We start from the raw sequence: 144,179 nt of genomic DNA, 5'->3' as shown, positions 1-144,179 counted from the left end.
CACGTACCCACACTCTCTCCTTTTTTGTTTTGTTTTGTGTTCTTTCCCATTTTAGACACCCTGGTGGTTGACAAAATCTACCCGAATATATCTTACTTGTTTTCAGGAGCTGTCAGAAAATCGTTATGTTGTCTTGGATCTTGAGCCTGCTTTTTAGCCCACACCCTTGTTTGGCATGAGGTGAGCCTAGAATAAGAGAATAAGCAGTTGCTTGTATAATATTTCCAGAGAGGAAGTTATTGTCTGACAGCCAGACGGGGAAACTCTCCTTCTGAAGGCAAGATGACCGCAGACACCGAAGCTGTCTTCTCTGCCAGGGAGCTGCGAGCCTGCATTCTCCAACTGCCTACAGCACCCGGGTTGCCCGCACCTCATGAGTTTGTCTAATGTTTTCCTCTCCTATTATGTGGCAAGCTTCACGATAGTGGCGACCATGTTTCCTGACTGATTTAATCCTATTTATATCAGTAATTGGTTTTCAGCCAAGGGTAGTAGGAAAAATATTAAGAAGAGAAATAGATTAGATATGAGTTCAAGTACCTGACAAGGAATTTGGACTTTATCTTATAGCCCAGGGGTTCTCAACTTGTTTTTCCTACACTAGCACATAAAGGATGTGACACACTCCTACCAATAATTATTATCCTCTTCTTGAGTGCATGGTGGTGGGGGGGGCAGTTAGGAGGCAGGCAGGCAGAGAGCAGCCATGCAGACAGAGTCCTAAGGGAGGCATCTTTTTGAAAAAATCCCTCAGTTGATTGGGAAAATCCTCCTCCCAGCCCCACTAGGGGCAGTGAAGAGAGTGAAGAGTCCTTCAAAGTTTTGAAGGCAGCATGGAAAGAGGAAGAAACATTTTTGGAATGCTCACGTGCACTGGTTTGGGGGTGGGCATGAAATCAGAGACAGCGGGAGATTGTAGTCAGTTTGGTTTAAAGAAATAAAAACCTGGACTAGTTTGTGGGTACAGGGCTGAAGAGGGAGGGAGAATGTGGAAAAGACTTTGAAGGAAGAATGGATAGGAGGAAGAAAGAAAGAGTTACCGTCACATTTAGAGAATCTGAGGTTCACTGACGGGGAAGAGTGATTCCACCAGCACAAACAGGCTAGTAAAATGAAGAAGCTCGTCTAGGGCGGGAGAATGGAGTTTTCACTGACTTTCCTAAGTTGGCATCAATTAGAATTAACTGTTAATTTTCATTTTTGCAAGTAGTTTTGGAGTCAAGCATTCCTCCTTACAAATATTTAGCCTTTGGGATTCTTTAATTTACTAGGTACAGATAATTTGATGGCACCATAACCTGTCTTTACACATGTCCTTCCTCTCTGAAAATAAAACACCCTTTCCTTTATCTTCCATGTAAGCTTTCATTGTTGATGCTAACATGTGAGAGCTTTTACCTTATAGAAATAAGGGTGAGTGATGACAGTTTGAACAGTGGCATTAGTCAAATTCTCTTAAGTTCAGATTCATGTCTATAGATCAGTTCTTATAACCCGGATCATTGTCCTTTCTTTTGTGGGAAAAATATTCCATGGCTTAATACGGTTGATGCTCTTCAAAGATTCAGACAGCTATCAACAAATCCTCCCCTTTATCTCTGCACATACCACTTTTTCCATCAAGAGGTGGATTCTATTTCACTTTCCAAGTCTTGACTGACTTTGAGACAGGCTTCAAGCCATAGGTTTAGTGGCAGAAGTGATGCTCTGCCAATTCTGGGCCTAGCCCTTCATAGCCAGGCAGCTTCCCATTTTGCCATGTTGGAACCCAGCTGCCAGGCTGTAAGGAACTCGAGGCTATCCTGCTGAATAGGAAGGTCACGAGGAAGGGCTGTTGATGATCAGAAACCATGTAGAAAGAAAAGGCAGGTGAAGCAGAACCAAATGCCTCAGTCAAGAGCCAGCACTACAAGCTCTAGACACAAGAGTGAGGCCTTCTTGGACCTTCCAGCCCAGCCCTCCACCTGCTGCATGCAGCTTCACGAGAGACTTCAGCCAACACCACACGAGCGGAGGATCTGCCCAGCCAACTGACAAGACCGGGAGCAAGAATCAACCACCATAGAAGCCACTAAGTATTAGACATTGTTGTTATAATTGTTGTTACACAGTGATTGATAACATACACTCACACACCTAAAATTTGTTTTTATCATGCAATAATTAATAGGTAAAAATAAATATAGGTCACAAGGTACAGGGGAGGTAAAATTCCTCCTCTACACTCTTAGGGTTTTTGGCTAGGACCGACATACAACAGATTAACAGGAGAAAAGCATAGAAATTTTGTTTAATGAAATTTTACATGTGCATGAAGTACATTTGTTTTGTACCAATTTTTCTTGGCCTCGACTCCTCATCTCTGGCGATAAGAATGTTTCTTTCCTCCTGGGACAGGAAGGGCATCTTTCACGTGGGAGTTTCATCTCACACTTTCAGGAAGAAAAGGGAAGTTCAGAATACCCTTCTTGCATCTGCTGTTTTTCAAGTGCCTTTAACTCAAAATAATCAATACCCCAAAGCAGCATATTTTGGGATTGTGCGTTCTGACCCCTCAAATGTATGATAATGAAACGAGCACTTGTGTGAACCCCACACAAGAACGAGAACATTTTCAAAACCATTGACGCTAAATCTGCAGTCCAGTCAGAGGTAATCATTATCCTCAATTCTGCATTTATTATCCCCTTGCTTTAAAAACATATCATCATTTATCTGTTACCAAACAACATAACAATTTAGCGAGACAGGCATCTTTGGGGAAAGCTGTGTTCTGAGCCCTATCTCTTTGGCTAACCTCTAAAGGGAGGTAACAGGTCCTTAACCTCAAGAGCAGAGAGGGAAACTTTAAGTGGAAGACTCAGAAAGCTCAGTGTGTGACTCCTGTGGCTGCGGGTTTAGTGGACAGAAGTCTGTGTCCCACCATGGAAGTCTAGAGGGTGACGGAGGAGCCAACTCAAGGCTTTGTGGCACAGCCAGGGGAGTTTCTGCTGCTTTGGGATCAGCCTGCACTCCCCAGATTCATCAAGGCGAAGGTTGTGCAGGGGTTTCCCATGGACACCGAGAGACAGAGCGTGAGAACGAGAGACACAGAAACATAAGGGGGTTGGGTGGGGAAGGGAGAAAGATCTTTTTAGTCTTGGCCTGTGGGGGCATCTAGAGGGTCAAGAGACCCTAGCAGCAAGGAGATAGACATAGATCTGAGATTCCCAAGGATTGTGAAGGAAAAGAAATGAGAACCCAGAAGGGAGATGTATAAGCTGGGTCAGGGTAAACGCAAGTCAGAGAACCACAGTGATACCCGTCTCTGAAGAGCCTGTGAGAGCCCCCAGAAGGCAGTTTGTTTTAAATACCTGCCAGGCCCAGAAGGCCCAAAGCCTACTCATGACGGTGCTAGTCCAAGTAACACATTTCTTATCATCTTTCATCCTCAACTGTCTGTCCTCTAACTCCTTGCTGCTCAGAGTGTGGTCCTTGGACCAGCAGCATCAGCATCACTTGGGAGCCTGTTAGAAATGCTACAACTCAGGCCCCCCTGATCTATTGAATCATCTGCATTTTCACAAGACCTCCAGGTGATTTGCAGGCAGGTCAGAGTTAGAGGAGCAGGGTAAGCCCATGCTGGAGTTCACAGACTGGCACGGGTGTAGGGGGGAGCTTTCTGGGAATGACAAAAATCAACCATACTCCCCCACCTGAACTGGAGGAAAGCCTTCCTCACTGAACACATCTTAAAGGGGAAGTGGGAGACGAAAGGAGAACTGCATTTTATTTACATCCCTCATGTTGTGCTTGTTCAAAATACTGGAGACAGGCATTCAATAAAGGCTAGTTTATTTCTTTCCTTTTCTACATTTATTTATTTTTTTGCCAGGAGATTCACCCTGAGCTAACACCTGTTGCCAATCTTCCTCTTTTTTTTCCCTCCCCAAAGCCCCAGTGCACAGTTATATATTCTAGTTGTAAGTCCTTCTAGTTCTTCCATGTGAGCCACTGCCACAGCATGGCTACTGACAGATGGTGGTGTGATTTTGCAAGCAGGAATCAAACCTGGGCCACCAAAGCAGAGCACGCCAAACTTTAACAACTAAGCCATCAGGGCTGGTTCCCTTTTCTACTTTTAGAATAGCTGTTTCTCAAAGCATGGTCTGTTTCAAAGTCACCTGGGATGCTTGTGCTCCAAAGCTGATGAATTGGACCCTTCTGGGTGGTGCATTTTTAATAAGTGCCTGAAGTGGCCCTTATGGACATAAACACTTAAGATGACTAAGCTCGAGATCCTTGGGACCCCAGACTTCTCCCTGCTGCTGTTTGTCCTTCTTAGCCCACAGCATCCTTATCATTATCCTAAAGCTAGTCATGTCAGAAACCAGGAGACAGGGCAAGATTGACGTGAGAGGAGGAGGAGGGTGAATCCCATACTGTTGCCACAGAAGACGGTGACCCTCAGTCTTGCCCCCTCTTCTGTTCTCTTGCTTTGTGTATGTTACCCCATCTTTCTAGCCCTGCCCACTTGAGTTCCCTCCCTCCTGACCCTCTGTGTTCTGAACGCAGACTAGGGTGGCACAACTGGAAAATGGAGTGTGCCCATCCCCCTGCCTCCGAGTTTTGCGGGTGGTGAGAGCGAGGTTGAGGCCAGCTCTCCCCCAGGGCTGGGGCCGTGGGGTGGAGACGTGGTTTCAAGTCCTCACTGAGACTCTGAATAACTGTTGTTTAAGAAAATAATTGAATGGTCTTACTGGCACTTTACATCAAGTCTGTGGGCTGCTCTGAGAAAAAGACTGATGTTGATAATGGATTTTAGTGGAAAATCTCTCAGAATCTGACATTAATTTGGAGTCCAACCCATTTGCAAGCTGAGGACGGCTTATGTCACTGTGTGCCAAAGCTTGTAGACAATAAGGTGAATTCCTTCACTCACTGGCTCCTTGGGATGTGATAGCTGTCTTTCTGAACAAAAGAAGCTTACAGACCTCTCATAACACCTGTAGATGCCTTGGTCACTGGCATATGGCTACCCCGAATATTATATAGCATTAGGTTCACCAGAAAGACCAGCTTGTTGTAAAAAGTATGTTTTAGTTTTCAAGTGCAATTCTGATTTTTAAATAGGAGTCCAAAATCAAATGCCTTTTTAATAACTTGTTTTTGTTTATGATAGGCTTTGTGATATTTCTTAGGCTGTGGAGGAGCTAAAGAGCGGAAGGTAATGAGCATGCAGAGAGCTGGGTTGGGTGGCACCTGGGTGCCTCCTGGGAATGGGTTAACTGGCGAATCAGACTCCACGGGCTGTGTGTTTCTGAGGGAGAACTGAAAACCTGGCTGCTGTCAGGGACGAGGCAAAAGGCAGAGTAATGGCAGAGCCCTATTGCTCAGAATGTCTTGCTGCAGACATGAAACAGAGATTACAAAGGAGAAAAATGTCATTTTCACAGACTTACAACAGGCCTTCAAAGGGCTCCTCAGTGTCTTTTTTCAACTTTTCTACAAGCAGCTCACATCCACGGGAAAGGAAGTCTATTTTCTCTAAGGACGTTAGAAAATGGTTTACCTATGAAGGTTTATTCTCATATCCTACATACAGCCTTATATAGAATTTGGGAGGAATGAATTTGGAAATCTTAGTTTTGGAAACTGTGATGGGCCTTACAAATAATGGAATTATGGATACTGAACCTTAATAAAACAGTGTATTATGTAGATAAATGTAACACAATGTGCTTAAATGTTTATAAAATATTTTTTCACTAAAGCAATGTGGCTTAGTGGGAGAAATACATGTTTTAGAATCAGATAGCAACAGGTACAAATTCTGATGTGCCCACTTGTTAAGTAAGTCTTTTTGGGCAAATCACTGAATATCTATCAGGCTATTTTGTCTAAAACATGGGAATAGAAATAGCTATCTCATAGGGCTATTGGGAGAATAAAATGATGTGACAACATGTATCACATGCCTACACGTGGTGGAGGCGCAATAATGTTTAATATGTTGGCTATTTAACTTTTCAGTCTGATACCATTTTCACACATAAGTTAAGCCTGTAAGTTAAAAGCATGTTATTTTTAAGTCAAAATCAATTAATCGTGGTCGAAATATTGTGAATGTTTAAAGTAAGTACCGAATTTTACGATAGTTCTCTACTTTGATGAACTAAGGCACTATGTTTATTTTGTATTTCATACTAACTGCATTTCTTGATTGATATACATCATGGAATGAAAAGTCATATTAAGACATAAAGGAATAAGGGAATTTCCACAAATTGTATGTAAATCTAAAAATAAAGATGTGATGATAGGGAATAATAAGAAATACTAGATTGAATGAAAGGTTGATTAATTGGTTGATTGCTCCCAACCCTCTTTTTCTTCTTGCGCCTCAAATTCCATTGTTTTTCAGTTTTGAGGAATCTGCTGCTAATCACTACAGAAAAATAGGAAGAAACAAAAAATAACAACAGAAGGGAGAGTATAAGGCTTGGGACATGGTGGAGGGTCTTACACGCAGTTCTGTCTGCCCTGACTCCCTGTGGAAATGGTAAGTGGAAATCCGGAAAGTTCTTTGCTGTCTATTTCTAGTTTTCAGGGTATTTTGAAACATTCCAAATCTTCCATTGTCTCCATTCTGTCATCTGACCGCCTTGCTACCAGCTACACAGGCTAATTCCTCCTCGATGGCTCTCCTCTCCAGTCCAGAAGATGCCAACAAGGCAGAGCAAGAGGAGACAGGCTCATGGTCTTGGGTAGAGAAGCTCCAGTCTGAGTAACAACTGTACCATTGTGTCAAGCTTCTGCCCCAAATATCCATATGAATCTCAGGCATATTCATTTTTACTTTAAAATATCTATGCTTGTAAGTTGAAATATATTCATTTGTTTAAGAACTTATTAAGTGACCATGTGGTGGCTTTGTACTGCGTCACTTTCTCTGAATTGGAATTATGTTTTCCAGACTTCACTTCCATGGATGTTTCTGGTTAGGGCTGCCCACAGAGCAATTTGCGTGAGATTTGGAAGACATATGAGAAGCACAGCCACCTTTTTCATGCTCCAAAATTTGGTGCAGGGTGCCAGTCACTGCGGCAGCCCACGGATGTTGTCACCGATCTACTGGCTCACCTTGGTGGCCAGGTGGGCAACGCCCGGGCCTGCAGTTTCTCCAGCTCTTGCTGCCTTGTCTGCCTCAGCTCCTCCTCCTTCCTGGGTGGAAGCATGTGCTGCTCTATGTCCATTAGCGTGGCCTGCAGGTCACCTGTGTCGTTGAGGCTGGAGGTGGTGAGAGACAGATGCTGGCTCAGTTTATCTCTGCTCTCCCCTCTTTTACTCCCAGCTGTCCTAATCAACTACTGTCACAGTTTACCTAGCACAACTTCAGGCCCCATATCAGCTGCAGACAATGAGCTCCTTGGTTTTGTATTCCTCAGAGTGGTTCTGCCTCTCTGGTCGACACACGACCAACGTAGCCTGCAGACACCAGACACTGTGCTGGGCTTTGGGGATCTCAGTGGTGAGCCAGGTAAGTACTGACCTTCTCCTTTATAGAGCTTAAAGCCTGCCTTAGGATATTATGATTATATTATTATGATTATATTATTATGATTATAATAATACAAAAGGAATAACACCTGGCATTTTCATTTTCAATCAACCTGAGGGTTCTTAATATATTTTTATAGCACTTTTCGATTTTTCAAAAACTTTCTTGTTATTTAATCACTGTCACACATGTTTACAGCTGCAAAGACCACTAAGTGGGGATTTAAGCCTTCCGATTAAGGCTAAGCAGAGGTTTAGGTGATTCCTACCCAAAGGTCACGGAGTTTGTGAGTAGCAGGAATTTAATCTTCCCGTCCATATTTCAGCACTTGTTTAAATGCAAAACTTATAAAAGCAAATCAAATTTCTTAGTTTCATGGAACAAATATTACTATCAGTTGTGTCTACACATTACCAAAATATTTATCAATGCGGGAAAAAAAACCCATAAATCTAATAGGATATTTGGCACCTTGCAGAAAACTGTATGGGATTTTTCAGTTTTCAAATCATTATCTTGATGTCAAGGAGCTGTGACCACAGAACTATGAACAAATAAGATGTCAGTTGTCTTGGCGACCTCACCTTTGACGCTAAGCTTCACATAACAGGCCCTACAGATTCCACTTTCAGATCCTTTCTTCCCACAGAGTTGTGGGAGAAATGCTGAGATCTGCGCCGAAATTATCTCCACTCTGTCTACGCAGGGGTGCATAGCTGGAGTGGCAGACACTTCTGTCAAATATGCCACTGAGATGGAATTTGACCAAAAGTGATCATCACAATAGTGTTTCCTCCAGAGCCTAAGAACTGCTGGGTGGGTCAGACCAGTACTGCAGCCAGCTCCCTATTCTGTCCTGACTTTGCAACCAAAAGCAGGACCATTGCCCTCTGTAACGTCATTCCCTAAGAGTTGGGGCTTCTAGCATCCTGAACCTGTCCTTTAAAAATTTCCTATAATAAAATTAGTATATGCTGGTTTGTAAAATTAAAGTCCATAGACGTGTGTGAAGAAGTCTCCTGTTCCACCCCTCATCCTACGCCCCAGAGTCAGCTGTTCTCAAAAAGTAACATAGATGCGTTCAACAAGCATTTATTATCCACTAATTACCAGGCATATTCCTGGTATCAGAATTATGGCAGCGAACAAGACAGGCAAATCATTAAATTCGCCTTAGTCTGCCCAGGCTGCCAGAACAAATGACGACAGACTGAGGGGCTTACACAACAACCATTTCTTCCTCCCAGTTCTGGAGGCTGAGAAGGCCCAGATGAAGACCTCAGCAGATGCAGGGTCTGGCAAGGCCGCTTCCCAGTGTGCAGAGGGTCTTCTCAGGGCAGCCTCACGCGGCAGCCAACAGACAGAGGGAGCCAGCTCAGGGGTCTCTTCCTGCGAGGACGCTAATCTCATTCAAGAGGCCTCAATCTCATTCACGACCTCATCCCCTCGCAGAGGCCCCGCCTCTTTCTACCATCCTGTGGAGGTTAGGATTTTTACAGAGGAATTTTGAGGGGAACACAGACATTCGCTCCCTAACGGTTTACATTTAGCCTATGGTGATACACATGCATGAGTTAGTTAAGGTAGGCCAAACCCTGTAAGACACAGACCCAAATATGTAAGAGCTCCTAATTATAAGCATTTATTTTTTGCATTCATAACACGACAGGGCTGCACACAGGCCCTCAGCATGCCGGTGCTCTGCACGCTTTCGGGGCGGCAGTGTGCTGAGCAGCGCCCCCCATTCTGGGGAGCCGGCAGGGGTCACGTTCACATTTCATTGGCTGGAACTCTCTGACTCCTCACACCATTTATTACCTGTGTGACCTCAGGCAAATTAACATCTGTCTCAGATGCCTCATCTATAAAATGCAGACAATAAGAATATCTACTCCTAGGGCTATTGTGTTAACTAAATTATATAACACATATAAAGCCTTTTGAACACCCTTGCCACATACCAAGAGCTTAATAATATTGGCTGGGGCATGTGGTCTGCTTGTGTGGCAGGAGGAAGAAGGGAAAATGGGTTTCAGTGAGAAGGTAGCTTTTTCTGCTCAGCAGGTCTAAACTTTTCCTTTACACAAACAGGACTGAATTTTAACTACTTTTCTGAAACATTTTTTTAACTTAAAGTGTCCCAAATATTTTTCCATGTTAGAACTATAAATCTACCCGTTATTTAAAGAGCTATTCAGTGTTGATCTCCACTCTCTGTGGATATATCATACTATGTTCAGTTCTATTGACTGACAATTAGGTGGTTTCTGATTTTTAAATTACAAACAAGACTTTGGTGAGTATTCTTGCTCACAGGTTGTGGTGCATGCCCATGCCGTATGTGTACATTCTTTGAAGTGAAAGTCCTAACTTGTATTATCATGACAGTAGGTGGAAACATTTGGTTCCCAAACAAAGAGAAATTAGTCTTTTGTGGGGTCTTCCCCTGGTTGAATTACAAGTCTGTATCATTAGTACATTGTCTATTATAAGCAAAAATGGGAGAAATATTAAAATTGTTTTAAAAAGTTTTCTTAGGAAAAAGTAGTTCAATATATAGGAGATAATATTGATAAGAGCTAGCATTTATTGTGTCCATTTTGTTTCTAATTCTTATAACAATCTTCTAAAAACATCACAATGTCCATTTAACAGATGAAGAAACTAAGAATCAGAGAATTTACGTAAATCATCTCAAGTCACCTAGGAAGCTGAGGGTAGAGGGGTTGCTTGGACCTAGTTGTGCCTAATTCTACAATCCCTTTTCTATGTGAGTCAGTATCCAGTAGAAGAAAACCAATGTTCCCTAGGACTCATTCTGCTATTAGATGGGATTAAAGCTTGAACTGCCAGGCCGGGCTTTAGCGGCACCATCGTTCCGTCCTTCCCCTTGGCGTGGACAGCTCCTCCTTGTCCCTCACCTTCCTTCTCCAAAGCGGGGCCAGGAGCACCCAGCACCTCGGTACATGCTCCCATTGCGGCATCTGTCCCACTCTACTCAGCTGGCCTCTTTGTCTCAGCCAGCAGAACTGGGCCTCTCTAGGTGTGGTCGGTCTGTAGAGAAGCTGTATAGAAGTCACCTGGGTTACTGGTTTAAAATATGCTTTCTTGGCTTTAGGGGTTGGACCCGGTACTCTGCATTTTAAACAAGCTCCCTAGGTATTTTTATGCCCAGTAAGATTTAAGAACCACTTTACTTAGTTTCCTGGTGGGAGGGACTGTCTTACTTATTGCTGTTTCTAGGGCTCCAATATTCATTTAGTACTCATTAACTATTTCTTCAGAAAATGAATGAGCCAGGTAGTAGTTCCTAAGCAAAACCAGGTCCATAGTGTTCACCTCTGTATCCCAAGCTCCTAGCACATGTTTGGAACATTATAGGAGCTCGGGAGGTGCTTGATGAAGTTTTAAATGAATGAATGAATGGCAAGGAGTTAAAAGAGATAGGTTCTTGTTATAATTTATTATGTACTGATTCTGTGACTTCGGGCAATTCACAAAACCTCTCTGAACCTGAACTTCCATATTAAATAGATGGGATCCTAATGTTTATCCACATATCTCACAGCTCGTTGTGGATACCAAATCCTTGGGTGAAACTGTATGCATAGATCACTTCACAGGATGCCTGGCATAGAGCAACTGCTGAGTCAAATGTGTGCACTGTAATGGTAATAATAACAATGCCTGTGAAAATGCCCTACCATGCACCGTGCAGGCATCAAGCACTGAGATTATCCTCATATGTGTTTAATCAAGCAGGCTGCGGAGACAAGCGAACTTTGCTTTGCCCCTCAAATAGGTGGTTTCTAGGAACAGCATCAAGAGGTGTTTGATGTGCAAAAGGGCCAGAGAAAGACAGGAGGTGAGGGGAGCCTCCAGCTACTAGCTTCCTGTGTGGTCCTGCAGGAAGGCTCTGCACTAGGACAGCGAGTGGACCTACTGGCTGATCCTCAGAAGTGCTGGCAGCCTTTCCTCCAGGGAGCCGCTGCTTTCTCAGGGGCTGCTGCTCACGTAGAAGGGAAGGAGCCGATGAGGGCACTTGCGACCTGACAGGAATCTCCATCAGCTTCTTGCCCTAAGGTGAAAGAGAGGGAGACAGAAATTTCACATGTGAGGCAGTCACTTCAGGCCTTGGTGTTTGATATTTTTCCAGTTTGGGTGTTTTATCCTCCTCCTGCTGACAAATCACATTTGATCCACTTCAAAGGGCTTTCCCATCAAAGTAACAAATAACCAGGCTTAAGGGAACCCTCGTGTGTGCCCCACACCTGTAAGGCTGCAGTGTGGGTCTCCGTGGAAGACCACAGGCCTTGTGGATTTCGTTTAAGTCAGCTGCATGTTTTGAGGCCAGTAGTTAAGAGGTTTTGGAGGTAATGAAATTGTCTGAAGGAAGGAAATGTCAATGGACATATTTCAACTATAAGTGGAATCCTATAGTTGAGCAGATACATCCCAATCAAAATTAGTGGGAAAAAATGACTCTATAAAGGAAAAAAATCAATTAAAAAAGTTAAGCAAATTCCTATAATCATGCAACATCACTATCAAAGGAGCAAATGTTAATTAGTTGAAATATTATAACTATTGCAGGGTGCCTGGTCACCCACACGGTCTCCTGGGGAAATTTACTGTATAAACTCTGCAGTTTATGGTCATGTTCTATAGCATATGACACTGTCCCGAAGGTCAAGTCTAATTAGAGGAGGAATGGGCACCTTGTTCTGATGCGGGGTCGGTGAGCCGAGGAGTCGAAAGAAAGATTTCTTAGACTCTCAAGATCTGGCAGTAGTGCTCTTTTATTTAGAGAATAGTGTGGAATAGCATGGGGACAGGACCCATGGGCAGTCAGAGCTTCTGCTGCCGCCGCTTCTGCTGCCCCCGCTGGCATGGGGACAGGGCCCATGGACAGGCAGAGCAGCTGCTGCTGCCCCTGCTGGCATGGGGACAGGACCCATGGGCAGGCAGAGCTGGTGCGTGGGGACAGGACCCACGGGCGGTCAGAGCTCCTGCTGCTGCCCCTGCTGGCATGGGGACAGGACCCATGGGCAGGCAGAGCTGGTGTGTGGGGACAAGACCCATGGGCAGTTAGAGCTCCTGCTGCTGCCCTGAGTTGATGGTTAGGGCTAATTTTATAAGGTATGGGTACGTGACTTATTTTTACTGGAGAAAAGAAAAGATGATGTAAAAAGTCATTAAATGATTTCAGTGCAGATGGGGTCTGGTTATTGTGCGGTCATATAACTTTAGATACGAATCTGGCCATATAGATCGGTATCTAGGTGAGGATGCCCTGGGCTTCTCTCCCTGGGGCGGTCCTAATTCATACCATAAAAAAAGTCCACTGGGTCGTATAGTTTGGCATGTAGGCCAGGTCACCTTGGGCTTCTCTAGCTGGGGCAGCCTTAATCCACGTCAGTTCCAGAAAGATCTTTATGTAGGCTGGCCAGTGACTTATAACAGGTGTGGCCTGGCTCAGGGAGCTGAGCTAGCCAGCTGAATTCTCACTCTTGGGAACATGAGTGAGCAGAAGGAGGTTGGCGTTCAGCACGTCAGGTGCATCTGAGCATGGTGTGGCCGTGACGGTCATACGCAAACTGCATGTGAAGCCTGGCTGCCAGAAGAAGAACTTGAAGCAGGTACACGGGGAGGTCCCCAGGAGCCCACAGAGAGTCACCTCTGTTCCTTATTGTTTCCCGCTTCCAGATCCCAGGAAGCTTGCCTGTTCTTTGTTCTTGTTCTTAATTTGCTCCAAGATTCCACTCTGTATGAAATCTCCTCCGCTCAATGGAGCTAGCTGGGATAAGTTTTTTTTCCTTTCAACCAGCAGAAGTCTAACTGGAGCAGTTGAAAACAGGAGTCCCGGTTGCATTGTGTTGTAATGATTAAGAACATGGGCTCTGACACTAGATTACCTGGGTGTGTGATCCCAGCACTGTCACAAGTTGGCTGGGTGAATTTGAGCTGGTTACTTAAAATTTCTGAGCCTCATCTTCTCACCTGTGAAATGAAGCTACGTTGTACGATGATCTTGAAGACTGAGCGAGTTTATGTACAGGAACACTTAGAACAATGCCCAGAGCACAGAGGAAACACTATTTAATTGTAAGAATTATACAGATATGGGGCAGGCCTCACGGCCGAGTGGTTAAGTTTGCACGCTCGCTTGGGTGGCCTGGGGTTTTGCTGGTTCGGATGCTCAGTGTGGACATGGCACTGCTCATCAGGCCATGATGAGTAGGTGTCCCACATAGCACAGCCAGAAGGACCGACAACTAGGATATACGACTATGTACTGGGGGGATTTGGGGAGAAGAAGAAAAAGAAGATTGGCAACAGTTGTTAACTCAGGTGCCAATCTTAAACAACAAAAAAAAGAATTACACAGATACACAAAGAAAAAATCAGAAAGCAGAGACCCTGTGGGGAAGGGGGAGAGAACAGACTGCTTGCGGTAAGGCTGCAGACACTTGTATTTAGCTGCATCCAAGGCAGCATCTCTATCATCTCTCCCTTCATCTTCCACAGCTGTCCTTGTCCCCTCCACCTCTTCCTACAGCTTCCCTGACTATTCCTTCTCCCTCTCCTCTGCTGGCCCCTCCTCCTCTCACTGGCTGATGTTGGACTTCCTCACTGCTCAGTTCTGGGGCCTCTTCTCTTTCCTCCCTAGACTGTTTCTCTGGGTGGTCTTACCCATTTCTTTAAGTACCGTCTATATTCTAAAGATTCCCAAATTTCTTTTACAGACCAACCCTCTCCCATGATCCAGACTTCTTATCTCATGTGTTCACCTGGTTGTCATTGACCCAAATCAGTGTTCTTAGTCCTTCTTCCCCCAACTGCTCCTCTCCCTGTCTTCCCATCTCACAAGATGGCACCACTCCTCACCTGTCTGTTTCAGCCCCAAACCTTAGAGTCATCCTCAGGTCTCCCTTTTTCCTAACCACTCCTATTCAATCCATTACCACCTCCTACTGGTTCTTCTCCCAAAATATAACACAAATCTGATCACCTTCTTTATTCTCCACTAAGATATTACCATGGTCTCTTGCCTACCTCCCTAACCTCATCTCGTACTTTCTCCCTCTTGCCCTCTGGCCTTTCTGGGTTTGGAATAAGCCGAGCTCTTGCCTTCTTCCAGACATTTGCATTTTTATTCTCTACCAGGAATGTCTTCCTAAGCTCTTTGCACATCTGACTGATCCTTCATATCTCAGCTCTAATGTCTCCTCTTCAGAGATGCCTTCTCTGATCATTCAGTCTACAATGTCATTTCCCAGTTATTTCCATCTCATCACTGTTTATTTCTTCATAGCCTGAATCATAGTGGCTGAAACTTTGTTCCTTCACATTGTCTGTCTTTCTCAAAAGGATGTAAGCTCCGTGAGGACAGGGACCTTGTCTGGCTGGTTCACTGCAATTTCTCAGTGCCTGTCACAGGGTTCAGTAAATATTGTTGAATGAGTGAATGAGTACATGAACGAGTGAGCGAGGCCCTGAGGAGTCCCCTAGTTGCAGTCCCTGCTGAGGCCAGGCCTGGTTCCCGGGCTGGGTGCCGCGGGACGCCTGTGCCATTGCATCGAAACTCTCCTTTTTGCCGAAGCAAGTTTGAGTGGGATCCTGTAAAAAACAAATGTATTTTGACAAATAGGTTTTTTCCCACTAATTTATATACAACCATGAGTGAAACACATGATAAATACAGAAATATTGGCCCAAATAAATTCCTGCACTTACAAAGATGCAGCGCCATGAGCGGAAGCACGGGAGGCAGGCCGCTTGCCTAAGCGGAAGCTCAAAACTGCTCATCGGCTGATCGACAAGAGTCTGAATTTGGCATAGGGAACGTGGTTTGGGTGCTGTTGTTTCAAAGTTCAGTCTGTCTGAAAGTTCAATATACAAAGTCATGCATCCCCAAGCCTTCGTGTGACAAGCTAAGCTGACACAGAGCTGCTCCATTTGTGCCAACTTCACCCTTAGTTTTCCCCTAAACAGCAATGATTGTCTAGAAAACATCTCACATCCGTATATGCGCAAAAAAGCTGCACTCACTCAGAGGTCCAGGTTTATTGTTGATGTATTATTTTTTCTTTGCTTATGAATTCACCTTGTCTTATATGAGGCATATGAAGTAATTTTGCACTTCATTTTTTAACAAGTTTTTTTCATTTATTTACTATCTTGATGTTGAGCTAGAAAAATGTTATTTTCCCCATTTTATAAATAGGGCTTACGAAAGTTAAATGCTTTTACAGAGTTTACAATGAGTGAGGGGCATACGCTTGTCTGAGTGGCTCCAACCATTTAATCAAAAGGATAATTAAAAATTATCCATGCAGAATTTGCAAAGAAAATGGAAAAACTGGGTTCTGTACCCTTAACCTAACACCCTTCTAAAGGTTACAAAAGAATGGAGTTTGGGGCTGGCCCGGTGGCACAGTGGTTAAGTTCATGTGCTCCGCTTCAGCAGCCCAGGGTTCGCAGGTTCGGATCCCAGGTGCAGACCTATACACTGCTTATCAAGCCATGCTGTGGAGGCATCCCACATACAAAATAGAGAAAGATGGGCACAGATGTTAGCTCAAGGACAATCTTCCTCAAGCAAATAGAGGAAAATTGGCAACGGATGTTAGCTCAGGGCTGATCTTCCTCACCAAACAAAAAAATAAAATGAGTGGAGCGTGCAGAAAGGGAGTGAGAAAGTATCTTTGAGTAAAGGTGGTGGAGGGCTGTGGCATTTTCAGTCCTCTTCTCTTTGGGGGTGTTGGTGGGGAGTGTATTCTCATCACCTCAAGTCTAGTGAGAAGGATTTTGAGGGGGCTGAATCCAGGCTTACTATGTGTCTCCTGGAATTCGGGGGTTCATAAGAGGCTGGTGGATGACGTACATCAACAAAGGCCAAAGGCAAAAGGCTATGGCAGGAACTGCTCAAGATGGCAGGGTGAGGATAGCAGATAGCAGTGGGGACGAATGGCTGAGGCAAGGACGTGAGTTCCTGCAGGCCAAGTGAAGGCCACGGAGGGTAGCCAGGTGGAAGCTTTATGAAGGCCCCTTCCCCAGAGGAGGGTCTGCCAGAAAGAGGAGACCAAAGCAGTAAGAAGCTGTGGGTCCACCTCTAGGGAACGGAGTGGGGACTGGAGGACAGAAAAAGGTTAGCTGGAGTGCGTATACCCAGAAGGAAATTGTGCAGCGCGGAGTTCAGCCCTGACTGTCCACCGTGAGCAGCAAGCACCGCCACTAGGTCATAACAGAACTACTCAAGCAAGACTGTTGTTTCTTTTTATCCTCATTTCCTGCCACCTTATTCCTATGGAGTGGGGATACTGGAGTAAAGGTTGCACGAGGGTGAAGAGTTAGGAATTGCGACAAGGGAGCTGGGAGAGGAAGAACCAGCATCGTGGAAACAGGAGGCTGACCAGGCCTCCCCTCCCTTCCCAGCACAGGCTTCTGCAGGAAGCAGGCCCGAGAGGAGGGGAGGGGTTAGCATTTTACATTAAACTGGCCCGCTAGCATGTCTCGAAGCAGGTGAAAAAACTCTGCGACCTGCTCAGGTTTTCGTCCAGGGACAAGGAGGAAGGCAGAGGGTCTGCAGGGCTATTTGTGATCAAGAACAGACTTGCTGGATTTGCGCCCTCCTGAGTTGTACTTGTTCAGCACGCTAGTTACATATACAATTATACACAGCGTAATAGTCACATATACAATGCAAGCAAGCATATGTATAGTTTTATAATACATATTTTCATAATGTAAGACATTACTTTTCATTTTGAAGTTTAAGAGGTTCAAAAATTTGGTTGATGAATATACCAAGAAAAATTTTTCCAAAGAGACAGACTTGAACTTATATTTACTTATCTTAGGTCATTTAAATTGACCCAAAATATTCTAACAAACATTCAGTGAAAGTGGGTAAAGGCACACAGAAAATTTGGTGTTCCCTTTCCCCACCTCTGTCTCTGGAATTTCCTAGACTAGCAGCTCTCAAACATTACCATGCATCAGAATTACCTAGAAGACTGCTTTACAACACCACTTGCTGGGTCCTTCCTTCAGGTTTTCTGAGTCAGTAGGTCAGGGCAGATCCCGGGGAATTTGTAGTTCTAACAAGTTTTCAGGTGATGCTAATGCTTCTGACTTGGAGACCACACTTTGAACATCACTCACCCAGACCACAGTGCGACCTGTTGCTGCCTGGTCCTACTTGTGTGTGAACCTGGGCGCTGGGAATTCACTTCGGGTGTCACTAGTGTTGAACACCTCCTGTGTGTGCTACTCACGGTCAACCTTAGCGATTCCTTTGATGTTAGTCCCATGGCCACATTAAGTCCTGTGTTTCTTTAATTGTTTCCCTGCCCAGGAAGAAAGATGGAACATTTTTCACTTGAAGTTTTCTTTTAAGCTAAGGAGGGCATTATGGTGTTAGCAACCAATAATTATTGAAGATTTTACCATTAATAAAACAAAACAAAGCAAAACCCCCCTAAACTCTTCCTCTGTTTACCTCCCAGATTACCTGCAAGCCACCTTGTAGCAAAAGAATCACAAGGCCACATCTGGAGCCACCCCTCCCATGGGGGGCTACATGTGGTCTATAGCTTTATGTTTGATTTCCTCTGCCAATTATGGAAGCTGCTTTGGGGGTAAGGATACTTTTTCAGTAAATGTTTCTCCCACACAAGCACAGGCACACACATTAAAGACTTAGAGCTCATACAAGAACTCCTCAGACTCCAGCCTCACCTAGGTTTTGAAAGATTCCAGACTGTACAACCTCCAAGTGAACTTATTTCATACCACAAGGTCAGGTCTCCCCTTTTGCTTAGTCCTCCACTCACCTGAGCCATGTCTCTGCATCAGGAGGGTGCCTGCTCTGCAGCAGAGTGCTTCCCAACAGACCAGAGTCCTCGCTCTGTGTGGGCTTGCATAGCGCCAGCATAGGTCATGCACATGCAGAGGCAGACGGCTGATGTGGCCATCTAGTGAATATATCTCTATAATTATGATTACAGATGGAAAACGCAGTGATGAAAAAGGGAAGGATTGGTTTCTAAAGTATTGGAAATATGTTCCAATGGCTACCTTCCCCAGAACATAAACTTGAACCAACTTTGGCATCAGATCCGGCATGCGTTCTTTTTTTCTCTCTTCAAGGCAGGATTTGGTTTTAAAGTTTTTCATGGCTCTTTCCATGCACACTAAATTTCTTTTCTGATTTTGGAAATTCCCCTTAGGTATTTCAATTATTAGCCAAGAAATCACACAAACAGGATCTAACTTGAACGAACTTCTGAATTAGTTTGAAGATGATTTGACTGCCTGTAGCCAATGCTTCCTGTTCCTACTGCTTCTCTCTCGATACAACTGACCATCGACGTTCCAAGTGCAGCCACGCTGGAAGATTCTCAGGTATCTGTATGTAAGAAAATGCCTACTCAGTATTTTAAGAATCTTGTTTTGAGGTTTTATCTATTTGCCTTCTGTGGTTTGCTCGGTTAAATTAATTACCTCAAAAAACAATAAAGATAAAATTCACTGCAATCTAATTCCATTTTGTGTCCCTTTTACTTTTCCCAAATCTTACTTTGCTATTTTATTTATTATAGGTTGAATTTTTAGGGAAATTTCTGGCATGTTCTTCATTAAGTACAAATCCTATCAATTTTACATTTAAAACTGCAAAAAGAATTTTATCACAAATGCTATCCAGTAAGAGTCATAAAAATTCTAACAACTTTTTCTAGAAACTGTTTCACATAAATGTTATCCTTGTTTTCAAGGTATTTCCTGAATAACAGAAACCTCTTGCAAATATACTTTTCCACGGTCCAAAATACAACCATGAAAAGCTTTTGAGAGCCCTTTCTCTCAGGCTGAGTCACTAGGAAATAAAATGTTACAGCAGCCAGAGCCTCTCGGCTTCCCCAACTCCTGTTGATATCTCCTCTCTCATCCCCCAGTGACATTTCATGACAGTGACAGGTTGCACAGGTCTTCCAGGCCATCCAGTTAACATCTTTGTCTAGAACATATTACTCAGAAGAAAAATAAATTAGTATCCTTATCTCTAATCTCTAAGAAGGGATATATAATAAAATATTAAACATGTTTACATGCACATTACTCTCCTCTTAGTACGTATTCCAATGCTAGAAAACACTGGCAGATGGAAATACTGTGGATAAATGGTTTCAGGCTGTCATTCACGACCCGGGAAACTTCCAGAACTGCTGCTGGAGCAGTTAAAGGTAGTTCTGTCCACGGTCTTGGATAAGAGCAATTTTGTCTTTTTGTGTTTTTTGGTGAGGTAGATTGGCCCTGACCTAACATCTGTGTCAATGTTCCTCCATTTTGTAGGTGAGATGCCGCCACAGCGTGACTTGAAGAGTGGTGTGTAGGTCTGTCCCGGGGACCCAAACTTATGGAAGCGGAGTATGCGAACTTAACCACTATGGCAGTGGGCCGGCCCCCAAGAGCAGCTTTTTTGAACAGGAGTCATTCCTTCTTCCTTTTACTTTTAGCATACAATATCTTTAATACCCTTTCTTCTATAATTAGAAAATATTGGAGAGGTGTGTCAGGGTACCTGCCACAGAGATAGCTTGTGGACTAGAAATGAATAACTGACCCAAAGGCCAGTAAGCCACAGGTCGGTCAGCAGCCTGTGAGGTCTGGTTGTCATACATAAACCCAACCAGTCGGAGTCGCTCTGGTGAGACTTTAGTGCTAAGAAACTTGGTGACAGCTGAAACCAGCTATCGGGTTCGAGCTGAAAAGTCAGACAGAGTTGGTGTTAGGGCCATTGTTTTGAGGCCATCTGCAAGAGAGTCAAACAAAGGAAGCAGGCTGAGGAAGAGGAGAATGGAGCAGACTCAGAAAGAGGCAGGAGGAGAAAGCACAAGTCCTGGAGAGAGAAATCGAGGCACAGGGAGAGAGAACTTGCACCCTGAGTTTTTTGGTGTTCATATTTCAAGACGCTCAGCTTTCTTTGGCTTGTTGATATTGAAACCCAGGAAACCCCTGTATCCTGAGAGCAAGCATCCTTTTCTCCTGTTTACATACGTTGGTTTGAGTGGGTTTCCTTCTTGCACAGTGGGGAGATCTTCGGGCACAGCAGCCGGGGTGTGACTTCTGCGCGGGACTCCTGCTCTCTGTCTTTCCCCGACCTCGGCAGCAAGGAGGGCCTTCTGTCTGCCCCATCTGCAGGACAGGGTCTTCAGCCTCAGAAATCTAAAGGAAGAAAGCATCCAAGACTTAGCATTTGAGCTTATCACAAGTGCATGGCAGAGGCAAGCACTTTGAGAGAGCAGACTTTTCAGGGCTCCCAGGCGCGGATCCCGGCGTCTCCGGCCACAGAGAGGGACAGAGGGAGGGTGGGGAATCCTGGAGAACTAAGATTTGCCAGGACTGTGAGTGGACTAAGATGTCAAGAAATGTGTCCGAGTTTTACCCAGAAGTGAGTGAAGCAAGTGTTCTGCTATCAGCGGGAAATTGAGGCTTGAGAAGAAAATAAGTCTATTTATAGAAAACTTAAATTTAAAGTCAATTTAAAAGAAAGAGTTACATTTTTCTATCTCAGTTTATAGCTTGTGAAAATTGTACCCAGAATATTAAGCCATAAGAAAACACAGCAATTTCAGAAGGGCAGTTGTACAAAGAACTAAAATAACACCTTTTCTCCTCCGACACGCACACATGAGCGCCTGTGGCAGACACACCTGCATAAAACCCTGCGGGGTCTCCACCCATCAAAGAATAATCGCTGCCATTACTGACTGCTTGCCATCCTCAACTCTGAAGGCAGAGGTCTACGCCAATTATCTCGTTTAATCTCCATCCGCCACCTGGCTGAAGGCTTACGATTATCCCCATTTTACAGACGAGCAAACCGAGGCCTTAAGAGATCAATGTCTGAGGGTTCAAAGCTGTCAAACTGAGCTCTGTTATAATTACTTATTTGCCAGCTGCACCAGGGCAAGAAACTCCTTGAGCGGGCCTGAGCACCAGCGGTGCTGTTCAGGAACTATCTGTCTGTATGGTCATTGGGAAGCACTTTGGTATTCTGGGAAGACCATGGCTTTGGAACCAAACTTGGCTTTTAGGCCTGCGTTGGATTAATTAGACATGGAGGTCATTAGACCAAGGTGGCTCGAAGGCCGTGGCGGCCCACGAAGGCAAACCAAAATCGAAGCCTGTAAGTGCCTCAAGGCTCCAAAAGGGAAACGTTAAGGACAGCCCATCACAACAGGCAACTATGCTTTAAGCCAGAGCCAAACAACGATTTCCGTGCTTTGCTTCCGCACCTTCTCTATATGAGTCTCTCCTCAGCTCCTGTCGGTGGGGCGTCCTAACCACTTCCCGTTTGGGGCTGCCCTGTTAGAATCAGTTTTTGCTCAAACTCTTAAAATGTTTCATATGCCTCAGGTTATCTTTGAGCACCTGGCACCATTAAACACATGCATGGGAACCGGGGGAGTCAAACGTGGCTGAGCTTCACGTTCTGCGTCTATGCAGAGGAGCTACTCCACCAGGTTCGCGACGCTGTCCTGCTGACGAGGCGGCTGCCCGGTGAGCGCCTGGCGCGCGTCCACGTGGCGGGAGCTTCCTCCCCCCGAGGCCGGCTCGTCCGGATGCTCAGCGAGGATCCGTGGAATAAGTGAGGGCTGAGTACAACCCACATCCGAGCATTAAGGATTAGTGCTCAGAAAATTTACCGTTTGTTCCGTAAAATATAGCTTGTGATCTGAGAAAATATTTTTGAAAATACCATGATCTTTTAACTGAATTGGGAGAATAAGGGACATTTCAATCATTTACTGTTGATTCCTACCCATGTTTTATTTAGAAAATACGCCCATACAGAGGGCATCCCTGGGGTAAAGCATTAACAAATTAAGGCAAACGTCATTCAGTCTCACTTCTCATTCATGCGGAACGTTAGTAGATCACATAAGGCAGCATACTAATTTTTTACGCTCTATATTTTTCCATTTTTCCATTGCTCTCTGACTGGCGCTGCTTATTTAATTAACAGGGGCTACTTATCAAGCTGCAGAAGAATCCTTTTCTGCTGCCTTCCGTTTTCTAAAGTTGAAGGAGGGCAGTGTCTCATCTGAATTGTTCAGACTCCCCTGACTCTGCTCGTTCGTATTCATGAACCCCCGGTTGTGTTTCCTCTGTGTGAATTGCTCCTAACGGATCATTCTCCCTCAAACCCTTCGCATTCACACAAAGCTGCTTCTATAACCAAGAGGAACCCAAGCAGCAGGTGAAATCTCCATTCCTAGCAGTGAGACAGGAATGCTAATTGATTCAAATATTAGGCATTATTTCCTTGAAACTTCTGCTCTGAATATTTCACCTAAAGCTATTTGGACTTTTCTCAAGACAAGAATGCTTCGATCTGAATAGGAGCGTTGCGGTAGTGGATGAAGCAAAGACAATTGTGACAGTTTGACAAGCCTGGAAACCACCTCCAGGTGACTGTAGGGTCAACACTGGGATGACCGGAAGAAGCACTTTTCAAAATTTCCTCCCTCACTCTTAACATTCCTAGTTCATCCTGTGTTTGTAATTTATGTTTCCTGGGTGTTAACAGTGCTATTCAAGAAGAGGATTAGAAGTAAAGGCTTTTGGAATAGGTCTTAGAAGTCATATTACTGTCCAAACTTCTTTGATTTAAAAACAAAGCACACGGAGGTTCAAGGAAGAGATCTGACCAAGAATAGTACCCTTCTAGCTAGGGTCAGGGCAGGGCCTAACACTGAGTCTCCTGGGTCCTTACCTGCTGTGACAGGGAGAGCAGTCAGGGGAGAGTCTGCCAGAACCATTCAGGCCTGAAAGGTGCTTCATACACATGCAGTGTCTGACTCAGCTTCCCCCGCCTGGTTTATAAGGCTCCTTTTGGAGGGGCCCGTGGGCCGACTCCTCGCTGCCTTCCCGGCCTTCTGTCTGGCAGCCTCTTTGAGTGGGGATTCCCTCCCAGCGGCCTGAGAGGGCTTCTCTGCTCTGTGTGCTTTTCTCTCTCGCTTTTTCCACAATTAATTCGCTCAGGACAGAGGAATACCCCTTCTCATTGCTCAACGGGGGCTACCCGGGAATAGGTGGAACCCACATTCTGCTTTAGGGTTGCAGAGACGTGTGTTCTTGGCGTCCTGACAAATAGAAATGGCAAGCAATGGGATATATGGGAGCATATGAGGAAGCCATTGGGTGTAAACCTAATTCGGCCTGACTTTGTTTTTCCAAAAGGGCCTGACACAGCCATTGAGCACACATTGTATATCTGCTTTAAACATTCCCTATGGCAAGAACAAAGGCCCTTGAGATAAAGGTGCAACTTCCCCTACATTGGCACTTCCTTAAGGATAAGCATCTTTCCTTAGACTAGGAACTGATTGCTGTGCTCACCTGTGACCGCACAGCTTGAGACAACAGACCTGCCACCCTGCTGTGTCCACCGAGACAGCAGACCTACTGCCTGCTGTGTCCAACAATCGCTGTGCCGACAAAGCAGTCTCGTGCCTAGTGTAACAGGGACATTTCAATCATACGTGAAACATGCTCTTTGAGGTTACATAACCACTCTGTACACCCCACTTCTTTGGAGTGCTCCATTCCTTTGTGGAAGGACTCTCCCGGGCAATCTGGTCCTCACATTCCAGCTCAGAATAAACTCACTCCAGTTTTGATTATGGATTATTTGCGTCAACAGTCTCCAGTTGGAACTTGGGATACTTTGTCTCAGAAACATGACATACAGTGGGTAGGTTGGAAGGAGTACTGTAAAGTGGTGAAGATGATGACTTTCTGCAGTCAGAAGTCTGTCTGGAGAACTTTTGCCAACAATTAGTAACCTGAGCTTCAGTTTTCCTATCTAACTATTAGAAATGATGATGATGAAAATAATAATAAATAATACCTAACTCATGATATTATTGTGAAGATTAAATGAGGTAATAATTGGCATACAGTAAGCGTTTAGAACACATTAGCTATTATTTTAGTTTTATGACATACTAGTAAGACATCAGGTTCAAATTAGGTTAAAAAAGCCTTTTGTGGATTTGCCTAGAAATCAATCTATATTATATAAGCTTGTTTCTATGGGAAAACGTCCTGATTTCTGAATGAATTTTGGAAACTCATCAATTTGTAAATTAGGGCTGCCCCTTCTGTACCTGTCTCTCTTTCTTCCTTCGTATTTCTTCAGTTGGATACAAAGGCTGAAATACCCTGAGTCATTCTGCAGATTTTACTTCTCAAGGAACTGTTTTCACAAAGGCACTCTGTACTTCTATATGCATACAACGTTACACGAGTGATCAGGCTTGGCTCTTTACTCCATCAGCTGGATAGGGTGAGCAATCTCTTACACACCTGCCTTGTAGCTGTAACCCAGGTGCACTCTCTCCATGCAGATGTGCATGTCCTTGGCACCTGCCGGCTTGGTCTTAAGGGGTGTGGGCTGATGCTTTGAAGGAAACAAGGAAGGGAGCCCTGACTAGTGCGCTGAGGACCTGAAACACATTCGAAGACACTGGAGCAATTTTAGAGACTGTTTATGAGAAGCTACTTTTGAATGATAGAATATTTTAATAGTAACATCTTAAAGAAAAAAAAGTGGCCCAATAATGATGAAAATTTTTGCCATCTCCTTTCACAGGATGTCTGATCCCTATTGGGACATAATTTTGCCCAGAAAGCATGATGTGCTCTGTATACACTTCAAAATGTAGAAAGCTCCATAGTATCAACCAAAATGTTTCTTTTTCTTTTAAAGATTGGCATCTGAGCTGACAACTGTTGCCAATCTTTTTTTTTTTTTTTTTCTTTTTAACCGCTCCCCCCCACTCAGTACATAGTCGTACATTTTAGTTGTGGCATGTGGGACGCCGCCTCAGCATGGCCTAATGAGTGGTACCTTGACTACACCCAGGATCCGAACCAGCGATACCCCGGGGCCGCCCAAGCAGAGCAGCGAACTTAACCACTGGGCCACGGGGCTGGCCCCTCCATTTTTTACATACAGAACAGGGTTAGAATCCACATCTGTATGAATGGCAGCTGGCTTAGGGATAGGAAGCGGGTTCCTGGAAAAAAGTGAGGGTGAGCCTGACTCACAGAGAGCTCCTCTGCTGAGTGTGCTGGGGGACAGTCGGTGTGTCTGATTAGTGCACATTCGTAAAGGTTTGGTGCTGGAGGAAGCAAAAGAATTAAGTAGAGCCCTATGGAATATCTGAATTCTCTCTGCATTTTCTAAAGGTTTTGGTTAATGCTGAAAAATATTTAGAATTCAGAAAAGTGTTTAAAAAACAAGATATTAAAAAAAAAGTAAGAAAGCGTACTGAACAGAAGTTGAATTGCACTTGCCAGGCCCTGAGAGAGGCACAGTGGTCCCTGGGTGTCTGCGGGGGTGGTTCCAGGCACTGCCCCCCGCGGATACCAGGATCCTCCGGCCGGCTGCTCCAGTCCCTTGCTAGGTTGAATCTGTGGATGGGGACCCCGTGGATATGGAAGGCCATCTGTAGTTCCTTCTAGTGAAAGTGCCAAGAGCGGAGGACATAGGCACAGGAGCTGACTGTCCTCCGTGCTGCTCACCTCCTCTCCCTTGCTCGCGACAGGCCGAGAGCGACGCTGAGAACACAGAGGGACTTGGAAGGTACTTGAGTGACCAAGTATTGAAAGAGGGCTCAGCAGTGGTTTAACGGAAGGAAACCTTGACCTGTCAGTTTTATTCCACATTTGAGCAGCTGTAATCATTAGACATTTCCTCCTGGTATGGAAAGAGAACCTGCCTCTGGTACCTTTGTTCACTGCTTCTAATTATGCTTTCCGGTATGACATAGAGTAAACCATAGCCCTCCTCGGAATGACACTCCTCAAATATTTAAAGACAGCTTACATCCCTGTGCCCCTCTGCTCCATTCTTACCTTGTCCCAAGCCACCTTAAATGTTATTCATTTGGTTAAACGTTACTGATCTCTTCAACTACTCTTACATGATCTGTTTGGTAGACACTTTATTCTCCTGGTTTCTGGAGGCATTAGAGTTAGTCAATGGGCCTTTGAAAATGTTGGACTGCACACAGTGAGTCAGTTCTAGGGTAGCTGCTTGGAGCACTGAGGGGCGTGCTTGTCCTGGACGCTGTGCTGCCACCAATGGAAACTAAGTTTCTCTTGAACTTTCTGGGAAACTTCATCATCTCGCACTCATCATCGGCTCAATCTGCACTTTCACTCAGTAACACATGTAGGTCTTTTTCATGCTGACTTTGTTAAGAAAACCTTCCTCCTGTCCTGTGGTTAATTGAAAAATATGATCTTACGGTACCTCAATTAAAAAAAAAAGAAAATTATTAACTTGAAACCTTATTCTGACTCTTATTAAGTTCATTTTATTTGTTCAGCTTATTGTTCCAGCATGAACTAATATTTTTGAATCTTGATTTTTGCCATCAAAAACGTTTTCTTGCTTGAATTGTGGCATATGCTGATATGATAAGCATGCCTTAATTGAAAGAATATTCAAGTTGCCTTTACATATTAAATTGGAGAAGAAGTAAATGAATGAGAAAAGTGTGGGGAAAGAGCCATTTTCGTAAACTATTCGTAGGAGCACGGATTGATGCAAATATCCTGTAAAGAAATTTGACAATAGGTAGTAAAATTACAAAGAATGTACATTCTTTTTGAAGTATAATTTTTCTTCCAGGTAATAATTCAAAGGAATTAGTCTAATCAGAGAGAATAGGATATATATTTCAATATAATTTAGAATACTGAAAAACTAGGGAAATCTAAGTATATCAGCAGAGGATTGAATTAAATTCTATTTAAGCCATAAAATGGAATATTAAGCAGCTAGTAAAAATGATATCACATTTTTATATAGTTAAATGGAGACAAAAAGAGACAATAAAAGGGTCTGGATAGTAGAGCCATTTTTTTCTCATAAAAAGATGAGTACACATGTATGTAATGAGTCTGTGTAGAGAAACATCTGGAAGGCTATGCACCAGTTTAATAATCATTATATATTGGTGGTAGAATTGCAGGTGATTTTTACATTCTTGTTTATACTTTACTGTGTAAATTTTCTAAAATGAACAAGCATTAGTTCTACAATTAGAAGAAATTCTATTTTGGATTTTGGGGGGAATAGTTTGAATGAATCAGGGACAAACACTGATCCTTATGGCATATCACATGAAGTTCTTCTCTAGGTTGACAGAAATAACGTCACGAGTATTGGTCAGATCTGCATCAGAGTTACTACTTGCAAGAACTGTATTTTTCTAGTGAAAGCTTCTCCATGTTTTGTAAAGTGGGATCAATGCCTCTTCCTCCTTCTTTTTTAAATTAAAAAAAATTTTTTTTTTTAAAGATTGGCCTGGGCTAACAACTGATGCCAATCTTTTTTTTTTTTTTTTTCTTCTTTATCTCCCCAAGCTCCCCCTGTACACAGTTGTATATCTTAGTTGCAGGTCCTTCTAGTTGTAGGATGTGGGACGCTCCCTCAATGTAGCCTGACGAGCAGTGCCATGTCTGCGCCCAGGATCCGAACTCTGGGCCGCCGCAGCGGAGCGTGTGAACTTAACCACTCGGCCACGGAGCTGGCCCCATCTTCCTCTTTATCTTTTAATGTACTGAGGATGTCTTAGGTCGGGTTCCCTGGAAACAGACTCTGGTCTGGAGACTTGCCTGCAAGGGTTAATTGAGGAGCGCTCCCAGCAGCTACTCTTGTAACGGAGTGAGGGAAGCGTGGCTGAGCAGAGGCAGAAGTGGACTGCAGTGCACTTGCTACAGAGGCCTCAGGCAATCCTACGGAGCTCTTGGATGCTGGGATGGCCCTTCAGAGACATCGTGTACTGAGGCAAGGGGCCAGACTGCGTACTGTGGTCTTGACCAGTCGTTGGATGCGGGCTGCCCCCACAGGGAACAGCCTTGCATGAGACAGCTCCCTTTGACTGAGGGCAATTCTCAAGCAAGGTTTCATCTGTGAGTCATTAGCAAACCTTCCCAGCACTTGGGAAAGTGAGTACCTCTGTCCTGAAGGAGGGAATCTCAGTGATGCCCCCACAGGATCTACTACAGAAGGGCACCCGTGCGCGCCTGCCTTTTGCCCCAGCTCACTTATGTTTTTTTTTAAATGAAACTAATGCTATGTTTCCCCTCATAATCCTTCCCTCCTCTGTTCCTCCACTGACAGATTCCCACAGTTAAAACACCTTGACTCAAATACGATTCTGTGAAGAGTTGGACTGAGGACACGTTCATTCATTCATCCATTCGTTCAATGTTTTTATTTATTGAGCATTTACTGTTGTCACAGGCATTGTTCTCGGTGCTGAAAACACTACAGGGAACAAAAACCCCTTTCTCATAGATCTCATATTCTAGTCCATACTTAAATTCCGTGTCCCCCATCGTCACTGAGGTATGTTGTCAGGCCCAGTGGACTCTCACTCTTTCCTCTAAAGTGTGTGCTCCCTTGAAGAAGTGCCTTAGTCACGTGTGGATAAGATTTCTGTCTTCTTCAAGTGTTAGTCTTTCAAACGTGCCCAGGAAAGTTTGAATCCCAGCTGTGGATTAAACTTTAAGTTAAAATAAATAAGTAAATAGTAAGTAGACTGAGAGGAATTGCTTGGCACTGTGAGGTGACATGGCCACCTGACTGCTGACCGTTCTGTCCTTCAGGACTTTTGGTGGATGTGCGGATCCAGACTGGAGGGTCCGCCTCAGGTCCGCACTGGCGATGTTTTCGGGAGGAGCACAGGACCCTGTGGCCTGCCTTCCTCCTTGCTGTTCGGCACCTCTCCTAGGTAAATACAATTTGCTTTAAGGTCTCAGTTTTAAAATGAAATGGAACAAGTGACTTTGCTAACATCAATCTTGACAAGTCGGGGAAGGTGAAAACACTTGCTAAGATGATTTCTCTCAGTGGCACAGTTTTCACATTTTGGTAAATAAGGCCACCTTATTTCAGATGTGATGAAGAAGTAATTTCTCTAGCTATAAAAAATCTAATGGAGAGAAATGAAAACAAATGGATGGGAAGGAATGCCACATTTTTCCTAGATTTTTTCCTCAAGACTTAGTGAGTGATTATCCACATAAACTATATTACGTTCTTAAAGTTGTAATCATTTCTTTGTGTACATGTGTGTGTGTATTTTGTTAAAAATGTTTGGTGACTGAGTTCAATTTTTTAAAAACTCACACTGCAATGTTTGTTCTCTTGTATGAAGGTGGGAAAGGGCAGTTGGCCCCCTAAGAGATGTAATTATGTTGCACATTATCCCTACATTCAGGGTTAGGCTCTCATTAAGCTTCTGTGAACATTGTGAAAATGACTAAGATACTTAGCAAAATGTTCATGCGTTCACAGCAATTTCCTTCTTAGAAACAAAGCAAAAGTTAATTATGCAGATTTATATTCTGACCCGCTCTCTTTCATTCAGATTAAAGGCTCTACATAAAACCAAAAACACAGTCACATGTTAGAAACAGTTTCTTCTTTTCAGTGGAAAATTGTATTTCCACACTGGTGAAAACCCAAGGCTAGGAACCTTGCCATGAAATATTAAAATAATCAACAATAAAAATACCCAGCCAATTACACAAACTTATCAAACTAAATCTCCTAACTAATTCTCACACAAAATGTGAGAGTTCAGGTTGGATTCACTGCACAGCATCTTACAGAATAAGTAATTTTCCATACAAAAGCATTCGGTATGAAACTGGTAACGCGGTCCTTGTTACTTAGGACAATTTGTCATGCTCATTCTTTAGCTTATCAGCAGTTTTTTAGATATTAATAAGAAATATCTCACAGAAAAAATTTCATAGAGACAATATTTTTAGCCACCCACATCATCATCATCGTAATTTTTACCATCACCATCATTATCAATTTCACCAAAATGTTTCATAATTCTTCAGTAAAGGTGACATTTTGAGAGATTCCCCTGAAAATAAGTGCTTTTTTTCTTTGTATTACATTAATTAGTTTCAAATCACTTAAAATAAAAGTAGATTTTTATTTATTAAGTATCCTCTTTTTACATTTATTATATTATTTCAAAAGAGTTTGTGACTAAGATACCATTAAAAGAAAGAGCAGTGTTTTTTCTGGTATAGGTGAAAAATATTATTAACTGGAAGAAGGCCCTTTCAGACTTTTATTCAAGAGCTGGTTCAGTCAAGTTCCTGGGTATTAGTTAGGGTTCTCCAGAAACAATAGGTTATCTATCTATCCATCTATCTATCTATCCATCTATCTGTATCTATCTATTTATTATAGGGACTTGGCTTATGTGATTATGGAGACTGGCAAGTCCAGAATCTGCAGAGCTGATGTCCCAGTTTGAGTCTGAAGGCTGTCGGGGTACTGCAGGATCGGGAGGCGCTGACATCCTAGCGGAGAGGTCATCAGGCAGGAGACTTCTCTCTCACTTGGGGGAGGGCCAGCCTTTTGTTCTTCTCAGACTTTCATCCGGTTGGATGAGGCCTCTGCACATTAGGGAGAGCCATCTGCTTTACTCAGTGTACAGATTCAAGTGTTCATCTTGTCTATAAACGGTCTCCCAGAAACACCCAAGATAACGTTTGACCAAATAGCTGGGCACTCTGTGTCCTGGTCAAGCTGACACATAAAATTAACCATCCCACCAGGTAAGCAGAGGACATCAGGTAGGCTTGAGAGTAACTTGAGATCTGTTTCGATGTAGGTATTTGGCAGAATTGGAGCTGATAAGTGAGTCGACCAGGGGAATCGATTTACAAATCTACCTTGAGATGATTCTGGCTCTGCATGTGTCCCTTAGGTCTTTAATTGGATAGGAAAGGGGTGGTAATTTGCTTTAAGGTCTCAGTCACACGTGGCTTATTCTCCTAAATATTTTAATGATTTTATTTCCCTTCTCCTCTGCATTTCACACATACAGCACACACTCTATTGGCAGAGGATGAGCCCTGTGCTGCTGCAACAATGAGCCAGCAGGCACAGTTCTTCCCATTGAGAACACTTTCTGTAGCCTGAATTTATAACATAAGCTATTTTTGGTCAAAATGATCGTTTACAATAAAAAGGCAGTGGGTGAGGTTAACTTCCAGTCAGTAATATATAATGAATTAATTTTGATTCTGGAAAGATATTTTCACTGGATCTAGAATTCTATGGGGATAGTTTTTCATTTCTTTCAGAATGTTTCAGGACACAAACATTCAGACCTTAGCAGTCCTCTATTCTAGGAAAAAATATAGAAGAAACCTAAGATTAGGTAAGAAGAGAAATCTTTACTTATTTCTCCTCTCTGACCAGGCTCCTTCTGATAACTCTTTAGCATAAGTTAGTCTAGGCTCTTGTCACACCTGTCCTGCCCCATACCTGGAATCAGACTTTTCTCAAAAAAAACCCTGGCTTCTGCAGTGGGAAATAGTATTTCAAGAAGACATGAATGTAAGATGTGCTCATTGCTACTGGGTTGGTCATTGTTTCTAGACCTCTTCAGAGGACAAACTAAGAAATACACCAAACACACACACACAGACACATATATATGATTATGAAACACTTTATGAGTTCAAAAAAATTCAAAGCTATAGCATTTTTTACTTAACTTCTTCTGTTTGATATCAATATCTCCTTTCTTTCAACACCAAAACCCCTGGTTCTCAAGGACACAGGGAAAAATAGAATCTGAATATCCCACAATGACTCACTTACTTTATTCCATATAGCAGTCTCAGAATAACAGTAATAATATTACCACAGCAATTTAATTACTAACTACAGGTAAATCATTTTGAATATGTTTTTCTCATATCACCTCTGTTTTTTGTAATTGTACTATATTGACATTTTCTGATCATATGGCCATTACATCCAATATTCTCTCTGTTTCCTTCCATTTTTGTCTTAGTTCTACAAATAGTTACACTTAATTTTACCAACCAATTCTTATATTGATGTCCCTAGTAATTTTACAGGGTTTTTTTTGCTGGGAAAGATTTACCCTGAGCTAACATCTGCTGTGAATCTTCCTCTCATTTTTTGTTTGTTTTTTTTCCTCCCCAAAGCCCCAGGTCATAGGTGTATCTTCTGGTCATAAGTACTTCTAGTTCTTCTATGTGAGCTGCCACCTCATGGCTACTGACAGTCGGGTACTGTGTTTCTGTGCCTGGGAACCAAACCTGGGCCACCGAAGCGGGGCGCGCCGAAATTTAACCACTAGGCCATCAGGGCTGGTTCAGTAATTTCAGTTTTTTGAAACCTGTTCTCTAGTACATTCCCTGGGAAGGATCCATGAGAACAATATTCACTGAGTTTTTGAATGGTGATAATTTATCTGTATCCTTTATTGAAATTCCATTTTCTCTGGACATAGAATCTTTGCCTCACGTTTTCTCTCGTTGATTATCTTAACTACGTTACTCCATTTTCTTACAGCATAAAGTGTTGCTATTCTTTTGCTTATAGGTAACCTATACTTTTTGCCTCAATGCTCAAAGGATTATTTATTTATAATGTTCTGTGATTTTTCTAAAATATGTCTTGTGGTTGGTTGGTTAGGGCTGATATTCTCAAGTACAAGGTATGTACTTTCAAAATATAGTTTAAAATCTTATTTGTTTTATTTATGGGACATGTTCTTGAATCATGGTTTTTTGTATTAGTTTTATTCCTTTTTTTCCAGGGACTCCTGTTGTCTGTATATGATTTTTTGGTCCGTCCTCAACATCTGTCACTTTCTCTTGAATCCTTTTTCTTTCTTCACATCTTTTGATTTAAATTTTTTTCTGCTTTCACCTTCTATTATTTAAAGACATTCATTACTGTGTACATTCATTCTTGTAATCCTTCTTAGTCTTTATTCCTGAAAGAATTTTTCTTTTTTTTTTAAAGATTTTATTTTTCCTTTTTCTCCCAAAGTCTCCCACTACATAGTTGTATATTTTTTTTATTTGTGGGTCCTTCTAGTTGTTGCATGTGGGATGCAGCCTCAGCATGGCCTGATGAGCCATGCCACGTCTGCCCCCAGGATCCGAACCAGGAAAACCCTGGGCAGCCGAAGCAGAGTGTGGGAACTTGATCACTCGGCCAAGGGGCAAGCCTCTCTGAAATAATTTTTTTAAAATTTTTTCCTCCTGAGTTCTATCTGAGCTTTTCTAATTCTGATTTGTGTTGATCTTTCACACCTAGAATCATTGTTACAAGCTGGCAGAGGCATGTTAAAGTCGTGAGAGAACACCCACTGTTTGGTCTGGATGCTTCCTCCAACGACCTTTTCTGGGATTATAATTCCTCTTCTTCTGGGAACTGCCTCTACAACCTGCCACTTACACTTGCTCCAGAGCTGCTGTGTACACTTCTTTCTTTGTTTTTTTTTTTAAAGATTGGCACCTGAGCTAACAAATGTTGCCAATTTTCTTCTTTTTGTTTTTCTTCTATCCAAAGCCCTCCAGTATGTAGTTGTATTTTCTAGTTGTGAGTGCCTCTGGCTGTGTTATGTGGGATGCGGCCTCAGCATGGCCCGACAAGCAGTGCCATGTCTGCGCCCAGGATCCAAACTGGCGAAACCCCAGGACACTGAAGTGGAGCGCGTGAACTGAACCATTCAGCCACGGGGCTGGCCCCTGCGCTTCTTTCTGATGACAGTTATTGGGGCCAGGTTGGGCACCTGACTCAAACTAAGTCCATCCCCATAGCTTTTGATTTTGGCCCTGAGCTCAAAGTCTTTCTCGTGGCTGTTGGCAGCCAAACTGTCTGCCATGTGAAGGAAGTTATTCTGCTCTCTGTGAGAAGGTTGGAGTCCAAGATGTTAAGAGATGCAGAACTGAGGGCGGACAAAGAGTTCTGACTGATTCAAGGTTGAAGTTACTCCTAAGGCCCAGCTGTTCCCATAACCTCCCCCAACTAGGCTGTCCTGCCCAATCCCTGAATATCCTGTCGTACACTCTCCCTACTGAGGTGAGCTTGTCTGAGCAGGGATCTGTGTACCGAAGGAATATATCTTATAACGCCTTTATCTTGCTTTCTACACAAGCAATAATTGAGCTTGCAACATGATAAACTCTTTCAAGCTCTGTAAAAACCATATTTTTCTTCTGCAACATTTTTGATAGTGTCTTAAATTAAAATTTCTGTTCAGCGTATCCTCCTTTGACTTTCTTTCACTCAGAATATTCTTATTTCTGTCTCACAGACACCTTTAAATCTTAGAGTGGATATGCTTTTCTTCTCCACATTTGTTTTGGTTTTTCTTGTTTTATCTGTGTTTTCTTTCAATGTTCTGTGTGAATTTTTCAAATTTGCTATTCCATGTAATTTTCTTAATTCTCTGTGTGCCTATTCTGCTCTTTACTTCACCCAAAGCCGATTTTCATTTCACTCTTGCACTCCTTCCTCATTTCAGCTGATACCCTTGTATCTCCACGTCAGCCTTTTGGTGTGTTTGTCTGTGCCTGTTCATGGGGGCTCTGAGATCTCTGTGAGGACACCTAGTGTTGGTAAATTCTTGTATAATTTTGAAGAAGAGTTTTCAGATCCATGACCTCCCTTAGTCTTCAGGAAAATCTCCCACTCCTTGCAGATATTTTCTTTGCCTTACGCTTAGTTTATTTCCTAGATGCGCTGACTGACTCAGGAAGAGTGGCTCCGATGGCATGCTTCAACACCGTCGTCCCCTTTCTTGTTCACTTGGGCTCTGGCGACCTTCCTCTTTCAAGTCTAAACCTGTGGGTCAGAAGACAGCGTTCACTTTTATTGTGTTCGTAACGCCTGCCTGGCATCCATCGCACACACCTGTGCTGGTGCTCAGTGAGCTTCGCACTTGCGCTGCGCTGGCGAAGCAGGGGCGCTCTTTGACAGTGTCCTGTCTGAATGAGCACGCCCGTCTCAGCACGCCCAGCTCTCCTATGACTGTTTCCATTTTTGTGTGCTTTTTTTTCCCAAATACGAAACGTCCTTGGACACTATCTTGATGCTTCTCTACTTCCTATTAATGGAATGGAAAGATAAAAACAGAAAAGAGCCGATGGAAATGACGTAAGAGGAGGACAGGATTCTGGTTACTCCTGAAAATAATTGTTTGCCTGTTTTTCTACAGAGTCCAGCCACTATATTCTGGGGTTAGGTGTGCAATGGGGGAAATGAGTCAGAGATTTTTCCTCTTTTTTTTTGGTGAACACATTTTGCTTCTGAGTCAGATGATTACGGTACAGAGTCCAGTTATTTGCTTTTCAATCTATCCTCACTGACAATGCATTTAGAGGAAAGTGCCTGGGAAATTTGGTACATCATTGTTTTTCTTTTCCTATTGTCAGTTTTTCTCTTTCTTTTATCCTCATGGATGTTTTAATGGAAGACAGCAGACCAGACACAATGTATTCATGTTCCCTATTAAATCTCATATGATTTTTAGGAATTCTACTAGTGTTTATGAAGAAAAAACTCTATTAGTAAATTTATATTTTTATTGCCAAAAGCAGTAAAACAAAAATAGCCTCTGTTTCTGTAGCCTCTGTTTCTGGGGCACAGAATCTCTATAGTACAGTGAGTAATAGCATGGATTTTGAAGTCAGATAGGCCTGATCTAAATCTAGGCAATACTGCTTTCTGTGACTTTGGGCTGTGTACTCAGCCATGCTGTGCCTCGTGTTCTCACGTGTAAAATGGAGATAATAGTACCCACCAAATAGGATTGTTGTGAGGGATGCACTTGGCATGGTGTTTGCATATCAGGAATGCTCAATAGATGGTAGCCATGATTGACTTTTACAAGTATGATAGGAAATATTACCTTTGGATTTTCTGAATACGGATGAAATTCATACTTTTAGGCAAGATTATGTCTTATTCAATACTTTTGGGAAATAATATTTTTGATAAAGACATAGGCCATTACATGAGCTAACATATAATTATTTTAACAATAAACCACAAATAATTCTCCTGTCCTGCACACCATACCCATATATGTTAACATGCAAATATATCCCTAGCTAATTTGTATAGGAAGCGATTATTTAGTTATTTACTTAGGAAAGTGGCAACTGGTTTACACAGAATATATTTCTAAAATAAAATTGCTAATTTGCTTTGCCTACAGACATGATAATTGTCTCTTTCAAGAAAACAACAATCTCCCACATAAGAAAGAAAACAAAAGGTTCTTGACAAAAATAATAAACAACTTTGCACTAGTCATGTAAAGTCTTGTCAGACACCAGCTGAGGAAGGTCAGTCAAAACACCACATGAGCACATCCGGAAACAGACCAGCAAGGACCTCTCCCGGAGTTGGGTTCCGAGTCAGGAAGCTTTGTCCTGCCACAGAAAGACAGGCCTCATGGATCAAAGAACATGATTTGCCTCAAAACTGGCAAAATTTTGAAAACAGAATATACATATATTCTTGGTAACTTCACCAAACCATTTCATGCGCCAAGAAAGCTCCCACCTGTATCTACGCAGAGCCCCTTCTCGATGACGCAGAAAGAATTTCACAGCCAAGCTGACCCAGCTGTGCTGCTGTGTGCCCTCCCTTCCCACTCCCTCTGCTGACCATCTCCTGTCACAGTCTCCCCAGGAGGACTCACCCTCCATGGTGGAAGTCTCACTATTTTACTTCTCAAAGCTACTCATATAAAAGATTTGAAAAAGGAGAACTTGAAACTGTAATGTTTAACAGGGTGTTGAAATATGTGAATTTTGTTTGTTTGAGACTATTATTCTTAAAAAACAGCACAGTATATTTTTATTTTAAAACATATCCAGTTTTGTGTGGTGTATTGAAGAAGAGAGAAAAAGGAAAAAGTTAAGCAAATGCTAGGTTGTAAACTAGAAATGACCATCAGTTCGGGAGGAGCTGTTGGTTCAGAGAAAAGCTGACAGGAAGGGCATTCACTCCCTTGGATGCAGGGAAAGGAGACCTGGGCAATTAATACATGGGTTGACAAAGTCACGTCTTCAAGAAGTTCTAACTGCCACCTGCTAGGTGTGTGACTTTGGGCAAGTTCCTTTTCACATCTTTGAGTCCCTGCACACTTAATTGTGAAGAGTGGTACAAATATAAATTCCATTGTGTTTACATAGATTCTTCTGACGAGGAGTCTTTAGGAAAATAGAGGAAATTCTCAGTGAAGGGGACAAGGCAGCATTGTGTAATGGTGGGCATAAATCCTGGAGCCACATGGCTTGGGTTTGAGCCCCAGCTCTCCTTCTTACCTGATGTGTTGTCTTGAACAGGTTATTTCTCTTTCTGTTCCTCAGTTTTCTCATCTGTGAAACAGGAATGGTAACGGCAGTGCTTATCTGATAGTGTTGTTATAAGAATTAAATAAGGTGATGTGTGTAAAATACTTATTATGTGAGTGTTTATGAATCTAACTTGGATATCATGTGGTTTGGAGAAGAAATTAAAATTAATAAAAAATCTTTTTAATTTGCTTGTAGGATTAGAAAAATGAAATGGATTATCGTGGATTGAAAGTAGTATCTCCTTGGGTCTTGATACTGTTGAATCTTTGTACCAATCTAGGAGATCTAGGTTGTCACAACAACCCATCTGAATTTGAACAGCACAAGAAGGCCAATAAGAAGGATATTTGGAGGAAGAAGTGGGTTCCCCAGAGTAGGGCCAAAGCATTCAAAGAGCTTTACACATAGCTGCACACGATTCTAAAGAGGAAGCTATAGGAAAGTGTAGCATCCAGCTTGGGCTCCTGCTATGCTAAGAGTTGTAGGATGGACAGGAGATGCCACTGCGGCACAGCGTTGTGAGAGGTGGCCTTATTCCCAACTGTTTGCTCTCTGTCACATGCTTCAGCCAATGAGGTGTGAGTGGATATGGCAGCTGTCTCATCCAGTAGAAGCTTAAGTGCAATCAAGTGCTTCGTCTTGGGTCCTCTTCCTCCTGCCCTTAACACACAAGAATGACAGCAGCTACTCCTTGGGAATAAGACACGTGAGGCGTGCTGAGCCAGCCGAGGTCGGCAGAGCTCAGCTTCATCTTCAAGCAACATGAGGAAGGAGCAGTGCTTCTTGTAAGCCATTGAGTTATTGGGGCTGTTTGTTCCTGCAACCAAAGCTGACACATAGAGTACTACCTGGTGTGGTTTCCTCAGTCACCTCCTGCAGGGCATGGTCTCAGCCATCTAGGGAAATCTGTGATGCTGAAAAAGATCTTTGGTATGTTAGTGGAACTTAAATGTCCTTATTATCATACTCAGAATACCCATGTTGTAGAAACAGTCAATCTAAGTTTGTAAATTGATACTCTAAATTTGGGCCCTTTCTGTTTACATATTTGAGGGGTTTGTAATAACTTTGGAGGACAAGGGTCTGGTGTCTTTCTCTACTGCTGTTGCAAAGTACCACATATATTGGTGGCACCGCTTGAATTATAATAATTTATTTGGAGTAAACGGAATGATAATAATACTCTGACTTTAAATTCCTACAGCGTCTTTTGTCTAAGGCTTTCAAAGGACTCTTAAAACAGTGTTTCCCTGGGGCTGGCCCTGTGGCCGACCCTGTAGCCGAGTGGTTAAGTTCACGTGCTCCGCTGCAGGCGGCCCAGTGTTTCGTTGGTTCGAATCCTGGGCGCGGACATGGCACTGCTCATCAAACCACGCTGAGGCAGCGTCCCACATACCCCAACTAGAAGGACCCACAACGAAGAATATACAACTATGTACCGGGGGGCTTTGGGGAGAAAAAGGAAAAAAATAAAATATTTAAAAAAAAAAAAAAACAGTGTTTCCCTGATTCTTACAATTCTTCCACAAGCAGCGAAATGGCTCTAATTGTACAACCTTTGCAAGGTGGAAACATGAAAGCAAGTGAAACAATGGTTCTGAGCAACGAAATAACTAGGTATCTGAGCTTACATAGGCAACGTATCAATGACCAACTAAACTTAAAATGATTTCTGTTTTAAGTTATTATATACAGTGTACCGTTTGGGGACTACAGAATGTTCAGCTTTTTAGTGGAATAGAGCAGGGGGAAGTTAAGTAAATGATGTCACATATAAGATGACGCATCTGTTTTCACCCCGACTGTGAATATTCTGAAACATTTCCTTACCTTTTTCACAATTTCTTTACATGCTATATAAAAGTGATATAATTTTCATTTTTTCTCCTCTCATTCATTGGAATTTTAAAAGGGATTTCTTTGTGGTTAAGTACATGGTTTAGTTATAAACATTTAAAAGATACAAGACAATGGGGCTGGCCCCGTGGCCAAGTGGTTAAGTTCGCGCACTCTGCTGCGGTGGCCCAGGGTTTTGCAGGTTCAGATCCTGGGCATGGACATGGCACCGCTCATCAGGCCACACTGAGGCAGCGTCCCACATACCACAACTAGAAGGACCCACAACTAAAATATACAACTACGTACCCGGGGGGGGTGGATTTTGGGAGAAAAAGCAAAAAAAAAAACTAAGATACAAGACAACAATGAGGATTCTTGGTTGACTACGGTACATAGTTCTAGATGTTTCTATTAAATTAGATTTATTGATTGTGAATTACATTTCTTTAGAGCCTTAGTTTTGTGCTTGATTTACCACGTTCTGAAAGAGACATGTTAAAATCCTTCACTATGATCATGACTTTTATGGTCCAAATTACTTATCAACATTCTGTTCATTCCTTTTCATTCATTGATTTCAGCACTATTCACCACTAATCTTGTTCTTTCTCTTGATGATTTCAGCATTCACGTAGATGAACCATTCAACACCCTTTTCTCTTATTATCAATTAATTTTTCTTTTACTTTTCCTTAGTTACCCTCCCCCACCTAGATCTTATTACCAATAATTAAAAAAATTGTCATTACCGCTAACCAAAATGATTTCAATTTCAAGCATCCCATGTTTTGTCTGCCATCTTTTACTATCTTTCCCGCTCATTTTCCACTGTAACAGTTCTCCAACTACCATGTCCAATCTATTGATTCAACTAATTTTTTATTACCCATCATCCCCTCATGTTTTGTTTTTTCTACTTACGTAGCTTAAATTCCACCGTCCATCACTGTAATCATTCCTTTGTATTCTCCCTCCATTCTGTGCTCCAACACTGGCTACATCCAATCTCTACCTACTCTATACTTACCAGTGAGTGTTGGAATGTTGCTGGAGAAAAATACAAAGTCAGGCTGGCTGGTTTCCCTTTTCATTTATGACCACAAAAGGGACACTCTCTGTCAGTTCTACTACATTCCTCACTCACCTAGGAGTGGGAATGCGGTTCCTATTTATGGTTTCAGAAACTTTATTCTTCCTTTCTACTTCCTCACTCTCAGCTAATAACATCACTTTTATTTCACTGGCAAAATAGAAGCTCTCAGAAGACAAGTCCCAGCTCTTCTCACCACCAGCTCTACCCACTCACCTGCATCTGTATCTGTACTCTCTTCCTTGCCTTCTCTCACTGTGATGGGTCCCTGCTTCTCTCCAGGATCAACTTCTTCTTTTTATATTCAGCCCTTTACCTACTTTGTATTCATTGATTTGTTCGCTCTACTCCAGCAATTATTCTTTCTCTTTCTCTCCGTTGCATCACTAATCTTTCCCTCTCTAATGATCTATGGGGTCATTCCCATCAGCATATAAACATACTGTAAAACTCCCATAAAAACACAAAACTTTCTCTGAACTCACACGCTGCCCCCAGATATTGAGTCATTTCTCTGCTTTCTTAAAATACAGATTCTCACCTTACATTCTCTCTCGAACCCACGATGCTCAGGCTGTGTCCTTCCAGCTCACCCAAACTATTCTTTTCAGCATTGCTGATGACCTCCATGTTGCCAAATCCAGCTATCAGTTCTTAGTCCCCATCTTCGAATACTCAGCAGCATTTTTATACAACTAATTGCTCCTTTCTTAAAACGCTTCCCTTAGCTTCTGGGCCACCACACTCTGCTGGTTTTCCTTTTTCTCTCTGCCTGCTCCTGTTTAGTGTCCTCCACAGCTCCTCTCCTCTTTCTCACATCTAAATGCTGGAGAGCCCCACGGCTTAGGACTAGGCCTATTTCTCTTCTCCATGTACAAGATTTTTCTGCTTTTCTCAGAACGCTTCGTATGTTGGTAACTCCTAAGTTAGCCTTTTCAGTCTTGGCTTCCCCCCTGAGCTGCAAACTTGTAAATCCAACTTTCTACTTGATGTCACCTCTTAGATGTCTAGGAGGCATTTTGAATAGAACTCTTGATTTTTCTGTTCACGTCTGCTGCTCTCTGAGTCTTTCCCATCAATGTGACACCATCATATAGCTAATTATTTATACCAAAAAACTAGGATTTGTCTTTGATTCTTCTCTTTCCTCACACCCCACGTCAGTCATCTTTAAATACAACCCCAATTCAGTCATTTCTCACACTCTGACTGCTCGCACCCGCATCCAAGACGCCGTCATCTCTTTGATTACTACAAGACTCTTCACTCGTCTTCCTGCTGTCGCTGGGGCCTCCCTTTAGTCTATTCTCTGGAACAGCAGTTGTGCTGGTCTTTTTACAAAGGAAAACAGCTTAAAATCTTCCAGCGAGTCTCAATTTTCTCAGTAAGATAAAACTCCCCTGCAGTGGCTCACGAGCTCTGCCTGCTCTGGCCCTGAGAGCCCTCTGGCCGTGTCTCCTGCTCTGCCTTGTTCCATCAGCTTCATCCACACCAGCTTCCTCACTCCTCTTGGAACCTCCAGACTTGTTCCTGCCTTAGGCTCTTCACTCTTGCTCCTCTTGTCTCCTGGAGTGTGCTTCCTCCAGAATCTCAGGTTGTTTCTAGCTTCATTCAGCTCTTTGCTCAAATAACACATTAGCACATTTTAAGAGAGACTGTCCTTGATAATTAGATCCTAAATTCAATACCTTTCTCTAGTCTCTTATTCTGCTCTATTTTATTATATTTTATATTGCTTTGTTTATAACAATTATCTTCCATGCTAAAATGTAAGTTCCATGATTGTGAGACGTGTGTCTGTCATGTGAGGATCAATCTATTCACTGAGAGATCCCTAGTGAACAGTGCTTAGCAGATCGCAGGTACTCAATACATGTTTGTTGAACGACTATATGCATGATTATTTGGGGCGTGTTATATAAACATTGTTGTATCCTCATTGTGGGTTGTAAATTTTATCACTTAAAAATATTCATTGTTCCAGTTTATGTTGTGGCCTTAGATTCCAGCTTATCTGATAGCAATATTGTGCTGCCTGTTTTCTTTTATTTGTTAGACTACTATATCTTTGTGCATCTCGTTTTATTTATTAACTTTTATTCATAGTGATATCTTCTGTTTCATTCCTGATTTGCCAAATTCAGATCGAATTGTCCCATGGGAGCAGGGGCCTTAGCAGCAGCTACCCTACACAGAAACATGAACATTTGCGACTCTTTAGTTCAGGTAGGTTGCCTGAAGTTAGCCCCTTGAATACGAGTCTGCCTGAGGCATTGCCCCCTGCGAGGTGAAGGAAGACTGTAATCTGTGGGCCCTCGTCACTGGCTTTTGCTGAGTTCAAACATTATTTGTGTGTAAAGAGCCAAGATGGGCAGAGATGGGGGCCTTATGTCAAGTTGCTAGTAGATGAGTGTGTGGCAAACCTAAAGGGTTGATCTGAGTGGAATGTTTTTCATCAAGCTCATTTATGAACAGATCCTGGTAGTGAATGACAGTACATGATAGAAAGCTGGGGGACATTTACCTATTCACTATAAATCATATTACAGTTCAACTCGTCTCTTAAGACCATTTTCACAACAGTTATTCCAATTTGGGACCAAGAATGTCATTTCTCCTGCTTTTTAGTCGCTGCTGTTCGAGGCCCATTTGAATTCACAGCTGAAGGGGGAGGTCAGGCAGCTGTGAACAATAAAAAGGCCCCAGAGTATTCATACTTCATGGGTGGCATGTGTCATTCATCTCAATATCCTTCTTGACAAAGGCAGTTAGGCAGCTAATAATCCCTGGCCAGGTTAACAAAGTGATAAAAGAAAAAAATCGGAAGAGGCCAACTGGGGATTTTGATCTCATTTAAATCTTCTTATGATAAACTTAATTACATTGAAAAACCTCAAGTGTAGTACATTAGTACATCAGTGTAGAAAGGTCCGAGTTTGACCATCGGATCCATGAATGAGAGGAGATTCTAAGACATAGTTTCTGGTAATGTTTATTTAGTGAGGAAGATTACGTAAACTCAAGTCTACTAGACATTGAAGCTTGTTTAACTGAGATTTATAAAATCAATTCAATTTTCATAAACGTTTATATTTTAGGGAACTTGCTGATTGAGTTAGTGATTCTACTCTATATTGTGAAGCTGATATAAAACCAATTTATTTGTCAGTAATTCTTTCCTTTTTATGTTTATTGGTTTTGAACATTATATAAATTTCAGGTACATGATTACATTTCAAATTCTGTGTAGATTACATCATGTTCATTGCCTGAAGACTAATTACCATCCATCCCCACACACGTGTGCCCTGTCACCCCTTTTGCCCTCCTGCCTCCCTGCTTCCCCTCTGGTAGCCACCAATCTAGTCTCTGTTGCTCCGTGTTTGTTTGTTATTGTTGTTGTTGTTTTTATCATCTATTAATTAGTGAGATCACAGAGTATTTGACTTTCTCTGACTTATGTCACTTAGCATAATACTGTCAAGTTCTGTCCATGTCATCGCAAATGGCAAGATTTCATCTTTTTTATACCTGAGTAGTATTCCATTGTGTATATATACAACACCTTCTTTAACCATTCGTCCCTTGATGGGCACTTAGATTGTTTCCAAGTCTTGGCTATTGTGAATAATATTGCAACAAACATAGGGGTGCATGTATCTTTATGCATTCGTGTTTTCTTGTTTTGGATAAATACCCAGCAGTGGATGATATGGGAGTTCTATTCTTAAAATTTCGAGGAATCTCCATGCTGTTTTTCATAGTGGCTGCATCTGTTTGCACTCCCACCAGCAGTGTATGAGGGTTCCCGTCTCTCCACATCCTCTCCAACACTTCTTGTTTCCTGTCTTGTTAATTATAGTCATAGTTTTGATTGCATTTCCCTGATAGCTAATGATGTTGAGCATCTTTTCATATGCCTGTTGGCTATCTGTATATCTTCTTTGGAGAAATCTCTATTCAGATCTTTTGCCCACTTTCTAATTGGGTTGTTGTTTTTTTTGTTGTTGAGCTGTATGAGTTCTTTGTGTATTTTGATATTAACACCTTATCTGATTTATGGTTTGCAAATATCTTCTCCCAATTGTTAGGTTGTCTTTTCGTTTTGTTGATGGTTTCCCTTACTGTGCAGAAGCTTTTTAGTGTGATGTAGTCCCATTTGTTTATTTTTTCTATTGTTTCTCTTGCCCGGTCAGACATGTTATTTGAAAATATGCTGCTGAGACCAATATCGAAGAGTGTACTGCCTATGTTTTCTTCTAGAAGTTTTATGGTTTCAGGTCTTACATTCAAGTCTTTAATACAGTTTGAGTTAATTTTTGTACATGGTGTAAGATAATGGTCTACTTTCATTCTTCTGCATTGGCTGTCCAGTTTTCCCATCACCATATATTGAAGAGACTTTCCTTTCTCCATTGTATGTTCTTGGCTCCCTTGTGGAAAATTAGCTGTTCATGTATGTGTGGGTTTATTTCTGGGCTCTCGATTCTGTTCCATTGATCGGTGTGTCTGTTTTTGTGCCAGTACCATGCTGTTTTACTTACTATAACTTTATAGTATATTTAAAATTAGGGAGTGTGATACCTCCAACTTCGTTTTTTTCCTCAGGATTCCTTTGGCTATTTGAGGTCTTTTGTTGTTCCATATAAATTTTAGGATTCGTTGTTCTATTTCTGTGAAAAACGTTGTCAGAACTTTGCTAGGGATAGCACTGAATCTGTAGATTGCTTTAGGCAGTATGGACATTTTAACTATGTTAATTCTTTCAATCCAAGAGCACAGAATATCTTTCCATTTCTTTGTGTCTTCTACTTCTTTCAACAATGGTTTATAGTTTTCAGAGTACAGGTCTTTCAACTCTTTGGTTAAATTTATTCCTGGGTATTTTTTTTAAGATTTTTTTTTTTCCTTTCCCCTCCCAAAGCCTCGTGGTACATAGCTGCATATTTTTAGTTGTGGGTCCTTCCAGTTGTGGCATGTGGGATGCTGAAGCAGAGCACGTGAACTTAACCACTCGGCCATGGGGCTGGCCCCTATTCCTAGGTATTTTATTCTTTCTCTTGTAATCATAAATGGGATTATATTCTTAATTTCTCTTTCTGCTACTTCGTTGTTAGTGTATAGCCATATACCTGATTTTTGTATGTTGATTTTGTATCCTGCAACTTTACTGTATTTGTTTATTATTTCTAAAAGATTTTGGTGAATTCTTTAGGTTTTCTATATATAAAATCATGTCATCTGCAAATAGTGACAGTGTTGCCTCTTCCTTTCCAATTTGGATTCCTTTTTCTTTTTTTCCTTGCCTGATTGCTGTGGCTAGGGCTTCCAATACTATGTTAAGTAAGAGTGGTGAAAGTGGGCATCCTTGTCTGGTTCCTGTTCTTAGAGGGATGGCTTTCAGTTTTTCTCCATCAAGTATGATATTAGCCTTGGGTTTGTCATATATGGTCTTTATTATGTTGAGGTATTTTCCCTCTATACCCATTTTATTCAGAGTTATTATCATAAATGGATGCTGTATCTTGTCAAATGCTTTCTCTGCATCTGTTGAAATGATCATGTGATTTTTATTCTTCATTTTGTTAATGTGGTGTATCACATTGATTGATTTGGAGATTGTGAACCATCCCCGCATCCCTGGAATAAATCCCACTTGATCATGGTGTACAATCCTTTTAATGTATTGTTTAATTTGGTTTGCTAGTATTTTGTAGAAGATTTTTACATTGATGTTCATCAGTGATATTGGCCTGCAATTTTCTTTTTTTGAGTTGTCCTTGTCTGGTTTTGGTATCAGGGTAATGTCGACCTCATGGAATGAGTTAGGAAGGTTCCCCTCCTCTTCAATTTTTGGAAGAGTTTGAGAAGGATAGATATTAAATCTTCTTTGAATGTTTGGTAGAATTCACCAGGGAAGCTGTCTGGTCCAGGACTTTTATTTTTTGGGAGGTTTTTGATTATTGTTTCAATTTTCTACTGGTGATTGGTCTATTCAAATTCTCTATTTATTCTTGATTCAGTTTTGGAAGCTTGTATGATTCTAAGAATTTTTCCATTTCTTCTAGATTATCCATTTGTTGATGTATAGCTTTTTGTAGTATTCTCTTATACTCTTTTGTATTTCTGAGGTGTCTGTTGTAATTTCTCCTCTTTCATTTCTGATTTTACTTATTTGAGGTATTTCTCTTTTTTTCTTGGTGAGTCTAGCTAAAGGTTTGTCAGTTTTGTTTATCTTTTCCAACAACCAGCTCTGAGTTTCATTGATTTTTTTTTCTATGTTTTTTTGGTCACTATTTGATTTATTTCCACTCTGATTTTTTAATTTCCTTCCTTCTATTGATTTTGGGCTTTGTTTGTTCTTCTTTTTCTAGTTCATTTAGGTGCACTGTTAGATTGTTTATTTGAGATTTTTCTTCTTTGTTGATGTAGCCCAGTATTGCTGTAAACTTCCCTCTTAGAACTGCTCTTGCTGTATCCCATAGATTTTGTCTCCAGGTACTTTATGATTTCTCCTTTGATTTCTTCATTCACCCAATAGTTGTTCAGTAGCATTTTGTTTAATCTCCACATATTAGTGACTTTTCTAGTTTTCTTCCTGTAGTTGATTTCTAGTTTCATACCACTGTGGTCAGAAAAGCAGCTTGGTATTATTTCATTCTTCCTAAATTTACTGAGACTTGTTTTGTGGCCTAACATGTGATTTATCCTAGAGAATGTTCCATGTGCATTTTAAAAGAATGCGTATCCTGTGGTTTTTGGTTGGAGTGTTCTGTATATATCTACTAAGTCCATCTGGTCTAATGTGTCGTTTAAAGTCAATGTTTCCTTATTGAGTTTCTGTTTGGAGGATCTATCCATTGGTGTAAGTGGAGTGTTAAAGTCCCCTACTATTATTGTGTTACTGTCTATTTCACCTTTTATGTCTGTTAATAATTGTTTTATGAATTTAGATGCTCCTATATTGGGTGCATAGATATTTACAAGTGTTTTTTCTTCTTGTTGGATTCTTCCCTTTCTCATTATGTAGTGCCCTTTTTGTCTCTTTTTTACATTTTTTGTTTTAAAGTCCATTTTGTCTGACATAAGTATTGCTACCTCCATTTCCTTTTCATTGCTGTTTGCCTGGAACATTTTTTTCCATCCTTTCACTCTCAGTTTGTGAGTGTCTTTAGGTCTGAAGTGTATCTCTTGCATGCAGCAAATATATAGTGTTGTCTTTTTATCCAATCAGCCACCCTGTACCTTAGATTGGAGCATTTAGTCCATTGACATTTAAAGTAGCTATTGATAAGTATGTACTTATTGCCATTTTGTTACTTTTTTCCTGGGTGTTTTAGTAGTTCTTCTCTGTTCCTTTCTTTTTTTCTTGCACTGTTCCCTTGTGGTTTTATGGCTTTCTTTATTATTATGTTTGAGTTCCCTTCTCTTAATTTTATGTGTATTTATTATAGGTTTCAGTTTGTGATAATCATGAGGTTCACATATATTAACCTACATATGTAGAAATCTATGTTAAGTTAATGGTTTCTTTAGTTTGACCTCCTTCTAAAAGCTCTTCTCTTTTACTCCTCTCCTCACACATTTTATGTTTTTGATATCATATCTGACAAATAGAAATGGCAAGCAACAGGATATATTGGAGTATATGAGGAAGCCGTTTGGTATAAACCTAATTCTGCCTGACTTTGTTTTTTTCCAAAAGGGTCTGACATGGCCATTGAGCATACATTGTATATCTGCTTTAAACGTTTACTATGGCAAGAACAAATGCCCTTAAGATAAAGGTGCAACTTCCCCTGACATTGGCATTTCCTTAAGGATAAGCATCTTTCCTTAGGCTAGGAACTGATTGCTGCTCTCACCTTTGACCACCCAGCTCACCTGTGACCATCCAGCTTGAGACAACAGACCTGCCACCCTGCTGTGTTCATTGAGACAGCAGATCTACCTGCTGTGTCCAATTGCTGTGCCAAGGGAGCAGTCTCGCGACTATTGTAAAAGGGACATTTCAGTCATATGTGAAACATCCTCTTTGGGGGTATATAACCACTCTGTACACCCCACTTCTTTGGTGCCCTTTCTTCCTTTGGGAAGAAAGGCCCTGGGTCATGGTCCTCACATTTTAGCTCAGAATCAACTCACCCAAGTTTTCATTTATAGATTGCTTATGGATTATTTTCATCTACATTTCTAACATCTTTTTGTGTGTATGTGTGTATCTGTTACTGTCTTAGCATGGAAATAGGTAATTTTAGTACTTTTGTCTTTTGACCTTCATATTATCTTCATGGGTGATTGATCTGCTACCTTAACTGTATATTTGCTTTTACCAGTGATTTTACTATTTTTTTTAATAATTTCTTTATTTGTATTTGTACTCTCATCTTTTCCACTTAAATAAGTCCCTTCAGCATTTCTTTTAAGACTGGTTTGTTGTTGATAAGCTTCTTTAGTTTTTGCTTATCTGGAAACTGTTTATCTCCCCTTCCATTCTGAATGATGACCCTGCTAGGTAGAATATGCTTGACCGTAGATTTTTCCTTTCAGCACTTTAACTATATCATGCCACTCCCTTCTCACCTGTATGGTTTCTGCTGAGAAGTCAGCTAATAGTCTTATGGGGTTTCCTTTGTATGGAACTTGTTGCCTTTCTCTTGCAGCTTTTAGGGTTTTTGCTTTATCTTTAGTTCTTGACATTTGACTTATAATGTGTCTTGGTGTCGGCCTCTTTGGGTATCTTGTTTGGTGCTCTCTGTGCTTTCTGTACCTGGATGTCTGTTTCCTTTCTTAGGTTAGGAAAGTTTTCAGCTATTATTTCTTTGAATAGATTCTCTGCCCCTTTGTCTCTCTTCTCCTTCTGGGACACCTATAATATGTATGTTAGCCTGCTTGATATTGTCCCAGAGGTCCCTTAGACTGTCCTCGTTCTTTTTAATTCCTTTTTTTGTTCAGCGTCAATGATTTCTTCCAGCCTTTTCTCCAGTTCACTGGTCTGTTCTTCTGTATCTATTCTGCTATTGTTTCTCTCTAGTGAATTTTTCATTTGCATTTATTGTATTCTTCATTTCTGATTGGTTCTTTTTTATATTTCCCAATCCTTTGTTGAAATTCTCACTGTATTCATCTATTCTTCTCCCAAGATCAATGAGCATCCTTATGACTATTAGTTTGTAGTCTTTATCAGGTAGATTGTTGATCTCTGCTTCATTTAGTTCTTTTTCTGAGGATTTGTCCCTTTTCCTTATTTGGAGCATAATAAGAGAATTCCTTTGTCTCCTGATTTTGCCTAGTTTTCTGTGCTTATATCTATGTTTTAGGTAGAACAGCTATGTCTCTCAATCTTGGAGAAGTGACCTTATGTAAGAGATGCCTTATGAGGCCCAGCAATGTGCTTCCCTCTCATCACAAGTTCCAACTGTTCCAGTAGTATACCCTGTGTGGGCCACATGTGTCTTTCTGTTGTGTTGGGGTTGATCTTGCTGCAGGTGCACAGGACATCTAGGCTGTCCCCCTGGCCAGCTGATTGTAAGGCTTAGCTGTGTGCAGCTGCTATAGACTCTTCAGTCACTTTATTGGCTGGGGAAGCCCCAGCACAGTAGGCTGCGGGATGTAATAGCACATTCCTGCTATAGTTTTTCTGTTGAGTGAGTATACCCCAGACGTGGCTGGTTGCTAGGCTCAGGGGCTCACAGTTTCTGTAGGCCTCCAGCCTGCAACACTGTTGTCAGCTCTCTCAGTAGTGGAGCTGTGGCCTGGCTCCAAGCATAGCAGCACCCAATTGTTTCAGGCTTTGGAAGGTGGGGCTGATCCCCTATATGGCTGTTTGAGGAGGTCAACTCTGCTGCAGCTGACAAGTTCCACCACCCACAGGGCCACACACCTCATCCATTCAGTCCTGCCCCTTGCACACACCCCATTCCACTGAAGCAGACCTGCTCATCCCACTGCTGCAGAGGTCCTACAAACCTTGCCTATTCAGGCTCACAAGTTGCCTGATGGCTTGCTCGTGGGTGGGGGCCCACCTCTAGGGCAGGCTTCCTGCCCTGGCTGAGCTGGATTAAATCATCGCTCTAGTGGGCAGAGCAAACCCCTGAGCTAACAGGCAGGGGAAGAACTCCAATGTTGTCTGCCAGTGTCTGTGTCTGCACACCTGTACTAGGGCACAATAATGGCTGCCACCAATGTCACAGTCCCTGGGGAGGTGGTCCCAGCTGCCCTCTGCCTCCCTGAGATGCACCCAGTATCATTGAGTCTCTTTCACTAAAGGACTGTGCACCTTTATTTCTGGTGATTTTGTATTGCTTTCTGAAATGGGTGAATTTGTGCATGAGCCCTTTATGAGCAGGCTTTTCTTTCTCTTAGTTCGATAGCTTTTCTATGGGTATTCCCATTGTTATTAATAGCTGGCAAAGCCAGATATTATTACACTTGTCTCGGCTGTGCTGAGTTCAAAAGCTGCTTATTGTCACATGGCTCTCCCACTTGGATCCCCCAATCATCTAGGAAAAGCTTTGTACCTTCAGATAGCTCCTGGCCTGGAGCACCGCAGCTCAAATGTGGCTTTTTTCTCTCCAGAAAGGAATTTCTGCCTCTTCCACCTCAGTCAGCACTGTCTCTTGTTGTAGGGGTTCTTTTTATCCAGTTTCTGGTTCTCTCTCAGGGGTAATTTTTCCAAAGGTAGTTGAAATTTTGTTGTGTCCATGTGAGGAGGTGAATTCAGAGTCTGCCTATGCTGCCATCTTGCCAGAAATTCCCCCAAAATTCAACTTAAAGACCTTGAGAGGATTACTTGCCCCTGCTCTGAAAGATAGTTGTTCTTCATTTCTAATTTATCAACGCTTTTCAGCATTTCCTAGATATTCACTCCTTCATTTATTTATTCATTCATTATTTGCTAAGTAACTTCTATGTGTTAAGAACTGTTCTGAGATATGGGCATAGATAGGTGATAAAAGAGACAAATTCCTGCCCTTGGGGAGTGCTCATGTTCTTAAGGGAAATAAATATTTAAAAAAATAAGTGAATAGCATATAAAATAATATCAGTTTGTGAAACATGCTGCAAGGAAAAATAAAGCTGAGAACCCAGAGGGTGATCAACTTCATAATTAAAGAGAGACAACCTTTTACTCTCCAGCTATGTGATTATTAGACACCTCATTTAAAAGGTATTCCAGGCATCATGTTGATCATGTTGACCAGTTGTAAGCCTTGGTTTGCGATTTTTTCTTTTGTGGATAATGGTTCTATGAGAGATTACCCAGAACGGCTGCATCAGAATTTCCTGGAGGTCCTTTTATTAAAAATACATATTCTTTGGTCACACCCAAGATGCATTAAACCATCATGTTGGGGATAAGGTCAGAGCTTGTGTGCCTTTGAGCATGTACTCCGGCTAACTGGATATGCCACCAGGATGAGAGTCACTGCAACTACGTAAGAAACAAAATGGGATTAGGCACAGTCATTGCTTTATTGTTAGCACTTGGAGAAATCTGTTAGGAGCAATATAAGGCAGTTTGTGGCTTTTGTTGACCTTTCTTCATCCTTAGTCTCTGAGGGCAGCAAAAGGTCAGAACAAGCTTCATGACCTCAATATAGAGCCTGAGTTACTGAGGCTACTGCAGGACCTCACTATGACTGTGAGGGCAAATCAAGCAGGTGTTTTGATGGATCAGGTAATAATTTATAGTCGGGCACAACAGTGATGTCATTTGTTCTTCTAACCCTCTGGACTGGATACACAATGATCCGACTCTTAGATGAGCTGTGCCCCAAGCACTAGAGAATAAAAGATGATTGCTCTTACACATGTGGCATGGCTTTATTGTCACCACATCGTGGCATCAATAGACAAAAAATGGACCACAATTTGAAAAAGGACAGGAGATAATTTTTGACTGATGTCCCTAAATTTTTAACAGGACTTTGGATAATAATCCCACATACAGCAAGCAATTTAGTTAATTACCTAGTGAATTATTTATAATCAGTAAACCTCAGAAGGTACATTAGGAAGGTATACTGCTTGAGGTTAAAGACTTTGTGGAGGATTTAATGACCGTGGTTATCATGGCAGTGTTTGGCAAACCCACCTTCATATTGATAAATCACCTGAGGAGCTTAAAGAAATCTGCTCCACCTCCAGATATTCTGAATTAATCGATCTGAGGTGGAGTCTAGGCATCTGATTTAAAAAACAGCTTCCTGAGTGATTCCAATGTGTAGCCTGAGCAGAGGATTACTGTTCTGTGGCTTAGAAGTTTGGTGCCTTGATCTCCCTGGATCCCAGCACAGGAGCAGACCTCATGTAAGAGCGCACATCATGCCACCTATTTTCCCATTTAACCAGAAACACAGAGCACACTAGCCACTCCGGGACACTTGTCATGGAATGCATCCTTGGACTCATGACCACTCAGTACCATCAGAGGTTAACTTAGAAAAACGTTATTAAAAATCATCCAATAACACCTTACTGGGTTTCAGATAAGGGAAAAAAATTACAAGTATTACTATAAAACCAACAACTACTAATACTTAGTTTTTAACACCAGCAGAACTTCTCAGTTATTGTCAACTCTCGTGTCTTTTAAATTCAATTCTATGTATTATCTTGCACTGTTTTTAAATTTTGATGTGTACAGATCCCCCATCCATGCACTTAGATGGCAAACTTGTGAAAGCAGGGACCGTGTCTTTTCTGTCTCTAGGTCTTTCCCTCTCCTCTATTCCCTCAGAATACAAATCATGCTAGGAATCTAGCAGGTGCTTGATAAATATTTTTATTTTTATTTTATTATTTATTATTATTTTTTAAAGATTGGCACCTGAGCTAACAACTGTTGCCAATCTTTCTCTTGTTTTTCTGCTTTTTTCTCCCCAAATGCCCCCAGTATATAGTTGTATATTTTAGTTGTGGGTCCTTCTGGTTGTGGCATGTGGGATGCCACCTCACGGTGTCCTGATGAGCGGTGCCATGTCCCTGCCCAGGATCAGAACCAGCAAAAACCTGGGCTGATGAAGCGGAGCCGGCCAACTTAACCACTCGGCCATGGGGCTGGCGCCTACATATTTTTAGAAGAATGAATAAATCAATGAAAGAACAACTGATCCTCGTAGCTCAGGTGACAGAATATTAATTGTATCTCCTTAGAATTGTAAATGTCCTAGGAAAATTTATTAAGAATTTTAAGTACAAAATTAAAAGCAAGTACTGCACATAGTATTAAAAAACAAAATAAATCCCTCTAGTGACATCCTTCCCTGGGTAGGCTCAGGTCTTCGTCTTCTTTGTGCTGTGCTCTGAACGGCATGCTCTCAGCCAGTGCCCAGCTGCCCTGGAACCCGTGCGTGGGGCGGGAGGCCGTTTCTCCGCTTCTTTCTGTGTGGTCGCCGGAGCTCCCGGCCCGCCGCACATCGGCCTTGCCTCTGTTGACTGCTTCTCCCTCTGGGCTGGCGGTGGACACCGAGTGGGGTTTCTGCAGCTCTCTGGACGGTTTGGCGCCGTCCCAGAGCCAAGAGCTCTGCAGCCCAACTATGTTTACACCACAGAAGCCCTTGGGCCTTTTGGGTTTTAATCGCTTTCTGAACAGATGTGTTTTTGTTAGGATGGACAAGGTATTGAAACTTGCCCTCTGCTCATTAAAACCTCAACTCTGTTTGGTCATAAAAACAGTGTTCATTTTTTGCTTCCAACAAAGAAATTAAATGCAAAATATTGTTTCTTTCAGTCTGATTCCTGTTTTCACAGTTCCATTTCTCACCAAAATTAGAGAGACTACTAAACTGTAATGTCAAATTATTAACAACTCCTTTTTGGTTGAACAATGACAAGAGAGTTAAGGGGAAACAGATATGTAAGACACGAGCAAACTGCCCGTGCACAGCAATCGTATATGAAGTGGCACGCTGTTCACTGTCCTCGAGAAAGGCAAACGTGTGTGCGTGTGAATAATTTTGCATTACACACACAAGCAACATGTGTTTACTTTTTACTATCTGACAAGTGCCACAGTGTGTTACTTAATTGTGAACATTCGCTTTCACACAAAAATAGGAGTTAATTTTAATTTTATAGGACTGTCCTATGAAGAAGGAGGGTGGGACATTAAGCCAAAATAAAAGAATTTTTTGTCCCTTCTTGCTGCCAGAAAACAGTGTACCCGCAGTCTGACAATTGCTTTGTATGCCTGGCAGCCGCTTTCTCTGTTTTCTCTCTCCTGTATTGTTTATTGCCTTCTCTGAAAAGCCTGTGGAAACCAGATCTGGTATTTTTATTGTGTTGAAATGATTCTGGTAAAAACAGGTTCTAAATAAACATGACAGGTGTCAAGAAAAAGCAGCTGGATCTGGTTTAGAGGCCTAACAGATGGGCAAACATTAAACTGGAAATGGAGAGAAAGAATCTTTGGTTCTCTGATACTGACACCGCTGTGGTTGTGGGTTTGTGACCATTTCCAAGAGCTGCTAGCCGTCAGCCTCCATCAAACTGTGACATTGTGTTAGAAGGGAAAAATGACAAGAGAAACAAATTGAAGAGAGATGTCCTTTAGAAGGACAGGAAGAGAGAGAGTTAGGCTATACCTAGTTGACCCAAAATTTTGCTTAGAAAAACACAGTGCTTTGATGAATAAAGATTCTCTATAATAAAACTGCCTGTGCTATAAAAAGTAGCAAATAGAAATTTCATAAACTGTGTAAAGCAATGTTGCTATATTTTCTACCCTTGTAACCTCTGATTCTTGAGGCCATATGAGTCAGGAGCGAAACACTGAATATTGTCTATTGACAATATTGAACAAAAACAAATATTTTTCTAGCTCTGGTCCCTGCAGAATCTCCTCTCACCTCAGTGTTTCTGGAAGTGTGCAAGGGGTGTTTTGTCTAAGCTCACCAACACACTTCTGTTTAGCTGTAACAGATCAACTTCTCTCTTACTCTTGACTTCCTGCAGTGCCTGTTGCTGAGAACTTCAGTCCTCAGCACGTCCTGTGAGAGCGCCTTTCAACTGCTGCCACCATTTGCATTGGGCGGGGAGGTCCATATGTTGGGATTCTTCTGTTTGCAAGTGACAGAAGCCAGTCTACTTTAGTCTTGAGTGGCTGATGAAGTCCAGTGGCAGGCCTGTGGTGGTCTCAGGAGTAAGGGGGTCAGAGAGTCCACCCTGCCAGCAGTTTCCCTCTCCCTTCTCACCTTTTTGCATCTGCTTCATTCTTGTCTTCAGACTAGCTTTCTCTTCTTCTTCAAGCCACATGTTGATGGTTTCTAATCTTTGTATTTTGTAATCCATGCACTCCAAAGGGACTGCCACCTGTCTCAGTTCTAGAATTTCCAGACAACGGCCTTGTTGGCTCAGTGCAGGTCAGGTGCTCTCCTCCAGATCAATCTGGATCAATTGTGGCCATGGACGAATAACACTAGGATGGGCTCAACTCAAGGCAAGGGCCCCCTCCTGGGCCAATCAGGGCACAACCTGACATAGTAACATGGCTGCTAAGTGACATGTGGTCAGGAGTCACATCTGTCTTCATCATTACTGAATCCTGAGCATAAAACTTCTTACCAGTAGCTGTTTTAAAAATTGCAGAATGAATGGATTATGTGTGCATGCTTGTGTGTGTGTGTGTGTGTGTGTGTGTGTGTGTGTGTGTGTAGCATGGCATGGTGGAGAGTAGAGAAAAGAAGGGGTTTCCTATGGACTTGTATTACTGTCGTTCCCCACTGATGCCTAGAAGGACAACACTGAACCGAAGTGAAGGTGTCCCACAGTTCCCACGTCCTGCTGATTTCCAACACTGCAAGATCTTGTGGTGGTCTCTTCTGTGCCCTGTGCTTCAGTGAGCTAAAAAGAATTCTTTCCCCTGGCCTCTGCTGCTGTGGCCTCTGTTCACATCTGCTGAGGTCAGGCTGTGCTGGAGATGTCCTTCCATGTGAAGCCGTTGGCACCTGGGGAGTAGTGGTATATGACAGCTGCCAGTGCTCTTGCTCACGGAGACCACGTGGGATTGCCTGTTTAAGTGAGGAGAACCGTCTCTGGCTCCCAGGGAAAGGCCGTACAGCAGTGCTGCCCTATGCTCCTAAAGGTTTTTGGAGATTTTATGTATTCACTCAGTATCACCTGCAGGTCCTACACCCTGGGACTCAATCACAAGTTCGTTGCTGGAGGGCAGTCTTAGAACCCCAATACCATTTTCTGCTGCTAATAAATCCTTTTCCCTTTGAGGTCATGGCATCCAGCCAGGTGGAGCGTGTGTTCCTGAGTAACTCTGACTTTGGGATCAGTTATTTTCCTCTGTGCTTCATACACACCCTGCTCCGTCTGTCCTCTAGACATGCCTAGACATGTCTGACTCTTAAGGTGCACAGAATTTAGGCTTGAACTGGGGCCGCTGAACAAGCTAAGAATGCCACAGCACAGAGTTTCCATTTGTTCATTTCAAACACCCTGCACAGGATGGTGAACAGGACCAACCTCGGGTATAACTGTGAATGCTGGGAAAAGTATCTTTATCGGCTCCACCTTTCCCTCCTAGTGTCCACTTATTCCCCCTCTGCATGATGATCTCGCCCTGTCTTAGAGGCATAGATTCATCCTGGTATTTGCATTTTTAACTTTTTAAACTTTTGATGCCATATTGTCCTATAAGTTGTTTGCTGATGTGATTGTGGGGGGAGAAGTCTCATTTAATTGGCTCCAGCCAGAGGAAAGCGAGATGCTCTTTGGTTCGCCGTTGAGGTGGTGGAGGTGGGGTAGATTGACGTCAGCTCGGGGCAACCTGAGTTCAGGCTTTTAAAAAGTGCTAAGATTTCAGGATGAGCTATGATCACTGTCTTTTCCTGTCTGAAGATTCCTGTGTCCTTGGAGAGAATGAGTCAGGAGCGAGCCACACAGAGTCCACCGGAGGGTCGCTTCCAGGAGCCTCAAGGGTGGAGCAGCAAGTGGTCATCCTCACGTGCTTCTTTGGGACCTGGAGCTCAACTCGGAACGGCTCCGCCTGCTCGCCGCCAGCTGCTGTCCTTGCAGCTTTCCCGTCCCTTCTGCCCTGGCCTGGATGCACACCAGTCTTCTCGCTTAACCCCAGTCACTCTGCAGCTACATGTTCCAAAGTGCATATTTTTTTTTTACACTCATTGCATTTACTTCTTTTAAATTTGAAAATAGTACCAACAGATGGAGAAAAACTTGGAAAACAGAGAAAAGATTAAAAAAATACAAACGTTCACCATTCTAATGTAAAAAAATGTTCAATATTTTGTGTATATAATAATTCTTTTTTGTTTTTTTCCTAAGCATAGTTTAAAAAAATAATAGATATAAAATAGTTTTATCACTTGGAAGTCCACTTTTTTTTTGGTGAGGAAGATTGCCCCTGAGCCAGCATCCATGCCAGTCTTCCTCTATTTTGTATGTGGGATGCCGCCACAGCATGGCCTGATGAGCAGTGTGTAGGTCCAAACCCAGAAACTCCAGGCTGCCAAAGTAGAGTGCTTGAAGTTGTGAACCTAACCACTATGCCACTGGACCGACCCCAGAAGTCCACTTTTTATCTTACTTTTATGTGCCTTTGATACATTCTTGCACGGTCTTTATAACCAGTTGGTATGTTTTTAATGTAAGTTAGTGTTTAATTATGTTTTCACCTCATGATCTAGAATGCTTCCTTATTTGATTTTAACTTCTGGTGATAAAGCTTCTAGCAATGGAATTGTTTTTCCATTTTTAGAAAATTCTTTTTAGAAGGATTTAGAAAAATCCTTTAGAATTTTTAGAAAAGTCCTCTTTTATAATACATGTGATTCAGCAGTCAATTTGGAGCTTAGAGCTCCCGAGATAACTGAATTGGGTCATGGACTGAGCAATCCTGCTGTTGGGGATCGCCCCAAACCCGCGGCCGGCCTGAAGGGCAGTTGGATAGTTACAGACGCCAATGTAAGGGCAGCAGGAGGAGACGCTGTACTCGTTCAGGATGCGAGGCTCTGATGACCTGTGAACACAGTGAAAGAATCTGCTGCTTCTCCTGCCGGCTCAGGGGACATTTTAAGGCTTCTTCTCATCTCTCTATTGTTTTATGTCTCCCCCTAAAACCTCAAAAAAATTGGATAATTTCCTTTTCGTTGCTGATCTGGGTAAAAATGACAGCATCTTACAATTTCAGCATACAGAAAGTAAATCAGAGAATGAAGCCGCTTTCCAGATATTTCAAGTTATCTCCCAATCCTAGTTCCCCAAACAAGCAGAACCCCGGAACAGCTCCCCACTGCCTCAATTATCCGACTGTTTCACATGAGCATGGATTATTTTGGCCTGGATTGTTTTGAAAGCACACTTCTGGCGCATACATCTGTTTACCAAAGAGAGGAAAATGCACGTATCCCCACAAAGGTGTGAAATGACTGCTCTAGAAATGTATGCCGGCCTGTAGGAAAAGGCTGACTTGCCCGCGGTCTGTTTGGAAAGGAGGCCAGAAAACACCCCAGAATAACCATGGGCTTCGCTCCAGCGGCGCTCGGTCTGTGTGGCCCCCGGCTGTGTGCGCAGCGGGCCGCCCGCGGGCGGGGACACGGAGCGAGTCAGGGGCCCGACTATCTCTGGGGGCCGCTCTCCTCGGAGAGCAGCCCACTGTGGGGGGAAGGTGCTCTTTGCTTCCTTTCTTTTTCGATGCAGACAAAACCCCTGGTATATTAGATTGCAAGTTTTATTATATTTTATTTATATCCATAAATAATTTTAAGGAGACATAGGTAATCAGAGATGCCAACCATTTTGGCTTTTGGGTTTGAATTCTCACTTCTTTTCCTTCATTCCACTTCCCAAATTTATTCCTAATTCTAATTTCGCCTGGCAGGACAAGTTGAGCTGATATGTGTCCTGAAGGTCTGTTCATCCTGACAGCCGTGCTTGCGCGGTTGCAGGCACCTGCTGGCCCCAAGGGACGCCCAGGGCGGTGGGGCCTCGGGGACCGCCTGGAGCCTTCAGAGCGCAGGCGGCGCCGCCCCGGCGGCCGCAGCGAACCTTCTGCTTCCTTACGTTCCAGTACCTGCACATTTGGGGAAGCTAGGTCAGCACTTTCAGGCTTTCTGGTGTCAGGGCTGCTTGACGCTTCTAAAGATTATCTAGGCTCCCCAAAGAGTTTTTGTTTATATGGCGTATATCTATCAATATTTACCATTTTAGAACTTAAAATGGAGAAACGGAAAAAAATATTAATTCATTTAAAATTCTAAAATAATAAACTAGTTACACGTCAATGTAAATAACATTTTTACCAAACACATTCACCTCTTCTAAAATAGAAAGACAATTTAGTGAGAAGAGTGGCATTGTTTTACATTTTTGAAATTTCTTGTAATTAGTATAAGACAGCTGGATTTTCATATCTGCTTCTGAGTTCAATCTGGTGCAATATGTTATTTTGGTAGAAGCGTGTACAGATATGTAGTTTAAAAAGGATATTTTAATAGCCTTAAAAAGGTCCTTGTGGGGGCTGGCCCCGTGGCCGAGTGGTTAAGTTCGCGCGCTCCGCTGCAGGCGGCCCAGTGTTTCGTTGGTTCGAATCCTGGGCGCGGACATGGCACTGCTCATCAGACCACGCTGAGGCAGCGTCCCACATGCCACAACTAGAAGAACCCACAACGAAGAATACACAACTATGTACCGGGGGGCGTTGGGGAGAAAAAGGAAAAAATAAAATCTTTAAAAAAATAAAAAAAAAAAAAAGGTCCTTGTGAGTAACGGTTTTTGGTACTGCACACAACTGGCAAATGACAGTTCCTGAAAGGTCAGCTGCGACATGGGCCTGAGGCCGCGCCAAGAACCTTTTTTGTGCACCGTTACATTTGAATCCTTTTGTCTATCTTGCAATGTGGCTGAATCTTTTAACCATGCTTGGTTTTATAACGTCACGCTTTGGTTATTTGGAAAATATTGGTTCACTGACTGATAAATATTTTCCAAATGTTAACACATTTTATTATATAATGTGATCAAATCATGCTCAGTAATATCACCACAGATCCCAGAGAAAAGCCTGTCAGTATCGTGGCACTGTCAGCCGCAGTGTTGGGTACGAGGTTTCCAAACTTCTACTTTTTGTTGAAGGCTCAAATTCAATCATTGGCAACACATACTATCAGTTGTTTCCTTTAAGTAACAGGCTTCCATTGTTCATTCTGAGAAACATCTGCTACATACCCAAGTCTAACGAATCACGGTCAGGACTGTCAGGTGGTGTTTCAAGGAAAAAGGATGTTCCACGAAAAGGGCTGCTAGGTCAGATCACAACTGAAACAGTGGTCCATGAGCTTCTCCTCGAGACCAGCAGGGTGCTTGAGTAAAGCGTGGAAATGCTTTACGCACACGTCCCATTGCTTCTCATAGAACACTAAGCGTACTTACGCTTGAATTTTGGTAAAATTAAATTTCTACTGCTTTATGAAGAACATCATTGAATGAAACTGCCACTCATCGTTAGTATTTTATTGCAAGTACACCATAAGCACATCAGGTGCCACTGGTTTGATTACCACTCGAGCACTAGCCATCTCTCCTGCTATTGCTTTGCACCATCAGTGCAAATGCCAACGCTGAGGAAAGCCACTAACATCATATATTGTTACGAAAAGAGTTCTGACCTCAGAGACTCCCTGAAAGTGCCTCAGGGATCTCCAGGGCTCTGGGTACCACACTTCTAGAACCACTGATCTAGAGCCCCAACTGAGTTTTTTGGTCTACATTTTTGGCATATTATAGAAGCAGACTAAGTGAAAAAATTGGGGGACATGAAATTTTAATGGTTTTGTAGATTACAAATTTTCTACAAGAGTTTTTATAGTAAGAGAAACAGCAATGTATTTCCCTCTGTACAAAAAGAATTTCCAGAAGTCAAAAGCACACAGTTCTCAAATATGCGTTAGAAAATGAAGATGAAAAACTGAATTCAAGCTTTCTAGTAGTTACTCATTCAACTAATTATTCAACTAATATTAAATGCTTAATATTAGCAAGTCACATAGGAATGAGAAATAATAGAAAATTTAGAAGTGATAAATATACATTGATATTCTTTTATTAAAATGTTTTTAATAATTAATTTAAAATCTATTAGTTAAGTGTATGCTCTGTATAGCAGATTCCATTTGTTTATTTAAGTGAATATCCACTTTCCATTTCAGGTAGAAGAATCTAGAAACAATGCTGTAACCATGGCCGGTGCTGCTGCAAAATAAGCAGAAATGTCATATGAAATCCAGAGTTCTTGCTGTGCAAAGTTCTCTTTCCCTTTTTTCTCCCTTCCTCCCTCACTCCCTCCCTCTGCCCCCCCATTCCTTCCTTCTTTCTCTCCTTTCTCCCTTTTTTCCCTGCCTTCCATTTGTTGTGAAAAGTCCCTTTTTAAAAAAATGATCTACAGTGAATTTTCTTCACTCTGATAAAGAACTTTGCCTCTTGTTTTATTTTTATTTTTAACTAAACAATCTATTCTTGCTGAAATGCATTTCTTGGGATGAATCTGAAACAACTATCGTACCTTTCTCCTACCTTCCTTTTTATTTCTATTTTCCAGCTCGAGTACCCCTGTGGATCTTTGCCACAGGTAGAGTTATCCTTAGCTCTCTTCCACACGGCGGTACCGGCCCCAACACTATGGGCAGGTGGCTCTGCCCTTGCGTTCTAAGGAGGACGGCGGGGCAGTTAAGAGCTCTGGGCTCTGGAGTCAAGTGGCCTTGGGTTCTAACCCCATATCTACTAACCTTGGCGAAGTTACTTAACCTCAAAAGACTTAGATTCTTCGTCTATAGACAAGGACTAATGCTAGTGCCTACCACATGAGGTTTTGTGGAGTTGCTACATGTATAACGCTTAGAACAGTGGCCGGCACATAGTTAGCATTTGATGTATGTTTGTTAGTGTTACTCCTGAGCCTCCATGTCCTCGGCATTTATAGTAGATGATGTATAAGGGTTCCAACAATAAACGCTAATTTCTTTCTGTATGGCCGACTTTTATGCTAATAAAATTGCTGGAAACTATTGACAGCTGTTAAAAAAGAAAAGCTATTTGTATGAGGAGGGTCTGAAATTTACTTACACCACACACAGCTGTAAAAAGAAAATGCAGTTTATGTTTTCTCCCACTGAGTTAATTTTTCTTTAAAGTACCCACTTTGCTGAGTAGGAAGGTGGAATAATTTACTTGAATCCGGTAGTTTTAGTCTAACCTGATGGTTTAAGTCTTCAGGCAATCTAGAGGCTTTTGGTCTAAATCCTAGTATTCTGGTTTCCTGCTTCTCAACCTGCTCCTCTCCACCATGGTGTCTGGGTGTATTGGACAGGGAAATCCTGTGGGAAGGGAACGAGACAGCCCTGACCTTTGTTTTCAAGGCGTGTGCTGTTCTCTGGTCCCTGTGGAAGTGCTTCTCGCTGGCCTGTGACTGTGCCTGCCCTGCTGCCCTGGAGGCGGAGGTTGTTGTCTACTCTGTAAATTCAGGGTCAGGGCCATGCAGCAATCTGGTTATTGGCTGTATGATCTCTGTGACATCCATACAGCCCTGGAACATTTGGCCCTTGCCTCACTGACTCTCTAGGAACCCGAGTCTAGGAACCGAGTCTGAGCTGAGTTCTGTGTGCCACCCTGGGGGCAAGTGGGAACCCCTATCTTAGGAGGATTCGACCCAGACCCTTCTTCTGCCTAATCACACTGTGCCCCAACTTTCACTCTGCTGCCACCACCCTGTCCCCCGTGTGAAGCAGGACAAAACTTGTGTTTTAGGTATTCTGATAAATCGATATTATACTTCTTCTGTCCAGAGCTCTGCCTCTGAGATAGGAAAGCAGGACACACATGCCTCACCTACTTTTGCTTGCTTCTCTTTACCCAGGCTGGAGGGGCGGGCTTTCTGCCTCCTTTATGTGGCCCCTGGGGTTCTGCGATCGGGTGCACCTGCCCTGCCTCTCTTGTGCTTGAAGAGGGGCTTTGTGATCTAGACACTTCTCCTTTGGCTGACAGCCTGGCCTTCCAGGCCACTCTCTTCCTTAAGGAGGTCGAGCGAGTCAGCTCTGACCATCAAAGGCGATCAATAGTGTCTCTGTTCCAGGCTCTTTCCGCCCCTAGAGCAACACACCTCAAGGCTCAGATCGGGGAAGAAGAGCTGGAAGGACTGAAGGGGGAAATTAAGAGCATCATTTTAATATTCACAAAATAATGTCCTCTGTCACATTAATTTACCAATTTTTGTCTAAGTACAAAACCCACGCTTTTTCCAGTGTATAACATTTGTCACCAGGTAGGCAAGATCGAGCAAAATCAGACATCAGCAGGTGTGAGGAGATTTGAAGCGGGTGGGATTTGGACTCTAGCAGTGAGGAAGAGACAGACATTTCAGATTCTCTGAGAGTACTCGAGCCAAGGATCCCTGCCGTGCAAAGCAGAGGTATTCCTGACACTTTACCACGTTCCCTTCAAGATGTAGGTATCTCCATTTTAAAGGGTTATTAGTAAAGTGACTACTTGCAATCCAGCACATATAAGTCTCGTCCAACAGTATATCCAGAATAATTAGGGTATATTCTAAAGTATTGCTAGGAATAATTTCTTTAAAATTTCATGGTGTGTTTTGAGACCACCTAAAATGAGTTAGGGTGCTGGAGACAGTCTGTCTGGGTTTGAGTTCTGGACCACACTCATATGGCACAAGAGAACTTCAATTTTCTACCTATAAAATGAGGGGACTTGCAGTCAACATTTGTTGAGTGTTTCGTATGCCAGGCACTCTTCTGAGCACTTGTGTACTGACTGATGTAGTCGATAGACAACCTCAGAATATAGTATTATCATCTCCGACTGCAGATGGTGTAACCGTGACTAATAGAGGTCCCGTCGCTTGTCCAGGAGCACATAGTCAGCTGGGGTGGACATGGGTGGGAACCCACACTACGGCTCTGGGTGACAGCAGCTGGCTCTTTGGCACCATACTCTCTGCCAGGCACTGGTCTAAGCACCTCATGGCCCATGAGACAGGAAGTGTTTTGTCCCACTCCACAGATGAGAACACTGAGCACGCAAACGTTAAGCGTCTTGTTCAAGCTGCTACTGCCAGTGAGTATGGAGCCAGATCCGTGCCGTCTGACTCCAGAGTCTGTGCTCTCACCCTCCACGCTATACCGTCTCAAAGGATTTTTATGAGCAATGACCAAGAAAATTCACGGCATGGAGGAAATGCTCGATAAAAATGAATTAATTATTATTAACCAGGAAATCCTATAATTTGGCAAATGTGATAGAGATCCCTTAAGCATGGAGGGTTCTGTACAGGTAAACCTTTGCCATATGTGTTATTCTTATAACTGTCTCCATCACTTGATTTTATATAGTTTAGTTCACACATTCATTCACTCCGGCGGTCAGTCAGTCAGTTGTGCCTCGCGCGGTACTTGTACTGTGCCAACACTGTGCCAAGCGCTCTGGTATGTGATGTTTGGGTACCTCTTTAAAAAAGGCTCACAGATTTGTGGTACTGAAGTTAAGGAAGCACCAAACAACTTAAACACCTCCCTGTTAGCCGCTGAGCTTCCCAGCGCTCCGGGCTCTGGAGCTGCGCCCTTCGCTCCTCCGGGCTGCGTTTTCGCACCGTCTTGCGACTTTCTCTGGCACTTGACTATAAGGTGCTTTCTCTCTTAATCCGGAAGCTGTGCGCCAAAACTTTACCGCTTTTCACTTACTCTCCTGCTCACGGTTATTTCCTCAAATATTTCTAAAAACTCAGCTTCTGTTATAAATGCCATTTTGCTTCCGCTAAGAGAGAGGGAGTTTGTGTAGCCTAAAAAGCAGGCGTTTCAGAATCAGAACGTAAGTTCAAAGCTGATACTCCGGGCTCGTCAACGTTTAGCAAGTTCTTTAACCGCGTTGAGCCGCAGCATCCTCATCTGTGCACAGGGACAGTGGTCCCCGCGCTGCAGGACTGCCGGGCGATTCCATGAAGCAGCAAAGGCAAACCTCCGAGCCCGCGCAGCGTTCCCGTAAGGCGCTCTGCTTGCGCTACAAAGTTCTACTGCGCTATCACTCGTCTAAGAATTTTAAGAAAGTGTAATTTCATCTTTTTTGGTTTGAAGTTATAAACAGTTGGTCATTACTTTTCTAAAATCCATTTAGTTTTGTGTGAGTCAATCTTGCTTTTTTTCCTCCCAGTTCTTCAGTGGTGATAGAAATGAGGGATGCAATGCAATTTAGGCTGATGCCAATACGTATTTTACGGAAATAAATCATATCATCGTGGGTACTGCTATCGTAGATTAGATAAAACGATAAGAAAAAAAAGTGACCTATGTAGAACTTTAAGACAATAAAAAGGGGAACGGTAAGAATAAAGAATAGATTTCAAAGCTGATGGGAATGAAGAGAAGAATCAAAACAACGCGAACTGCTGTGACTTTTGCAAGACAACATTTGAAATGAAACAATTCAGTCTTAGAATTTGAGGGGCCTTAAAAGCGCAAGGGCGCCCAGGGCCTAGGCTGGAGCATCATTCACAGCATCTCTGCTGGGCGGTCACCCAGCCTTCGTGTCCAGGGAGAAGGGCTCCCTCTGCGTGAGGTCTTGTCAGGCGGTTTTGACGGCTGCAAAGTGCTCTGCTTGAGGTGGCTTTTCACGATGTACACTCTTCTCAGAAAGCTCACATAATTGTTCTTATCTTTTATATGGAAGTCCTTCAAGTATCCAGTGATCATCCTTTCTTCAGCCTAAACAACCTCTTCTCTCTTAATTGTTCTCTCAGAATGTAGAACACAGAACAGTCATGATTAACAAGTAGTTTTTCATCTGAATTATTGTCAAGACAGATCTATCCCTTACTGCCATGTGGATTTTTTTTTCACCTAAAAGGAGGTTTTTTTAATACCTGAATCAAGATTTAAACTGAGGCCCATATCATAGCAAAGATATGCTTTTCCTAGCACCATATTATTCCTCTATAACCTACATTCCAGGTACAGGAAGCTGTGATTTTCTCCAAATGCACCACTTTCTTCCCATCATCGAAATTCTCCACAAACTGTCACTTTTACTCATTTCTGTCCTTGTAAATTTTAATTCGCTTGTCTATATTCAAGACTCCACCCTTTGCTCCCCAGGCCCTCTCCTGCCACCCAAGACAGACAATTCTTTCTTTCCCATACAACAAATCTCATATACATTTATTGAGAAGAAGTGGAGAGAAGGGTCATTTTTAAGTTTGCTTGGTTTTATATAAAATAATTTAAAGTTACAGAGAAGTGATAATATCAGGATGTCTTTGAACCAAAAATATTTGAATTTTTGCAGAAAAATCTTTTTGCAGAATTTATTCATTTAAGATGGAGCTGGAAATATTCCAGAAACAGATGTTTAGAGATCTTTAGGTAGCATATTCCTTTTCTTAATCAGGAAATCCCATAAATATCTCACCACATATTTGTTTTCTAAAAGTTTTCAATAGAATTCAAAACTCATTTTTAAATAATAGAAACAAAGAAAATAGGCTATGTTTAGTGTTAGGTGCTTCTGGATATTTTTAAGCAAGAAAACATTTTAGAAGTGGCTTTTTCACTTTTTAAAACATCAGCTAGCTTGCTTTCCATCCAGTCATATTTTATTGTTTATTTTCTTATTGTATATTAGTCACAGAAATGAGTATTTTACTTAATAGTTAGCAGACACATTCACAAAAGTTAACTAACATCACATTTCTACTGAGAACGTCCCCGAGGATTTTCTTGTTTCTGAGTTTTGAGGACAGTAAGAGATCCTGATAGCTAAGGACCAAGAGGATAAATTTACACTATATTTAGAAACATAACCTCCCACATGTTACTACATCCAAGTGCTAACCAACAATTTTAGCTATTAAAAAAACAGCTTTATTTTCTTTTCCTAAGACCCACAAACCTTGCCTACATTTTTTTGTTTTTTCATCACCATTTAATTTTGAACAATGCTACTGTGATTCTATTTTTACTCATTTTTCTCATATCATTATGATAATAACGTGCTCTGCTTTAACCCATTAATTAAGCTCTGTTTCTTTCTTGATTTTTGTTTTCTTGAGAATATACACGAATAAAGTCTGCAAAGTTCAAGGAGGAAGTCTTGACATAGTTAAATATGAGGAAATTCAATGTATTTAATCAGAGCACATGTGGAAGTAATGTGACAGAAGTCATTTAAAAATAGCTGTTGTAGTAATTTACTCTTCAACATGCACTTATCAGTCACAGGAGAGCATCAAACAGTTCTTGCTGAAGTACTCGAATTTCCTGACCTTATTCTTAAAGTTGCTTTGAAATTTGAGAGACAAAGGCATTGCAGCTGCTGGCCAAAGAGCCACCAAATAGGACGTATGTTTAAAGCAGAGAATGGTGCTAGATTCTTATTGAAAAGGACACACAGGGCCTGTTAATGTCATAAATAACTTAAAACAAAAAAAGGAGACTGTTGAGTGACTTTTAGACTCGAGAAATTAGAGAAACTGAGAATCTAACGATGGAAGGAGACCTTTCTTTGCACGTATTAAGATGATCTGAGATCTTAACTCAACTGCCGTTCAGGCAGGTGATATAAACTAGTGACATGGGTCAGGTGGGGACACGTGCCCATCCACAGGAAGAGGCTTCTGTTCAGTGCCAGCGTCTTGTTACTCTAGGGGATGCAGGCCATGCTGCGTGTCATGGGATTTCTCAAGAGAAGACAGAAATCTGGACTTTAATGTGAAAGTTTCTGGGCCACTTTGCACAATTGCAGACTGTGAAAGCACAACATGCACAGTGTCATGCAGTATGCCTATTTGTGAACCACACCAAAGATTGTGTGGAGGTTAAACTGGACCCATTGGTAGGCAGGTTGCAGCCTCTGGTGTAGACTGAGAAGTTTTTTCTTCTTATTGAACTGAAAGCTGGTTTTCAGTAGCTTTGATTCCTTGCATCTTAGGGTCGTGCTGAACAAATGTAATTTTTACACACACACACACACAACAGCGTTTCAAATATTCAAAGCCACTTATTATATTTCTCTACCTAAATTTGGGATCTGGTGAGCCAATCAAAGAAATAATTGTTAGTCTCTTGTGAACGAATGGTAATAAATCTAGGCTGGCCCCTCGTGCTTACTTCTTCCCTGAGTGATAACAATTACTTTAATAATCTGTTTTAGAATCTTGCCATAAATCAAAGTCAAGATGCCTGGTCTATTGTATAGAGACTCTGTCAATTTCTGGCCTACCAGTGGAGAGTTCCAAAAGTCTGCCACCTGTGGGCTTCTTCCTGCCAAGTCGCTGACCCGGTGGGACTGTGGCTGGCAGGGTATTCCGTGAGTGGGATCCTAAAATAGTCCGTTGTGTCCATACCTGTTGTTGAGGGAACGTGGAGGGAATTTAGCTCCTTGGTGACTTTATGGGCTTAGACCGTATCCTGTCTCACTAATTCTCTGTGTGTGTGTGGCTGGTATCTATTAGACTGAAAGGCCATGCTTAAACACAAGTGGTAAAGACTACTAAGTTTGTCCTGTGCTCAGTTCCAAGTGCCTTATATATATATATATATATATATATATATAAAGTCATTAAATCCTCACAATAACTCTATAAGGTATTAGTCTTGCTTTTTACAGCCAAGGAAACTGAGCACAAGAAACACCCAAGACCGCACAGTCAACCAGTGATAAAGGAGGGATTCAAATCCAGGCGGTTGGCTCCAGCAGGTGTTCATCTTTCTTCCTGTAGCTCAGCCTAGGTCCCCGGGTCTTCACTGCCAGTTTAAATTCCTGCACAGACCGGAACTGGGCTGTGAAAAACAGCCGCTTCAGCAGAGGCCGTGGTCTACTCTGCCCTGTGTCTGGCCCTGAGCCAGCCTGACCTCCCCATGTGCTTCACACCTCCTCCGTGCCAGCCTGCCAAGAGCCGCCATACCCTTGGGGGTTCATGCACAGCCAAGGAAGTCATGTTGTTTGCTGCTGCCCTGCTGTGCTCTCCTTCTGTCCTCACCCAAGGTTGCACTCTGGCTCTGCAGCTACCATTCATCCTGAAGGCAGAACTGAGTGTTTGTACTTGGTCCTCTCTACATTTCAACCTTGACCCGACGACTTGACTTTCTGGCATTTATTGCCTCAGCCTGGCCTGTTGAACCCCACACCGACATGGGTTTGGATTTGGATCCCACAACTTAATGGCTACTAGACTTTGAACAAGTTAACTATCTCTTCCAGGTTTGCCCCTTAGCAGAATGGAGAAATTGTGCCTGACTTACTGGATGCTGAGGATTAACAAGCAACACACAAAGAATGCCGAGCACAATGTCTAACACAAAAGTGTTCAAACGATGATGCTTGTTATGATAATTATCATTGGGAAATAGGATCTGAGTAATTCTCAACAAGGTCTTTAAAATCTCAGCTAAGACTTTACCCTAAGCCTCAAATAGGTGCCCAGGAAAAGATGAGAGTACCTGTTGCAATCCTGAATAGTTGGCAACTCCATTAAAAAACTGGACCCTAAGACCTTACCTATGAGAGCAGTGATAAAATGTGAAGTTATCAGAAAAGATCAGAGTGCTTGTCTATGGTATATACACAATGAGAGAAACATATAACAATATTTTTCTTCTTCTTCTCCCCAAAGCCCCTCTGGTTCATAGTTGTATATTCTAGTTGTGAGTGCCTCTGGCTGTGCTGCGTGGGACGCCGCCTTAGCACGGCCTGATGAGTGGCGCCGTGTCCACACCCAGGATCTGAACTGGCGAAACCCTGGGCCGCCAAAGCAGAGCGCAGGGACTTAACCACTTGGCCACAGGCCGGCGCCATGTACAATAATTTTTATGCATTAATTTATTCAAGCTTCCATTTAACAAAAAAATTCTGACAAGGTTATGTTTATGTTTATCTGATTCTTTTTCTTTCAGTTTGCACTGTAAGCTGTCCTCTGTTATGTAGTATCTGTTGGGAATTCAAACAAACTCGACTTAAAAAAAAACCCATTTATTACTTTTTGATCATCAGGGAATATTTGGAAAATATGGAAAGGTATAAAGAAAGAAAATAAAGATTGCTTATAATTGCATGAACCCAAATCCCAGACAGACTTGTTAAGCACACAGATTTCAGAAGGCGCCTCAGATCAGGTCAGAATATCCGTGCATGGCTCTAGCAGTCCGCTGACATGAGACCCAGGGGCTTCTGATGTTAGACAAGTTAGAGAAACTCTGCCTTGCTGTGGCTGTGAATAGATAAGCTGGGTTTTTTCTACCTTTAAAAAAATAATTAATTACAACTATATCACCTTTATGACTCAAATTGTCCTGGTCTCTAGGATTCTCTACTCTGTGTCTGGTTTTATTTGCAACAGTTCTTTTAAGGCAAATCTTCTCAGACTTCATTTCATTCACTCACACCAACGATGAACCCAAGCTGCCTGCATAGAGGGCCTGCTCATATTTCTATTGTATAATATATTAATTATCAACTATGATATAACAACAAAAGCTTTCTCTTTAAATGACACAGACAGCATCGGTGGATTTTTAAACTGCTTTACAAATACAAAGTGCAAATCTTGTGAAGATGGGGTTGAAATGAAGGTAAAATAAATAGAGACGAAGGGGGAGGGTGCTCATCGATGGATACCCTAAATACTTTAAATTCAACTGAAAGGCACCTTATACACTAGGTCGTTCCTGTTTGTTTGTTTTGGCATTTTTGTTTGCTTTCTTGGTCTAGTTCTGAATTTTTAAAAGAGGGAACTTTATTTTCTTTTTCTTGCTTGAGTTAAAGTATAGAAAATATTCATTATAAGACTGTCAAAAAGATTTGTCGTAAACTGTGTAATTTGTTGTAATCCTCTGTAAACTCAGAGCGATAAAGATAAACCAACTCATAATGGCAATACTTGAATTCCAGAAGTACTTTTCCCCCATAACAATCTTGTTCATTGCTCTACTGGTTACACCTCTGAGGCCGGAAGCCCCAGAGTTTCTATCAACATTCAGCTGGGTTTATTGTCACTTATTAAAGAGAAACACAACATATACCAGTCTGCAAGCAATAAGAAACCATTGTTTTAAATTAATACCACTCTACTCTTTTGAATGATTTAAATGTTGGTAGATGGAAGCATTTGAATGCACAGCAGTTCGGGTTGAGTGTCATGAAGAACGACAGCAATACTTTTCAGGGCTTTGAATCAAGAGCAGCCTTGAACTTGGGCTGTCATCATGCACACCAGTGTTTCTGTAATGCCAGCAATAGCGTACTTTTCACCCCCACAGGAGCTGGAAGAGGCCGTCCACAATATTATGTTATTTGAGGCCTTTACTTCTGCTGGGCCCCTTCACTTTCAGATAACTGAGTATAAAAAAGCAGTTTTCTCGGGGCTGGCCCCGTGGCTGAGTGGTTAAGTTCGCTCACTCCGCTGCAGGTAGCCCAGTGTTTCGTTGGTTCGAATCCTGGGCGTGGACGTGGCACCGCTCATCGAGCCATGCTGAGGCAGCGTCCCACATGCCTCAAGTAGAAGGACCCACAACGAAGAATATACAACTATGTACCGGGGGGCTTTGGGGAGAAAACGGAATAAAATAAAAAATCTTTAAAAAAAAAAAAAGCAGTTTTCTCCTAGTCTGGTTGTTAATCATCATACCTAAGATCATAAGTGGTGAAGTCATACAAAAGTTTGGAGAGCTGGTCTCGCAATTCAGGGACTTACTCTTCTGCTATTTTCAATGAGTCAGGTTGGCATTTTCCGCTGTTCTCTCCACCTACTACAAATATATGAGATACTGGCAAAGCTATTTTCACTGGTAAACACTTTCTTTGTTTAATTATTGATGCATGATGCGTCAGTTACACTTGCGTTTGGTCTGTCAGAACTATTCCACAGAAGCAGGAGAGCACTGTATTGTAAGTTACTCCTCAAGATCGAGGCAGGGGGGCTGGCCTGGTGGGGCAGTGGTTAAGTTCGCACGTTCTGCTTCAGCAGACCGAGTTTCACCAGTTCAGATCTGGGGTGAGGACATGGCACTGCTTGGCAAGCCATGCTGTGGCAGGTGTCCCACATATTAAGTAGAGGAAGATGGGCATGGATGTTAGCTCAGGGCCAGTCTTCCTCAGCAAAAAAGAAGAGGACTGGTGGCAGATGTTGGCTCAAGGCTAATCTTCCTCAAAAAGAAAAAAAAGATGGAGGCAGAGTTAAGACCAACAGGAACTCCGATAGAGTTTAAAACATTCTTAGATTTCTGTCTTGTTCATCATTTCAACCAAACATTTCTCAATTCCTCCTTTTGACATTCAACTTACAAGGACTGGCTGCTGTAATGGATGCCACACCAGTGGGCACCATGCAGATCTGGGACACGCATTCCCCAGCTACTGGAGAGTTGGTGGTTGACAACTTCAGCTGAGCACCTCTCCAGTAATTGCCCTCACCCGTGGCCATGCCCCTTGGAGGCAGCTGTTCCAGTAAAAAGTCTCAGTCCTCTGCTCGGTTTCCAGAACTAAGCCAATTTCTGACCTAAATCCATTTACTGAAGGAGAGGTTGAAACTTCTGGAGAAAATACCCCAGCAATCCCGTGACAAGTATATACAATAATGGCTCTCCCAGTCCTTCCTCAATGTGACCTACAGCCATTTACTGGAGTAGTTGTACAACAGAAAATAGAGAATATGCAATTTCAAGGTCTGTTGGACATGGGGTCTGAGTTGACATTGATAACCTGGAACCTCAGCATCATTACAACCACTAAATAATAAATGGAGTCCAGGCCCAGGTGTGGCTCAGTGTACTAATGGACTCATGGATGCACCCAGGGGTCATTTCCTCAGTCCTCGACTGTATAATTCCAATGGACATATTTGGTAGTTGGCAGAACATGTTAGTTCTTTAGCCTATAGGCTAAGAACGACCATAGTGGGAACAGCCAAAAGTAAATGGGCAAAGACGACAGACATGGTCCAAGGATGTGGTGACCAGGAGCTCATAGCTATCTCACTGTTAAGTCACCTGACCAGCAGAAGTGATAACAGAGGAAGCGGGGAACCTTGCAGGGTAGTAGAGAGGGAATGAGGCTTAGCTGTGGCGGTGAGGCTACCTGCGGTGGCAGGGCTGTAGTTTGTTCCACTAATCTTCCTCTGTCAGTTTCCCCAGGAAAAGAGCCCAAATGGAATCCTGCAAGAGCTGGACCCAGAATTTATTATATGGCACAAGGGCACCTGAGTGGCACAAGAGATGGATGAGGTGGATGCTGCAATGTGTTACTCAGGTCCGCTCTTCACATCTGAGGCTGGCGTCACCCAAGCTGTTGGAAATGTTGGTGGCTGACTGCTCATAGTTGTGTCAACACCTTGGGAACTGCCTTCAGCTGAAGAGTGCTGCCTTGTCCGAAGTGACACACACCCATCCTAGCAGCCTGCTTCAACAAGGGAAGGGACAGAGGTCAAACGCTCTGGCCTCGGGGGAAAGAACTCTACAGGGCATCCTAGCTTGAGTCCCTGCGAGAACAGATGAGGCCTTCCTGTGAGAGTGCATCAACTCTTCAACCATTTCCTTCGCTTAGTCAAATCAGTACTACTTTCTTCTCTCTTGCAGAGGTGTTGATCAAAAGGGCCTTAACTTCTTGCTTGCAAATCTCACAGTCTATTTCCAGGGAGCTCCACCTAAAGCAGTTATCAAAACAGAAATGATGCCAGATGTAAGATCTGCGGCTGCTGATCTCTGGGTGGCTTCCATTAAGTTGCCTCCTTACCCTTGCTGGGTGACGGGATCACCTTCTATATTAAACGCGCAGCAGAGAAACCTCAATACCAGAGGTCTACTGATACCCTCCTTTTTCTCTTAGTTATACCCAACTTCCATCACCAGTTCACTTTTCCTTGTAATGGCTCTTGATCTATCATCATCATTATATTTAATAGAAATATAACACTTTTATATTTGTCTAAATATAAAATATGAAAATAGTCTAAATTCTCTAGCTTAGACTTTTTTCCCCCTCCCATTTCAGTTGATTCTTCACCAACCTCTTGCCTCCTGCCTCTTTGTTGCTCCTAAATCATGATACACAATATCATCTGATAGATTTCTCCAAAATTCTATGTTGTAAAGGTTCACCTCACTGCTTACAAACATGAAATAAGCCAACTTTGTGAAACTGCATTTCTCAGTGTGGCCTCCCAAAGGTCTTCACATTCGGGGCCATATTGACCTCTGACTAATCTGTTTAACAAATAGTTATTCAATATCGACAGAGATAAAAATCCAAGTTTCTGCCTTCAAGTTGCTTAGAATGATTTCAAAACTTTTTCGGCTGCCATGTTCTTTGTATGTGCAACACTCTCCCTTGAATAAATCCTCTCAGGAATATCGATCCTGTTAAAAAATACACAAAATATTCAAGCACAAGAAAAACATAGAGAATTAGAAAATACTACACTACCTGTGTTCTAGATTTTTTTCAAACTTAGTTTCTTTATCTTTAGCTTTTTGATCAATAATTCATTAAAGATGCTACTGTATAGCTTTCTCAGATCTCGTTCCCTTCCAAAAGTGATTTTAATTTGTTTCCTTTTCTCATATAAATACTTGAGGCGGTATGTTTCTCTCTGTGTCAGCCCTCTGTATCTGTGGTTGCAAATTCAACCAACCACTGATCATGACGCGTTTGGTTGAATGCGCAGATGTGGAACCCGCGGATACAGAGGGCTGACTAAGGGACTTGAGTATTCCCAGATTTTGGTATTCATGGGGAGGTCCTGGCACCAATCTCCCGTGGATATTAAGGGAGGACTGTACCGTCTTAACTGCATCTTTTGCTATGTAACAATTTCGTTATCATTAAACTCTAGGTTTTTTCTAATTATTTTGACCTATGAATTATTTAGAAGTGTCTGTATTTGTGTTTAGATTTCCAAATGTATGGAGGTTTTGTGGTTGTTTTCGTTTCACAGAACAGTCTTTGTTAACTTAAGGTTTTCTATGTGTTATAAAATGTGGTAAATTTGGGGAATGTTTCCTGTATACATGGAAGTAACATGTATTTACTAAGTTGGGGGTTTGTAGTTCTATGCATGGCTACTAAATGCAGTGTATATGGTGTCATTCAAATCTTTCACTTCTTTAATTCTCCTTTGGATTGATCTCTCAATTATCAAGAAGTATTTTAATATCATCCACTATTATTGCAAAGTGTTCAATGTACTTTCTAACTTTGTGAATTTGTACTGAATAGTTTGAGGCTATCATATTGGGTACATATGTTGTAATCAGGATAGGAAAGTCATTTGTTCACTATGCTTGCTTTATAACAACTATTGGCGGGCTCAGCTCTTAACACTGGCTGTGGGAGATAATGCTCTGTGAGTCACTCGTGTTTCTGCACGTCTTACAGTGAGGCAGATGTTGCCCTTTTTTCTGGACTATCTTTTCAAGGATGTTTGTGTAGTGAACAGCAACGTAGGATAGGTAGTGTCTCCCTCTGGAGCAAAAGTCTGCCCGTTATAAAAGACTCAGATTCCCTAAGCTCAGGGTTCCTCTCCTGTAATACAGCCTATAGGCATCATCCATTGGGCCCAACGCCATTGCTCCTGTGAGTCTTGCAGGGCAGAAGAGGGTTGAGGCAAGTATGCTGATGCTCATGCTGCTTGCTATGCATGAGTAATGAAATCCTTTGTCTCTGACCCTGGAGTCCTGTGTCTTTTACAGGTCTCCATGAAGCAGAGGCAGCCTAATAGGTTACCTCTCAAGCAGGGTAAGTCTCAGAGCCTTTAGAGTTCTTCCCTTCATGTTACAACTTGTCTGTGCTGCTGCTGCTAATATTTCCTTCACACCCTACAGTGCCTATTATAGCAAGTTCCATTTGAATTATGTGGAAGTTATCCAGAGAATTCTCTGAAACACAATAACACTTGACTCGATATCTTGATGCTTTTGCTGATAGGACATTGCAAAATGCTCCTTTATAGTTCCTCCGAATGGCTTTAGAATGGGGTTTTGTCTTGAAACAGGTTTATGAAACTTCCCTCATTCTTTCCCCGCAAAGTCACTCTTGAGCTATAATTTGATTTTTGGTCTCAGATATGAATTGCCTGCCTTTGCATTTCCTTCATCATGTTTTGAATGGATTAAAGAAGTTTTTTTTATTTAATATTTGTAATTATTGACTAATATTATTATGTAAATAATTTGACCTAATTATCAGTTCTAAAAATAAGTCAAACCTTAGTTATCCAGATGGTTGAATTCCTCAGCAGCCTCTTTCAAGCAGTCTGCATTCTTCAGCACACTCTGTTATAATTTCTCACATATTGTGTGCTCAGGCAACAAAAATCACTTTATATTATCCTCTGCAAAGGTAAATGTGTCACAAGGTTAAGAATAAGTAGCCCATGGACAAATGGCAATGACTTTGCATTTTATGCTGTTTTTTTAATTATTTATTCCATGGCTCCCCTCTATGATAAGAATAACTGAAAACTGGCTATAATAATTATTGCTCAAAATATTTATACTAGGAAAAATCAGTAACCCAAATAAGTTATTAGATCTCCCTGGCTCTTGGAGCTATTCTTGTGAAATATAGCACTCCTAAGTATAGACAATTCTTAAGTAGAGATATAGTTTGAGTTTCGTTTTTTAAAAATTGCCCATAGCCTTGAAAAATTTTATTAAGTAGGTACAAAAGAGATTTACAAAATAACATGTAATGCGTAAGGAGTCAGGACTCAACAATATACGCATGCCTGCCTCCCAATGTTAGAAAACCATCACTGCTGTGTCCTCTGACGTGCTCTGGGGGCCGCTCCTCATTCCACCTACTGTCCTAGCTCTTCAGATGGACCCATCATTCTAAAATTTGTGCTTATAAATCCCAGGATTTTTTTCTCTGGATTTTTTTTAAATAGATAAACCACATATATTGGTATCCCTAAACATTTTAGTTTTCCATGTTTTTAATCATAAACAGAAACAGAAAAATAACCTATTTCTTCTTTTGTGACCTTTTTTGCCTCTCATATTACATCCTAAAGAGTCATCTAGTCCTTTGTAATTTAAATTCCATTCATTTTCATTGTTGTTTAGCATCCCATATTTTTATTTTTTATTTTTCTAAAATATAGAATTTATTTATATTCACTGTAAGACGATTTCACATTCTGTACATGTTACGGGAAGAGAAACAAGACCCTCCGAGTTGAAGATGCTATCATATTGCTGTCAAACACCGCTTGTGCCATGTGAGTTGGGAAACACTTATTTTCACCTTTAAAAAATTTAAGGCTCAGTTGCTAGAAGGTAATTTTACCACTTATTTTTTTGTTGAAGAAAGTGAGAAAGTTCTGAGATAAACCACAAAGGGGTGCAGGGGGAAGGGCGATCACAGGCTCTCTCATTCATCCTCCGGCTGGAGACACTCTGTGGTTTTCTGTTGTTGCTAAAGGCTCCTCCTATTTGAAAATGTGTTTCATTACAAAATCAAGCAAATCAGTAGATGGGCGAGGCCCTAGGTACAGATCTTTTATAGCATAGAAACAAGGGATACTAAAGACTTTATCTCCAGTTGCTGGCTACAAAGTGTTTCTTAGCAATTTGCCTATGTAAACATGCGCGCACACAGTAACTTGGACTCACTTTTCTTTGGTAAAGTTCACCAAATAGTGTTTCTTTTCTAACACACTAGTAAAAAATACTTACATTTGCTGTGGACTTTCAGATCAAGTGGCCAAAAATCAACTTGTGTTGAGTAGAACACGACGTGCCGGTAAACTTGAACGGATGCGTCATCCCCGTGGTCAAGTGATTGAAGGGAGTGGGAAGGAAGGGAATGAGAAAGCCAGTCATAAAAGAAGAGTTTGGGGTAAATTTTTTTTTTTATGTTTAAATGGTTTTCTTTTGTTTGTTTAACAGTGAATTAATTCACATCAATTTTTTTTCTAATGTTAAACCAGCAATGCACTTCTGAGATAAACCTCCCTCAGTCGTGATGTATTATCATTTTTATATTGTTAGATGACATTTGATATATACTTTTTATTGAGGTAACATTGGTTTATAACATTACATAAATTTCAGGTGCACATCATTATATTTCGATTTCTGTGTAGATTACATCATGTTCACCACCCAAAGACTGATTACCATCCACCACCACACACTTGTGCCATATCACCCCTTTCACCCTCCTGCCTCCCCACTTCCCCTCTGGTAACCACCAATCCAATCTCTGTCTCTGTGTGGTTGTTTGTTGTCATTTCCATCTTTTATTTGTGAGTGAGATCATACAGTGTTTGACTTTCTCTGACTTATTTTACTTAGCATAATACCCTCCAGGTCCATCCATGTTGTTGCAAATGGCAAGATTTCATCATTTTTATGGATGAGTAGTATTCCATTGTGTATATAGACCACATCATCTTTATCCATTTGTCCCTTGATGGGCACCTAGGTTGGTTCCAAGTCTTGCCTATTGTGAACAATGTGGCAATGAACATAGGGGTGAATATATCTTTACGCATTCATGTTTTCATGTTCTTTGGATAAATATCCAGCAGTGAAACAGCTGGATCATATGGTAGTTCTATTCTTAATTTTTGGAGGAATCTCCATAGTGCTTTCCATAGTGGCTGCACCAGTTTGCAGTCCCACCAGCAGTGTTTGAGTGTTCCCTTCTCTCCACATCCTCTCAAACACTTGTATTTCCTGTGTTGTTAATTATGGCTATTCTGACAGGTGTGAGGTGATATCTCATAGTAGTTTTGATTTGCATTTCCCTGATAATTAGTGATGTTGAACATCTTTTACCTGTTGGGCCATCTGTATATCTTCATTGGAGAAATGTCTGTTCAGATCTTTTGCCCGTTTTTTAATTGCATCGTTAGTCTTTTTGTTGTTGAGATGTATGTGTTCTTTACATGTTTTTGATATTAACCCCTAATCAGATATATGGTGTGCAAATATCTTCTCTCAACTGTTAGGTTGTTTTTTCATTTTGTTGATGGCTTCCTTGGCTGTGCAGAAGCTAAGGTTGATGTAGTCCAATCTGTTTATTTTTTGTGTTGTTTCATTTGCCCAGTTGGACATAGTACTTAAAAATATGCTGCTAGAACTGATGTTGAAGAGCACACTTCCTATATTTTCTTCCACAATTTTCATGTCTTACATTCAAGTCTTTAATCTATTTTGAATTACTTTTGTGTGTTGTGTAAGATAGTGGTATACTTTCATTCTTTTGCACATGACTGTCCAGTTTTCCCAACACCATTTATTGAAGAGACTTTCCTTTCTCCATTGTATGATCTTGGCTCCTTTCTCAAAGATTAACTGTCCATGGATGTGTGGTTTTAATTTTGGGCTTTCAATTCTGTTCCATTGATCTGTGTGTCTGTTTTTCTGCTAGTACCATGCTGTTTTGATTACTATAACTTTGTAGCATATTTTGAAGTCAGGGAGTGTGATGCCTCCAGCTTTGTTCTTTTCTCTCAGGGTTCTTTTGGCTAGTCAGGGTCTTTTGTTGCTCCATATAAATTCTAGGATTCTTTGTTCTATTTCTGTGAGGAATGTCATTGGGATTCTGACTGGGATTGCATTGAATCTGTAGATTGCTTTAGGTAGTATGGACATTTTAACTATGTTTATTCTTCCAATCCAAAAGCATGGAATATCTTTCCATTTCTTTATGCTTTCTTCGATTTCTTTCAATAATGTCTTATAGTTTTCAGTGTGTAGGTCTTTCACTTCCTTGGTTAAATTTATTCCTAGATACTTTATTCTTTTTGTTGCAATTATAAGGAGGATTATATTCTTAATTTCTCTTCCTGCTACTTTGTTGTTAGCATGTAGACACAACTGATTTTTAATTTTGTATCCTGAAAGTTTACCATATTCATTTATTATTTCTAAAAGTTTTTTTGGTGGGTTCTTTAGGGTTTTCTGTAGATAAGATCATGTCATCTGCAAACAGTGATAGTTTCACTTCTTTTCCAATTTGGATCCTTTTATTTCTTTTTCTTGCCTGATTGCAGTGGCCAGGACTTCCAACACTGTGTTAAATAAGACACTATGTGGTGAAAATGAACATCTTTGTCTGGTTCCTGTTCTTAGAGGGATAGCTTTCAGTTTTTCTCCATTGAGTATGATACTAGCTGTGGGTTTGTCATATATGACCTTTATTATGTTGAGGTACTTTCCCTCTATACCCATTTTATTCAGAGCTATTATCATAAATGGATGCAGTATCCTGTCAAATTTTTTCTTTGCATCTATTGAGATGATCACATGATTTTTATTCTTCATTTCGTTAATGTGGCATAACACAATGATTGATTTGGAGATGCTGAACCATCCCTGCATCCTTGGAATAAATCCCACTTGATCATGGTGTGTGATCTTCTTAATGTGTTGATGTATTCGATTTGCTAGTATTTTGTTGAGGATTTTTGCATCAATGTTCATCAATGATATTGGCCTGTGATTTTCTTTTTTTTGTGTTGTCCTTGTCTGGTTTTGGTATCAGGGCAATGTTGGACTTCTCTTATAATCTTTTGTATTTCTGAAGTGTTTGTTGTAATTTTTCCTTTTTAATTTCTGATTTTACTTATTTAAGGCTTCTCTCTTTTTTTCTTGGTGAGTTTAGCTAAAAGTTTGTCAATTTTGTTTATCTTTTCAAACAACCAGGTTGCAGTTTCATTTATTTTTTCCTTTTTTTTTAGTCTCTATTTGATTTATTTCCACTCTGATTTTTATTATTTCATTCCTTCTACCAATTTTGGGCTTGTTCTTCTTTTTCTAGTTCATTTAGGTGTTCTGTGAGATTGTTTATTTGAGATTTTTCTTGTTTGTTAAGGTAGACCAGTATTGCTATAAACTTCCCTCTTAGAACCACTTTTGCTGTATCTCATAAATTTTGGCATGTCATATTTTTATTTTTGTTTTTCTCCAGGTATTTTTTGATTTCTCCTTTGATTTCCTCATTGATCCAATTTTTGTTCAGTAACATTGTGTTTAATCTCCACATATTTTTGGCTTTACCAGTTTTCTTCTTGTAGTTGATTTCTAGTTCATACCATTGTGGTCAGAAAAGATGCTTGGTATTATTTCAGTCTTAAATTTATTGAGCCTTGTTTAGAGGCCTAATATGTGATCTATCCTAGAGAATTTTCCATGTGCATTTGAAAAGAATGTGTATTCTGTGGTTTTGGGATGGAATGTTCTATATATATCTACTAAGTCCATCTGGTCTAATGTGTCGTTTAAGGCCAATGTTTCCATATTGGTCTTCTGTTTAGATGATCTATCCATTGGTGTAAGTGCAGTGTTAAAGACCCCTACCATTATTGTGTTACTGTCTATTTCTCCTTTTATTTCTATTAATAATTGTTTTGTGTATTTAGATGCTCCTGTGCTGGGTGCATAGATATTTACAAGTGTTATATCCTCTTGTTTGATTGTTTTCTTTACTGATATGTTTTCCTTTATGTAGTGCCCTTTTTGTCTCTTGTTACAATTTTTGTTTTAGAGTCTATTTTGTCTGATGTAAGTGTTGCTACCCCTGCTTCCTTTTCATTGACTTTTGTGTGGAGTATCTTTTTCCATCCTTTCATTTTCAGTTTGTGAGTGTCTTTAGGTCTGAGATGTGTCTCTTGTATGCAACATATATATGGGTTTTTTTTTTTTTTTGTCTAATTGGCCACCTAGTGCCCTTAGATTTGAGCATTTAGTCCATTGACATTTAAAGTATCTATTGATAAGTATGTACTTATTGCCATTTTGTTACTTTTTTCTGAGCATTTTAGTAGTTCTTCTCAGTTCCTTTCTTTTTCTCTTGCTCTCTTCCCTTGTGGTTTGATGGCTTTCTTTATTATTATGTTTGAGTTCCCTTTTCTTAATTTTTTGTGTTTTTATTATAGGTTTCTGGTTTTTGATTACCATGAGGTTCATATATAAGCTACATGAATAGCAATCTATACTAAGTTGATGGTTCCCCTAGTTTGACCTCTTTCTAAAAGCTCTACTCTTTTACTTCCCTCCTCCCACATTTTATGTTTTTTACATCATATCTAATCTCTTTTGTTGTGAGTGTGTATCCATTACCCTCTTACCATGGAAATAGATATTTCAGTACTTTTTTCTTTTGACCATAATATTATCTTCATATGTGGTTGATTTGCTACCTTTACTGAATATTTGCCTTTACTAGTCATTTTATTATTATTATTTGGTAATTTTCTTATTCATATTTGTGCTCTTGTCTTTTCCACTTAAATAAATCCCTTTAGCATTTCTTGTAAGGCTGGTTTATTGATGATAAGCTCCTTCAGTTTTTGCTTGCCCAGGAAACTGTTTATCTCCACTTCTATTCTGAATGATAACCTTGCCAAGTAGAGTATTCTTGGCTGTAAGTTTTTTCCTTTCAATGCTATAAATATATCACGCCATTTCCTGCTAGGCTGCAAGGTCTCTGCTGAGAAGTCAGATAATAGCTTTATGGTGTTTCCTTTGTATGTACCTTGTTGCCTTTCTCTTGCTTCTTTTGGAATTTTCTCTTTATCTTTAGTTCTTGACATCTTAATTATAGTGTGTCTTGGTGTGGGCCTCTTTGGGTTTATCTTGTTTGGTGCTCTCTGTGCTTCCTGCACCTGGATATGTGTTTCCTTCTTTAGGTTAGGAGAGTTTTTAGCTATTATTTCTTTGAATAGATTCCCTGCCACTTTGTCTCTCTCTTCTCCTTCTTGGACACCTATAATATGGATATTAGTACACTTAATGTTGTCCCATAGGCCCCTTAGACTGCCCTTCTCCTTTTTAATTCTCTTTTCTGTTCAGCTTGGATGATTTCTTCTAGCTTTTTGTCCAGTTCACTGACCCGTTCTTCTGTATCCTCTACTTTGCTATTGTTTCTCTCTAGTGAATTTTTCATTTTCATCATTGTATTCTTCATTTATGATTGGTTCTTCTTTATATTTTCCAGTTCTTTGTTGAAGTTCTCACTGTATTCATCTATTCTTCTCCAAAGATCAATGAACATCCTTATGACTATTAATATGTGCTCTTTATCAGGTAGACTGTTTATCTCTGTTTCCTTTAGTTCTTTTTCTGAAGATTTGTCCTTTTCCTTTATTTAGACCACATTCCTTTTCTCCTCATTTTGCTTCTTTCTCTGTGTTTATATCTATGAATTAGGTGGGTCAGCTACATCTTCTGTTCTTGGAGAAGTGGCTTTATGTAAGAGATGCCTTATGAAGCCTAACAGTGTGCTTCTCTCTTGTCACTAGTTCTAAATGTTCCATGAGTGTCCCCTGTGTGGGCTACATGTGTCCTTCTGTTGTGGCAGGGTGACTCTTGCTGCCAGAGCACAGAGAGGCTAGGCTGTTCCCCTCGCTGGTTGGTTGTAATGCTCAGCTTTGTGTGGCTGCCATGGACCCTTCAGTCATTTTATTGCATTTGGGGAGCCCCAGCACAGTTGGTTGCAAGGTCTAATAGCACATTCCTGTTGCAGTTTTTCTGTTAAGTGAGTTACCCCTAGCATGGCTGGTTGCTAGGCTCAGGGGCTTACAGTTGCTGTAGATCTCTGGCCTGCAAGGCTGTTGTCAGCTCTTCAGGAGTGCTGCTGGGTGGGGCTGGCTCCAGGCACGGCAACACAGAATTATTTCAGAAGTTGGAAGGTAGGGCTGATCCCCTATGTAGATGTTGGAAAAACACAAGTCTGCCCCGGCTGACAAACCTCATCTCCCACAGGGCCACACATCCCGTCAATGCAGGCCTGCTCCTTGCACATGCCCTGCCCCAAAGAGGTGGACCTACTCACTCTGTTGCCTATTCAGGCCCACATCCTGCCTATTCAGGCCCACAAGTTTCCTGAGGGCTGTTGGGTGGAGCCAATCCCTAAGGCAGACTGCCTGCCCTGACTGAGCTGGATTCAATCAGTGCTCTAGGGGATGGGGCAGACCGATGTGCTGACAGGCCAGGGGAAGAACTCTAATGGTTTCTACCAGTGCTTCTGTCAGCAAACCTGTACTAGGTCACAATGATGGCTGCTGCCGATGTCTCAGTCCCTTGAGAGGTGGTTCCAGCCACCTCCTGCCCTGTCAAGATGTGTCCAGAGCCTACTGGGTGAGTCTCTTTTCACCAAAGGACTGTGCACCTTTCTTTCTGGTGATTTTAGGTTGCTTTCTGAAACAGGTGAATTTGTGTGTGTGTCCTTTAAGAGCAGACTTTTGTCTCTCTTATGTCCAATAGCTTTTCTGGGGATAGTCCCTGTTGTTAACAGCCAGCAAAGATAAATATTATGATATGCATCTCAGCTGTGCTAAGTCCAAAAGCTGCTTATTGTGGCAAAGCTCTCCAACTCAGATCTCCCGCTCCTCCGGGGAAGGCTTCATACCTTAAGCTTGCTCCCAGCTGTGAAGTGCCACAGCTAGAATGTGTTTTTTTTCCTCCAGAAAGAAATTTCTGCCTCTTACACCTTGGTCAGCACTGTCCTTTGTTGTGGGGGTTCTTTTTATCCAGTTTCCAGTTCTCTTTCTTAATTGTTCCAAGGATAGTTGTAAATTTGTTGTGCCCATGTGAGGAAGTGAGTTCAGAGTCTTCCTATGGCACCCTCTTCTCAGCATTCCAGCATTGCATTTATGACTATACCACAATGCACTTATCCATTCTACAGGTGACCGACATTTGTGTTGTTTCCACACTACTCTTCTATACAGTGTGATACTGAACTGTCAGTCTCCTGGCATGTGGCTGCAAGAGTCCAAGGCAGTAGTCTTAAAACTGGGCAATGAGTTCAGGGGAATACTATCGTCTCCCCTGATGTATGTGGGGCTCACATAGTTTTAAGGGAACCAATTTCAAAACACTTTTCTTCTCCATCCACTCTTTCTAAAATGGATCTCCCTGAGAACTTCCCTGAGATGCAGGCCTTGATCCCTCACTTTTCCTGTAACAGTCCTCTTCCCCAACTTCACAAAAGACAAGCCTCTTGCAGTTGGCCCATCTTACCATAATGCTGTATTCTGGGTGTAGTAACCTCCAGGGTACCAAACAAAGGGACAGTTTGAAATATTGCTCCAGGAGAGTGTTGAGAAAGCAAATTATTTGAGTGTCTGGTTTTGTGGGCTGAATTGCATCCCCAAAATTCATATGCTGAAGTCCTAACCCCCAGTACCTCAGCACACGAAGGTATTTGGACACAAGGTCTTTGAAGAGATGATGAAGTTAAATGAGGTCATTAGGGTGGGCCCTAATGCAATAGGACTGGTGTCCCTGTAGGAAGAGGAGATGTGGCTACAAACAGTACAGAAGGAAGACGATGTGAAGACCAAGGGAGAAAATGGCCATCCACAAGCCAAGGAGAAAGGCTTCAGGAGAAACCAACCCTGGCCACACCTTGTTCCACACTTCTGGCCTCCAGAACTGTGAGGAAACAAATTTCTGTTGTTTAAGCCCCGTGGTGTGTGGTGTTTGTTAAGGCAGCCTGAGCTAACTAATACACTTAGGTAACAAGTCCTTTTACAAAACAGGTGGTTTTTAGTTCTTTGATTTCAACAATATTGGAAGAAAATTTTATTGAATTATCTACATGTTGATCATTTAAAATAACTTTTAGTGATAGATATTTATATGATTTTGACATATATCTTGAAAGTTGCTCAAAGATTGATTACAATTTGATATAGTAGTAGCCAAAGTCCCCTGGATTCTTATCTGCTTATTGATATAAATATATTTTCTCAGAGTTCACCTCTATAGAAACAAACATAGGAAATGATGCTTAATCCTCTAGTTCTAGCAAAAAACAGTATTTATCTGTAAATTAATTCACTATTTTAAAATACTCACCTCACTGAGACAATATTATCTTGTGTTTAATAGCATTTATATAATTTTAAAACATATTTAATGTTTTGATTATTGTGTACTATTACTTTTGTAAAGTTAACTCAAAGCATTAACATTTAAAGCCTTATGATTACAGGAAATTTAAAAAATTGCAATTTTAATTTATAATTTTATTTTTATTGTAGAGAAGAAAGATTAGCAAAAGACTTTCAAGCTTAAAATATATTATGAAGGTAAAATTCAGTGTAAGGGGCTCTCCCTGTGGCCTAGTGGTTAAGTTTGTGCACTCTGCTTTGGCGGCCCAGGGTTTTGCCAGTTCGAATCCTGGGCGCAGACATGGCACTGCTCATCAAGCCATGCTGTGGTGACATCCCACATGCCTCAACTAGAAGGGCCCACAACTAAAAAATACAGAACTATGTACTAGGGGGCTTTGGGAGAAAAAGGAAAAATAAAAATCTTTTAAAAAAAATTCCGTGTAAAAGTAGACATTAAGAAGATACAGGAAAAAAGAAAAAATAACACTGAAAAACTTTATTTTGTTTAAGACCCTATCTTAGCGTTTTCTAAATAGTTTTGGTGAGTATTAAGTTAACACGCTATTTACATTCCATTTGAAACATTTAACAAGGTGATGTAATCATTTTATTTTGAAAGACCAGTATTTACTATGTATTGGAATTTACATCATTTGCAACATTTTAAACTTAGGGTGAAAATTTTAATGGGCAATTTAAAAATATGGCAGAGGATATAGTTTTTACAAAATTCTTTCAGATGTGCAACAAGTGACAAAGTTTGAAGAATATTGGTCTAGGTTTGACAACTAAAGATGGATTTGTTGACTCGTAAAATACATTTATCTTCAACTTTGCAAAATAATGTCAGACTATATACATATATATATTGGTATGTTTAAAGTAAGGTTTTTTTCCCCACATCTTCAGCAACATTTGGAATGTTCAGATTTTAAACTTTTCTCTCTTTTTTTTTTTTTTTTTTTACCAATATGGATGTATATACATTGGTGTCTTATTGTGCTTTTAATTTGCGTTTCCCTGATTGCTAGTTAGATTGAGCATCTTTTCATATGTTTGTCAGCCACATGGGTTTCCTTTTCTGCAGAGTGCCTATTCACGTTTGCCCATAGTTTTTCCTTTGGGTTGTTCATGTTTTTCTAATTGCTTTGAAAGAATTCTTAACATATTCTGGTTACTAACACTTTTTCAATTATATGTATAGAAGATACTTTCTTCCAACTCATAACTTGTATTTTTAATTCATGACTTAGATTTCTATTCTTTTTATAGTGTTATGTGATAAACAGAAGTTTCAGTGATTTTGTTGCATCTTATTTAAGAAATCTTTCTCTACATCAAAATCATCAAAATTATGTTGTCTTCTAAGTTTCCCTTTCACATTTAATTCTTTAATTAACCTGGAATTGATTTTTATGCTTATGTGTATGCATCTGATTTCATTTTTTTCATGTAGATAAATGATTATTATAGTGCTAATTATTGAAAACACTATCATTTGCCCATTGATTTAAAGTGCCACTGCTGCTACAAATCAACTTCCCATACGTGCATAGTCTGTATTTGGGCTCTCTATTGTTTCACAGACTAACTTGTCTCTCCCTGTGTGGCAGAAACTATGTTAGCAGCTTGTCAAGCCCATTTCCTCTGGGCGTACTGTGCTACCACCTTTCCCAGCCCCTCTTGCAACTGAATGGGGCCACATGACTGATTCCATATGGGATATAGAGAGAAGTCATGTACATCACTTCCACACCTGGCCCCTGAGTATCCCATGCGCTCCTTCACACTCCATCTCTTCTCTTGTCTGTGGCAGATGCAGTGGATCCAATGGAGTATTGTGAGTCTATAATCAATGGCAGCGTCTAGGTAGGAGTCAGGCGTTCTGAATATCTGCATGATGCATCACCATGTACCTCTCCCTCCTTATCTGCCATCAACCTGCCTTGGACTTCTCTGATTATCACTTGTTTACACCAATATAGATAATTGAGAACTGAGTGTAATAGACTTAAGATTGTTATACTTATACATCCTTCCACTATGAAAATGGGAAAACTGTCAATAGTGCAACACGAAGCTGACTCCATGAGGATATAGATTATGTCACTGGTGAACAGAATCAGATTGAATCCATTCCTGTAATATAATACTCTCTTTCTGTTAATAAGAGGAAAATGAGACATCCATTCTTTCAGGAGGCCGTCACACACTCTCGCTATTTTATTCCCTCTTGAGATAGCTGGGGGACGCATCACACCTTCTTTTGAAGGTACATGAAAAAGTAAACAGGCCAATTGCACAAGATAAGCACGAACATGCCAGGATTGAAACTCACGTCTTTTAAACGTTTGGATGTTTTTCATTTTAAGCACAGCTCTGCTCCAATGAAGGGTGAATACTGTCAGTAGTTTCCTCATTTTCCCTACCTGAAAAGACTTAAGAATTCTACATTAAGAATTCTTTCTTCAGATTTAGGGGCAAAGGTTGCTGACATCGTTTCACACAGTCTTTGGTGCTGCGGGTGAGGTCTCTGTGCTGTTCATGCACTTGGAAGCAGTGCGGTGAGCTCAGGCCCCAGAGCCGGCTTGGTTTTATGCTCCGGCCTTCCTGCGCCAGTTGGTGACTTTGCATAAGTCACTTAACCTCTCTGTTTCTGGTCATTTATCTCTAAAATAGAGATGACAGCAGTCTCATTTCATAGGCTGTTGTGAAGAATAAATGAGAATTTATGTAAAGCACCTAGAACAGAGCCTAGCACTTAGTAAGTCTTGTTAAATGTGGGTTATGTAGCGGAAGAAATCTGAGCTAATGACCATGAATGTGAGGATGTTACCACCCAAGTGGGCTCTTCTACTTGCCCCAAGACATGCTAGTAGTCAGGAGGCAAGGTGGTGGGAGAGAAAGGACTTTATTGCAACTTGCTAGCAAGAGGGAAGATGGCCGACTCATGTCCAAAAGCACCGTCTCACAGAAGAAAGACAATAGGCCAGTTATATATGAGGCCAGTCTCCAGGTGGGGGAGGTGGCTGGTCTCTGGGCGGGGCAGACATCTGGTCCCAGTTCCTGATAGTCCTTTGTTTTACTGGATGTGCATCAGAGACCAGAGCAATGGCCCTATACCCTGGACTTCCAATTGTCATTGATGATGGCTATCAGTATGGCCTCTCTGCAAGGGTGGGAGGGAGGGGCGTGGAATGGTCATCACATTCCTAAGGAACTCAAAAGAACAAAGTTATCATCTTAAAGCTGCTGGGAGGGGACACAACACTTACAGGGCATGTCTGGGCCAGTCAGTTAGAGAGGTCATTTAAAGTTACAATATGGTTTCTTTTCTCCAATATGGCTTCCCTTATGTCAACTTTGTGTTAAGCCAGTGTCAAGGAGACTGAAAATATAGGTGAAAAAGATTAAAAATTCAAATTGATGAATAGTGGAATTAGAAAGATATGTTGTTCCAAGAGAATATTCTGATAAATGTGAAAATGTACACTGATCTTACAATTTGATAAATCTGCATTTGGTCATTAGGAAAACTATAGAAAAGCCTTTACACAATGAGTTTTTTAAAAAGGTGGTTGCCAAAGGAGCTCAAATTATTAATGTCTTTGTATAAAAAGTATTGCTGTATTTGAAAAATTATGAAGCAAATCACTCTTTATTGATACATAAGCAAATGCAATAAATGCAATTGGAATATGATAATAAAGGGTACAACTAGCCTTTGTCAAAAAGGGGATAAATAATTGTTTTGTCACCTTTCCTCAAATATTTTCAAATATATTTTAGGGTGCTCATTGCATAACTCAGAAAAGACAAAGAGGACAACAGAATTAAAAAATACAATACTTTATTGTCAAAAATAGACAAACCTTAATTTCCTTTAACAGGAATATTAATTTAAGAGTCTCTATCAGCCATCACCATTTTGTGAACATCAAAGACAAGAGAGTCAAAGACAGCTGTTAGTGGGAAAAGGACCACAGGTCTACCTCCACGGGAGAAGCCTCACCCACAGCATCACAGTGACCTGAGAGCCCTGAACTATGACAGACACGCAAGACAAAGCTGACTGACCCCATCCCGTCCTGTAGGGATCCGTTCTGTGGAATCTTCCCAATCATTTGAAGAGTTTAGTTAGAACACTTGCTGATTTGAACAGTGAAACTTACGTCATTTATGGAATTAGTAATAGGATCACACCCGCTTTTGAGATACACCAGGCTGAAGCCACCTGTCTTTACAACCCTGGCCTCAGGTATGCAAAGTGGTGCTAACAGCTTGGGCAGGACACCTGAATGAGGTCCTTATCCGTGGCCTCCAGCAAGGACCTGAAGGTTTGCTGAATGGAACACTGCAGTGGGGGCTACATTCTCTCATTCACATAAAAAAAACAAGGATAGTCATCTGATCTAATCTAGCTGGTTGGAACCAGAACAAAATAAGGCCTTTATTGGCCCCTGGGGCCAGGAATCCAGGGCTGGGTGCGTGCACTGGTTAGCCACATCATGACTTGCTTTCTCTGGTCTGTACTATAAACTGGCTACCCAGAGCCAAAGCAGGTTTTGTAAATAGGCTCATCAATAATTAAAAGTGGGAGTGTGCAGCTATCTCTCTGAGGATTCGGGTTAAGGAGAGATACTTTGGTTCCCAAGAGAGGCCAGGGATGAGATAACACTGACCTGGTGAGATGGCTCACCTGAGATGAAGCACATGAAAGAGTGAAAAGAAGCTTGATTAGCAAATGGAGGAGAAAGGAGCCAGCCTGAGAACTCTTTCCCCATTCACTCAATGCAACAGTAATCATCTACATGCAAAAAATCAGTCCAACGTTTTCCATTTTTCTAGTTGAAAGATAACCATTCAATACAAGAGAACTAGCAAAACTGAGCTTATATTGTACCATAAAGTCACTTAAAACAATACTGTGGTTACAAAACGGCAGCTCTAGCTTTTGCTTCCTCTTTAAAGAGGAGAGGATGCAAAGAAACTCCTGATGCAGTGACGAGTTCTGCTTCGCTGTGACGGTTATTATTCACCCTGGCATGGGGTTAAGTTTTAATGAAGCTCACTCACTTGAGTAGGGGCATGAAATTGGAGGTGTGGGCTTCTGGAAGTTTTGATGGACTAAGCATCATTCAGTAAGATTCTGTAATTGAAAGGATCACTCTGAAAACTTAGAGAAAGAAAGCCATATGAAAATCAAACTAGGTGAAGTTGGTTTATGGAGTCTATTAGCAAGACTACCTGAATAACTTTGTGGGGTCAAATATAAAACTAAAGGGTATTGCTTCTTTTCCTCCCTTATTCCATTCCATTCCATTTTGTAAAAAATGTGATATATGCAGACAATGTATATTCTCTTGGGTCATTTCTCAAAAGCCACAGAATAAGCCCTGTGTTGGGGTTGCTATGCATATGAAAGAGGAAGCCGAACTCCATATGGGGCTTCTTGTGGAGAGCAGGCAGGCAAACTATGTGGCTAGACCAGAGCAGCCCAGCAGCCGGGCGGTTTTATGACCCAATCATACAGAGGACCTGTTAAATGTTTCCCTTTCAGCACTCTTCAACGACTGTGGTTCCAATCAAGGAGTAAAGCTTTTTCTTAACAAGTCGAAATCCTGAGCTCAGGATCAGAGTTCGCTTGAGGCCAGAGGAGAAGCGCCCTCGACTAAAGAAAAAGTCCCTGAAGCTCGTCCATGAGCAGCTCTCCTGTTTAAACACAAGCGTCAGCTCGAAAGTGGGCACCACGCTAGAATCGCACACGATCCGATCCAGCTTTTTACATACATTTTCAATCTCCAGGTTCACGTGCATCACACACCCGCGCAGGCCGCAGGGCTCAGTGGACGACAGCCGCAGCACGTCCTGCGCGATTCTCCGGGTCAGTTTCTCCGGGACAAGGACTTTGGAGCAACCGAGTTTGGTTTGCTTTGATTTGGACAGACAGTTCTCCAGCATTTTAACCAAATTCTGGCAAGTTGTCTCCTCAAATATCACCTCACTGAGGTTGGGTTCAGGAACAACATAATCCCAGTAGTCAAAATCTGTAGAAAATGGAAGTTTAAGATTTAAAAAACTGAAAGAAATCCAGCAGCAGAAAAAACACACCAAGATATCAACACTGGTTGCTTCTATCCACTGAGGCAGGCTGTTTCTAATACTAGTTTGGGAGTTGGCTGATCTCACTTGGCTGTTTGTTAGCTAGCTGAGCATAACAGAGCAAGGTGTTTGACCTCTCTGAGAACGAAGGGTCATCTGTGAAATAAAGGTTTTGATAAATAGGGTGGATAGGATATAACTATTTTTCTTTACATTTATGTGTGTACACAGATACACAATCTTAAAAACTCTGCATCAAAAATCTATTTCTGGTGATCCTAGATTACTAGTGATCTTCTTGCTTCCTGGCTCCCTTACTTGTTTATCTAATTTTGCTTTCCAGACACTACCCACTACTTCTGAAAAAAAAAAAAATGTTTATAAGGTTTTTTTTTTGACTAAGAGATAGTTACCTTCTAACTCTAAGAATATATGCATTCATTATTGTAAAATAAAGAATTTTTGCTATTGTTCTTTAGTGATGAACTTACGATGGCCTCGAAGAGCTATTTTAAATATCTATCAAATTTGTATCGTTCTTTAAAAGTCATTACTGGAATTGTCTGTAGATCCTAATTTTAGCTACAAGCTCTTTGATTAAAAAGTGCTCGGAGCAGACCTCTGAGGTTCACAAGGATATTTATAACTGGCTGGGTGGTTTCTCGTAGCCAAGCAAAACAAAATAGTTCTAGGAAAACAAAATTAGCTTTGCTCAAAGGAAAAGAGATAGCTCCACGTTTGGTCACCTACCTTCCAAATTAATCCTACCACTTGGCAGGAGGCCATGCCACACACAGTCAACCTAGCGGGCGCAGGAGAGGCCCCAGGGCTCCCGCCAGGGCCCGCCTCACCTTCATGGCTACTGTTCCTCTCTCCACATCATGCAGTCACTTAGATCACTGTTTTTTAAATAACTAAATGAAACAAACGCACTCCAAATTGTAAGGCTCCATGTTTTTATCCATGTTGAAGATAGAGAACTTTAGAGCTTTGGCCTATAAAATTCGATCATCAACCACTTTGCCTTCTAAATGAGAAAGGCCCAGAGATCTTAAACAATGTGTCTATGCCCACACAGCTCCTCAGTGGCAGAGCAGTGGGTTAATTTAGAAACTGCTGTTTAAAATTGCAAATGACAATATGTCCAGCATCACTGCTGTTTTAAAGTTTCCTTTCGGCATTAAAAATGGGATAATGGGTATATCCACAAATAGAATACCACTCAGCAATAGAAAGAAACACTGATATAGGCAACAACGCGGAAGAATCTCAAAATCCTTAAGCTGCGGAGAAGAAACCACAATCAGAATGGTACATATGACATGGTTACGTCTGTATGAAACTCTAGAAGTAAAATTAACCTATGCTGACAAAAAGCAGGTCAGTGTTTCTCTGGGGACGGGGGAGGGAGGGGGGAATTGATGGCAAATGGGTACATGGGAATTCAGAGGGAGGGGGTGAGGGTAGCGGCTACACGCGTGAATACATTTCTTAAAACGCACATAACTCTACACTTAAAATTCACCATATCTTCAAAACCGCGTCGGGTAAGGAATCCATGTAACTTTTAATCCCAAAGAGCCCATTAGACGCAGACTCGACCTACGCAGCCCTCAGGTATTTCATTTTGCTACTTTTGTTTCTCACTATCGGACAGAAGATGCTGGAAAGTTTGGAAAGGAGTCTCTTCAGATGGATTTTGTGGCATTCCCTACCTCAAAGGAGGGGCCCACACCGCACGTTTGCCAATCCCGTCCATCCAGGGGCTGCGACCTCCGCAGGGGAGGGAGGCCGGCACCTGGGAAACTCACCATTTAACAGGCTCCCCCGGTGGAAGCCACCGTCCAGCAGCTCTGAAATGCTGGCCGGGTTCTTACTGCTCAAACTGCCGGTCGCAACCATGGTCAACGGCCCTCTTTCTCTCGCGGGGCGGAACGGCCTTTCCGGGTGCTGGAAAAAGGCGGCAAGGATAGCTTTGCAAAAGCAGGCAAAATGTGCAGAGGCTCCTAAAATGCCCAGCGTCCCCGGAGCGAACTAGCCGAGGCATTCCGTTTCCAAAGGGGAGGAACTGGCCCCTGCAACTCGAGTTTACAGAGCCCCGGGAGCGGAAACGAACTCAAAGTTAGCAAAACTTGGAGCCGACTTGCCCCGCGGAACTCACCCAGCGCCCCTGCTCCCCCCCGCCCACGTCGCCGCCTAGCTCACCTGCTGGGGGTTCGCTGGGGCCGATGCGCTCGCTGGCAAAGCTGCGGGGTAAACAGAGGCAGGCTCTGTCCTCAGGAGCCCCTCCCTCGGGGCCGCAGGGACCTGCAGACCCGAGCAGCGATCGGCACCAGCTCGCCCCAGCCCGCCCAGCTTTGGCTCCACCGAGCAGCCTCGCCTCCGCGCAGCGGGCACTTTATAGGCCCGGCCTCCCCCCTGCCCCGGCCCGCGCCCCGCCCTCCCGGGTCGGGTCGCAGGTCCACCCGGACACTCCAGCCGCCCTAGGCGAGCCGCTGGGAGATGAGGTTAAGTTTGCGGTAGGGTTGACGCCTGCTGTTGCCCGGGTGGGCCACGGTTACCGCGACCGCAATTCCGGGGTCCCAACTCGCCCCAAACTGATCACTCTCCTCCACCACTAACCTGGTTCTTTGATGCGACCTTTTCCCCAGCGCGCGCTCACGCTGCTGGTGCCCTCGTTAGGATTCTGTGCCGGGCAGCGGGAGGCTTTCTGCCCTTTGTCTGTTCCCACGACCCGAGCCTTTGCTGTGTCAGACTGAACCCTTTGCTTTAATCTGTTTCGATGTTCGATGAGCATGATTTACGCACTTAAGTCTGGCCTCTAACCAAGTCAACTTTACTGCGCGTCCTGCCCCAGGGTTTCTCTGTGCTCCTCTGTTGCCCGCGGTCAGATCTAGCCGGCCTTATCCCGCATCGGAAGCATTTTAGGAAGGGTCTTTATCACCCACTGCGCTCCCGGCAGCCTCCGTGCCGTTTCATCTACGACTAATGCGTTTTCTCCGCGAGAAGGGTGAGCCTGGTACTCTTTTAATTAGACCTGGCTCCAGAGCGCCGGGAGCTTGCATGAAGAGGAGTTTGCCAAGAAACTGAACAAAACCGTTAGTGAGATCTTAGCTGCTTGCTCTACCCGCCCAGTCGCTGGGAGCATTGTCATTCCCAGAGGCAGAAGTTCCTGGCGAGCCCTGTTAAGGGGAGGAATTGGGTTTGGGCCGGCTTGAAGGGGCTTGAGGCTATGACAGAGTTTATACCCTGCTAGGGGTGACCCCCTGGGTTTGACGTGCTGTCTGACCTTGAGCGCACAGAGGGCCAGAGGAGGTGGGCGGACAGTCGACACGCTCCCGTAACCCGTAAGAAAAAGCTAAGCAGTATGTCTTCTTCCGAAGTTACTAAGCCACCCTTTTTCTGCGTTAGTGTGCCAGTAGGAGACCATCCGTCCGAAGGGGGCATTCCCAGTGACGGTGTGGGCTCAGGAGAGGAACGGGAGGGGGGGCTGCCTGGATGGGAAAGACGGTTTCTACAAGTAGGAGGGTCTGGTGTTGGCTCCTGGTCTTCTCGGATTAGGTGTACAAGGATTGGAAGGTTAGGGCCTTGAAAAGCAGTTTCAACGGTTTAGACTAAAAACTCCTAGTAAGAAAAACACCAACAGAAGGGGCAAGGAGAGTGTGATAAACAGATCAGTGGGAGGACACTGGAGGCAGAGCCGCAGAAATTAAAGCCAGCTTGACAGTCCATTTTTAACTCCACTCAGGCGGCTGCGCCGCCTGAAGGTCAGGGAGCCAGGGAAGGAGGTGCTGATAGGCTGGTCTTTGAAAGTAGATTCCACTTCTATTTCAATACTAGAAAAGTGGAAAATAAACAAGCCCATTTAAGCTGATTAAAAAGCAATTTCAGTGGCTACTGTGTTCAGGACCAATGGATGGGCCCCTGGTCAGGTCTGGGACGGCAGCTGCCTGGCAGTCTGGGGGTGGGGCCCAGGGCACAGAGCCTCCTTTCCTTATCTGGGTGGCAATATTGATAAGGCTGCCTCCAAAGAGAGTTATTAGAACAATATAATGGGTGGTCTGAACCTACCTCCAGCCTCTGTGATCTAAAGGTTAAGAGAGCCCTGTGGCCCTGGTTCCTTTCCCAACAGGGAAGAACCACCACTCCCTCAGTTGTTACACTGTAGAGGCTGCATGTTGCTGAAAGCTATGCTGTGGGGATTTCAAATTCCAGCAGGGTCACTCATGGTGGACAGGTTTCATCAGAGCTTCCCGACTAAGATAGACTAAGAAGAGCTCCCGGCCACCCACTTCTGAATAAATTGGTCATGAAAACCCTGTGAATAGCAGCAGAGCATCATCTGATGCAGCACCGGAAGGTGAGAAGATGGTTCAAAAAGACCGGGCAGGGTTCTGCTCTGCTGTCCATGGGGTCGCTGGAGTTGAATCCGGACTCCACTGCACTGACAACAAAACCAAACCGACACCAGTGAGACAAAGAAATTACCCATTTCAGTTTCCTTAGTGTATTTGGCATAAGTCATAAACTAAGTACTCTCAAAGGGCCAGAAAGATTATTGCACCGCTAGAAAGTAATGGTTACTCCTGGCTCACCTGACTAACTGAAATTTTGCAAAGGCCTTCGGGATTTTACTGCATAAAATCATTTCCCTATGTACAAAAGACATTGAATAATATCACTGTTTTTGGCTGAGTTGGCCTAGCTTTCAGAAATTACTGATGACTGATGCAGAACACATAGCTGGGATAATTAGTTGTGGAGATTGTCTGTCTTTCTTTATTCACTTAAAAGGGTAAAAAATCTATTCTATCACCAGTTGATGTCTTTGCAGGATTACATAAACAGAGCTGATTTTAAAAATGAAACATAGAATAGAATTAGGAAAAACTAAGTACCGTAATAGTCTTGCCAAGAGATGACACATTCAGTCTATTAGATTTTTTAATGTTGTGGATGCAGTTTATTCTTCACATTGGTGCCCCTCGGGTATGTCTCAGGTCAATGTCGAGCACATGTCATTTCTGTCTTGTTATAGCCGCTCTCATTAATCCTGGAAAAATAGTTTGCGAGGATGCTTACTGGAAATAATAGTTGTTTATGAAGAGAAAATCTAATTGGTTAAATAATTTGATTGCCTTTCATATACCAATGTAGTATAGCAATCTACCAAAAAGCATAAGCAAAGGCTTTAACTCAAGCATACTTTCTTTTTTTATTACTTTGATTTACTCATCCACCTTCTTATAAAAAGGAAAGAGAAACAGCAAGTAACAAATAGCAACAGTACGTTCATTGGATGTATATGCAAATATTTAAGTTCCACCCCCAATGTATAAAAATAGTATTCATAATATGCTTACTTACATAAAGTGTCAATTCAGAATAGCAGGGATATTGCAATAAACCAGCAACAAATGTGGGGCTTTCATGTGGCATTACAGGAATCACCGGCGTCTTGTGTGCTCCTGATTTGGAGTGCGGAATGTTTGTTTCACGTTTCACCAGCCAACTTTTTCTCTTTATCCCAGTATGAGCATTGTTCCTGAGCTCTTATTAATATGTTTACATGCAGTGCGTTTCTTATTTCATCTCATAAACTATGACACCAGAGGCAAAAATGACTGAGTTTCCTAATCTGTACAGTGGGTTCACGGAGGATTTACAGGACATGGAAGGTTATCTGTGTAATATCCAAGGTCCCTTAGCAAGCTTGTAGGGTGGTTGTGAGGACTGAAAGAGAAACCCCTCTAATCAATGCTAAATATTCTCTCTTTTTGATAAGTAAATCTGGGATCTTTAAATGCACACTGTCTCTGGCTCTCCTTGGTTGTGCTAAGTTTGTAAATCTCGTACTTGCATGAGTCTTAGGATAGGGCCTAGTACATAGCAAGCGCTTAATGAGTGACAGTTATTATTATTGCCATTATTATTGTTCTGAAATTGTAGTTCTCCAGTTCAGAGAGAGCCTGAGTGAGATCGGGGAAGTATTATTAAACAAAACTTGTAGTCTTTCCTGTTTGCAGGAAATCTGGAAAATATTTGCTGCTCATTGGGAAAGCCTTTTTTATTACAATACGTGCATATTTGTATGGGAGGGTGGGAAGGAGATCTCCCAATGAGACGTGAGAAAATAATGTGGGTAAAAAGTTGTCTTGGTGCAAAATACAGAGTTATACATATTATCTTTCCTTTATTAATCCAGGGAATGGTTTTCTGGAAAAAAAGGAAATATACAGGCCTTTGAAATAATTGACCATAGAACCACCCAATTGTTTCAAGATGTGTATGACCCTCTGTTAACATTCTGGATGAGCTATTTTATCATTATTTTTATTTGTCTTTGAGAATGCTCCAGCCAATAAAATTTTCACTTAATAATTAAATGTGCAGTATGAGTTATCCTATAGAATGCCAAAGGATTTTCCACTAAGTAAGGTAACATGGAGACTTATCTAGTATAAGCAATAAAAGGCCTGATGAAAATAATATGTAATACTTGCTGCTACAAGCTTAGAGAATCTTCCAGTAGCAGAAGGCATTGACTCTCTAAATTCAAGCAGAGAAATGGTTACCATAGTGACTCCTCTCTTTAAATAGTTCTGTGATTTTTTCATAAACAATGCTATGTATTATCTCCCTTTAAATAAAGAAAGCCGATATGTTTAAATGCACACAGTCCCTGATTTTCCTTAATTATGCACAGATTTATAATCCGGGTGCCCATGTAAGAGAATGTTAGCCAGGACACGGAGTAGGTCCTTGGCATTTTTCTAGGGATACATCTTACAACCTTTGCAAGTCTCAAATCTGAGAACAGCACCATGACATACCATTACTCTGGAAGTTTTATGTGCATGAAGATAAGAAGAGGAAAATAAAGCTATGTGTTAATGTAGGTGCTGGTCCTTCATTGATCCCCCTCCCTGTACCAGCCAGGTGGCCTTTTCTGGTGGACAAGTGTTGCACAGCTTTTGTCATTCACATTTGTGTCCCACAAAAATTACACATTGCTTCATGACATAAACCTGTGAGATTACCTAAGAAGAGAATTAAATCCAAGAATGCCCGTGTGTGGACTAGACAGGATTGTGCAGTGTAGTCTTTAGCATGCGCTCCAATTCCCCTTCTGCAAATGTAAAGCCACAGTAAAGTTAAAAAGCCTGATGAAGTCACAGGGGGGTTCTGTGTTTGTAACATTCATGGTGTAGCAGGTAGATGTGTGGACTGTGGAGCCTGACTGGCTAGGGTCGTATCCCAGAAACGACACTAACTAGCCATATGGATGTCGATAAGAACTTAACATTTCTGTGCCTCCATTTCTACCTTTAAAATAAAAATTATAATAACTTTGTCTCATGAAGGGCTGTTGTGGGGATTAAGTGAGCCAATACACAATGCACTCAATAAGTATCAGCCATGATTATAATTATGAATTTTGCTCTGACTTGAAAAATCCCCAATGCCCTGGTGTCATTTTTATGAAAAGATAGCTAGGGGAGTGGTTACATGTGTTCAAGGGGTGTATCTTTTGTACATATCCATTTGTTGCTTGACCGACGTTCGGTTAAGTATTTATTGAGTATTAATTATCTGTTAGCCACTGAGAATATAACAGAGTTCCTGTCACCAGGGAGATTATAGTTTAGAAAGGAATGTACACCAGTAAACACGAGATTAGTATTAGTGGGATAAGTTAGGGGTGGTCCAGGGTGCTGTGGCAGCACAATGATATGAGCATTATAATGATTAGAAGATTTTGAAGGAAGGTTTATCGCCTTGCAACTCAGTGTATTTCATGGACCAATAGGGTGAATGTCACTTAAGAGCTTGTAAGGAAAGCAGAACCTCAGTCCTCAACACAACTGAAACAGAATCTGCTTGTTACAAAGATTCCTAGGGGATTCATACTGCATGCAATTAAAATTTGAGAAGTAGTGATTTTAAAGAGAATAAATGAAACAATAAGACCGTCTAAGCACTTGAAAAGCCTTTTTTGGGCCAATTAATGAAAACCATTTATTGAGTTCCTACTATATGCAAGGCGTGGCCTCGTGGAAAGGTGCATCCACTCCCAGGTGGGCAAGTGTCTGTTGACTTCCCATAGCTCTGGTCAGACATGACAGCCCTGCGAATCTGTGGTTGTGTGGTTCTCAGCCCTTCGGCCTTGCTCACAAAACGACCTACAGCTATGTGAAAACAGCCCAGTTTTCCAAGAAGACTGTATTATACAAAAATGAAATCCTGTTTGATGAACTTGAGACCCTATCAGAATTGTTTTCAACCTTGATGAACTGGAAGCCAATTATGTAACGTGAGGATTGGGCTTACATGGTAAAATGTGTTTAAAGTGATGGGTCTGTGGAATGTATTTGGAAACAGCAAATTTGGAAGGAAGGGGGCGATACAGAAAGACATGTGTCTCATTGCTTCTACATTTACTGGAGAGGGTAAATGCGGTAATGCGTGTATTCTGCTCTAATTGTATCATAAAACGTACTTTAAAACAATGACTTGGCCTTTTGAAAGATTGTGCTGGTGATTGAGAACTCCTTTTGTAGATGATCTATGTTGTGACGGAGGCTCTAAATCATAAGTTGCTGAAGCGACGTTTCAGGACATGTCAACATGGCTGCGAGCACACTGACGTGCATTCAGTCGGGTGGCACTGTTAATGGATCATATCTAAGCTGAGCAATAAATAGTACTTCGCAAGTGAATTTATAGCAGTATATAGTTGCCTTTGCGATAGGTTTAGATGTCCACATGCTAAAGACAAACCAGTGCTCACTTCCGTGTGTAGCAGAGCAGCACACCTTAGGGGTTTGACTTTAGGCCATAATCAGGTCAGGCTTCAATTTCTGGCTCTGCCATGAGTCAGCACTATGAAATTAACTTAAATCCTTTGAATCTCAGCTTCTTCATCTATAATACGGAAGACTCAATGACACAATATAGTTAAGTTTCTGGCAGCATGATTGGTAACATTAAGAGCTCAGTCAAAGGTGGTCGTCCTAAACACACTTGGCTTATGTGAGTTTGTTTGTCTGAATGTACATTCTACTGCAGCAAATAATTCATCATGTGCTATGTTGGGTTTTTCAAGATAGTGGTAGATGTTACTTTGTGCATAACAGATAGTAAAGGATGCACTAGCTGGAGAATTAGGAGACTAGCCCTCATACAGCTTTTACACTGACTTGGCATCTGACTTTGGATGGGATGAGTCAGCAGAATCATCTAGGAGTATTGAGAAACTACAGAGATTCACCCAGGCCAGAGGAGGAGAGAGTTATCTATGGATTTCAAAGCAATGGAGACTAGGGCCTGACTTTTTGGCTGTGTCTCAGAGGTAGCAAGCCCTGAGAGTTCCCATATTTGGAAGAGAGTCCTGCTGTGCCTCAGGACCACACAGAGAAGCAAGAAATGGCCAGATCTGATGGGATACTGAGGGCACGGCTGATGGACATCTTGGCTTTACCTTGTGGGCGAGCAACGACTAGAGGGAGACTGTCTCCCTGCCTACCCCAACCCTGAAGCCTCAACACTGCACAGAACTTAAAATCCTTGACGTGAGCATTGGGTCTATGGAGTGGAGGATGGAGGTGGGGAGGGGCAGAATGGCTGATAGTAGAGGTACCTATTCCTGGGTGGAAAGGCTGAATATCAGATAGCCAGCTAAACAGCCAACGTCAGAGCAGCACTGTTGCTTTATTGCACAAGCAGCGTGTTCGCTGAGGCTGGTGTTATTTATGTCTGTCCACCAACAGTTGTGGTTCTACATCTGAAAAATAGATTTAGATTTTTTCCTTTTTATTCAATTTACACAGCTTTCTTAGAAGCTGCACTTTTAGCATTTACATCCAACTTAAGAGTTCCATATCTAGTGCATTTTTAGTTTATTCATTATTGAAATATTGCTGCCTACAAAGAAATCTACATATAAAGTACTTGTTAAAAAGTGTTTTGAATTTGCTCTGTATTTAAACAGTTACTATGAAAGCTCCATAAATCAAGAATATTTTTGTGCTTCCCAAATCAGGGAGCTGTTTGAAGATAGACATTATAAGGATATAACCCTTGTAGGCGATTGTGTAGGTGGAATCTAACAAGTGTAACAATAACAATTAGTTTAAAATAATGATCCTTGCGCTTTTGCCTTACTCTTAAGTAGTCCCAGGGAAGCGTTACTGAAAACTCAAAACGCAGGCCCAGAAAACTCAAAATGAAATAAAAATAATAAAGTTAGTAAAGTAGAATTCACTTTAAATTTACAAACAAATAGCCAATTTAAAAATTACGAAACGGAAAAAACAGTAGGTAATGCAGGCGCATAACTGAGAAATCAGATTCCTGCTTCTGACTCCCGGTCCTGCTCTTAGCTGCTCCCGGTGTCCGCTCCCGGAGGTGCCCGCTTGCTTTAGTTTTTCTGTATGGAAATACAAGCACATATTAACTTATATTTCCATTTTTACTCGCTTCTACCCAAAATGAAAATATTATACTTATGTTCTCCACGTTGCCTTTTTGCACTGACAAAATAGCTTAGTGATCTCTCAGAAGAATATATAGTTTCTCTCTCTTTTTTGCAGCCACAGTAGTCCCGCCTTCGCCACGGTTTCACTTTCCAAGGTTTCAGTTACCTGCCGTCAACCATGGTCCGAAAATATTAAATGGAATAGCCCAGAAATAAGCAATTCGTAAGTTTTAAATTGAGCACCTTTCTGAGTAGCGGGAGGACATCTCATGCCCTCCTGCTCCATCCTGCGTTGGATGTGAATCATCACTTTGTCCCGCAGGTCCACGCTGGACGCGTTCCCAGCCCGTTAGTCACTGAGTGTTCATCTGGGTCATCAGATCAACTGTCATGGTATCACAGTGCTTGTGTTCAAGTCACCCTTATTTTACTCAATAATAGCCCCAAAGCGCAGGAGTCCTGATGCTAGCCGTTAGGACATGCCGAAGAGAAGCCGGAACGAAGGGGCTTCCTTTAAGTGAAAAGGTGAAAGTTCTTCACTTAGGAAAGAAAAAGAATTCTAGCTTAGGTTGCTAAGATCTACGGTAAGAACGAATCTTCTACCCTTGAAATCGTGCAGAACGAAAAACAAATTTGTGCTGGTTTAGCTGTTGCACTCAAACATGTATGTATAGGAAAACAGAATATATAGGCTTGGGTACTGTCTGCGCGTTCAGGCCCCCACTGGGGTGTTCTTGGAACAAATCCCCCGAGGAGAAGGGAGGACTACTGTATATAGTGTTCTGCTTTGTAGATCTTCATTTAACCAGAACCTTACGGAGGGTTATTATGATTATTTACAGATTTTTGCAATTATATCCAATGCTGTAATGAATAATCTTCTTCATGTCACTTTGAGTGTGAGCGGGGATATCTATCAGATAAACTGTCGGAGGAGGGGCTCCTGAAGCAAAGGATATCCTTCACAGGGGCTGTTCAGTTTGGGCACCCACCAATAACGTATGAGAATTCCTGCTTCCTCATAGTCTCGCCAACAGTTGTTCATTCACTTCATAAATATTTTAGTCATCGACTATGCCTTTTTGTATATGCTCTACAAATGTATTGGTTAGGAGTTATAATTTCTCTCATTCAAGGTAGGAAAGATATTATTATCCTAATTTTAAAAAGAGAGAAACTATAAATGGAAAGTATTAATCATAATTCCCAGGAAAAACTAGAAAAATATCACATTCTTCCTGATTCTCAGTTTTGAGGAAAGCATTGGGGCTGTCTCTACAACGACCATTATAACTTCACTGGTTGGTCAACTTAGGCAACAAAAGAATTGGGGTTTTTTGGTCACCATTTTATTTACACTAAATCGTTCGTTAGATGTTTTGTTATGTGGGGACATTGCTATGTTTATTGAAGCCAAAGGCCCCTTGATGTCTGTTAAGGTGAGAATCTGCTGCACAGCAGAGAAAAATGTCCTTTAAGACATAACCCTCAAGTCGCCTGACACTTGATTTCAGTGTTCAAATAGTTACACAATGTTTCTCTCTTATTAACCACTGCAAACTCATGACTTTGTTGTAGCCCACAGTAGAATGTTCCGTTAGATGAATTCAGTACATCAGGTGTTTGTGGCTGTCACCATTGAGTGCAGGAGCGAGCGTGAGTTCATGTGCAGCTTTGGGAAGGTCCTAGGTCTGCTCTGTCCACTTCCACAGCCACTACACACGTCTGGCTCAATAGTGAGCATGGTAAAATGTGACTAGTCCAAAATGAGATACATGAAATCCACACCAGATTGGAAAGATTTGATAGAATTTAAGGAATATAAAATATCTCATTAATAATTATATTGGTTACATGTTGAAATGGTAAGATTTAGATATATTGGGTTAAATAAAATATATTCCTAAAATTAATTTCACCTGCTTCTTTTTTTAACATGGCTACTAGAAAATTTAAAATGTTATGTATGGTTTGCCGTTATGGCTCCTCTTAAGAAATAGAGGACAACACTATTCTAGATCTTTGTCACTTCATCTTAGAAAAGGAAGAATAATAGCTCCTTTGCATATGTATGAGGAATTGAAAATTCTTAAAAGTTACCACTCTTTTAGCGTAGAGTCCTACAAATTTTAAATGATCCGTACAGTCATGTAACCACCACCACCACAATCGATGTGTACAACAGTTCTATCACCGCAAAACACTACCTTGTGCATATTTGTAACCAACCTCTTGCCTTAGCCCCAGCCCTTGGGAAACAGTGATCTCTTCAGAGTGTTACACAAATGAAATCACAAGCTATGTAGATTTTTGAGTCTCTTTTCATTTACTTAGGGTAATGCACTTGAGGCTTATCCAGTTGTTGCGCGCATCAATAGCTCTTTTCTTTTCATTTCTGACTGCTATTCCATTGCGCAGATGTACCACAGTGTGTTTATCCACTGGCCAGTTGAAGGATATTTGGGATGTTTCCAGTTTTTGATGATTGAATAAATCCAGTTTGTATATGTTTTTACAGATTTGTGTGTGAATATCCACTATCATTTCTCTTGGATAAATGCCTAGCAGTGGAATTGCTGAGTCATACAGTAAGTACATGTTTAATTTTATAAGAAACTGCCATAATCTTTCCTAAAATGGCGGTTCCATTTTGCATTCCCAACAGCAATGTCTGAGTATTCTAGATGTGCCACATCCTCGCCAGAACTTGATACTGCCATCCCTTTATCTTTTTTTTTTTTTAATTTTAGCCCTTCTAATACAAATGTAATGGTATCTCATTGTGGTTTTGTTTTTTCCCCCTGATGACTCATGATGTTCAGCATTTTTTCATGAGCCTATTTGCCATCTGTGTATTGTCTTTGGTGAAATATGTATTGAAATCTTTTACCCGTATATTTTTATTGAATTATTTGAGGCTTCTGAGTTCTTTCTTATTATTGAGAAGTTGAGAGTTATTGTTATTGAAGTTGAGAGTTCTTTATAAATTCTGGATACAAGTCCTTTATTTGTTTTGCAAATATTTTCTCCTAGTATGTGGTTTGTGTTTTTGTTCTCTAAATAGTATCATTTGAAGAAAAGTTTTAAATTATGATAATGTTCAATTTATCAATATTTTTATAGGTCATAGGTTTGGTTTCATAGCTAAGAAATTTCTGCCTATATCAAGGTCACAAAGATTTGTCTCAGATGTTTTCTTCTAGAAGTTTTATGGTTTTACATTTACGTATGTAATTTACTTTAACCTACTTTTTGTATATTGTGTAAGGTGTAGGTTGAAACATTTTTTGCACACAGAGTCCAATAGTACTAGCACCATTTGTTGAAAAACTGTACTTATACATTGAATTACCTTTGCATCTTTATGAAAAATCAATTGACCATATATATGCAGCTGTATTTCTGATATTTATTGTATTCTGTTAAATCTAAATGTTATCCTTTCACCAGTATCACAAGTCTTGAAATCAGGTAGTATGAGTCTTCTAAATTTTTTCTTCTCCTTTAAAATTATTTTGGTTTTCTAATTCCTTTGCATTTTCATATGAATTTAGAATCAGCTTATTAAATTCAAAAGAAAATGTCTGCTGGGATCTTATTGGAAATGCAATGAATCCAGATCAGTTTGGATAAGTTTGTGTCTTAACTTTATTGAGTTTCTAACAATGAACATGCTATAAACTCTTTTTATTCAGGTCTGCTTTGATTTCTTTCATTAGAGGTTTGTAGTTTTCAGCACAAAGAAACTGCATACATTTTGTTAGATTTATACCTATTTTATTTTTTTGATGCTGTTTCAAAATTTCAATTTCCAATTCTTCACTGCTAGCATATAGCATATAGCAATACAATACTAATACAGAAATATCATATAGAAATACTATATGCAAATAATGTATTGATCTTGTTTCCTTCACTCTCGATAAACTCTCTTGCTAGTTCTGCTAACATTTTTGTAAATTCTTTGGGATTTTCTCTGAAGACAATCATGCTGTCTGCAAATAAAGACAGTTTTATTTCATTCATTCCAATCTGTGTGCCTTTATTTTATTTTTCTTTCCTTTATTGCATTTAAAAGAACCTCAGATACGATGTTGCATGTGAGTGGTGAAGGGAGATGTTTTTGCCTTGTCCCCATGGGGAGGGCAAGCGTTCAGTCTTTCCTCATTAGCCATGAAGTCAGCTGTGGGTGTTTTACAGATGCTTTCTGTCACTCTGAGGAAATGCTCTACTATTCCCTGTTAGCTAAGTGGTTTTGTCATAAATGAATGTTAAATTTTGTCGAATTTTATTTTACTTCTTTTGAGATGGTTATGTGGTTTCTGCTGTAATCTACTGATGTTGATTTTAGGATGTTAAACCATCCTTGCATCTCCTGATGATGTTTTGACCTTTTTATAGTCCTGGATTCAACTTGTTAATGTTTTGCTGGGGGCTTTTCTTCTGTTTCATGAGGGATATTTTCTGAGGATTTCTTTCTTGTAATATCTTTGTCTGGTATGGGAATCAGGGTAATATGGCCTTATGAAATGTAGGACTTTCTCTTGTATTTTCTGGAAGAGTTTGTGTAGTGTTGGTGTTAATTCTTTTTTAGTTTCATTTTAAATATCACATCCTTGGAGAAGACTTTTCTACAACCCAATGTAAAGTAGGTCCCCTCTGTTAATAACTCTTTTAGTGTCTTTATTTTCTTTATATATTTTATCATAATTTACAATTAAATATTTCTTGAGGTTTGTTTCTTTAATGTCTGTATTTTAAGAGGCCAAGGCCCATATCTGTGATGTTTATTATACGGCCATTGCTTAGCACAGTGTCTGACAACAGGTGTTTAATAAATATTGGCTGAATAAATACATTAACTCCTAGGATTTAATGACTGTCATTATCCATCATAACAATTGTAAGCATTATACCTGTAATTTCTTACTATGTATTCTAGCAAACTTCCTACAGTGAACTGGAAAGCACTTCAGATACAATCTTAATGAGTATTAAGAATGTAATATTGTAACACAACTAGATAATTGTAAACATTACGATTTATAATGTTGAGTTAGAATTTCCATAAATTACCGTAATCCTGATGAAGATGCATTTGTATTTTGTAATGTGAATTGACAGACTAAAATTTTGTGAAATGTTAGAGTTCGTATTTTGCCTCAGTATGAAAAAAAGAGAAGAATTTAGTAGAAATGATATTTTTAGTTATTTAGTTTTTAAAGATTAAATATAATAAATTTACATAAAGAATTCAATATTAAATATGTTATTTAATACTTTGGATATTTGCTAATTTTCTTTTTTAATGTGGACCTTGTCTTCATGGAGCTGAGAGTAGTGAGAGAATACAGAGCAGACAAGAAAAAACAGCAGGTGAGTTTCAGTCCTTTTATAAGAGATGTGAATACAAATGGGAGGAGTATTTACCTAGTCAGAGATGGGGTTATTCTGGACAGATTTTCTGTTTAAACTGACATTTGAAATATATGTAAGAACTAAGTATATGAAAGGGAGTTAGGAGTGGAATGAGCATTATAGGCAGAGGAATTAATACTATTAATAACAACCAATAGTTAGTGGGCGCTTACTAAGTGTTCCACATGGACTATTTCATTTGATCTTTACAACATTCCTATGAATTGAGTGTTATTGTTTACCATTTAAGAATAAGGATAAGGATTCTGGGACAAAGAGTTTAGAAACTTGCCTCAGATTACACAGGTAGTAAGTGGTAGAGCCAGGATTTGAATAGTGTTATTCTGTGGATGACTGGTTGCAGGAAAGAAGTTCAGAATTCCTGGAGTTTATGCCGCTGATGGAAGGAGTTTGTTGCTGTGGGGAAGCAGGTGAGTGAGTGGTGTCAGGAATGAGATTAGAAAGGACAGAGGTAAGGATCAGGTTCTGAGGGATCTTGCAAGCCATGTAAAGGGGCAAATTGAATATCACTTAAATGTTAGTCATTTTCTCCCACAATTTAAATTCCTGCCTTTGGGCTGGTATGGTGACTGAGTGGTTAAATTCGTGTACTCTGCTTCAGTGGCCCAGGATCTTGCTTGTTTGGAGCAGTGGACCTGCTCATCAAGCCATGCTGAGGTGGTGTCTCACATAGCACAACTAGAAGGACCTGAAACTAGAATATACAACTATGTACTGGGGGGCTTTGGGGAGAAGAAGAAGAAGGAAAACAAAGATGGGCAACAGATGTTAGCTCAAGGCTAATCTTTAAAAAAATAAAATAAAATAAATTCCTGCCTTGAAGTATTCTTAAACTCTTTCATCTTACTTGGTGTAGTAAAGAATATAGTCCTGACTCAGCTGATATAACTTAAACCCGATAAACTGCATTCATTATCTATTGTTTTCTTTACTGAAATATATTTATTTTATTTTTGTCTTTGGGTCAGAATAATTTATTAAGAATTATTAATTTATAGAGTGATGTCAGCATCAGGGCAGAGTGAGTTGTTCCCTTTGTCTCTCCCCTCTAAGTTACAACTAAATGGACATTGATTAACCAACAGAAGATTCCCTACACAGCACACATTAGCAAGCCTGAGAGATCCGCGCAGCCATACATCTGAAGGTGTGTAGCCTGGATCTCCAGGAAGCAGTGGAACTAGGTGAGTGCACCCCTCCCTCTCCCCAGCAAACAATTATAACATAAAAGACAAAGAGTAGGAAAGTATCAAAGATAATTATAAACACTTCAATTTAGTCACAAAATCACAACATAAAAAGGAAGAATTTGTGTCAACAATAACTCAGAAGGGGAAGAGAAAAGGGATGCAACCTGCTTAGGCTAATGGAGATAAGAGGTTATCCGACAAGGGACTATCTCATCTATGTGACCATTTATACAAACCTCATGGTAACAACTAAACAAACGATCAGAGCAGAGCCGCAAATCATAAATAAGGAGAAAACTGAGAAGATCATCATGGGAAATCACCAAACTGAAAAGGCAATCAGAAATACAAGGGAAAAGAAACAGTGCAAACATAGAAAAACCAGAAAACGTGAGATAAAATGGCAGTATTAAGCCCTCATATATCAATAATCATTCTAGATGTAAATGGATTGAGTTCTCCAATCAAAAGATAGAGAGTGGCTGGATGGATTAAAAAACAAGGCCCAATAATAGGCTGCCTCTAGGAAACACATCTCAGTTCTAAAGACAAACACAGCCTCAGAATGAAGGGATGGAAGACAATACTCCAAGCAAACAGCAAACAAAAGAAAGCAGGTGTTACCAAACTTATATCAGACAAAGCAGACTTCAAGAAAAAAGGACAATGAGAGACAAAGAGGAACAGCATATACTAATAAAAGGGACATTCCACCAAGATGAAATAACACTTAAGAATATATATGGGAGGCTGGCCTGCTGGTGCAGTGGTTGAGTTCACACATTCTTCTTCAGTGGTCGAAGGTTTGCCAGTTCAGATCCTGGGTGCGGACATGGCACCACTTGGCAAGCCATGCTGTGGTAGACATCCCACATATAAAGTGGAGGAAGATGGGCACAGATGTTAGCTCAGGGCCAGTCTTCCTCAGCAAAAAAAAAAGGAAAAAGAAAAAATAGTATTAAAAAAAAAAGAATATAAATGGGCTAACACAGGAGCAACAAAGTATGTAAAGCAACTCCTAACAGACCTGAAGGAAGAAATTGACAGTAACACAATCATAGTAGGGGACTTCAGCACCCCATTTACATCAAGGGATAGATTATCCAGACAGAAAGTCAACAAGGAAACAGTGGCCTTTAATGAAACACTAGACCAGATGGACTTAATAGATATATATAGAACATTCCATCCCAAAACAGCAGAATACACATTCTTCTCAGGTGCACAGGGAACATTCTCAAAGACAGACCATATGTTGGGAAACAAGGGAATCCTCAATAAATTTAAGAAGACTGAAATCATATCAAGCACCTTTTCTGAACACAATACTGTGAAACTAGAAATCAACTACAAGAAAAAAGGCTGAGAAAGTCACAAATATGTGGAGGCTAAACAACATGCTACTGAACAACCTTTGGATCAATGAAAAAAATCAAAGGAGAAATTAAAAAATACCTAGAGACAAATGAAAATGAAAACACAATATACCAACTCTTATAGAATGAGGCAAAAGTGGTGCTGAAATGAATGTTTATAGCAAAACAGGCCTACCTCAATGAAGAAGCAAAATTTCAAATAAATAGGTTTACCTTATACCTAAAAGACTTAGAAAAAGAGCAAACAAAGCCCAAAGTCAGCAGAAGGATGGAAATAATAAAATCAGAGCAGAAATAAAAGAAATAGAAACTAAAAAAACAATAAAGAGGATCAATGAAACTACAATCTGGTTCTTTGAGAAGATAAACAAAACTTACAAGCCCTTAGCCAGACTCACTAAGAAAAAAAGAGAGAAAGCTCAAATAAATAAAATTAAAAAGGAAAGAGGAGAAATTACAACAGATACCACAGAAATACAAAGGATTATAAGAGAATACTGTGAAAAACTATATCCCTACCAATTGGAGAACATAGAAGAAATGGATAAATTCTTAGACTCATACAACCTGCCAAAGCTGAATCAGAAGAAATAGAGAATCTGAATAAACCAATCAAAAGTAAAGAGACTGAAACAGTAATCAAAAACCTCCAGAAAACCAAAAGTCTAGGACCAGATGGCTTCTCTGGAGAATTCTACCAAACACACAAAGAAGATTTAATATCTGTCCTTCTCAAACTATACCAAAAAATTAAAGAAGATGGAATGCTTCCTACCATTTTGTATGAGGCCAACATCACCCTGATACCAAAGCCAGACGAGGACAATACAAAGAAGGAAAATTGCAGGCCAATATCTCTGATCAACATAGATTCAAAAATCCTCAACCAAATATTGGCAAATCAAATACAGCAATACATTAAAAGGATCGTACACCACGATCAAGTAGGATTTATACCAGGGGCACAGGGATGCTTCAACATCCACAGATCAATCAGTGTGATACACTATATTAACAAAATGAGGAATAAGAATCACATGATCTTCTCAATAGATGTAGAGAAAGCATTTGACTAGATCCAACATCCATTTATGACAAAAACTCTGAATAAAATGGGTGTAGAAGGAAGGCATCTCAACATAATAAAGGCCTTACATGACAAACCCATAGCCAACATCATACTTAATGGTGAAAAACTGAAAGCCATCCCTCTGAGAATAGGAAAAGACTGTCACTGTCTTCTCTATAGAGAAAGCAGAGCAAGCACAGGTCAGTGGGGTCAGTTGTGACCTTTTTGGAAACACCAGAAAGAAGTATAGGCAAAGAATTGGAACTCTTTATTAGGAGGATCTTGTTCCAAATTGATTTCTACATCCACATATTTTCAGAACATTGGGTTTTATAGCTCAACATTTTTCTGAGTGGAGGTGGGTGGGGACGTTTACTGACCAGCAGAAAGACCTAAACTGTCACCACTTTTTTGGCTTTCGCAGCAGCAGAACAGAGATTCTGCATGATCTGCATGATTCTCCTTCCTCTCAGTAATAACATTTTCTTTATTTGTTTATTTATTTATTTATTTTTTGAGGAATATTAGCCCTGAGCTAACATCTGCTGCTAATCCTCCTCTTTTTGCTGAGGAAGCCTGGCCCTGAGCTAACATGCGTGCCCATCTTCCTCTACTTTATATGTGGGACGCCTACCACAGCATGGCTTGCCAAGTAGTGCCATATCTGCACCCGGGAGCTGAACCAGTGAACCCCAGACCACCGAGAAGCAGAACGTGTGCACTTAACCGCTGTGCCACCTGGCTGGCCCCTCATTAATAACATTTTAGGTTTTGCGTTGGTTTTAAAATAAGTGTCTTAGAAGATGAATTAGCCTTTATATATCTACCTTTTAAAAAATAAACATGCTCAGATGGAGATTTTGATAGGATAAAAGCTTCTTTAGATTACTTCAAAGAGTTGTTGCAGTAGGCCCCTCTGGAAGGAAATGGAATTCTTCTATTTGGCTTGGCTTGAGTCCCTGCTCAGAAGCCCTGACCTCTGTACTAGAAAAGCAACAAATTCTGGTTTTTGGTTTGCTAATTCAGGATTAAGCAAAATCTCCTACAGTCCCATCTTATTGTCAACCCTCTTAAGTCTGGAAAAAAGGAGAAACTGTACTTTACGGAATTGTATGAAGTGAGGAGTGGACAAGGAGACACAGAAGGGAACCTCCTTCTGTGCGTCAGGCTTTCATTTAGTTCCAAGGCTTGCGAGGGGTCGCCAGAGTCAACGCAGCGTGATATTAATGGAGCGGACACATTCTTGCTCTTATACACTAGAGTTGCATTTAAAAACATTGAAAGTGAAGGGAAAAAAATCAATGATTGACAATCTAACAGGGCTAGTTGACTCAGCGACTAAGTCACCAATGTGCCTCATTTCTGGAAGAAACACTGCACTTGACAACTAGAGCTTTTCTGGAAGTTGAGTTGGTCCATCCCCTTAGACTGTCTCCTCTTCTGGCGGTGTCACCTTGTTTAGACACAGCACATCTGATCTCCTCACAGTCACCATGAAGTCAGTGAGATCCAGAAGAGTCTGCCAATACCATTGGTTGGTGCTTGTTCACTTTGGGATAGAGACCTGGCCAGTCAATCTCTGCATACGGCAACATTCTTGAAACAAGTGTTTTGCATCTGGACCAGGAGAGCCCTTGGTAAAACCATAAAGTAGATGAATTTCATCTTCAGTGACCCTCTACCCTCCTCTCTATGCCACCTGAGTACCTGTCACTCCTTCCCACCCTGGCTCCTGCGGGCGTCTGGTTTACCAGGCTGCTTGGCTGGGAGCCCTCTGCAGCCTCATGCTCAGGCAGTTCTTATTTACTCCAACCCATGTCAAAAACTGCCTGCCCAGTTCCAAGCCCTAAATCCTCTTATTTTTAGCCAATAATGAGTGACCAGGACACGTCGGATATTCTCTAATTCTTGTTAATACTCTAGGTTGCTTCTAGTTTTCTCTCTCTGGGATAATATAATGTCTTAGTCTAGTTAAAAAGGTAGAAAATTAAAACATTTCAACAGATGACTGGGGAGGGCCTTTATAGGCCATTTATTTCACCTTTTTTCAATAACGCCCACTCCACCCGTACCTAGAACTCATTTTTGTGGATATGCTTTTGTTTTTATTTTTCTTCAAGACACTTTTAAGCAACTAAAATTTAAGCAATTTGGGAGTCTTCGAAAGAAAGAACAAAAGAAAAAATGTACTACCTTTACATGTGTTCCAGATAAGTCTTAGGACTGGAAGAGTCCCAGAGGCTACACAAATTTTGTCTATTCATTTTAGTGGCCTTAAAGATATAATCTAGTCTAACTGTCTGACTTAGAAAGCCAGAAAACAGAGATAAAGGGAAGGGAAGTATTTATAAGGTCACAAGATTGATTACTAGCAGAATGGGAAGCAGAATTCAAGTTTTAATATAACTGATATGATACATTTTATTTCAATAAAGATCAAAAGGTTTAAATATTTATTATAAACATTGGGGCTTTATATGTCCTGTTACAAAGACAATTCTTTTAACATCTTTCTTTCTCATTCCTCCTCAAAAGCTGCATGTCTAATTTCCTTTTAAATCTAACTCAGTTCACGTCCCTGTAAGAAAACGTGTGTGACTACCTTGCTCCAAACTTCCTCTGCTTGACATCTCATCAGCCTTTAGGAAAGCATTTTCAGTGTGATTATGTTTAGCATGCATTCATTTATTTAAAAAGAAATCCACTGTGTCTAGTTTGTCTTATTTTTCCCGTAAGTAACGATTCTCCTTCTCACTCCGAAGTACCCAGTGGATGCTCTGAAATGCTGATGCCAGAATGCTTTTGGCTTCTTCCCCTCTCCCTTCTTTCTTCTGGGCTGCCCTCGTCTGAAGGCAGAAGGTGTAGCGGAGATTCAGCCAGACATTCTCAGGGCTGACTGCAACTGAAACAACTCCCGCTGGTCTTCTGGCGGGCGTGGCCTAAGGGAGACTGGTGTCTTTTCACTTCTAGTACATTCAAAGCCAAGAATCTGTAAGCGAATAGTCTGGAGGTATGGAAAGCTGGCTGCAAGAGGAAAAAAAAAATAAGATGTTTAAAGGCCTGAGGGAAACAGTATTCAATTTAGATCAACCTCCTGTCTCTGCTTTTTATATCCTTGCTGTGAATTCAGGAAAATGAGCTCCCTATTTAATTGAGCTGTGGGTGTGTGCCTGTGTAGCTGTGTGTTCAGAGATCTGCTACATTTTTGTACATCAAATTATCCCTCCAATGCCCTGAAAGAATCAAGGCTTCCTGGAAAATTTCAAACTTGCTCCTTGGGAGTTTATTTCTCCCTGGTGGAATCTGATTCACCAGGATATTTATAGTGGATGTTTTGATTCTGTGCTGGTGCCTTGGGCGCACAGTGCATTTTTCTAGATGGTGTTGTCATGAAATGTGACTTGCAAAACTATTTAAAGGCTAAAGCAGCCTTTTTTTTTTAAAAAAGAAATTCTTTTAGGCAAGCATCAAGATTGAAGGCTGAACTATTTCTTTTTTCTTTCTTTTTGGAAGATTAGCCCTGAGCTAACATCTGCTGCCAATCCTCTTCTTTTTGCTGAGGAAGACTGGCCCTGAGCTAACATCCATGCCCATCTTCCACTGTTTTATATGTGGGATGCCTGCCACAGCATGGCTTGCCAAGCAGTGCCATGCCTGCACCCAGGATCCGAACCAGGGAACCCCAGGCCGCCGAAGTGGAACGTGCGAACTTAACCACTGCGTGACTCGGCAGGCCCTATGAACTATTTATTAATACTTTTCTGTGCCTGTCCTTGTGTCTGATAGACCCTGAAAAGGATTTTGATGCTTAAGAATTAATTGAAAAAACATCAGAACAAATAAGATACAGCATCTCATACCCATATCACTAGCTGAGAGTATAGATTTCTCTCTTTCTCAGAGAGGTCAGAAGTGAAAGTAGATCTGATTTAAATCTATTATTGAAAGGATTGTACAGTTCTTGGCTGCTCATTGTTGAGCAGCCCAATTTCCCCACTTCTGAGAGAAACAGGGTGAGAGAGTTGTTGTGTAGCAAAGGAGGTCGTCTGTTCCTTTTTCTTCCTCTTTCCTCCTATTCCAAAGGCAGAAACTCCGTCTGATAGCACTCAGAAATTACGCTATGAAAGGTGATCAGTATTAGCAAGCTGAACTTGTATTCCTTTCGTTCCATTTGTTCTTTGTAGATGCTTGTTGTTAAGAATCTGACTGACCTGAACTTACTCTTGCAATGGCCAGTGAAGATCGCCAGGTTTTCGGGACAAAGCCAGGAACTGGAGAAGCCTCCAGGATGGAGCTGGGACCTTGGGGGAAGGTCAGCAGGTTGAAAACACAGATGTGGAATTAAGAGGAAGGAAAGAGGAAGTGAGGCCAGAGAGGAAAAGACTGCAAGACTCATCCCAGACAGACTGTAAGCCAGTGCTTTTCAGCAGGGGGCAATTTTGCCCTACCTTCATTTGACAGTGGGTGACCTTCAGCCGTTTCTGGAGTCGTGTTTGGTTACTAGAACTTGGGGTTAGGTGATGCTGGTGTCTAGTGGGTAACGCCAGGAGTGCTGCTAACCATTCTGTGGCATACAGAACAGCCCCAACAACACACTCATCTAGCTCAAAACATTAGTAGTGCTGTGACTGAGAAACCTGCTCGAAACCAATTGAGAAGGGACTCGACAGGAGGGCTAACATTCTCAGCCCCCTCTGCACGTGTGTGTGTGATCAGCTAATAGCTTTCTTTCTAGCGATTGTACTGTTCCTACAAGCCCTCCCAGGTGTTATGGCCATAGCTGAGGTTTTACATTAGGTGTTGTTTTTACCCCATTCCTTAACCAACTGAGACTCTATATGTAAACTTCAGTGTGTACATACATTTTTTTCCCTTGGCATGTCACGTGTCTTTAATCTTCCTGTGTTCTGTTTCTGCACTTCCACCCCTGGCCCTTCTGTCTCATCAGCAGAGAAATACCTGTGACAACAGCACTCCTTTAATCACTGGTTTAGTCATTTCTTCATGAATTTATTGAGGGCCTGCTGTGCACAAGGCATTGTTGTAGCTTCTTCGGCTGCATCAGTACATGGGGGAAGAAAACACAGACTTCTTGTGCAGCTCACATTCCAGTGAGGAAGACAAATGACAGAGAAAGGTATAACACTTTAGAGAGGGTGAAGCACTTCGTAAAAATAAGGCAGGTGAGGCAGTGAAGGTGAGCGGTGTGCAGTTAGAGGGGGAGGCCTCGCCGCTGGAGTGAACGAGGCGAGGGAAGCGTGGTGTGGGGGGATGTGGCCATGCTCACCCTCACTTTCCTCCCAAAGGCACTGGGGAGGCCAGCGATCCTGAGGGCACCCAGCAAAGTTTCTTCCAAGGCAACCTCCTTCCGGGAGCACGTGTTTAAATCGGTTTTGCCAATCTAATTTGTGAGTTGGTTTGCTGGTCTTAAGTTTGAAATGTAGGTCATCTGGAAGCTAAGGAGTTGGATTATGGTTCAACAATTTTGTGAGGTCTCTGCAGTGTTACTGAAAGTGAATGAACGTGGTTTTCCAAAACAGATGGCTGTTGGGCCAGCACGGTGTCTGCTGTCGCTCCTGCCATGCAGTCGTGAACAGGGCGCCTTGTAACTGTAAGCCATGTAGCTTCATTTATTCGCTCACTTCAGAGAGATTTTCGAATACCTATAAAGGGCAGTGTACTGGGCACACAGATGTGGAAGGTAAAGTCCTGAAACTTAGTGAGAGGTGAGAATAGTTGAAATAGGCAGAAAGGGGAGATGGGGAGGGCAGTCACAGAATTAGGAGGAGTGAAAGCAAAGCAGTAGGGATGGGAGGCTGACAGGAAGAGGTTTAGAAGCTGTAGGTCAAGCATCCGTTCTGTGATCATAAGCATATTTTTGGAAGGAGATTGCTTACAGCTAAGAGCCAGGCCTGTTTGGACCACAGAGTCCAGGACACACAGTTCTCTCCGCCTCTGCTCAGTTCTGGAACGCGGGGCAACACATCGACAACGTAATGGCACTACTACGGAAGGGCTGGATTCTCTTCATGATGTTTTTCTCATTTATACTCAAGTTTTTCACCTGAAGATCCTGGTCCAGTTCACCACTTCACCAGCCCGATGCCCCCATTCTGAGGCCCTTGAGTGTGTCCGACGCTCACCAAAATAATGAGGTCAGGAGGGCCGCATTTCAGCAAACCCTCCACATTGGGAAACCTTCCCCTCAAGTGCATCTCCTCCTGTTCCTCCTGGATATTGTACATTTCCCCCCATATCCTAGTATCAGTCCTGTTCTATCCTACAGCTGTGTCTGTCTTCTCATTGTTAAGCTTTACAGTCACTGTTTAAAGAGGAAATTATGTATTAACTTAAGAGACCAATAACGATGGTGCAATAAGGCAATTGCTTGAAATTTTGGTACATTTTAAAACCTAATTTTGGAAATGTAGCATTCAGGACACTATAGGTGAAGCAAAATATATGCCCCTACTCCAAAGCCCTCCACTACCTTGCCTGTCCCATGACTGTACGTAACGCTTCGGGAAGTCATACTTATCATAATAGGTGCAATCTTCAAGAATTACTTAATCTTAACCACACCGAATATTTATTAAAGGTTCTAGGCACTTGTTTTTGGTTTTTTTGAGGAAGATTAGCCCTGAGCTAACATCTGCTGCCAATCCTCCTCTTTTTGCTGAGGAAGACTGGCCCTGAGCTAACATCCATGCCCATCTTCCTCTATTTTGTATGTGGGATGCCTACCACAGCATGGCTTGCCAAGCGGTGCATAGGCCCGCACCTGGGATTTGAGCCGCAAACCCGGGGCCATGGAAGCAGAATGTGTGAACTTAACCACTGTGCCACTGGGCTGGCCCTGTTCTTTTTTTAAAGCGTGCTTTTTGGTGAAGAAGACTGGCCCTGAGCTAACATCTGTTGCCAATCTTCCTCTTTTTTTCTTTTTTTCTCCCCAAAGCCCAGCACATAGTTGTATATCCTAGTTGTAAGCCTTTCTAGTTCTTCTGTGTGGGACGCCACCACAGCATGGCATGATGAGTGATGTGTAGGTCTGCGCCCAGGATCTGAACTGGTGAACCCCAGGCCGCCGAAGTGGAGCATGCAAGCTTGACCCCTCTGAGATAGCGCTGGCCCCCTTTACTTGTTTTTTTAGCATTGCCACCTCATTAAATTTTGGCAGCAACTATGTGAGGTAGGGATTATTATTGTGACCATTTCACAGATGAAGAAACTGAGGCTCAGAGAGGTTAAGTAACCTGCCTATGGTCTAGTGAAGGAAAGAACGCAGGCTCTTTGAAGGCCTGTTTCTTGGAGAAGAAACTTTGAAAGAATAGGACACGGTTGCTCACCCTATGAGAAACTGACATAATGCTGGCAAAGAAATCATGTTCTTGAGTGTCTACCTAAGGAGTGGATGCTTCGGCTGGCAGTGGGGTGGCTTTAAAGGAGAAAGTTTACTTTTCTGTGGGCTGATGTTTCCAGTATTCCCAGGATAACATCTAGAGTTATCTTGAGGTGTGATGGATGAGAGAAGACTTTTAAAGATTTTGATTTAAGGAGGAGAAAATGAAAAGAAGCAGTATTAGGTTTCCTGACATCTAGACCTTACCAGCACTTCTCCACACTTTTTTTTTTAATAGCACTTGCAGTGTTATTTTAATTTTTCAGTTTACGTGTCCCAACTCTTTCCCCTCACCTCCAGTTAGCGAGCTTCCTACGGACAGGGACTGTGTCTTACTTAATTTGGGGTCACTAGACTCCACATGGTCCAAACAATGTCTGGGAAGTAATATGTGTTCAATAAACGCCTCAAGAATCGGTGGCTGACTGGATTGGTTGTGTGTATTGTCTTTTTAAAAGAACAGATTTCCAAGGCTTCCCAAATTTTCAATTTTTTGGCAGTAGGATTATTAGTCAACTTTACATTTGTGCTATGTCGTCCCCTAAAGTCACAGATAGCGACTCATTACTCTTCTAGTTCTCTTGCTCTGTGTTCACCTGTGTTATTTTTGGCCAAGATGCATGATGAGCACCTTTAAAATAAGTTATTTTTTTTTCTAAAGGAAGGTAAAGATGTGGAGGTTTTTTAAAATTAGCATTATTATTTAAAAACATCCCTCTTTCTGAGGCCAGCCTGGTGGTGTAAGGGTTAAATTCACACGCTCCACTTTGGTAGCCTGGGGTTTGTGAGTTCAGATCCCGGGCATGGACCTACATACCGCTCGTCATGCCATGGTGTGGTGGTGTCCACATACAAAATAGAGAAAGATTGCCACTGATGTTAGCTCAGTGACAATCTTCCTCAGCAAAAAGAGGAGGATTGACAACAGATGTTAGCACAGGGCCAATCTTCCTCATCAAACAAGAAAAAATCCATCTTCCTAATCTATACTTAGGGTGACTACATAGCAATTTTGTATTTGACTAAGCTCTTTTATAGAAGATAAGATGGACATTTTCCCTCAGAGTGCAAATTTGCTGAAGTATGATAAGCTTCTACTTCATCTTTTCCCTTGAAGTCTTTTTTTCCCCTGTTTCTAGTCAAGCATACATTAAATCATTAGGAGGAAAATTTAGGTCATCTTTTTCATGTGCATTGACCTTGTTACTTTTTCTTTCTAAGCAGCCATTTCAACTAGTTTTATTGAGGAAAATGGATGGTTCAGTCTCACGTTAAGTCCTATAGCACAGAACAACGGGGACAATTTGCGAAGTCTAGCCGTGTGGTGATGCCCTTCTTCCCCTTCTGCGTCTTGATTCTGCCCTCCCCGTGTGGATGCCAAGGTCTCATTGGACCAGGGCTGTATGTGATTAACTCATTTCATATAGATGGTCCCACTAAGGAGTGTCTTCTGTTGAAAACCTCCTAGTTGATATTACAAGTTGCCTGAATCCTTCCCCAATTACAAGGGCACATTAACAAATAACTTCTTATTGAGAAATGAGTGTAAACAATGGTGGCATACAGCGTTCATTAGACAGTGTGAAACTGCATGTCTAATGCCCTCGGGTGTCTCGATGGAGCTGTGTTTTCAGAGCCATAAACAGGAGAGTAGTATTGTGTGCAGTCTTGATAGATGAAAACTATATTGTTTCTTTTTTTATCTGGAGGAAATTGTCCTTTGCTTTCATATTAATCACAATTTACTTTTAGATGATTATACAAGCAATCTGCAAACTTCTTAGAATAATTCTTTTCTAAGTCTTATTGGTCACAGAATATCTCTGTTCTAGACAACGGGATGGTTTTGATGGAAAATAGGCAAATGGCGCCTTCTTCTAGGCCAGCCTTATTGCAAATTTATGGCTGAAATACACAGAGATCTTACAAAAATTTGACTTTGTTAATGGTCTTCCACTGTTTTTGTTTTTATCCAACCAATTTGAATTTCAGGGAAAACTCAGCTGAATAAAACATTTCATGTAAATTTTGTTTGATCTTGTTTACGTTTTTACTTCTAATGAGGCACAGATTCTGAAATCAGCCAACTGGAACTAATACGGCAGAAAGGCGATGCACCCCCACACAGTCAGCTTTTCCTGCTCTAGGGGATTATGTTCTTAGATAGCCTACTTTATTGTTTGCTGAACAAACCTATACTTCCTTAGCTGTGCAGCTTTTGAAAATGGTTTTGACTTCCTGACAGTGCCTTGGGAGTCCAGCGCCAGGCTGGGACGGAAGACCAAATACTCCTGCCCGCCCTTGTCGGAGGCAGCACTTCCTCTCCCTGCTCTCTGTCGCTGCACTTCCCACTGCTAGCCTGTCTCTTTTTCTGAAATTTGGGTCATTCCTACGCTGTGAACCGGTTCCTCTCGCTACATTTTAATCTCATTCTCCACCTGTAAAAGCCACAATCCCCATGTCTCCCATCCTTGAAGGCCAGTGAAAGCCATCTTCTGCTTGGATGCTTTCCCAAACACGTGGCTGGAAGTCTCTTCCTCTGCGCCCCTCCAGCACTGGTGGTGCTGTTTCTGCGCCCCTCCAGCATTGGTGGTGCTGTTTCTGTTGCCTTCATTCCCTCTTCCTTATCACCAGGATAATCTGAGCACATCTTATCTCCCACTAGGCTGTGAGCTCCTGGAAAGTGGAAACCGTGTCCTTGTTTACTCCAGAGTGCACAGTTCCGTAGCTGGTACGAAACAGGAGCACAATAATTTTTGAGCACATGAGTACGTAAGGCATCTTAGGGAATATGCGTTCACCTTAGCAAGTCCCATGTCTTTCTTTCCCCTCAGATTCCAGAGGTAGCTCACAGGGCACGGGCGTGGAAGTTCTGGGCTCTTTCTCACCTGCATCTAGGTTAAGCTGGCCAGAGGTTTGCCAACAAAGGCCCCAATAAAAGGAAGCCACATCCGTGACACGAGACAAGAAAACACAGTTAGCTGTGATCTTCATAATGCGTTGTTTATGGATTTCAGTGCCCATCTCACAGAAACGAAATATTTATTTTCCTATTCTCTGTTTAATACTTGGCATTTAAAAATGTATTTATATAAGAAGAGAACAGAAAAGTCACTGCTCTGTTTATTTTTTATGGAAATCTGACTGCATTAGAGAGATATTATCATTTGATTTCACAGAAGAATAAAAACTTAATTATTAGACTGTGAAATGTCCCTGAGCAAAATTTTCCTAGAATCTCATTAAATATGACTTCTTTAAGTTTTAAACTCTAATTTGAGTAACCAAAGGCAATGTACTATAGTCACATAACTACAAAAGTTTAAGACATTCAAAAGGAGTACTAAAAAAAATACTAAAACTCCAAGCAATTCATCCAAAGCAGCAAGTAATAAATGCAAAAACGACTGCTGTCAAAAATGTAATTGTAAGCGTAAATCCAAGGGGAAATGTTGCAGGGAGGGTGGCAATGCCTAAGATACGTAATGGTAAAGCCTACGCGCTACTGGGTATGGGATGTTCAATGATGTTTTACAGGAATTCCCATAGCACCCTTGCACTAAACTTTGGGGGCAGCTCTTTTCAGTAACTCTTGAAGATATTCCCTGATATTCCATTCGTGCAGAGGGTAGGGCAGAAGGCATTATCGCTAGAGAGAGAACTTCAAGGTTTGGCACTTGTCACAAGGCAAACCCAGGATTATAAAGCAGGAAGGCAGAGTGTACTAGCGCATATTTGAGGCAATCAACCTCTGTAGAGATTTGTTAAATAGACGCGCCTACGGGGACTCAGTCAGGTATGTTAGCAGAGACAAGAGCAAAGGGGCCTGATAAGAGAAAGCAACATTTAGGACATAAGGCAAGACCAGTTGGGACATGCAGAGGAGAAACTTAGACAACACATGAAGAAGGAACAAGATTAGACCAGAATGGAGATAAGCCCAAGAGCTACAACTAAGGGTTTTCCCTGTTTCTTTTGGAGGAGAAAACGAAGTGTGAGAACCTGAATTTGCATCCTTTGTGCATGTTTATACAGATTTATACTGAAGGTAATTCTGGGGTTGTTTTTGCAGTGTATGAATCTACTCTTTTTCAGCAATCGTTAGGTTGTACCTACAAAATCTCATTATAAAGAAGGGATGGAACTGCTGATGATTTGAATCAAGATTTTTGTGAGTAGGCAGAACCAGAACCAGGGATAGCAGATTCACAAATCAAATTCATCTCACAATTAAAATGTACAAGAAAAATGAAATTTCTTTATTACATCCATAACTAATTGGCCTTTCTCCGAAATCCATATTTACTAATTAGCAAGAAAAAATTTTAAGTGTCCTAAGTGGTTTAAAGCTTAATCAGATGTAGTCATTTAAATAGTCCTTTTAGAAAATAGTTTATCTTTCTAGGATAAAAATGCCCAGTTGTTCGGTGGTGTCCCCCTCTCTCTGCTTTGTTTGCTAAGGTGTGTGGAGAAGCGATGTGATCCATCTGGTCTCATGGAGGTGGGGAAGATTCAGGGGCCTCAAACTAGATGTTCCTTATTGACCTGGTGTTCCTTGCCCACTGTCATACACAACTGAAGTTGTGGCCAGTGTAACTCTCACTTTGGGTTGGGCTCCCGCAGCCTTGGAGATGAAGGTGTCTTGGCATCGCCTGGGCCTTGCTAGAGCCAGAGTCCTCTCTCAGGTCGGGTGGTAAATCACATGTAGTCATGACTTTGGGGGTCTACGCCATAGCTCCTCCTACACAGTCCTTTGTGGTGAGTGTGCTGACAAGCACCTCTTAATCCTCCCACCCCAGACTCTTAACTGCTTCTCCATGAGCTGTCTGAGTGCCAAGGGTGATTCAGGAAAGGCTAATTCTCAGGTGCTCCCACCCCCACTTGTCTACACTTTCCTGGCAAATGGAAGCGACCACACACCAGAGAGATATTGCAGCAGATCATCTCTTACCTGAATCTTAACAGGGAGCGGGGACAATAGCTGTCTCTGACCTCTGTTTACCCTCAATGCTATGAGGCTGTTCTCCCTATCTGGAACACATCCCCAAAAGTGAATATTAGGATCCACATTAGGCTATTTTAAATATTTTTTGCTGAGGAAGATTTGCCCTGAACTAACATGCACTGACGATCTTCCTCTTTTTGTATGTAAGCTGCTACCACAGCATGGCCGCTGACAGAGAGTGGTATGGGTCTGCGCCCAGGAACCAAACCTGGCCACCAAAGGGGAGTGTACTGAACTTAACCACTAGGCCACTGGGGCTGGCCCCACGTAGGCTATTTTAATCTCTCACTTTCCCCTTGCTTTCTCCTTTCCGTTAGCACTGGGCCTGGAAGGGGAGTATTTTTCCTTTACTTGCCCTAGGTCTTTTCTCTCTTGATTCTAGCAAGGCTTATTGGAGGACAAGTTTATCTTCTCTATACTTTAGAAAGACTGTGGGGACTGACCGCTCTTGGTTTAGTGACTGATTTATCAGAGAAAGTTGGAACTAAATTGCTTAGAAAATTTCTTAAGATAATAGCTGGATGTTGCTGCCTAATTCTAGTCTGAACATCAGAATTTGCCTTTTCTCTTTGCATTTCTAGTCATTAGCCACACCTTCTCTCCCATCAAATGCTTTAGGAAATGTACTTAGATAAAGTAGAAAGCATTCTAATTTTTAAAATGTTACATTCATTACACAGCACTGCACCCTTCCCCTCAAGACCCATATAAAGTTCCCTCCATACATTTCTTTCAGTCTGAGTGTGCCTCGGGTTAGAATACAGCACTGAGGTACTGCCCAGGTGGGCCGAATACCTCCTGGAGACAGAAATGCATTTCAGGTTAAAAGTCCTCTTCTTGGGAAAAATCCTGTGGCCTAACAACCTCTGCCAAAAACCAAAACACAACAAACAAACAATGTAAAACTCTGCATGTATATTTACGTAAATATACACAAATATATTTAATTTTTTAATTACTTATTTAAAAAGTTTTTCGTTTTTTACTTGATTGGTGAAAAAAGAATGTGAATACCATATTACATTTACAGCTCTGAGAATTCTGTAAGAAATAATCAATTTAACAGCAATTTCATGATGCCATGAACATGACATATTATATTGTTTAAACATTGTAAATTGTTTCCGCATGACATTAGTCAAATGATTTTTACACTCACCTTGATATCTTTCACAAACAATTCTTTTCATTTAATTCTAAGGAAACAGTAGGGGGCTGGTAGCACTTGGGCTAATATGGAAAATCATTGCTATTTCTTTTGAGTGAGAAAGGAGTTTGGCTTATCCTTCTAGACTCAACGTAGAACGTGATCTGAATTTCTCTACTTCTGAGCGAATGTTCTGAAAAATGACATCGATGATATGTGTTTAAGCAAGCTGTGATTTTAGATATTTGAGAAACAGAAATGACTGCTGTTGAAATGTTAAAGGCTGTACTCCTTCACATTGGCCCTCTGGATTAAAGGTTTTATTTTCACTTGTAGATAGCAATGTAATTGTTTGCACATGTATGTCATATTATGGGTACATGTACCCGTATTCCCTATAATATTTTCAATCTTTTGATATCAGATACACTATTCTATGAAAGGTTGCCTCTTAGTTATGAAACTTCCAAGAAGTTCTTTGGACTTGAAATCATACGTCTGGTGGTATTTACCCCAAACTCCAGCAATCTGCTGAAAAGTGACACATCCCCAGAACCTCTCTGCGGAGTTGGCGGGGACTTGAGACATCATCCACGCTTTCTGACGCAAAGGCTGTTCTCCTTCTCCTGGGCACATGAGTGCCAAACAAAGGCTTCTGCCTGCATCGCGATATCTGCTAACGTAACGCCATCTTCTACAGTCGGGGTGTTTCACCTCCCTGATGCTACCTGCTTTAACTCTTAACTCAAAAGTTTCCTTTTATTATCTTTAACTCTTTTCACTTTACAATTTTAGCTTTTCTGTCATTATTTTAGTTCCATTATTTTTTTAATTGTATTTTTCATTGGATATACTTCTCTTTTTTCATCATTTAAAAAAATCTGAATTTAACAGAAAACTTCCTTTGCAACAAACTGGTTTCATTGAACACGCTCCTTTTTCCTTTCTCTGGAAGCCATCCAGTATTTGATAATTAGAATTTTACTCTCAGGTTAATATTATAACTCTTTTGTTTAAACACAAGGGGCAGGCTAAAATTTTTTTTTTTTTTTGATTTCTACAAAGCTATACTCATTATAGTTGTGTCTGGAAACATCTGGAAAAAAATTCTTATTTTCTTTTTCTGGATCATTGGAATGATGCAATTATTAGGAGAAATTAAGTAGAAAGGTACAGGAATCCATATTTAGTGCTCCGGCTACTAGATTCCAGAGATAACTTTTCTGCTGTTTCTGTACTTTCTCAATGTTGGTCAGAAAGAGGCTAACCTTATAAAATCCAATTTTTCAAAATACTCCTTTTGAAAATGGTGTAAAAAATGCCCAATATACATACACAGAGTTTTCCAATAGTGATTATCTCTGGTGATAGCATTATGGGAGATTTTTCATATTCTTTCTTTTTCTGTGTTTTCTGATTTTTCTGCAAAAAAGCTATATCATCTCTAAAAATTGAGTAGTCTCAGTTCTACAAAAAACAATGCATTCATGTCACACGATTCATTTATAACTGATGTTAATCGTAATCAAACAGTCATGCCTTTGGCCTTACTGTCTTTTCTTGTGGTTTCTTATTCCCCGAACTCAGAGACCTCACGAATTTCTCTTCCCTGAGAGGCTGTAGCCATAGGATGCAAAAAGAGCCCATGGACATGTTCATTCATTTGGTTATTTGGTCACCTGTTGTTATTGACACATTTTTTTTTAATTGAACTGAATTCAATTCATATTGTTATTTTTCCAAAGGTTGGTAGGAGTTCTCCCCTAAACAGATTTCCTCTGATACCCAAATATTGACATCCAAATAAATGTTGAGTCTAGTTATCATTAGCATTGCTGTCTAATCTATAACTGCTCCATTCTGGATATTCAAAGTTTTATTTTCAGGGTTGTTTTGGCATCTGGATGGATCCTAAATTACTAGAAATGGACTAGAAAGGAGAGTCTGACAGTTTTTGTTATTGCTTTTCCTTTCTACTTTTGTGACAGGGAGAGGATGCTGCCATTTTCCCCTTCCCCTGTTTGGAGAGATCTTTTGGAATTAAAAGCATACTCCAGTGTTTCTTTTATTGATATTCTTGCCCAGTGATAGACCTGGGATGACATGGCTTTGTGATTTTAGCTGAAATTAATACCTTTTGTAAGATGGAGAGGTGAGTAAATAAGTGGCGGAGACCTGCTGATCAGGAAGCTCTTCCCAGTGGTCCAAGATTACTCCTCTGCTCAGTGCTGGTCAGGTCATGCTCAGCATAGTATGTTGAGACAGGGGCGTAGCCCTTCAGAGAATATACAAACCAGAAAACATTCACGCCGGAGTGCCACAGCAGCAATGGAGCATTTTCCTGATATCGACTGTTTCAGGCCCTTCTATCAGTCTTTATCGACACCATATCATTGAGAGCTAAGTATTGCTATTGCCATTTTTTAGGGATTAGGAGACTGAAGCTTAGAGACTTTATTTGATCAAAGTCATATACGTACTAGGTAGATGTAAGATTAAAACTCTGATTTTTCTGACTTTGATGCCCCTGCTTAAAGCCCTATGGGACACTACTCTTCACAGTGCTCTCACCAGAGCAAGGAATTCGGGCCACGGTATATGAGAAAAGGCTGAAGAAACCATTGTAGGGGAGAGTAGAGGGAAGAAGAAAACTTGTGATGGGAGAAGTGGAAGCTGTCTTTAAATATTTTAAGGGCTATAATGTGGAAGGGAGGTTAGATTTCTTTTCTGTTTTTATGACTCCAAAGGAAATAAAAGGGTTATTGGTGGAAGTCACGGAGCCATAGATCAAAGAAGGATCTTCCTAACTCTCAGTGGTGTACAGAACAGGGTTGCTTTGGGCAGAAACAAGATCCCCATCTCTAGAGGGGCTACAGAACTGACAGAAAAAGTGAGAAATATGCATTAGATGTGTGGTGGGCTATCTTTAAAAATTCCTTTCAAGAGTGAAATATGTGTGCAAACATACTTTGTAAACTAGAGAAAATTGATTTGGAAACACCATGCATTGTAATAGAATTTACACTTAGAGCTGTTTTGCTAGTAACAATGAGAATAAACCACATGCACCGTCTTTTTCAGTTTCCTGAGTGTTCAGAGGTGTGAACTTATGAGATATTTGGCATGGTGGTCGGGGTCTGTGGGTCGAGAAAGGTAAACAATTTCTTCTAAAATAAAGTCTGTTACTCTGGTTTTATTTGTTACGTGACCAAGCCCAGTATCTGCTTGATGGACAGAGTGGACAAAAACCATGTTCATACTAAGAGACCCACTCTGAGTGCTTGCTCTTCATTGTCTTTTCTGAGGTGGAAATACTCCCTCACACTGGGAAAAGTAGGAGAAACTGTCGGCAGCATGTCTGCTCAAACTTTGAGCGGGTAGTACTGACTTAAGATATTTCCGTTTAGCAGCCAACTGCTTTGGGGATGCTCCACATTTTCTTTTTCTTTTTTTTTTTTTTTTGAGAAAGATTAACTCTGAGCTAACTACTGCCAGTCCTCCTCTTTTTGCTGAGGAAGCCTGGCCCTGAGCTAACATCCATGCCCATCTTCCTCCACATTATATGTGGGATGCCTACCACAGCATGGCGTGTCAAGCAGTGCCATGTCCGCACCCGGGATCCAAACTGGAGAACCCTGCGCCCCGAGAAGTGAACGTGCGAACTTAACCGCTGCGCCACCAGGCCGGCCCCACTCCACATTTTCAATATACCTCTCATCAAGATTTCCTGATTCATATGCCATTTTGCTTTTAGTTTAGAGTGCATAAATCGAGAAGTTGTGTGAATTGCTTACCAGGCAACATAGCAGTGTCGTGAGTGATGGCTTTTGAAAGCACTGACCACGTTGAACTTAAGAAGACAGCCAGGGCTTTCCACAACTGATCTTGACTCAACAATATTGCAATACCATTGCCCCGAATCATTTACTCAAAATGATTACTTGAAACACAATGATAACATCTCTTCCCTGGAAGCTCCCATGTTCCTTCTTAATCATAACTAAAGACAAATAACGGCAGACCTTGATCTGTTCCAGTTTCCATACTATCTGAAACAAACCATGGGGTCCAGAAAGAAGTTATGCAAAGACGACCTCGCGGAGGGCTGGAGCCTTCTCAGACTCTGAAGGGAGGAGCCATGGCAGCATTTAACACCGCCCCCTCCTCACCCTCACAGGGAGGCCAAGGCGACTGTTGTCTTTTTCATAGTTTCCTTTATTATCTTCCTAATGGTTAATTTTTATCAAAGCATTTATTGTACACAATTTTAAAAGTCGAACATTGCAAGATTTGCCTCACTCTGTCCCCATCTCATTTTCCACTCCCCAGCTATAATCATTTTCAACTCTTTTAGCTATTGCTTCCAGGAATTACCTATATATTTCTAATGGCGTGCTTGCACTGCTACGTCATCATGTCTTATGTTTTAGATGTTATCTATTGACTGTAGAAGATGAGGATTTTGCTTCCTTATACCCCCTTCACACAGACATGTTTGTTTTTCCTGAAAACTTATTAAGGCTTATTAAATCCATATTCATTATTTTGTACTTGTAAATGCTCCCTGCTAAGCATGTTTCTTGTGCAAACTTTTATTTTTCCTGTGAATTCATTGCCTCTTTTGTTTTCTTTTGCTTAGCTTTCTTCTAGTTTCTGGTTAAGATTTCCTGCATATGCTAACAGCTCTGTAAAATAACCTTCAATTCTATATCCACACACCTTTCTTCCTGCTTCGCTATGGTCCTGGGCCTTATCTTTGCTGTCATTCAAAGAGGTCTCCTCCTGTGTCAGAGCTCCTCCTTCCTGGATTTCGTGTCTTGATCTTTTTGGTTTAATTCTTTGTTCGGATGGAGCACAACCTCCAGCAGTCTCCTAAAAATAGAGGCATAGAAGCAACATCTTTGGAGAGCTTGGATGTCTGGAAAAATGTTTCTTCCATTCTAACATTTGATTGGCGTTGATTTGGATTTTAAAAAGTTATGCTCTCCAAGGGAGGACTCACATGGTAGGAATCCACAGTCCCTGAGGAAACTATCCGATCTAGTTTGCATTTAGGAAGAGAAGGGCCTGAGGGCAAATTCAGGACCTACTGGCAGTAGCTTCTCAGGGTGTCACCAGGACGAAATGAATTCTTTTTTATTACTTAGAAACATGAACATTATTTGAAAGGATGCCGTTGTGCTGTTATCTCACTGGGTAGTAGCGTTGCCCATCCATTGGTAGGTCATTTTCCACGTCTTATTAGAAGGAAAGGGCCATATCAGGTGTGGTTTTGTGTGTGATCCAAATAGGATACGTGCCCTCCATATTAGGAAAGAAATGCACAGCTGGAAATATCACGTGCTCTAATTCTGAGGCTCAGCCTGGAGTCTTCTGTAAATAGTCTGTGTGGGTCTTTGAATTCCCTGAAGTTGAGTGCAAATTTTATTTTGTGTTATTTAGGTTCTCGAAGCTTTGGTGACCTGACAATAAGGTAGAGATAATATCACTACCTCCTCATATGGTGCTTGTGATTTTTAACATTTAAAGAGACCCATGACACACAAAAAAGTTAAGAACAATTGAACTCGAATCCCCCTCTCCCCTCCATTTAATAGATGAAAAAGCGATTCCACAGAGGTTAGGAGTCACGTTGATATAACATGTGTTTCAGCACAGCTGAGTCCAGAGGCTGGTTTTCTGACTCCCTGACCAAGAGTCTTCCCACATCAGCTCCAGCCAAGGTTATATCTGAGCCTTATCAATCAATATTGCTCACCTATTTTCCAAAGGAATGTGAGATGTAGGTCCTTTTTCTGAGATTCATTGCCCATAATTAAATGTGGCTGAAAGAGGCCTCTGAAACCGGAAATGGGCAAGGGAGCCGCGCTTATTTTTGTTATCGCTTCTCACCTGCCCATGAGAAACGTGAATATGGGGAAATCAATGTAGATGCAAAATCTTGACAGTATTGCATGAGTCAAGTGTACACTGGAATCTCAAGGCGATTACGACCGTGTTGGAAGAATAAACATTCTGCTGAAGCACTTTTGACCAAGGAGACCGTGGTCTTTGTTTAATTGACTTCTTTTGGAAAATCAGTTAATGTAACTATGTGGGAATAGGCTAATTAGTTGACATCCTGTGATCAGCAAATATTAAAATTTGATTACCAATTACATGTAATTTCTTACATGTGTATATACTGTTTCATTATTTACAAAGTGCTTTCATATTTTACTTTAAAACAACCTGGTCTGGTTGATTATCATTACCCACATTTACAAATGAGCAACCAAGTACAGGGATGCCAAGAGACTTGCCTGAAGTCATGGAGATAATAAAGGTTCGAACTGGAACGAGAACACTTGCCTTCCGATTCCACATACAGTTCTTTTTTCCATCGCACCACATGGCCTCCTAATCAGTGTTAGTCATGCTGCTTCCTAGACTCCCAATGATGGACGTGTTTCAGAGGTATGGGTGAAACTGGAGTGGGCCATGCTGTCCTTGAGGGTTTGCAGCCGTGCCCTGCGTGAAGGGACCATGCTCTGTTAGCTTGCCCGGTATGACCAGGCTGAGGGCGTGTGGCCTCAGGGCCTGGTCAGATACAGGATCCTAGGGAGTTTGGGCCAAGGCAGTCATTTCTGAGAGATCACCTTTACTCCTTGTGTTTCAGGTAGGTGTTAATAGTAGATGAGCGTACAAAGTACTTTGCAAAGAACATGGGGCAAGCGCTCCAGCAGAGATGTATTCAGTTCCTCGAAGCACCTGGCACAGTGTAATTCATGTCCAACTTTTTGTCAACTATATGGATCAGTAATGGTTTTCTTTAAAATGATGGACAGTTAAGGTTTCCATCCTTTGGTTTTACGTGAGAGGTAAATCACATAAAAATGTAGCTTCTATAAACAATTGCTTTTCATTAACTTTATCTTTTTTAATTTAAATTTTTATGAAAAAGGAAAAAAATTCCTCAGCTTTCTACTTTGTGACTAAATCTGCCACATGCCAGGACATGAAGTGCTATTACTAACGAGGTGAGCATTTCTGTCTTGCTTGAGATGGAGAGGAAAGTTTTAAATCTTTCTCCTGTTCTTGATTTCACACAGGTGGCATCTCAAGCGGCCTCGTTCGTGATTCGTGGCATTTTTTTGAGAAGTGTGAATTGGTGCAGCTGCAGTGGGAAGCCTGAAGCCAATCCTGATGGCTGGAGGGTTTGAGTCTCATCCCCAATTGGTCAGGGTCACGGCCAGGACTGCAGAACCCCATACTGCTCTGGAGGCGTTACAGACCTCGCTTTCACCAGACCCCAAACATGGTCTCATTTTCTCAAAAATAGAGAAACGCCTCTTTAGCAAAGAGTTTATAATCTACGTAAAACAAAAATTATCCTTCTTGGGTCATATCCATGCTGGAGTCCCTGGATAACTTATCTCCTTTCTTTTTGCACGACGTTTTAAACACCGTATACGCCTAGATTGAGGAAATTGTTTCAGAGATGTCTCAGGAAGCACTTGGGAAGAATACTCAGCTTCATGTGCAGCACTTTTCACTTTAAATACTTGGCAACCTCATTTTATGCAACCCCAAATTTCCGTCTCTCCATCCTCACAATTTCCTTTAATATTAACCTCTCAAACTTTCCTCTTTGATATCTGCCTTAAGCACAGTTTCATCCACCCTTTCCCTACGTGGCTTTAATAAATTGAAGAAGGCCTCTGTGGAAGCATCTCCAGGCTCCATCTGGTCCTTAGCTTTATGCTACTTCTGCTCACCCCCCAAGCGTTCTGGCTTGTTGGGCAGAGCCCAGACATAATGTGGGGGTCACCAAAGAGGCTATGTGTGAAGCATGAAGAAATTACTAGCCCAAATTAACTGGATAATTTAAAATTAACTTTCATTCATCCATTACTTCATCTATTTTGGTGTCTTCCATTTTCCTATGTCTGTAAAGTCTCAGTGCATTTTCTCAGTATTCCACTTGCTGGAGAGACGGGGCAGGGCAGGTGGTGTGTAGAAACAGCTAAGCAACTGTGGGAAAATCTTGATGGATATGCTGTCAATCTGCTTTGCTATTTTCCCCCAGTTCTTATTGTGGTTCTGAATTCACTGAAACCTAAAGAGAAATTCCTGTATTTGACAACTGAACTAACAGCTCGACTAGGGGAAAAACACTGCCGAAATCTGTCAATGAACATTGCTAACATATGTTGCATTTATAGACAGGAAGAAAACTAAACCTAGCAAGTCCTTGGAAAGATGTGTGAGCTGGCTGACAGGTGTGACATCTCAGCACAACAAGTGACAGCAGCACTGAGCAGTGGGCTGCGTTCAGGGAGACTTGATTGGTCACAGATGACAATTCTGGCTCCCTGAGCTGTTTCTCCAGTGCCTACGATTAATATCAAATGTCAAGTAAGACTCACAGCCAGCAATAAGATCGAAGGTATACTCAGTTAAAATACCATAGGGTTTTAGCTTCCTGTAACCCAGTCAAGCTATCCAGACACTTCCTGGGGGATTGTCCTCAGGATGAATTAGACAAGAAGAGAGCTACAAGGGTTTTCTTCCAGAAGCAAAGCTTCAAGTAGTGCACAGCAGAAACAGATATTTATCACTTGCATGAGGAATGGTAGGAAAGGCATTTTTTTAGCCACAAGTATTGAATAGGCTGGTAGAAGACTGTGAGACAGACAGATGGGACCTGCATAACACACAATCATGGAGCGAATGATTTCAGTCAAAGCCAAAGTGTAGTTACATATTTTCAGAGGGCTAAAGAAGAGGGGATCTTTGACTTTTTAGTTATTGATGCATACATTCTGCAGTATAATTAACTATAAAAGTGCGTGTGTGTATGTACATGTGTCTATATTTTCTTGTTTTTGATGCCCCTAATAGCCAAGGGTATTTTAAGCATCAGAAAAAGAAAATGCGTATATTTATTTTACTAAGAATATTTTCATGGGAGAGGTTTAAAATCTGAAGTATTAATTTAATGTAGTTTGTGTAGAGGACATACGTGATTTTCCATCTTTTGTCTCCAGAAAGGGATTATTGGCAAGCCCTAAATCGTAGGTGTGCTCCTGCTTCAGATGATCACATTTTTAGGGGGAGTTTGTAAAAGTTGGTAACAAAACCATATTTATCATTTAGTTTTCAAATCCTGGGTCAGGGTTTTAAAAGAAATGCAGAAAGTACAAATTAACCATCCATTTTCTTCATCGTCACTCACACCCAATTTATCACTTCTATCTGTAACCACAGGACCAGTTTAAACTGACCCCATCTTGTCAGCAGAATGTTAAAGTCATCTTGCAGGGGCAGTGAGCCAAAACTGCTAGTCGGGTGGCTGGAGCGTGTGCCAAGCAGAAAATTTTGACCTGAAATAACACCTAGAACCAAAGATTGTCCCTCAACGGAACCAGAGGAGAGGGACAGGACCAGAACTCAAAAGACAAACCCTTTCCAGACGTGAGGGGTCCATTGTCCAAGAAGAGCTGGTGTTCAAGCCCCTGTCCACACCTTACCATCATGGAAACCTGTCCTGCAGCACTTCTCCTACCAGCCTGCCTTCCCTTGTCCCTTAAATTTTACCCCAAACACTCTACTGGGGAGACAGATTTGAGAGCCTTGCCTCCTGTCTCCTTGCTGGCCAACCTCACAATAAAGTCTTTTTTTTTTTTCTCGGAAGCCAGTGCCACAGTATTGGCTTTTATGCTCATTGGGCAGTGGACCCTTTTGCTAGATTACATACCTCTATGCTCTCTCTCTCTCTCTCTCTTTTTTGGGGCGGGGGGTGGGGGGAGATTAGTCCTGAGCTAACATCTGTCACCAATCTTCCTCTTTTTGCTGAGGAAGACTGGCCCTGAGTTAACATCCGTGGCCATCTTCCTCTACTTTATATGTGGGACGCCTACCACAGTATGGCTTGCCAAGTGGTGCCATCTCTGCACCAGGCATCCAAACTGGTGAATGCCAGGCCATTGAGAAGCGGAACGTGTGTACTTAACTGCTGCGCCACTGGGCCGGCCCCTCTATGCCTCTCTCTTTATATGCTTATTCATCAATAATTCCACGAGGATTTGAAGTTGCTTAAAACAAGAATGTGAATAATAAAATAATGATGTGGAAATACAAAATCAAGATTAAGTAAATCCCTATTACAAATAAAGGGGAAATGGATTGTAGGCAATGATTTACCATGCATGCACAACTCGGAATCTGAGTTTGAGGGTGCCTGGTCAAAGGACCTGCACTGCTGTTGCTTCAGTCAGACCAGATCTTCATGTATCGTCAAAGAAATGCCAGTTGCATGGGATCCTTTGTGGTTGGAGGACTACTCAATAAATGTTCCATGCCCAGAAGTGACAGAGTTAGATTGGTTTTGAAACTAAGTTTACATGACACCAACATTAACAATTAAATAGTAAAAAAAAAAAAAAAAAATTCGGTCTATTCTCTTTTTATTTTTATGAGCACAATGCCAAGTTAACTGGCTTGATGAATTCTCTTAATGGGATGTTTTTGTTTTATGTAGATCCATTCTGTGATGTTTGCATAGACCAAGGATAAGCATAGTCCATAGATAAGCATTTGTTTTCTGGGCCATTTGTCTTTTTGGCACACTAGCACAATTGTTTGCAATCTCTCATCATGATGAGGAAGATAGCCATTAAGAACCATCTGCTGGAGAAAATTCCAGTCCCTAATATTACATCCCTGCTGGATCTGTCCATCTTCTTCCCCACATTCCCACCATTATCTTCCTAACATTGCCTCTCTGTGCCTGTGCATGGAGACTAGACTGGTGTGTGAGATTTGTCTTATTCCAGACCTGTCACAGCATGGTGGAGCTAAAAGTATCATTCAGTACCTCTTAAACTTCCATGTGCAGATGAATTACCTGGGGGTCTTATTAAAATGCAGATTCTAATTTAGTAGATCTGGGGTGGGCTTTTTGAACAAGTCCTGGGTGATGCAGTGCTGCTAGTCTGCAGACACATTTTCCATAGCAGGGGTATAACTGAGCTCAGAGGCGGTAGAACATAGAGCAGGATTTTTCAACCTCTACTCTATTGACAGTTTGGGCTGGATAATTCTTTGTGGTGGGGGAATGTCTTATGCATTATAAGATGTTTAGCAATATCCCTGGCTTCTACAAAGTAGATGCCAGTAGTATTCTCTCCTTCCATTTCTGACAACCAAAATTATCTTCAGACATTGCCAAATATCCCCTGGGGGTAAAATCACCCCTGGTGAGAACCGCTGGTATAGAAGTTATTGCTAAGGGCTCTGGATTGGAATGCTTGGACTCAAATTCTGGCCCACCAACTTACTGTATGAGTGTCCATGGGCAATTTACTTAACTTTTCTGTGCTTCAGTTTTCTCCTCTATAAAATAGGGATAATAATAATATCTCCATTAAATATTGTAGGACCAAGATGGTGACACGGGAGGCTCCTGAATTTCCCTCCTCTTACTGATGACATACACCTATATACAAAGTGATTTTCTTTGAGACAAATCCAAAAACTAGCTGACTGACTTCTACACATCAAGCAACTGAGAAAATAACCACATTGAAACAGGTAGGAAAGGCTGAGATATGACCTAAACCCCACCCCCCAGCACAGTGCCATGCAGTTGAGAGGGAATGCCAACTGCCAGCTTCTCCCTGAGGAGTGAAAGATTTGGGCCACACATCTAGTGCCCCAACTTGTAAGGCTGCTACCCGAGGGACAGGCCTCCAAATCACCTAGTTCTGAAAACCAATGAAACTTACATTCACAAGTCCCACAGGACTATAGCAAAGAAAACCCTACAGACTCCACCAAGAGACTATTAGAGCTAATAAACGAATTTAGTAACATTGCAGGATACAAAATCAATATACAAAAATCAGTTGCATTTCTATACACTAGCAATGAACTATTGGAAAGAAACATTAAGAAAATGATCTTATTTTCAATAGGATCAAAAAGAATAAAATACTTAGGAATAAATTTAACCAAGGAGGTGAAAGATCTGTACATTGAAAAGTATAAAATATCCATGAAATAAATTGAAGAAGCCAAAATTAAATGGAAAGATAGTCTGTGTTCACAGATTGGAAGAATTAATATTGTTAAAATGTTCATACTACTCATAGCCCTTTACAGATTTAATGCAATCTCTATCAAAACTCAAAATGGTATTTTCACAGAAATAGAGAAAAATCATCCTAAAATTCATATGGAACCACAAAAGATCCCAAATAGCCAAAAGAATCTTAGAAAGAAGAACAAAGCTGGAGGTATCACACTTCCTGATTTCAGGCTATGTTATGTATCTATAGTAATCAAAACAGTATAGTATTGGTATAAAAACAGACACATAGATCAATGGAACAGAACAGAGAGTGCAGAAATAAACTCCTGAATACACGGCCAATTAACTTAGGACAAAGGAGCCAAGACTATACAATGAAGGAAGGACAGTCTCTTCCCTAAATGGTGTTGGGAAAACTGGACAGCCACATGCAAAAGTATGAAATTGGACTGCTATCTTTCACTATACACAAAAATCAACTTAAAATAGATTAAAGACTTGAACATAAGGTCTGAAACAGTAAAAATAATGGAAGGAAACATAGAGGGTAAGCTTCTTGACATCGGTCTTGGTGATTATTTTTTTTGGATTTGGCACCAAAAGCAAAGGCAACACAAGCAAAAATAAACTAGTGGGACTACATCGCACTAAAAAGCTTCTGCACAGCAGAGGAAACCGTGGACAAAATGAAGGGCCAACCCAGAAAGTGGGGGAAAAGGTTTGTAAACTACATATCTGATAAGGAGTTAATATCCAAAATACACAAAAATCTCTTATAACTCAATAGTCAAAAAAAAGAACCCCTCCTACAAATAACTCAAAAAATGGGCAAATGACCCAAATAGGTGTTTTTCCATAGAAGGCATGCAAATAGACAAGAGGCACATGAAAAGGTGCTTGACATCACTAATCATCAGGGAAATGCAAATAAAAACACAATGAGATATCACTTCACATCTGTTAGGATGTCTATTATCAAAAAGCCACGGGATAACAAATGCTGGCAGGATTTGAGGATGCAGAGAAAAGGGACCACTTGCGCACTGTTGGTGGGAATGTAAAATAGTATATCCATTATGGGAAACAAGGTGGAGGTTCATCAAAAAGTTAAAAATAGAAGTATTATATGATCCAGTAATCCTACTTCTAGGTACATTTCCAAAGGAAGTGAAATCAGTATTTTGAACAGATCTCTGTACTCCTATGTTCATTGCAGTATTGTTCACAATAGTCAAGTTATGGCAACAACCTAAGTGTAGGTCAATGGGCAAATGGATAAAGAAAATTTCGTATAGACATATGTATGTGTGTGTGTATATATATATATATATATATATATATATACACAATGGAATATTATTCAGCCTTAAAAAAGAAGGAAATCCTGTCATTTGCGACAACCTTGATGAAACTGGAGGATTTTATGCTAAGTAAAATAAGCCAGACAGAGAGAGATAGGTACTGCATGGTATCATTTATATGAGGAATCCAAAAAAAAGTTGAACTTATAGAAACAGAATTGGATGGTGGTTGCCAGGGGCTGGGGGTTGGGGGAAATGGAGAGATGTTGGTAGAAGGCTATAAATGTTCAGTTGTAGGATGAATAAGATCTGAGGATCTACTGTATGATTTGGTGACTATAGTTAATAATACTATATAATATAATTAAAATTTGCTAAAAGAGTAGAAATTGTCTTCTCATAAAAAAAAGTAAATATGGGAAGAGATGGATGTGTTGATTGACTCAATGGAGGGAATCCTTTCACAACGTATTATGTATATCAAATCTTCATGTTGTATACTACTTTAAATACACGGCATTTTTATTTGTCAATTATACCTCAGTAAAGCTGAAAAAAAGAAAAAAGATATTCATAGAACTTCTGGGAGGATTAAATATTAAATATTCATGAAGTGCTTAGAACTATATGCATGTGAGTGTCTAGAAATCAATAATGTTAGCAAATATTGGTATCAAAAAGAAAGAAAGAACCATGCCTCATAGCTAGTTTTTCTAATGATGAGCCTGAGAAAATGCAGCAGCTCAAAATGGATTCTTATGTTAAGAATTGAAACCCGTGGCAAGTTATCTAGCTCTCTTCGCCCATTTGTGCCTATGTGGGGACTGGCTGGTGCTTTCTCTGGTGTCGGCTGGTGGAGGAAAGCAACAAGCTGTCGTCCATCTCTGCTTGCCTGACTTTGACTCACAGTGTGTAGGAGATTTTACTCTTCTTCATATTAAAGGTGTGAATGTGGATCATAGTTTCTTTGTCAATCAAATGAGGAGATAAAGCCAGATGATACTTAAGCTATAGCCACCTCTAGTTTGTGAAAATATAAGTAACTTTTGCAGGTATTAAATAATAATAAAATCAAGAAAAGCTCACAGTAGTGGATGTCACAGAGAATGTGTGAGAGCCCTGCCTGTAAAGAGGCAGCGATCAGGCCCGGGTGCCGTGCAGGAGGGGCTTGTTAATGAAACATAAGTAGGATTCGGGAAGTTAAATGGAAAAAGAAAAACATTCATGTTTCCCTGTGAAAGTAAACGTAACTTTTACCTCATGGAGTAGGTGACTGGAGAGGAAAAATCTGTTCATTTTCCTGGTAGAAGTTTTTTCTCATTCTAAGGATACATTGATCTTTAGTAACACATATTTTTGCCTCTACCATTTTTGAGGGCTCTAACAGCCACTTCTACTTGGAGTTTAGTGTTATAAAAATGGTCATTTAATAAAAATCAGAGGGGCCAGCCCTGTGGCCGAGTGGTTAAGTTTGCGTGCTCTGTTTCAGTGGCCTGGGATTCATTGGTTTAGATTCTGAGCATGGACCTACACACCGCTCATCAAGCTGTGCTGTGACGGCATCTCACATAGAAGAACCAGAATGACCTACAGCTAGGATATACAACTATGTACTGGGGCTTTGGGGAGAAAAAAAGAGGAAGATTGGCAAGAGATGTTAGCTCAGGGCCAATCTTCTTCACCAAAAATAAATAAATAAACAAAAAAAAAATTCAGAGAATTCCAGAGGTTAAGGTCAACATGAACAGTTTAATGTGTTTTATTCTGGTTAATCTTATATATATATATATATATATATATATATATATATAAAGATTATATAATTATATATATACACACATTTGTAAAGCAATAGAATAGTGCTATTTACTTGCAGTCTGTGATGTGTCTGTTTCATTCAGTAATATACAATCACGCATTGCCTAGTGAAGGGGATATATTCTTGGAAATGCGTCATTAGGCGACTGTGTCTTTGTGCGACCATCATAGAATGACTTGCACAAGTCTAAGTGGTGGAGCCTCATACGCACCTAGGCTGTGTGTACCAATCTATCGGACCACCGTTGTGAGCGTGGGCTTTAGTTGACTGAAATGTCATTACATGGTACATGACTGTATCGAGTACATGTTTTTTCTTCTTAGAATAGCCATACCTCCCTTATTATTGAAAATTTTAATTGAAGCGTAACACAGAAAAACATGGCACAAATCATCGATGTAAAGCTTGATGCATTTTACAAAGCAGACATACTCATGTAACCATCATCAAGAAACAGAGTGCTCCTGCTCCTCGGAGACTCCCCTTTGCCCGCTCTTCCATTCAGATATTAGTCGCTCCCACCCCAAGGGTAGCCGCTATCCTACCTTCAAACACTGTAGATTAATTTCTCCTGTTTTAAACTTTATCCCAAACTGAATCATACGGTACACATAGTTTTGTATCTGGCACTTTCTTTGTTGTTCAACATTATGTTTGTGAGATTCATCTATATTCTTGCATGAAGTTGGAACTTCTGTTCAACAAGTCACCATTAAAACAACAAAAGGGCAACCTACAGAGTGGGAGAAGATTTTTCAGTACATACTCCTGAAAAATGACTATATTCAGACTATAAAAAGAACTTTTATACCTTAAAAAGAAAAAGACAGACCTTAAAGAAAATCAGACAGAAAACCTGAACAGGTACTTCTCAATAGATGATAATGAAATGGCAAAACAAAACAAACACATGAAAAGTGGAAACAAAAATTGAAACCACAATGTAATACTATACACACACTAGAAGAGTGAAAATGAAAAAGACACAGAAGAGCAAGTGTTGGTGTGGATTTAGAGTTCTTGAACCTAAGTGGCCCCTTAGACGAGTCCTATGTCCCACAGGAATAGGCTTACTCTATTACTCGTTTTGTGCTCAGTCACTGGCTGAGAGCAGCTGGAGGAAAGCGTGGCCTTGGTGCGATCACAGTGATGAATCCAGAAGGGCAGCAGCTGGGGTTGTCAGTCAGCTGTGCTTCCCACAGCAGGATGTTTGAGCAGCCCATTTCCATGGCTGCCGCAGGAATCATCTACTAAATCTGAACACACATACCCTAGGATCCAGTAATTCCATCGCTAGGTGTATACCCAGAGAAAAATGTACACAGATTCATCAAAAGACATGTACAAGAATGTTCACAGCAGTGCTATTTGTAATAACCTAAACCTGGAAACCATCCAGATGCTCTCCAACAGCAAAAAGGATAAATAAATTGTGGTATAATCAAACCACGAATTCTATACAGCAATGAGAATGAAGCTGTCTCATTCTAAAAACACCTGTGTAGTTTTTAGTAGTATAGGTATGCCATAGTTTATTTAACTATTCCTCATGATGAGCATTTGCTTAGGTTCAATTGTTCCCTCTTACAGACGCTGTTGCAATGAACATTTCTGAAGGATAAATGCCTAGACATATCATTTCTGCGTCAAATGATGCATGTTTAAGATTTTGACAAGTATGGAGTGAATTACACTTCTATCAGAAGGATCTGAAGGTGTCATTTTTTCACTTCCACTGGCAGGGACAAATGGCGTACTCAAAATGGAGAGCTCTAATGGGTTCTTACACAGGTGTGTGCTGAGCACAGGGAAACCACCCGGGACAGTGCAAAGCTTTGAGGCTTGTAAAAGTGGGAGAGGGTAGGCCAGTAAATACTCACTTTCTCGGGAGCTGCTGTTTCTCCTCTTTGGTAAAATCCGTAGAGAAGTCAGAGACAAGAGGATTCATTGGTGGAGTCCATACAGATCCATCTCCCAGGAGATTCAGCAGAGTGGAAGGGTAGCAAAGAAGGGGAAGGATCTGGAGGGGCCCCTAGAAGATATCCAGTTCACACTGTAACACTGCTATTATCAGTCTTTCAGTGCTTTGCCCATTTGACAGGTACAACATTGTTGTATGGTTTTAGTTTTCATATCGCGTGTCTTTAGAAAATTTTTATTTTCTGTGAAAATTATATATTTGCATTCCTTACCTTTGTCTTTTCCTAATAGATGTGAGGAAACTCTGTGTACATTAGGGAAATTAACTTTTGTTTATTTCAGTTTTTAACATATGTTCTTCCATTTGCTGTTTGTCCTTCAACTTTGTTTGCTCCAACCATGTCATAAAGAATTAAGGATTATAGAGTCTTGTTTGCAACTTTTTCCTTAAGGTCTCTGGGTTTCTTGTCTTGCTTGGAAAGGCATTTTATTTCCTCTAGTGATAATTTTTTTCCTGTATTTTCTTCCAGCATTCTTTTTGTTTTGTTTTCCCCCCCATTTAGAACTTTAAGCAATCTGATGTTTATTTTACTGTTTGGGGTGAGGTTAAGGTCTAATTTTATCTTCTTCTCTTTGGATATATTTTTCCAATATCATCAAATAGCCCATTATTTTCCCCACTAATTTGAAATTCTTCTTTTATCATATACTAAATATCTATGTATCTATGGATCAGTTTCTGGACTGTATTTTCTTCCTTGAATCTATTCGTCAATTTCTGGAGCAGGACTATGCCTCGATAACAGCTGTAACCTTTCAGTATCTTTTCTTATTGTAGGGAGGGGCCTTTTTATTATTCTTGATTTTCATAACATTCAAGTCTTTTCTACTGAGATTATTTTTCGAGTAAGAAGCATTTACCTACAACATCTATTTAGGTCAGCTTTTACATTTGGTAATGTTTTATAATTTTCTCTTTATAAATTTAAACAGTTTCTCTTATTCACTCTTACGTAGTTACTTTATAAATTTTGTTGCAGTTGTTACTGAGATTTGTTTTTTTCTAATTGGACATTCTTAGTGTAAAGGAAAGCTTTGGTTTTTTGAAATGTTAATTAGTCTTGCCTGTAAACTCTATTGTTTCTAATTGCTTATAGTTGATCCACATCCTTTCGAATATTTCCCCTAGCACATGGCTATATATGGCTGTCTCAAATCCTGATTCAACCGCAGGACTCAGCTCAAGTGTCTG

The 144,179-nt window shown here is 41.2% G+C and overlaps 1 protein-coding gene and 1 long non-coding RNA gene across 2 annotated transcripts; one reads left to right on the top strand and one right to left on the bottom strand.

The window, feature by feature from the left end:
• Positions 1 to 90,443: 90,443 nt before the first annotated feature.
• On the bottom strand, positions 90,444 to 95,085 carry DDIT4L (DNA damage inducible transcript 4 like). The gene is made up of 3 exons (XM_046655603.1): positions 94,918 to 95,085; positions 94,524 to 94,662; positions 90,444 to 92,657 (listed from the first exon to the last, which is right to left on the bottom strand). Exons 2-3 carry the CDS (start codon positions 94,612 to 94,614, stop codon positions 92,167 to 92,169), a joined length of 582 nt encoding a protein of 193 aa, XP_046511559.1. The 5' UTR covers positions 94,615 to 94,662; positions 94,918 to 95,085; the 3' UTR covers positions 90,444 to 92,166.
• A 255-nt stretch (positions 95,086 to 95,340) lies between these two features.
• On the top strand, positions 95,341 to 134,494 carry LOC124237432 (uncharacterized). The gene is made up of 4 exons (XR_006888003.1): positions 95,341 to 95,722; positions 103,305 to 103,412; positions 105,708 to 105,777; positions 132,906 to 134,494. It is a non-coding gene; the product is annotated as an uncharacterized LOC124237432 (long non-coding RNA).
• The last annotated feature ends 9,685 nt before the right edge of the window (positions 134,495 to 144,179 follow it).

This window comes from Equus quagga, chromosome 3, assembly GCF_021613505.1.
Source record: "Equus quagga isolate Etosha38 chromosome 3, UCLA_HA_Equagga_1.0, whole genome shotgun sequence".
Taxonomy (NCBI): domain Eukaryota; kingdom Metazoa; phylum Chordata; class Mammalia; order Perissodactyla; family Equidae; genus Equus; species Equus quagga.
This window is presented reverse-complemented; position numbering and strand designations above follow the sequence as displayed.

Coding starts and splice junctions, on each gene's coding strand:
- DDIT4L (XM_046655603.1), bottom strand. CDS start 94,614: ATGGTTGCGACCGGCAGTTTGAGCAGTAAGAACCCGGCCAGCATTTCA. Junction 92,658..94,523: donor CCGGGGGAGCCTGTTAAATG/GTGAGTTTCCCA, acceptor CATTTTCTACAG/ATTTTGACTACTGGGATTAT.